This window comes from Dermacentor silvarum, chromosome 2 (genome assembly GCF_013339745.2).
Source record: "Dermacentor silvarum isolate Dsil-2018 chromosome 2, BIME_Dsil_1.4, whole genome shotgun sequence".
NCBI lineage: Eukaryota > Metazoa > Arthropoda > Arachnida > Ixodida > Ixodidae > Dermacentor > Dermacentor silvarum.
Window position 1 is genome coordinate 142,793,272 of NC_051155.1, and position 144,179 is coordinate 142,937,450.

Consider the following 144,179-nt stretch of genomic DNA (forward strand, 5'->3'; position numbering starts at 1 on the left):
AACGGTCCAGATATTTTGTAAATTAAGTTATACTGAAAATAATAATACAGTTCACTTGAACTGGATGGTGGAGTGTGCAGGAAAGTCTTGCCCACTCAGTTTTCCTGTGAAGCTTACATCATCAAGTATATACTGTATTGTTTAAAAGTATTTAGGAATACTGAAAATTCAGTCGCGTTATAGATCTGCCATCCTCCGGAACAAAGTTAAACGGCGTAATGTCGTTTTTCGCCGGTGAAATGATTAGCAGCGTTGCATCACGCATACACCGCCAACGAAATATTTGAAACATATTGAATAAAACCTTCGGAAGAAGAGCTTAGAAGTGGGAAGCTTAGCTATCTATTGTAGAGCAGCCTGCTTCTGGATATGCCACTTCCAGAATTATCATTGTTGTTAAAGCTATCCTTCAACCCATCTATGATGACTATACAAGTATGCGAATCGCCAAAACGCGTCATGTATGAAGCGGACGTGACGGGCTGCGCATATTGAAAATCTAGAAGCCACAGCGCCTAGCAACCGCGGTTGAACGCGATTGGCTGAAACGCCGCCGGCGACGCTCGACGCCGCAACCCCCTTAGCAACCACTGTGAGAGTACGCCGCGCCGCCTCACGCCTAACATAACGCCTGGGAACGTAATCCGTCGCGGGGCGTGCGTCGCGTGCACCAAACACAAAATGGCGGCGCGTAGCCACGGTGTGACATCAGAGCGCGGCCGGCGGCGCTTCAGCCAACTGGGTGCAACCGCGGTTGCTAGGCGCTGTGCCTTCTAGATTTTAGATACACGCTGCTGGGATCCTCTTTCGCGCTGCCTTGTGGGCACGCTGCGCCTTCTGGCTTCGTCCTCGTGAAGTCCGCGCATACGCAGTAGTACATAACCAAATATCCAAGTTAAAAAAATTAGGGTTTTACATGCCAAAATCAGGCTACGATTATGAGGCACGCCGTAATGGGGGACTCCGGATTATATTGACAACCTGGAGTTCTTAAACGTGCACCCAATGCACAGTACATGGGTGTTTTTGCTTTTCGCCCCCATCGAAATCTGGCCCGCAGTCTCTCACTGATAGAGTGGAACTCGCCAAACTTTATACATGCACGACTGCATCGATTAAACCCCTCACTGCAACTCCGACCTCCATTCGTACTTCCTCGACCTGAAGCTTCGCTTCTCTGTTGCCTTTGGTTAGGAGTTGCCTTCACAAAGGCATACTCTGCATTAATTGGAGTGACCGACAGTGCAGCATGCCAGGTCTGCGGCACCGAAGAAACTATCGACCACCTGCTGTGCCACTGTCCACGATATGCCTCAGAAAGACAAAAACTTGCCAACGCGCTACAAAAACTGGACAATCGACCGCTTTCCGTGCAGGTGCTGCTGGAACACCGCCCCCATCGCTCGTCGGCCCACAAAGCGGTGAAGGCACTTTTTGGCTTCTTGAGGTCAACGGGCTTGTGTGAACGTCTTTGACCAATAGTGCTATACCACACGCATCAGCGAATTCACCGTTAATTTCCTTCTTTCCTTCCCTCCTCTCTCTCCCTGTCATATTTGTGTTCCCCTTTCCCATTCCCCTGGTCTAGGGTAGCCAACCGGACGTTATTCTGGTTAACCTACCATGCCTTCTGCCTTTCTCTTTCTCGCTCCTCCTCCCCCGTCGAAATCCCGCCGCGGCCACTATGCCACCACGGCGGGTGACCCAAGTTGGCGCCAAAGAGGTTAATTGGAGAGCGGCACATACCCAGGGGCATATACCCACACGAATGGCCCACATCTTTTTGACTGTACTCCCTTGGGTATGGGCTCACATTTTTTTTTTTTTGGGGGGGGGGGGGTGACTAGATAGCTAGATAGCAGGAAAGATAGCTGGTCTGACAATGCCAAGAATGTTATTCGCATTAATAAGTCTTGAGGAAACACCAGAGACCCGTATGCGACGCCGTAATTGTAAACTATAAGAAGCGTTCATGAGACACCGCTGCTTTAGGCACTCACGTTTGTCGACGGCGCGCGAGCGTGTTAGCCGGGAAATGATGATGATGATGCCTCAATCAATGGCACAACCCACTGTGGGGGATAGGCCACGAACCGGGTGGTATTATGATCGAAATTTAAAATAAATCAGTTTAGAAATAAATAAGTAATAAACATTAAAGGAAAATATATAAATAATTGAACATGTGAAACGAACCCATAATAAAGGAATTAAGCAGTCTATACCAAGTTAGTCAGCCTTACTTAGATAGGAGTATTAATATGAATTTAATAATTAATTAAATGCAGTAAAGGATAGACGTAAATTTTGAATAATAATATTATAACACTAATATAATTGTGATTTTGTGACATTACTTTTTGAATTTGCTAAATCTATAATTTATTGAAGGAATAAATAAATCAATCATTGAAAGATGGGAAAATATTAATAAGGCAATCTTTTTGTGTCACAAAGAAAATGATAAATTGCAACGCAGCTTCGGTACGAAGCACGTCGTCATGTGCGGCCGAGCAAGTGGCTATTGCCTTGGCCCTCCTAGACGAGAAACATGCGAACATCTTCAGCGACTCCAGGGCAGCCATCCGCGCCTTCAGCGTTGGCGCCGTGTGTAAGGAAGCCTGTCGCATCCTCGACGGCAAAAGCATCGCCACCCACACGCTCACGTGGTTCCCCGCTCACATGGGATCCATCATGGGAGGCCCACAAACCTCAACGAGCTGGCCCACTCCAAGGCGCGAGGTCTCGCTTTCCGCGACCATGGAGAACTACCCGGCCGGCCCGCAGTGGTGGAGAACAGAGATGAACCGACAACATATAACGAAATTACGCAGCACTTTTATCTCGGCAGGAGAGACTTTCCCCTTCCTCACAAGAAGTTAAATAGAGTGCAGGCATTGACCCTCAGATTATTGCAAACAGGCTCGTATCCCAGCCCGGCTTTATTACACAAGCTTTATCCCGACACTTATGCCAGTAGTTCTTGCAGGCACTGCAATGACTTCGCTAGCCTAGACCACATGCTCTGGCGTTGCCCCTCGTTGCGAGGCACGGAACAAATCAATGAGGACAAGCGGTTCTCCGCTATCAGGAGCCCCGATGCCGGGGCGCAACTATGGGCTGTCCAGAGGGCCCACGATGCGGCGGTCGGGCATGGCCTGACTGTCCCAACGTGGGAGCGGCCCGCTGCGCGCTGAGTCGCGTACCTCAGGACTTTTATTAAAGTTTTACATCCATCCATCCATCGCAAACATTCCCGTGGCTATATCCTAACACCGTGGCTCCAAGTGAGAGTATAACTGAACTGCTTAATGGCAGTCCTAGATTGCGAAGTGGGATTTCCAAACATCGTTGTCGATGATTAGAAAAGCGCCGATACGATAATAAAAAGTGATTGATGGATTCTGGTTCATTGCAGAGGTAGCATAATGGGGATGCCGCCAGACCACATCTGTGCAAGTAAAAATTTAGTTGTAGAATACGGCAACGCAGCCTTGTAAATGTTACTTCGAATTGCCGGTTAGGACACCACTGTCGGTTCCAAGAATAATTTAGATGTATAAAATCTGTAGATTTTGCTAACGCGAGGTTTTTCTTGCCTTCGCTCAAAGAAAACTGTCTATATCTGGCTGCAGTGATATGCGCAGTTGCCGGCAGCACGGATATCGCCAGACCTTTTAAAGAAGCTCGTGCTAAAGAATCAGTTATTTCATTAAGTTGGATGTCTCGGTGGCCTGGTACCCATACTAAATGAACTAACCTTAAGTGGGGTGGAGCTAATGTGTAAAACGTGTTCAAAGCTGTCGAATTTGTAGACGCGTTAAGCGCGCTGCACACAGAAAGGGAATCTGTGACGATAACAACTTTTGTGACATTTAGCGGTAACTTTCGCAATGCAAGAACTATTGCCAGAAGTTCGGCCTGAAAAACTGATGTGTAATCTGGCAGGTGAAGTGAAAAAGACCAATCGAGGGATGTGAGTAAATTCCCACGCCTGCCTTCTCTTCACCGGGAAATGCCTCAAGCTAGGTACTGGTTGCCGTATACTTTTCTTTTTTTCTCGCGCAAGCGTAAGTGGCTCGCTAGTGAAGTCGGCGATGGGCAGTGTGAAGCCGCGAAGGAATGGGAGGAGGAAGGTTCCTGGAGGTGGAGAAGAGAATCGCGCGCCGGTTAAAGTACGAAGGAGCGCGCTGAGCGGGCGGCAAAGCAACGCCGCTTATTGACCCTTTTCGCGGAGCAGTTTGTTTTAGAGAAACGAGATGGCGCTCACGGCGGCGCGCCATACCTCTCCTCAGCGACCGCGCACGAATACGAAACCATTACTGCTCCTACCTTGCTTCTGTGCGATCAGCTGTCGGAAATGCAACTGTGTTTTCGCTAACACACTGTGCTCCAATTATGCTAGATTGAATCATGTGGATTGAAGACGTGTGCAGTAGTTGGCTGCAAAAATAGTCACTGGCATGTTAATGAATAGAATGAATCTGTGTGGCCAAGTTCGCGGACTACTGCTGCAACGGTCCGAACGTGTTACTGGCACTTCGTGCTGTACGGCTTTCCTTTAGGATACAGAAATTTGCTCATCCGCCAGCCTTGTATCGCTAACCTTCAAAGAAAGGGCTTCATCCCCAGAACCTCGGCAAGAGTGAGTACCACTCGTTAAACAATGACAAAGGGAGTAGCGCCGCTTCCTGTCACAGTAAGTTTCGTGCACGTTATATATACACATATGTCAAAAATGGCAGGAAAACTTACGCCGACTCTATCGCCGACGTATCAAGAATAACTTAATGGACGCATTATTGAATATATGCGCACTGTATATATATGCACAATAATTGACGGACTACACCTATGGCGCACGAATGGTCGAAGCTGAATGTTTCGTGACGGTCCACAAGAGTAAGCGAGTTACTAGCTGTAATATTGTCACGCGCTAAGGCAAGATCAATCAACAGTACTAGCAGCCAGACCCGAAGAATGCCAGATACGAAAAGACGGTTCTCCAGCTGACGCGGGATCTTCGACTTCGTCGTCTTCTTCGCCGTTCTTGCTGGGCACGCAATGCTGATCGTTTGCTGGCTCAAAACACCAGGTGGCATTATTCCCCCTCCCAATGAAGCATCGACTCGATGCTCAACCACAAGACGTACACGGAAAGTACATAAATTAGGTAAGACACAAAAAAAAAAAATGGAAACGCGCTAGCCCACATACGGACATGAACACGAGGCGAAAAATGCGTTCTGTGGTCGGGAACAAAAAAACAATCGCTTCGCAGTTCTTCGGAGGACGTCGCGACTACAGCAAAAAAAAAGAAAAAAAAAGTTTGTTCACCACTACACTGTATGAACATCATCGTGTGAAATACGGCTTGAGGCGGACGACATGTACAATCTCTGGGCGTGGTAATCGGCGCTTGGGTGATGACAGGTCTCCGTCTGGAATCACTTCATAGTTCACGTCACTGACACGCCTTAATACTCTGTACGGTCCGAAGTACTTGCTCAGGAGTTTCTCGCTGAGGCCTCGCCGTCTAATGGGGGTCCAAACCCAAACTTGGTCACCGGGCTCATAGGTAACTTGCCGATGGTGGAGATTGTACCTTATTGCATCTGTACACTGCTGCTGTCTTATGTGCACACGGGCCAGTTGACGTGCTTCCTCGGCGCGTTGAATGTACTCCTCGACGTCAGGGGCTAACTGGTCGGGCTGATCGATGTCGTCATAGGGAATCATGGCGTCGAGCATAGTTTGAACATCTCGACCATAAACGAGGCGAAACGGCGTGAATCGTGTAGTTTCCTGCGTGGCAGTGTTGTACGCAAACGTTACGTACGGCAGGATTTCGTCCCACGTTTTGTGCTGTACATCCACGTACATAGAGATCATGTCTGCCAGTGTTCTGTTTAGTCTTTCTGTCAAGCCGTTAGTCTGAGGGTGGTATGCAGTGGCCTTTCGATGACTCGTGTAACTCAACTTAAAGATGTCGTCCAGAAGCTTCGCCGTAAACGCCGTCCCTCGGTCAGTGATGATGAATGACGGTGCGCCATGCCGAAGCACAATGTGATGCATAAAAAACTGGGCAACCTCAGATGCTGTCCCGCGTGGTAGTGCCTTCGTCTCAGCGTAACGCGTCAAGTAATCGGTTGCGACAAACAGCTACGTTTCAAGCATTGTGCGCAGCAAGAACAAATCTATCGGAACTGAACGCACCCGCGAGCGATTAGGCAGAAAATAATCAGATAGTGGCCGCACCGAGAAACTTTACTGAGTCACAAACTGACAAGCCACTGCTTCAAAATATTTGCCGAATAAAGAACAAAGAGCAAAACACACCAATCCTGACTGAATTCATAATCGGAAAGCTGGGATAGCTTGCAATACATATTTAGCCCCGCTTTTATAGAACAAAAATTAAGCACCGTATACGCTGCTTGCGCCGTTTGGAAATAGCTTAATCAGCTCCGAAAGCGCTTTTGCATGTTCTCTGAAGCTGTGATCAATGCTTCGTGTCGCCCACCTAGTCACCGTCTTCGATATCTCCGAAAACAGAGGTTTTCTAAGCCGCGCCGGCGTCATACACTTCCATTGTAAACAAGGAGGCAACGGAGGCAGTTGAGGCAAGCAATGGACGCGTCACCACGTGATCAAACATGGCAGCGCCCACGGGATCGCCGCGAAAAGGGTCAATAGGAAAGTCTAGGTGGCGTTGAGCGAAGCGGGGAAGGAGAAAAGAGGCGAAGCTTCGTGGAGGAGGAGGGTAGGTGGAGGCACGCTGGGTTGACCTCCTCTGGCTGTTGCTACGCGGGTGCTTTGCGTAATAGGCGTGCGGGGTTTATCACGCGTTCGCGCCGTATGCTGTAAGTGCGAGTGAAAGCGTGCGACGGTGAGCCGCTGTTGGCGGCTCAATCTCGCGCGCGCAAGGGTGAAAAGCGGGGAGGAAGCGCGTTTTACTCCAGCAGTTGCTTCTTATGGCGCGGCCGCGCGAGCCCTATCTTGAAAGCGATCAGCGATGCGGACAGTCTAGGCGTCGACGCGCACCAAGAGCCGATAGCTTCGTGAGCTCTATGGCACCCATATGCTTGCGCGTCACCCGCGTTCCCGAAGTGAAACGTCACAAAATTTTTATCCAAACTTTTATACATTATTTAATCGTCGTCACCACGACATATTTTATTTGTTGCGCGCATCACATATATGGATAGACAGGTTTGGCACGGAGTGTGACTTTAACAGCAATTCTTTCGCGGTGGCTTAGCGGCTATGGTGTTGCGCTGCTAAGCCCGAGGTCGTGGGATCGAATCCCGGCCGCGGTGGCCGCATTTCGATAAAGGCGAAACGCAAAAGCGCAGTGTCCCGTGCATTGGGGGCACTTTAAAGAACCCCAAGGGGCCAAAATTAATCCGGTGTCCCCCACTATATAGCGCACCGCCTCATAATCAGATGGTAGTTTTGGCACGTAAAACCCCAGAATATAATCTAATCTAACAACAATTCTTTGCGGAAAAAGAAATAGCGCATTGTCATTTTTATTGTCAGCGCCCCCTGCAGAACATCCCCTGAGGTATAGGCGGGACTCAAGCGTATAATGACGCCTACCCGCCTTCAGAGCAGTCTGACGACGAGCCGACGGTGCCTGCTGTGCTGTGCGCCATGCCTGAGCGGCAGCAGCTGGCATACGGCTCGCGCGACCGCCGTGCCGACCAGGGCGGCCAGCGAGATGAGGCATAATGCGGTGGCGAGCACGAAGAAGGCGGCGCGAAGCCGCAGGCTCTCGCCGCGCACATCGGTCACGCACTTGGAGCCATCGTAACGCCGGCCCTGGTAGCACTGGCAAGTGAGGTTCGCGCTGCAGTGCGAATGCTCCACGCTGCACATGCTCTCCGCGCTGCAGGCGCCCATGAGACCCACCTGCGAACAGGTACAGTGGCGCCACTCATTCGCTCAGACCGACCGACCGACCGACCGACCGACCGACTGACGGACGGGCACAGCAAGGCAACGCAGAGCGGTGTCAGTACAATAAAGAATAACTGAAGAAGACGAAAGTTGAGCACAAAATATTAAGCAAAGTGAACGTCCCGGCTCCTGCAAGGAAGCCTTGTTCAGCGCATGGGGGCCTAGTTAAATGAACAAGGCTCGATCCCGTTCGGTGAATAAGGCTCTGGAGTGTAAGGTAAATCTTCTGTGGTTTATGTTTGTACTTTTCATTTATCCCAGCCTGGCTACGCGCATGCTAACACATTAGAAGTCAATTCTGCACGGACCGTGACGTGTCATTAAAAAGTGTCAAACACATGGAGCTCGTTTCCAACCTATATTCGGAGCCGGGTCGTCTGCCGTCGATGGCCGCAGTTTACATCGTGCGACAACCATGCTTTTACCACGACGGATGCCATCACAACGGGAGGTATTCGCTTTAATCTGCATTTGCGATGAACACATCTCAGCTGAGCTAGCAGTGCTATCGCGACGCGCGAAACGGGTGCGCCAACGCCAAAAGAAGCAATGCGCTCGAAATTCATATATACGCTGGAGGTACGCTCCATGTGGTTGGCGCATTGACCATTGTTGGGACCCACCGCACGCACCTCACGTACACACTCTCCCAACTTGTACTCGCCGCTGTACGAAGGTGCGCACACGCAGCGGCCAGTGGAACCGCAGACGGAGTTCGGCTCGGCCCTGCAGTCGAGATCGTTGACACAGTGTGAGCCCAGGCCCGTGTAATGCTTGAGGCATGAGGCGCGCGGCGCGGAGTAGAACGGGTAGCGGCGCACGCACAGGCAACGGCGAACCTGCGTAAGCGTCAACATGGCGCAGCCACACAGACATATGAAGGCGTTTTCGTGTACCCTATAGACGATGTACTGACATTTTTTAATAAGGTTATTTGTTACTCCGGTGGTTTTATTTACTGTTTTCTGCATCCGGACCTGACCTTCTTTATAATCCTCAAGCCTGATACAACGTTGGTCCAAGTTGGCCTCTAAACTATACCATCGCTTCTCCAGGCTGCTTGTTTTCGAGGTACAGTTTGTTCCACTCGTCCGCTGAGAGTTTGAGAGTTGGTTTTTATTCCCTACTTCCCGTATATCTGTGGAAACACAACCTTTATATACAATCCTGGACATTTCTATCCTTAGATAACTGAATTCATTCCTTTTTCGGTGCCATGCTGCCTACTCTTAGCACATACCTGTGCGGCGAGATCAGCGTAGCAGCTGGAATTCCCGTCCACGCACATTCGCTCGCGGCCGCAGGTGGTGTTGTGCGAGTAGTGAAGCTGGCGACCACTGTCCGAGCTTATGTACGGTGAAGACATCCTCATTCGCGGCTGTTTAACGCGAGTGCCGTTGGGGGTGACGAGGCAGCTGACGCGGCCCACCTTCGGTTGTTCGGCGCGCGCCTCCAGCACAGTGTACGCGAGCTCTTCGGGCATCAACGCGCGGTCCTCGCCGTGGCGAAGGCCGACGCGGAACGGCCGTCCGGGAGTGAACTGGTCTGCATCGACGACAGCGTCGTCCACGTACCACTGGAAGGTGGCCGACCAGGACACGGGCGCCGCACACGTGAACCGGATGGCCGAACCCAGCATCGCCTGAGGACTGGACGTGGTGAGCCATGCTGCGCCGGAAATGGTCGTGGGGGCTTCAGTGGCGGAACAGTGATGGTAAATCAGCGGCGCGACCACTTGCACCAGCCACAGGCCGCGAGCGTGGCATCGGAATTGCATCGGGCCGCGATGTCGGCCGGCAACAAGGAACGGTGCCGTAGCGAATCGCATCTTCATTTTCTTCTTCACCCACCACAATTGGGCCGCGTGAAACCCACAGCGGGAGGCTCTACATTGTTACTGTTGTTGCTCCTAGATTAAGCCACGAACCCATTCAGGACGAAAGACGATGAATCTGAGGAAAAAATGACAGCAAATAAAAGGAAATTTCAGAACACAAGACCCGCATTCACAAAGCAGTTCGTGCGCCAGTGCGGCACGTAAGAATAGGCGTATAGGCCAACCTCTTCGGCATGCGTATTTTGCACAGATGCGCTCAATTTAATGCTTCATAGAACAACAAGATTTATGAACTAGGCCCAGAAATGAATTTGTAAGCCCACGCCATGGTAGCTAGCTTAGTGGTTGTGACGTAGAGCTGCTAAACTCGATGGCGCGGGTTCGATTCTGGCCGCGGCTAACCCATTTCGATGGGGTAAAGTGCGAAAACTCTGGTGTACTTGGATTTAGCTGCAAGTCAAAGAACTCCGGTTGGTCAAAGTTAATCCGGAGTCTCCTCTAGGCAGGGTGAAGCCAACCCTATTAACTTGCCGGACAAAAATAAAGTTTTTACCTACCTGCCTACCTCCCCACTACGACGTACCTGAAAATCAGATCGTAGTGTTGGCATGTATTTTATTTATTTTGATTTAATTCTTGATTTATAGCGAGTATTCATCCTTGCAAGATATGTTAATTAAATATATGAAAATAGGACGAGAAAAGTGAGCTAGGAAATTGACCATGCGGAACACTTCAATCAGCATTAATTGGCTTGATTTGTTAATGAGAAAAAAAGAAGTGAAGTTCTTGTTTATTTTGCAAATTTGAATGTGATCCACACAAAGCATAAAAAGAGAGTAAATAAATCAATTCCTCGACTGGCTCGTTTTGGTAATACATTGTGTAATAAATGCATCGAAAAGATTGCCCAATACTGACACTTCAAATTCGAGATCATAGATATACCGCGATCAGTAACCAAGTTGAAGACGTCAAACATGCATGCCTGGCACGTGCCACCTAGGGAGATGGGACAAGATTCGGGTGGTAAAAGTAAACTAAAAATAGGATAACTACGACAAGAAAAATAGGTTAGCTATCGGATATTCGAAAAAAAAAACACGGAATCATGCATAATTGATTTGCGAGACCAGATGACCGTATACAGTAGTTCTCCGAGACTGGGTTGACACACGGCGAAAAGCCCCTGTGCTTCTTCATTCTCCATACTTCCGATTGCCGCTGGTGAACCTTGACGGTGCAGAGGTGAGACTGGATGCCGCACGATTCTTGACTAGCCACCCCTACGCGCTTGTGCGAGTACGTCGTTTCAACTGATTGACACACTCTCACACATGCCCGGTAGAGCCTTGAGAAAAGAACTATGATGGCCCATCTTAAGTAGTGGATACGCACCGTAGTCTGGACCATCGTCATTATCATCATCTTCCCCTTTTGTTGGCGTCATTTTAATAGAAACCCATTTATTCATGAATTAAGATGGACTGTGTGACACAGTTACTTAATTTTATTTCAAGGGGTGGCAGGCTCCATTTAAAGAAAGTCAAGGTGGCGCAGGATTATCTTTTGCGTATTTTCTAGTTTGTCTTCGTTATTTCGGAGCGGCTTTTTTACTCAGTCAACCATGTCGCACTTTTTTTTTTTTGTAAAGAGGATTGAATCACACGATCAGAGCAGACGCACAAGTTAATTACTGGCTGGAGGCATTGCGATGAACGAAAAACTAATCCTTCGCTATTGCTGATGGAACGCGGCACGTCGAACGACCTGTCGAACATGGTAGTGATATGGCCGTGTGTGGAAGTACTCCGCAGATCGAAGTGAAATGGAATGACATTGGGTAAGCCGAAGGCTCACTTTACCCGAAGCTTAATGTCCGTGTATTTTTTTCCCTTGCCACTGCTAGACAGAACTGGCAAACACAACTCGCTTACACGAATGTGTACACCGTGATTAAAGGGGACAACACTTCTTCTTTAAGACTATCACATGCGCATGAATCCCCGGATGCGAAGATAGATGTACACTAAGCATGTATCACTTAGGAGAGTCCTACGTATAGAGAACCGTGGAAGAACATGCATGAATCGAGTAGCCAGCATTGGTCATCGCTTTGACGTGCACGCTTTATTATTACAGTCGTCCGTTGGTTTCACGGAGGACATTGTTGAAGGGCGTACATCAAACCATGAATCTACGAATATGTAGGAAGTGAGCCTCCTGTTCAAGGATATTCCTCGATCATATGACGTAATATAACCGAAATAAAATTAAAATAATGGGAACAATATGCAAAAAACGCAGTAAGCGCTAGTCCTCGTTTCTCAGTGTCCCTCATCTTGTTTCGCGCTACACCACACAGTCTCAGCATACGGGACCTTTTGTGTGGATACCTTCGGAGCGCGAACTACTAGGACAAAAGCTAAGGCACGAGGAGAGGCAAGACACTGAGCGCAGGTTGGCTTGGCTCTTCTCGTGCCTTAGCTTTCGTCCTACTACTGAGTTCGCGCACCGAATTAGCCATGCTTCCATACTAACTCGCCCATTTTTCGCTCGTGCGGATAGTTGAGGTCAGCAACTGCATGCATGCGTGGCACCATTTTGTTCACTTCTTTCTCCACTCGGCTGCTTCTGTTGCCCTCATCGTCACGTCTTTAATTTTCTGCTGCTAACTTCTTCACCTCTTGTGACTTGTTCTGCGTGTCCATTCGCGCACACACCGTGGCACATACCCATACTGGAGCATTGGCCAGCATAGGGCACATGCCCCCAGCGGTACATACCAATTTGCGCACACCCAGTGACACAAGTGGTTGTCTATTCGGCAAGACAGCACCGATAATAAGTTCGCTAAGCCACCACTGTGGTTTACACACGAGGAGGGTCTCCACGTTTTTATTTAAATAAACATTTATGCCGCAGAGCAAGAAAAAGAAAAAAAAACACTCAGGAGTCCCTTTAGCTACGCTTAAGAGACCTTAAGGCGAAAGCCTTAGTCGTGCTCCTGACTATGACTTCGATCATCAACCTTTAGCCTTTCCCTTCACGTAGTATCACATCCGAACCCATTCCACTGGTTTTTCAATGTTAATATTCTTTCACTGAGTCGATGTCATTTTTGCTGAGTCATGCTCATGAGCTATTACTCCTACCATCATCCTTTAGTGTTTCTTCACTTAGTACCCACGTCCGAACCCATTTCAGTGGTTCTTGAGTGTTAATATTTTTTCGCTGAGTCGTTGTCATTTTTGCTGAGTAATGGTCATTATTGAGTCATTGTTGTATCGTACTATCCTTATCGTTACTATCATAACTATGCTTGCACCCATTACCATAATTAATTCTTGATTGTTTGACATTTTAGGTGTCTTTCGACCGATTTTCGGCTTTGTTATGCTCATTATCACAATTAATTTAATGACAACCAAGATTTTTTATCGTTATTTATATTCCTCATACAATTAGCTATCGATTGATGTATAATGTTGTGGGGTTTGTAATGATCTTATTGAGTTATCAATTTTTTACATATTTATTACCGATTTTTTGTTCAAATTTTGGCTCCACGTTTTCAAGGTCACCTCAAAACGAGACACATAAGGCTTTCGCCTTAAAGTACAGCACCCGTAAAGTAGGGGAAAGAAGCAATGAAAACTTCGTTAAAAAAAAGCTAAACAAAAACTAAAGCATGTTCAACACGCCTATTGGAATACATATGCAGTGGTTAAATAAATGGTACAAAACTGTTGATCTTCTGCAACACGTTTTGCAGCATAGCGATTGTATGCCTGCACTTCGGCAAGACGCGAACAAGACGCGAACTTCCTTTTCGTCGTCGCCGTTGTTACCATCATCATGACGAACCTTCACTGGATTACTGTCGTAAACGCGACGTGGGTTTTGGTGACGGGAGGTGATGCTGCTGGGCCAAACTACCTTTCCACCACCAACGTTCCAGAGCGTCGAGCCGCTACGCACCCTGTCGCTGAAGACGGGAGACGTGCTGCGGCTGCGGTGCGACAGTACCGTTGCCTCGCCATTCAACACCACCTTCGCCTGGCTCTTCAACGGCCTCCCCATACCCTCAGGTCCCCGCCCAGGACTCTATCGGTACAAGGCCGTTGTCGTGCGACAAGCGGGCCACCATCCCCACGCGGCACCTTACAGCACCTTGGACATGGGTCGTTGCGGTGCGGCGCACGCGGGAATATACTCTTGCCAAATAATTGTGGAAGGCGTGGTTGTGGACGAGCTGCGATTTGAAGTACGTGTGAATGCCAGCAATCGCCGAGAAACCGAGTTGACGGAAGCCTCTGGCCACGACCCGCTGACGCGCCCAGAACGCGTGCCAGCGGCATTTGGAGGTGAGTGGTATGCATTCGAGTGAGGGTGGGGGACACGCCAATGTTTTCATCACAGACGACGCAGGATACATCTTGGTGAAACCAAGTTTGTGCCCAATACAGCGCAATGCAACTTTCATTGTTATCGAGTACACGCTGCGGAGTCCTATGGGGCCAGTGTGGACTCCTAGGCCGGTAGTCGCTCATACCCCACTGCGCAGTTTTCAAACACCTTAGTTTGATTTAATTTTCTTCCCTTTTTGTTCTTCGACAGTGGTCGTATAGGCGGTTGATAAGAAAGGGCTATGACCGAGAGAGAAAGGACCCTTATATTATAACTGCCTTAGTCAAAAGTTTGTGCTGGAGCTTGTGCTGCACTATTGTATTACGTCGAGTGCAAGGTAATGTTTCCATTCGCCTGCTAAAGAGCTTCACATAATTGATATATAATATATATATATATATATATATATATATATATATATACACACGAGGTAATGAAATTAGTGCTCCGAGCTGTGACGTCAGGAAAGGGGACCGCCATCCCATATAATGAAATGAAGATGGCGAAAATACTATGAACAATGTTTATCACGTCTATGCTTACGCCTGACCATGCTGACCAGTCTGAGGGCGTACACCTCGTGTTGTCCGTTCGGTGTTTATACCATGTATCTTCAACCACGGCCACTTGCGTGAGCGCACATACCGGAACACACATAAGCATGCACGGACGCGTGTGTGACGCCGATGGTTCAGTGGTTATGGTATTCTGCTGCTGATCACAAGGTCGCGGGTCCAATTCTCGGCCTCGGCGGCCGCATTTCGATGGGAGTTGAATGCCAAGAACGCTCGTGTACCGTGCTTTGACAGTACGTAAAATGAGCCCAGCTGGTCAAAAGTCTCCAATACGGCGTCGCTCATACCCCACTGCGCAGTTTTGGGACGTTAAACACCTTAGTTTGATTTAATTTACGTATTCAGAAGACAAGCTAACACGGTTAACGCACGCGCGCATCAAACGTTAGCAGGGCTGAAATCGGCTACAACGATAAGCTTCCTTAGTGGGTGTAGCCACTGAACTCTTTGTGCATGTTTACAAGGCGCGCGTTTTTTGATTCGATAAAGATATGTGGAGAAAGCCATTTAAATTGTTTTTCGTGTTTTCCAGTGTTGTTCTGAATAACAGTTTTTGTCATCATCATCATGCGTGTTCTCGCAACAGCCTAGCGGTCTCTACAGTTACAGGCGGCGAATTCTTCTAAAAGCTCAAGTAGCATTCATCTGCGTTGATTACCGCATTTAAGCGTCCTACATCTTGGCTATGTTCGACCTTCTTTGCTTGACACGTTTAGCCCGTCTATTGCACAGTTTACACTAATGGGGCAGACGAATTACAAAGAACTGCAGAAGGGTGGAAAAGCGGGCGAATTCAAACCTATCCATTCTTGGGCAGCGCACATAAAACCAAACACGAGAAAGAATACCGGCCAAGCGCTTGCCTTGTATTCTTTCTCGTGTTTTGTTTTTTTTTATTTGCGCTGCCCGGGAATCAATTACAAAGCAATGCTATCACATTTTAAAGGTAACCAACGTAGATCAGTGGTGCTTAATTTTTTTATTATTCATGGTCACGTGACACAAGGTTGAACATAGACACACTTCGTTCGACTTCTATCTTCTTCCGTTTTCGTTGAACCTGAAGCAAAGTATCAACTTGTGTTGGCTAAATCCCACATCTGCTTGACTTTGAAATGACGTCAGTGCTGCTTGCCAACCTCTGACGTCAAGTTTTACACTGTCGACTTGTTACAATGTCGATATTTCGTCTCGCAGGCTTGGTTTATCGTTGCAAAACGAGGGAATTTTGCCCGAGTGGTAGCCAGAGAAATGCTATCGCATTTAAAATGTCCCCCTTATAGCAAACATATATGGAAACAGCGTAGCTGTGTAAGTTGACGCCCGGCAGGCGCGCTGCTCAGGTCATCGTGTGATCCAGTGAACCACTTGACGTTGTCCAGTATACTATTCATCGCAATGGTGCCTGATGATCCCAAAACCGCCACCCTTTTTTCCGCAGGCAGGCCCCGCCCGGTGGCCCGCCCTTGGCGGAGCTCGCCGAGCAGGCTGGTGCATGGTCAGGCGTGCGACAGTGACGAGCTGTGCGCCGCGACCGACCCGGTGTCCCTGTGCGAGGGCGGTGTCTGCATCTGCGCCCCCACGTTCACGCTGGAAAACACACTGTGCATCAAACGCGTGGGCCGCTACCAGCGATGCGGACCTCAGGTGGTGTGCCGCGGAAACAGCATGACCTGCAACGAGGGCGTCTGCGAGTGTAGCAGGGATATCGGCGAACGGGACGACGACTGCGGCGACAAGAGCCCTCGTAGCACCTTAACCTTGATGATGATCTACACGACGATCGCCGTCACGCTGTTCGCCATAGGCTTCGTTCTCTTTTATACGTTCTGTCAGAAGCGATACGACCTCAACGACGAACTCAAGGGAGCCTTCATCGTCACCTGCGTCATCCTTTAAGTTGTGACTTTTGTTTCGCGTGTTTCATATATAGCTCATTATAGCTGAATCCAGAAATTTTGGGTCTCTGAGGAACTCTTTAATATGGAGTCATTCCATGGCCGTGGCGTATAACGTTGCGAGGAGCCGGCCAGGTATTAATGTGGACCCGCTTAGCTGCTGGACGTCTGGTTATGCTTTGCGCGTCATGGATCTGACACGGTCCGTGACCACAAAGTTGCTTTTGTTAGCTCGAACAGTGATGTACATTCTGTACATTCCGTATCCAACGTTATTGCAGACCACTTGTGGTGACCTATATTTTGCTTTTTCGTTGCATCCTTGTGTACGGTACCAAGTGTCGAATGCTTCATATATGCGTTATCTTCCGGGCTATTTCCCATGACCGTAGCTTTAGGAATTTAAATCTGAATCATTCAAGATGAATATTAGTCGCCTGAGCCTATTGATCCTTAGCTGGGCAGTCAAACTTCTTGATTTATCATCACGAATAAACTTTAGTAAACTTTAGTACGGTGAACTAGTTTGTAAGCGATTTTCATACAAAACAGTGCGAAAAGGATGCGTCCGTGTCTTTGTCCGATTTTCGCGCATTTTGTTTTTGTTTGTATGTGTATTTGTGTAATTAAACCTTAATGAAACAAGCTTCTCTACTGCACATTGTAGTACCGCTAAGCAGAATAGATATTAGTTTTGACAAAAACAAACTCGGATTAATTTTTTAATAACCCGGGATACACGCCGCTTGGTGTAATGACACATGCACGTACAGTCACGTTCAGTATGAGCTGCAACACGGTCCCCCTGGTCAAAGGACAAGATTGTACGGCGGCGCCGAAATACGGAAAAATTGGTTTAGTAAGTCCGTTATTTGGAACGGTGTTTAGTTCCTCAATTTTTCATTTGTCGGCGCCGCCGTGCACTCTGCATGGTGCCCCTTGAACTACGGGCGCTGTTGAAACTCGTATTGAGAACGACTGTGCAATAGCGGGTGGTAGGGGGCGTGTGTTGGGAGCCGCAGAGCTGCCATTGCAATTCCAAGACGCGGCTGGTAGTCTCTAAAAGCAGTGCCGTCATTAGAGGGTGGAGAGAAAACCGGAATGCTGTGTTTTCATAGTGCCCATGTATGCACAGGTCTAATAAAACGTAAATATGACAGAGCAAGACGCTTTCATAATAGAGAGCAGGAAGAGCAGAACTTGTCTCACCAAATACCGTAAAAATGGGTGACGTGTGCTCAAAACGTGTTTTTACAAGTCACACAAACGACACGAACATTTCACGTGACACATGAGAAGCAGTGCACTTAATGTGGAGCATGACACCAATCATTACATCTCCTCTGCATGGCTTCAAATGAAACAGGTCAAACTCGTCGCTCTAATGTTGCGTTACATTTCGATACGTTCTGCTATTAGTCAGCTTCATCGGCAGCGTTTCATTTTGACCGTCGGGCCGTCCATGTCTCACATGCGCACTTCGACAACGCTTGTTCAGTGGCGACGACGATCAGGCCACGAGCTGCTGTTCGGGAAGGAATGGTCTCGCGAGACGGCAACAACAGTTCAGAGAATCGTGCACTGGGCGAGGAAACAGTTGTCGCAGGCCTGGTCCTTGAAGTGGCGCTGCCTGACCTGTGAGTAGAGCATGGACGACATTCCGCCCACCACAAACAGCACAGTCGCCGCGCACACCACGTACAGCAGGATGCGGCTGGAGGCCCGAGATGGGTCCACCTGCGACGCGCACGCGTAGTTGGAACATCAGCGGCGAGCGTGAATCATTTAAGCTTGTATACCCTGGCATTTCAATGTGATATGCTCGAGGAAGGGAAGGGAAGCTCAGTCGATAATGGAGGAAAGTTATGTGGGGTCATGATATTATATAGAAAGATGCAGGCGAAGGTTGGAATCGGTTAGCATAAGACAGGGTTCATTGGAGATCGCTGGGAGAGGCGTTCGTCCTGCAGTGAACATAAAATATGATGATGATGGTGATGATGATGAACATTCGAGCAATGTTCGCGCCATCGGCGCCACCGCGCTGCTGTCGCGGTATTGCCGCGCATGCGCGGATGGCACGTAGAAGGCTTCCAGAGACGCGCAATACTTTTGGCTGTAAAAGCGACAATTAAAGCCCAAGTGATGCACCGTCAAAGCGACACAGTGATGCACCGTCACGGTCTGCTCAATCGGCTCTGCCGGAGCCAGGGCAGCGTTCTGCCCCTCCTACGAGATTTCTGTATACCAGGATACCAGGCATGAAGCAGCCGCTTACGCCACACCCCCAGCCAGTTGAATGCGAATGACCTGCGGGCCAGAGCTGCGCATGTGCATAAACTAAAGGCCTAGCTTGCGTCTTGCGGAAGCTTGGGCACACCGTGCTGGCACAGCTACCTCCTCGATAGCAATGGAGAGAATCGGATCCAGGAAACCAAATATTACAAAATGGTGGCATAAAGTACGGGAGGCGTCGAATGCGGTATTAACGCGCCCCGTGTCGCAGAGAATCTGGCATTGGCTTTGGTCTCGGCGTGCGGCGTCCGCGGCCAAGAAATCCTCTCGAACCACCCCGACCATACAGGCCCTCCTCGTGGCGCAGAGACGCTGGTGAAATAATTGAATTTGTCAAAGTAAACTACGTCATAAAAACCGTAGACTACGAGTTAACCACAGCCTACAGGTATGATAGCGTTGGATCGTAATTTTAATATATGAGAAAACGTAATTCCGTTACGGCGGAACCTCAAATAAACACCCCCTTTCCAGCATTTCTACCTTTCATACAGCGGCGCGCGCCAGTCGGTGGTCCTTGCACAAACGCCATCCAGATGGCGCTCGCCTCCTCGGCAGCGGCGCGCCGAGGCGAAGGTGCAGAAAAAAGAAAGCTACAGTTGCCGGGAAGGCTGACAAACAGTCAGGGATCTTTGAATGCTATCGCGTTCCACTTTTAAAGGCGAAGCTTAAGCGTCCTTCGAATTTTTGCCAACGCCTGAATATGTCTGCGGCTTGCCCTTCGTTTTAGCTACTGCATCACCGATACTTGCTGCTTGGCGGTAATGGAAAGCAAAATAGGTACAGTGTATTTTCACGCCGTTCACCGGTGCCTTGACATTGACACCCAAAGCAAAGCACATTCCGGTTGCTTAAGCGCCCAGAAAGAAGCATTTACAAGCTTTGAACTAAATGCGCTATAGATACACCTCACATGTGGCTCTGGCCATCGCACACCCAAGTTACTATGGGCAACGAAATGGTCTCATGGTAGCGGCACGGAAATTATACTGCAACCCACAACTCGATGCAAAACCGCGCTTTTGTGGGAAACCGACAAATCACACAAAATGTTTTTTTTTCTCTCTCTCATGGTTGCACCATGAGTGACCTCCAGGGCATGCTATTTGCACATTCGACTGATTCCGCTCCAACTCGGTTTGCAGCGATTCGGCGTCTTCTCGAGATAAGACCCGGAAAACGCCTTCCCCAGCGGAACGTTCAGCTGCTCCCAGAGCGAACGGACGAGCTACGTAAACGAGATATTGTGCCGGAACTCGGTCACGCTGTCAGCTCGAAGGTGAAAGCGCCTATCTGGCGCTTGGAAGGAACCGTACTAATCCGTTCGGAGCACTGGATTTCGACCAGCCGAATGTAAACCGAACGGCGATAGTGCTCTAAAACGCTCGAAATGTACCAGTCGAATGTGCCAGAGGTATACCTTGACGCAGGCGCCCTCGTCCTCGGCGAACCCTCGTTCGCAGACGCATCGCTCGTCTGAGCACTGGACGGCGTCGCCGGAGCAGACCAGGTTCTCGGAGCAGGTCTCGCCCAGCTGCACGAGCTTCTTGCAGCGGTCACCGAACTGGTCCGTGAACCCGTGTTGACAGACGCAGAACTGTTCGAGGCAGCGGGATGCCGGATCCCGCATGCTGCACGTCTGGTCGGAGCTGCACGGCTCGGACTTGAGCAGGCCGTAGTTGGTCTTGCGGCCAGGCTTGAACGGAGGCGGCTGCGACTGCTGTTGCTGCTGCTGTTGCTGCTGCTGCACTAGCTGCAGCTTTTCCCTTGCCAGCGGCTGCTCCGAGCTGCTGAGGTCGTAAGCCGTGGATGAGCATTCCGTGAGCAGCAGCAGCAGAAGCAAGAGGCACGTAACACTACACGTCATCAGCATGCTTCTGCTGTCATCTGACCGCTTGTACAAGGACCGTCTAAGGGATGTCGTGTCATGACACAGTGGAATGTGTAGCGTTCACAGCCCGGTGACGACGTTACATTCCCTGATCAAAGGCGTCGTGGAGACCGCACGCCGGGGATGAGCTCTCGATGACCGGTCATCCGGGAGGACGCATATCATCGAGGAGGGTCTACCTCCCTCCGCTTTCCACTGCGCGACAAGAAGAATTCTGTGAAACACGAGCTGACAGAACCTAAGTTCAAGGAACACCTGATGAACATCTGATGCTTCTGCCTAATGTATTTTTACTCATTTCGTATCTGCTTCAAAGATTTGAGAAAAGCATTTGAAACGAAAAGGTGACCGCTGATTTAGTGTTATTGAGCTTCATTTCACGCTGTCGAGCGGCATCTATTCACAATAAACCCTGTCGAGAACATTTTAGCTGTCTTAATTGTCACATTTAAACGGCTGGGCTATCTGACAGTTCACAAGAAGAGACACTTTCGGTAAAACTTGACAGTGACGACTTCACTTCGACTGCGATCAGCACCACAACATGTATAGCAGCGTCCAAAAGACGCGCTTAGGGTAAATATACTGTGTATAGTCTACATGACTCGCAGATCAGGTCGGCTCATTACCAACATGCGTCACTGTGGCAATGACTTTGACTACCACTGCGCCCAAACTGCCCTATGGATAGTCAGAAAATACCAAATTTGTTAGCTCGCTCTGAAATTTCCAGCGCCGCCTCAGGAACCTCGGCATCAAAAACAGTTTCCGTAAATCTCAGCTGCGCCAAACGACGCCGTATTACCTGGGCTTGCCGTAATGGAGATGGACGACTTCAACGCCGTGCAGGCTTGAAACAGCATGTCCGACTGGCCGGTGGACGCGCCACTGCTCAGCGAGGTCAGGAAGTCACCACAGCCACCATGGCTGCCAGTTCATAGACATCAGCTTCCACAGCCGGTAACTTAAAAGTATGTTAATCCAATCAATTCTGTTGTCAACACGGCATTCAGGAATCCAATTAAACAAAAATTACGAGAGGTTCACGGTAATATATTTATGTGAGCAAAAGAAAAATTCGCAAAATTATTTTAAAATTGAAGGTCGAAGTTAAAAGCTAAGTCTTTCTATACGCTGTTGTGGGGCGCTACGTAAGTCTTCTAATTTAAAACGCAGATATTATATCACCCGCTTTCGACTGTTGAATTACGCTCTTCATTTTCTGCTCTTTGTCGTTTCATTTCTTTTAGATTTAGAGGTCATTTCGATTAATACATTTTTGCCGGCACCATTCGATTATTGGCCAATTTCCTTAGTGAATAAGCGCCATAGTTCGAGCTCATCATCATCATTATCATGCCAGTTGGGGGCACATGGTTCTAGCACGTGCAAGCAAAAAGAAGAGTGTAATGATAAGGAAGACACGTAATTTCGTCTAGCCTCTTGAAATTCACATTGTACGTTCTTAATGCATCATCTATTATTTGGCTTCTTAGTTACTGCTTTTCTTTTAAAGCATTTTAATGTTGTTTTCCCGTCCTGCCCCATAGATCCAAGAAGTGGGTTGAGCCGTTTCACTAATCAATCACTAATCAATCAACCAACCATTCAATTTTGTTCGATCTCTTGCATAATCAAGTGAAATCGTTTCCCGCACCTGTCAATGAAGTGAGCAGTTCTCGAATAGCAGCTGGCGAGTCAACCTGAATAATAAATACCCAATATTCCTTATCTACATTGTTTTCTTTTTCTTCTTTTACTTTGAAGACTTTTCTTTTTTAAAGCCTACAACAGTAACTCTAATCACGTCACTACAGATTAATTTTCTGCTGAGGCGGATATTATTTGCAAGAAAAGCCAAATCAATTTATTCACTAAATTAACTAATTACGTTAATTAACTTCCTAGTTACAAACCTTACGGCACACGTATATATTGGAGCGAAGTTGAAGCGAATCGTCATAAAAGTCCAGTTCTGTGTTTCAACATTTAAAAACGGCACTTGTCTCCTCGAAGAGGCAGGACGTAAGCTCCTGAACAGCACTTTGCGATGTGGTGAACGCGGTTTAAATCATGGATCCGGGACCCCAAGGAGGTGCGACGCGATGCTACCGCATTTCTCTCGCTTTTACCGCTAAATAGGTCCTCATTTTTTTCTTATGCCTGAACTTTGCGTCGAGAGAAAATGGCGGAATACAACGAAATCTTGCGCAGCAATGCTGCGTTCGGAACCGCCGCACGTTCGCATGTGCAAGTTCGCGTGTGCTCTCTTTCTTAATGTGAAAACAGCGAGAAACGCATTTCTGACGTACTTCCGGTGAAACGCAGGCATGCGTCGGCGCGTTCACTCCACACTGCACGGCAACCTTGCTGTTATCAAGTCAGAAAGACTCGGGGGTTTCTGCCTTAGTTGACAACGTTATACATAAAGCATATTTCGGCTGGCAGTATTGCACAGTCATGGTGCAGCGGGAATTGGACACACCCGCCGGCTGCTTGCGCCACACCGTAATACATCTGCAATGCGTTCGATATGGCCGTCGCATAAAAAAGACTGCCCCTCAATGGCGAGAACGCACCCGTAATTCATTCTAAGAGCGTCAAAAGCGGTTGAAGAGCCCACTGAAAGCAAGCGGAAGCGCGGCCCTGGTAAACGCGTAAACCTCCATTAGACTGAGAGGGAGGCAAGAAAACAGAAGGAGAATAACCAGGTTGTTCTATAGGTTTGCTACCCTACACTGTGTGAGTGCAGAGAAAGAGGGCGAAAGAAAATGGATTAGCTTACCACAAAATGTGGTAATGACTACTGCAGGTAATCACTGACACCACTGCAAAGCGTTTCTTTCATGAACTGAAAAAAAAACAACAACTAATATTTCTTTTCTTGTCCATATTTCATGCATCTGAGAAATTAAAAATTAGGGTAAAGATAAGACAGACCAGTGGTGATTTACTAATTTCAGAGAAGTAACAATTTTAAACAAGTGATAAAAGAAATAGGAGAAAAATACACTGAGATATAGTGACGTGTTTGATTGTGGACAGCTGCAAGTGGACAGCCGCAAACGTCGCAGATCTTCTGCAACAGAATAATCATTTTGCAAAACTAAAAAAAAAAATGGTTTGCTGTTGTTTCCCGCCTTTCTATTGCTTTCCGCATTTTGCCTTTCAATCGCGCAGATGCAGCGTGCGTTGAATTGTAAGCGCACTTGCTCTTGAATGTCACTCTCACAATAGAAGACAAAAGTCAGAAATACAGTTTTGACTGAACCAGTTAAGAAAAAAAAATGAAAGAAAACAGCGCTACGTAGAGATCTGCATATTCGCCACGCGACCGAGAACTCCGTCGTGCAAGCACGGCGTACTTTCAGACTCCACTGCCGACGGCGCGCGTACATTGATCGGGGGTCCACTTTTCGCCCGTCGTCGCCTCTCTTAAAGGGGGCCACCACACCCAATGAAAGCGCCATAGCGTTACGTCACGACCCCTTCAGCCAATGGCGCGATGGCTGTCTTTCTGCAATTACGGCGACTTTTCCTTTCTTTTCTTTTTCCCGCCGAGGTCCTCTCCCCGAGGATCAGGTGGACGAAAGGGAACAACGTGCGTTCGGGAAAGAGGTATCAAAACGAACGTACGTGGATCGAGGTGGTTCGAGCACTCGGGCAGAGCATAGGGGTTAGGGCCGCGGTAAGGAGGTTGACTCGACGCAGCCGTTCGCTGTATATGAGCTCGGAGTCGCCGCCGTCGTTCTTTGAGTCGCGCAGAAGAGGTGTCCTGCGAAAGTGGGTTCTTTGCCGGCGTGGTTGCTGGCCTTCCTTAGTAGTGCATCCCTCGCGTGATCGGTTCGAGAGTGCCGCTGCTGCTTCGACGGTGGCGCGAGCACCGCGAGGAGGTCATGAGTGGCGGTGGACGGCGGAACACTTCGAGAAGCACGGACGACGCCGATGAAGCATGCCCGACGTACCGCGGTCGACGACAGCCACTCAGCGCCAGAGATCCGCGAGGACTTGACGAAAACCATGGTGAGCGGGACAAAGTTTACTTTTGTTTTGTTTTAAAAGCGAAGCTTTTCTTTCCTGACCGGAAACCGCACTTTCCTGACCGACGGCTGCTGGACGCTGTTGTCTTGCCGAATAGCTCATACGTTTAAAAAATAATGGATTGCGTGACCGAGGGTGGCGTCCAGTGGCTGTTGTCCAGTCCCCCATAGTGGGTATGCGCCATTTAGTGAAGTGAAACCAAACTAAACGAAACAAAACCAAGTTCAACACGTCGCAGCACTTCTAAGGCTACGTGTCTAGTCTATCGACTTCTAAAAAAAAAAAGTGCAAGAACTGTCCTTATAATTATGGTTGCACTGTTTGCATCAGGCCAAGAGACAGAGAAAGACTTTTAATGATACGAAGTGCAGAGAGGTCGGTCTGAGGTACATTCCTCTTGCCAGCTACTGTGCCTTAGAGGAAGGGGAAGACTATCCCAAGGACCCATAACTAAGTCATGAAATAATGCTATCGACGTGTGCAATCGAAAAAAGGCAAAACTTTCTGCCGTTCTCGCGCGCACGCAGGACATAAGCATAACACGTGCGCGTTTCTGGCTCCTGATAATGTTCCTAATTAGGATCAATGTCACTGCAACCTGTGAGGCATCTATAACGCCCCGTGAACCGACACAAAGGCGAACCCCTGAACCCTACTTGTACGATTTGCCTTTTAGCTTACGAGGTATATGAAAGTTCAATTGTGAGTCTTCTTAATGCAGACGCCTGTGACGTCGATCTGGTGGAGTCCTGTGCTCAAACACACAAGGTTTTGCATGACTCAAAGAAGTAGAGCGTTTGAATCCGATTGCGAGGACAAAATACTTGCTTCAGAGGCATCGTCCAAGGCTATCTTTGCTTCAGAGTCCGCCTGCTCATTGACACAGCGTGTTCGGAGATGTGCACCGAAAGGAAACAGCTCCCGAACGCGACGCACTATAACAATAAGACAACACCACCAGTACCACCTGGCGTTTTTCATCTTATATAGTTCAATGTCTTTTTTTTTTTCGTTTGTGGGTAAATGCTTTTAACGTGAGCTTCGGAATTCATGGTGCAAAATTTTTAATTATTGTGCTGACGTAAACCATATTACAATGTGGATTACAATTCTGATAACCTTAACCACGTGCTCGGATGCACACATTGAAATTTATTCTGTGGCCATTTCTTCTCTTGAGCTCTTTCCCTCGAAAACCTCGATTCGCTCTGCACTAAACTATAGTCTGATATGTGGGAACTAAGCATATAATCCCTTCAGCCCCGAAATACGGTGGACGGTCAATAAATGCCTTCAAGTCACATAATTTGATTCTGAGCTGAAGACTCTTTAAAAGAAATCAAAGATGGTAGGTAAGTCTTATAGTAATTAACGAATAATTAAATTTTGACTAAATCTACAGTAAATAATGGCGTTTTTCTACTAAGAAGATTTTAAATCACTGGCCCAAACGACACGTACAAGTTAATTATTGCCTGCAGACATAACGAGGATACGAAAAGAAAATGTGCAGATCCAACGGAATCAATATGTGAAGCGGATTAATGAAATGCTACAAATTTGCCCATTTCATTCATGCATGTTTGGCGTAAAGCAAACTGGCGCGCACGCACGGGCTCTCTCGCACGTGTTCTCGAGATGTGACAGAGGCGGCAATAATCTCAAAGTGGTAGTTGGCGTTGGCACAAATATACGTACGGTTGTGGCCTTATGGTTAGATCACAGTGCTGCTGTGCTGGGGTATCGAGGTTCGATCCATGCACCATCGGGCACGTAATGCAAAATTCTTTTCTTTTTTTCAAGTACGAGCTATTCGGCAAGACAGCGGTAGCGGCCATGGTCAGGAAAGTGTGGGATGGTTCACCGTTGCTGACGGAACGTGGCACGTCCGACACGGCAGTACCCTTAGTAGAGAGTGGTCAGGTGTAGCAATACTATGCAGTCGGAAGTGAAATGGAGGTTTACGCTAGGTGAGCAGAGAGGGATCAATCGAATGACAGATCAATTTTCTCAGTTTTTTTTTTGTGTCTGACAGAACTGGGAAACAGATTTCGCGTCCACTAAATGTAAACACCGTGACTAAATTAGCTACACCCTCGCCAAAATAAGGGGAACCAGGAGCTCAATATTTGTTAGCCCCAACCAAATGAGGTAAACAGATAACGAAGCCAGGAAAAGCGCAGGGCGAGTAATTTGTTGTTTTCTAATTGAAATGTAGAGATGATGAGCCAAAGGGGAAATGAAAGTGGACGAAAGAACAACTTGGGGAGCCGAACCCACAACCTTCTAAGCTTATCCTTTCTACACTTCAAATAAAAGCTGCAAATAACTCCGCCTCTGCTTTCCTTGGCTTCATTATCTATCGGCTTCATGGTGCTGTGGTTACACACTCACCATTCACATTGAAAGTTTACAGAATCGCAGCGCACATTTTGCGTTCTCGAACTGCTCCCGTCACTCCAACCTATCACCAGGGTCCTTCAATACTTTCTTCTGGTCCTGAAACTCCCGCCGAAGTTTCATATAGGGACAAAAGCTGCCACTAGAGGCGCCACTGTGAGTAGAAGGGCACCGATCTGCCGCGCTTGGAAGGGCAGTCGCGCGTTCGCGTGAATGTTTGCCATGAAAAACACCTCGCCCACATTTTTATTTCACTGTGTCCGCTAACTGAACATAGCAGTGCTTACTCTTCACCAAATACGATAGCGTGCAAGTTGTTTATTACTTCAAATCATTGATTGTTAGCAATCGTTCACCCAAGGCTGCCCGTCAAGTGTTGCAATTTCGCTTGTGCTCGTACCTATACCTACGTTTCTTGATTCCTGTGTAGGTGATTAAAATCGTGCTTAAATTATACAGTGCGCCATGACTAAGCTTAGCTGACCCACAGATTAACGTTGCTTGCGCAAGAAGTTATGGTGCGCCCTACTGCGCGCTGGCGGTCCGCAGCGCTGATTCTCCTGTTAATTGCCTGTTTATTCTGGGGCATCGCGAAGCTGCCAATGGTAATTTCGCGCGCAGAACAGGTACGTCCGAATAAAGTCATCTTGGCACTAATTGCAGCAGCAGCGGTGAACTGCGCATGCTAGGTATAGGCAATATGTGCGGTTTCTATGCGAAAGTTCTTGCATTTACGCGTACAAATTTAAACATGATCAGTTCAAACCTGCGCGAGTGTATTTTTTTTTTCATCCATTCACATTTAATGTCGCAGTGACCATCACTTCAAGGTTGGCGTTTCACTTACTCGACTGAAAACACCCCCCGAGTCTTTTTATAAAAATACAAGCCCAGATTGAAACCAGCTCGGAGATTCCATCGTCATTAGGTCATTCAAGACTACATTTACCGATCAAACTGAATAAGTATATTATTTTTGCATGTTTCTCTTGTTTGTCTTTATACTCAGTTTTCTTAATCCAATTAGAGCCTAATTTTTTGTATTATTTTTTCCGCCTAACAGAAAACAAGTTTGCGCAGGTCTTTGTGGATAGCATTTTGACTTGTGCTACCACGCTACCCCTTGCAGGACAGTGTCTACTTAGTAAAAGGGCCGAATGGAAGGCATGGTATACGATTATTAGGGAGTAATTACTAGCAAGCGTCAAGAATGCAAAAGTGCCGCAAGCACTAGTACACATATGGTTGCAATTAAGATTGCGTTCGATAGACTGGCAGAAAAGTTGGTGGATAGAGGGAATGAGACAAAACACCAGGAAAAATAATTTGTCACTGCTTTCATCTCTCCTGTGGCTGGACAGGATGAACGAGCACCAGCACGAAATAGTCTGTTCCTTTCGCGTGTAAGAAAATGCAAACGGCACTTAATAAAAAAAAAAGTGCACAACTTCAGCCGTAGTGCGTACAAAATGTGTTGCGCAGCCAACACTGGCCGAGGAAGCACGGTCGTCCAGCAGGATGTCTTAATTCAACAATGTTCATGTAGACATTGGCACAGGCTATATGTATTGTCCACGGTGCACACTTCTAGGTGCTCGTCCACAATTTGCAGAAGGCAAAGCAGCTGGTCTGATGGCACTTCCAAAAATCCCCTAGTCTTTATTTCGGTCAGTTCACTTGGCTTTCGGGAGGTGCTCCTCAGTGTTTGGAGGCAGTCCTTGCAGCTTTATTTTAGCAAAATTTCTTGCAGTCTAGCCCCCAAGGTAGTCCAAAATGCAGTCCTTCGTTGACTCCGGACGATTGATATCTTGCATGCACTCAGCCGGCTCCAGTAGTATATCGTCCAAAAGAACTGCCAGGGTATCAATCTGAAACACAAATATCTTTCACTATCACTCATTGAATGACATGAGTGTGAAATTTTAAGCACCAGAAAGCATAATAGATCTTCACTGCATTTAAAACGAGACGTGTATGCCCATTAGCATGAAATGGTTAGACAATCATTATCACATTTTTATACAGTGCACAGCTAATCTGCAAGTTCTTTTGTTGTGTGTTATTAAAAGGTTTACCTGGTTAGCACTGGGTTCTTTATGCTGAAAGAGATCTTGCATTTTTAAGAGTGGGCGTAGCGCATCTTCATTTTAGTCAGCGCTATCACTTTTTCGTTTGGATCATTAAGCAAAAAGTAAGCACGTTCATTGCAAATGCCGCGCTTCAAGTAAACCTCTAAAACACAGAAACTGTCGCGATTTATACAAAAAAAAAACCCATCAGGAATGGGGGCTTACCGCACTGAATTCGTGGACTTCATATTTGACTTCATGATGCACTGATCTATAATGAGCATCTTGCGGCCCGATAGCTTCTGAATGGTTTCCTGCATGCTACGTTTTTCATTTTCCTGCGCCTCCGCTTTTGCAAGCTTCCGCTGACACGAATGAAGTTGTTGCTTCACACTGCGAAGTTGGTCCTTCACCCTTTGCAGCTATGAGGCAAAGCAAACGGCGTGCTCAGTTAGGCACTCTGCATCAGCACCGCCAAGGCGATTTACAGTTCGTACTTCATCTGCAAAGAGTGACCAAGAACGAATATCGTAATGAGAGTGATGCCAGTTTGCCTGCGTAGTGAGCAAGTAGCATACTCCAAAGGTGTGCACCAGACTTACCGTGAATTTCTTCTTCGGCTACATCGGTGACGTCTGCAGTTGCGACGGCCGCAACTTCGGCTTCAGCGCAGTTTGAAGATACCGCTCGCAGCCTTTTCGCAGGTGGGCGCCGTTTCGGTGCTTCCGAACGTTCTGTAGGCTTAGACAAGTACACAGATACGCCTTGTAAAATCCTCGGAATGGCGTCTTCTACCAGTTTGGGTCGATCGCGTGGCAGTGACACAACGTTTCCATTCACTGTGCACATGTCCGCACGAACAATGTCTCCGGCATCAAAATGTTTTTGCACACGCGGAAGTACTTCGATTCAAACGAGAACCCGGCAGTCTCTTGTCGCGGGATTGCTCGCTTCCACCTGTCGCGTAGTTCCGGGTTGGCTGGTAAACAGAATGGGGAGACTTTTTCGTCGACGCCCTTGTATCCGGAGCGGCAGCCTGGCTCACAACAAATGTTAGGAATAACTGCTATGGAGAATTAGGAAGTGTCGATGTCACTACATGGAGAGACACGTTCAGGCGAAACAAAAAACAAACACGCACAACAGCACGCCGCGCCGACACTCCGCTTTCCGGCGGCAGCGGCCGCCTTCCCCGTCGCCCTTCTAGCGACGCCAGCGCCGCGGCGTCGCAACTGCGGGCGCTATATGAAGCTCTCCCATAGCGTTACGCGGGAGTTTCATGACCAGGAGAAAAGTATTGAAGGACCCTGCTATCACCTACAGCATGAAAACAGCGTTGTGCGCGACGAGTTCGCGTCATCGCCGGACCTACAATAAAGTTATCTCACTCACTCACTCACTCACTCACTCACTCACTCACTCACTCACTCACTCACTCACTCACTCACTCACTCACTCACTCACTCACTCACTCACTCACTCACTCACTCACTCACTCACTCACTCACTCACTCACTCACTCACTCACTCACTCACTCACTCACTCACATTTCGTCTCTTTCTGCACGTGAAGGAACAACACGTATTTTCTGATTTCGTAAGACTCACATATATAAGGTGATCATCACATATATCGGCTTTTAAAGCGGGGTTACTTCTTGATCTTTCATTTACATCATCTCGTAAAGGTCATCATCACAAGGTGTCCGTTTCTCCTTGCCCTGCAAAGCAATACTTTATGTCATTCATTGATCAAACATGTAAGGATTATATATCCTTACACATGATATATATATATATATTGTTACAGGTTACTCTCTATGAAGAGAGGGTTTATTGGGGCGCAACAGGCGGTCTTGAGCGCCAGCCGAGATTCCGTTATGATGATGATCCTCTGTAGCAATGGCACATACCCACCGTGGGGGATCGTCCAAGAATTGGGGGGTTTGGAGAAAATGTCTCTAGGCGAACGTCTTCTTCTGCCCTCTCTTACCCTGTGTCCCACTACTGCTGGTGGCCCATACCCAAATCATACAAGACTTTCAGGCTTGTAACAATTCATTCATTCATTCATTCATTCATTCATTCATTCATATTTATATTGACTGGATTTTTCAGAGGACCAATCGTATTTAATTAAAAAGATGAGAAGCACAACTTGGCGGTTATCTTCGGTTTATTTGTCCAACAGTTTCAGTCGGTCCACCGAAACTTAATCCAGCACTTCAAATGCTATGTAAAAATTTGGTTTGTAGTCAAGAATTCGACGAAAGTTCGTCTGGTCAGGTAACATGATGAGGAAGAAGATGCGGTCACCGACCAAGTCAAAGTAATACACAGAGACGTTTCGGGACCCGTACGGGTTCCTTGTTCACACTAAGCAGGCAAGAGCCGTAAGTCGCTTTTTATACTAAAATGTGACGTAATGAGCGGGTGTAGCTGGCAGGGAGATTGCCATCTGTCCTGTTGATAGTGTCCTCCGTGGTCTGAATAAACACTGATTCTAATAGTAGTCTTGTGGCCGGATTCTTCTCCTTGGCTATTATAGTGGCGTTATCCCAATTGATGCAGTGACCGTGATTATCGGCGTGCTCTGCCAGTGCGTTCGACGCTTTCTTGTTGGTGCAGACGTCCCTCCGATGTTCCTTTAATCTTATGGTGAAGTTGCCAGTTTCGCCGATGTAACTGCAGCTGCAGTCTGCGCATGGTATCTTGTAGACAACACCAGGGTAGCTCTTGCTGTCTAATCGATCTTTCACGTTAACAAGCTGATTTCTCAGTTTGTTGGAGGGCATGTGCGCAACGCGAAGGTCATACCTTGAAAAGATACGGCTTAGAGCTTCGCTGACCCCAGGAACATATGGAACGCCGGCGCGTCTTCGGAACGACTTGCCCTGGGACGGCCTGGGATGGAGGACACGATCTTCATTAGTCTTAATAAATTTCTTTGGGTACCCGTTCGTCATTAATTCGCGATGGATTGTCTGAAGTTCTTTCCTGATTTCGTCGTCACTTGAACAGATGCGTGTTGCCCGCGTCACCAGAGAAGAAACAACGGATTGCTTGTGACAAGCTGGGTGGCACGAATTAAAATTTAGGTAGTGTCCGGTATGCGTCGCTTTCCTGTGCATAGCAAACGAGAGCTTATTTCCGGTTCGGCCCACCTGGACGTCGAGGAAGGGAAGGCTGCTGTCGCACTCGTATTCTGCGGTAAACTGTATTGCTGCCTCTATCGAGTTGAGAACACGCAGGAGCCGTGGGGCATCATTCTTATTTAGGATGCAGAAGCAGTCGTCCACGTAGCGGACGAATATCTTGGGCGCGGGAGCGAAGTCGGCAAGGGCCTTCTGTTCGCGCCCAAGATATTCGTCCGCTACGTGGACGACTGCTTCTGCATCCTAAATAAGAATGATGCCCCACGGCTCCTGCGTGTTCTCAACTCGATAGAGGCAGCAATACAGTTTACCGCAGAATACGAGTGCGACAGCAGCCTTCCCTTCCTCGACGTCCAGGTGGGCCGAACCGGAAATAAGCTCTCGTTTGCTATGCACAGGAAAGCGACGCATACCGGACACTACCTAAATTTTAATTCGTGCCACCCAGCTTGTCACAAGCAATCCGTTGTTTCTTCTCTGGTGACGCGGGCAACACGCATCTGTTCAAGTGACGACGAAATCAGGAAAGAACTTCAGACAATCCATCGCGAATTAATGACGAACGGGTACCCAAAGAAATTTATTAAGACTAATGAAGATCGTGTCCTCCATCCCAGGCCAGTCCCAGGGCAAGTCGTTCCGAAGACGCGCCGGCGTTCCATATGTTCCTGGGGTCAGCGAAGCTCTAAGCCGTATCTTTTCAAGGTATGACCTTCGCGTTGCGCACATGCCCTCCAACAAACTGAGAAATCAGCTTGTTAACGTGAAATATCGATTAGACAGCAAGAGCTACCCTGGTGTTGTCTACAAGATACCATGCGCAGACTGCAGCTGCAGTTACATCGGCGAAACTGGCAACTTCACCAGAAGATTAAAGGAACATCGGAGGGACGTCTGCAACAACAAGAAAGCGTCGAACGCACTGGCAGAGCACGCCGATAATCACGGTCACTGCATCAATTGGGATAACGCCACTATAATAGCCAAGGAGAAGAATCCGGCCACAAGACTACTATTAGAATCAGTGTTTATTCAGACCACGGAGGACACTATCAACAGGACAGATGGCAATCTCCCTGCCAGCTACACCCGCTCATTACGTCACATTTTAGTATAAAAAGCGACTTACGGCTCTTGCCTGCTTAGTGTGAACAAGGAACCCGTACGGGTCCCGAAACGTCTCTGTGTATTACTTTGACTTGGTCAGTGACCGCATCTTCTTCCTCAAAAATTTGGTTGTTAAGCAGAACAAGAGGTCACCATTACGGCGGAGCTCATAATCAGATCCTGGTTATGGCAAGTAAAATCCCAGCATTTAATTTAATTCATTTTACTATTACAATCAGTAGGCAGCCGTTGTTGACTGACGTTAAAGGAACCCCAGCGACACCTCTACTTGCTTTTTTCCGCGATGACTTGACATGCATACACGAAATATGATAGCTTGCGCTATTTTCGATTTTCAGATTCTGTTAAAAAGCGATAGCAACACAGCAATGTCATACGAAGTAAGGTGAGCGGCTTTGGTAACAATATGAATTGTAGTAAACATGAGCTGATTAAGTAAGCAGGTGTGCTGCGGCGTAAGTAGACCGACATGAAGAGAGACTCGATGACCACGACCACGAGAAGGCGCGTGTGAAACGGTGGTGTTGATGAGAAGCGCTTCCCGTGGGCAGCGCGCGTGCGAAGGGACACACCTGTAGCGCTGCACTGCCGATCCGGGCAGCATTACATGTGGAGCGTGCGTTGGAAAATGTGACCCGACTATTACTAACTGAATGAACAAGCGTGGTGTGAGCGCGCACAAACAAACATGAATAGATCACACTGAATGACTGCAGCCAACGACTGTCAAAACGCTGGCAGCGGGCGAAGGTACGTGCGGTCTATCGCTTCAACAGGAACTGAGCCGCGAATGCACGGCTCATAAAGGTCAGAGCCGTGTGGAGATAAGAGACGGTGCGGCGAGCGACGAGCGCGGTTGTTGGCAGAAAAGAAAACTGTGGAGAGCGCGAAGACGCTCTGATAACCGTAGGTAGGCCGTGTATCGGGGCACCTACAGGCAACCCGCACAGTAAGATATGTCTCTTGTGATAAGTTCTCATATGGCGCAATGCAGACGTAAATCTTGGACAGAAAGAACGACAGCGAAAGGAAGCGATATAGGTTATGCCTTACGTACGCTTTCAAGTACCTTATCTTTTTTTTCTTTTTGTAGCTCTTGCTTCTTTCTTTTGAGCCAGAGCCCTCGTCGTATTCGTTATCAGTAGGCTGAGATGGGGATCTGCTGGGTACGAGCGTAAAGCGTGCATAGAACCTCAGGGAAGCCTCGTACAACACAAGCTCGTCGCGCCCCGTCGGGAACGTGGAAAGTCGGCGGACGCTTCATCAACGGAACCATGGCTGGCAAGTCCCGACGAACACAATTTCCTGTGAATGTCGCGTGACATGCATATTTGTTCTACTCCTTAAAAATAAAAATAAAAAGAAGAGAACTAGTTCTATTAGTCTATGTTGGCATATTCATCCTTGACTCGAAGGACAAGACTATAAAACCTCAGAGTTATACAGACGAACTCGATCGACTCATCATCGCAGACAATTAATTTTAGCAATCGGTAAGATTTTTCAGACAAAAAAAAAAAAGAAGAAAGCAGTGGCGAATGTCGCGTGACGCGGGCGCGCCATCTCGCTCAAGGCTGACAAAGACGAAGCGGGTCGCGAGGAGCTCGCGACGCTCGTGGAAGGCGGTCGCACCGCCGGTGGTTCGAAGACTAGCTCCGCTTCTACTACGTGCACCAGCAGCAGCAGTAACAGCCGCGGCAAAGATCCGCTCAGTCAGGAGCACGGCCAAGGCGAGTCCCCAGTCGCGCCCAGCCTTCGTCTTCCGGGTGACAACGACCGCGACGACTAGTGAACCGATTACTCCCCGGCGCTCCATCGGCATCTAGACCACGCGCTTGCATCGCCGTCGTCCGGCTCCTAACATTGAGGACGCCGCGAAGGCCTTGGTAAGTGCCTCGAGGAGAAGACCCTCGGCGACTTGAATATGTCGGACGATGGCAAGTTCGACGACTTGGGCGGCGGCGGTAACGACGAAGGCCTCGGCCCCGACCAGAAAGAGGCAGGTGGCCCTGTAAGATCGGATGATGTCGGTGGCGACGCCACAGGCAGTGGGAGCGGCGGTGCAAGCGGCGGCTTCGGCGTCAAAGGTGCTGACGACGGCGCCGGGCCCTCGGAGGACGCCCTGCTGCTGAGCGTCTCCAAGGAAGAACTCTCGTCCAGCGGCCTCGGCAGGTCGTCAGACATTGGCACCGCTGCGGGCACGTCCCAAACCGGCGACATGTTCCAGCGGTTGCGCCACGCGCAGCGAGACCACCAGGAGGCAGCAGCTGAGGTTGCGTTCAGCGCGAAGCAGCAGAGCGACCGCTGGATCGTCGTGTTCCTGGTGGGCGGCCTGTACGTGTTCTTCTACGCGATCGGCGGGCTCGCCTACTACCTGCTCGACATTTACGGCTACACGGTCGACTACTCGGGACGCGCCAACCACACCGGCAACCCGAACATCTAGCCCCACGTCGCCGGCCGCCAGTGGACGCTGCAGACTCCGCGACGATCGGGCGCTCTTCGTCGCGGAGTGCCCGACCGTGCGTGGCCCAGTCCAGTGTGGTGGGACACACGGGCGCCATATGGCGCATTTGTTGGTTTCATCACTTTTTCCGCCTTTTTGGCCGTTGAAACGCACTCATTTCTTCTTTAAGAGGCAACTCAGTAGCCACTGGACAAGGAACGTTGAGGTGACGTTTTCGTCTTTTCGTGTATTAAAGTAATTATTCAATGGTAATATGCTTGACGTTAATCTAGCTTGCTGACGCCACGCGTTAGGTTTAGCCATTGTTTGTGAGCTGCTTCTTGCAACACTTAAAAAAAAAACGTCCCGCATTTTCCCAGTTTTTTTTTTTCTCACTTTATACAGTGGGTGTCAGCACTGTAAGACAAACGATCAACTGTGGCAAGTTTCTCTGATTATTTAAGTATCAGTGACTGTGATCGCTTGTGTTTTACCTGCGGTAAATTTTTTCACATGGCTAAAAATTAATTTCCCGGGTTCCACGTGCCAAACCCACGATATGAGAATGCATGCCGCAGTAGGGGTTTAGAGGTAAGAGGGGAGGGAGATGGGAGAGAGGGGGGGGGGACTGGAATAATTTTGACCATCTGAGTTTCTCTAGAAGAAGCACGTAAACTTTATTATCAAATCAATCAGATTTGAGTCCGGCGTCTCTTTATTGGGTCTGGGCACTCGCCGCGGACGCGGTTCTGAGACCTTGTCTCGAAGCGGCTTCCTCGGCTCGCTGGACGGCCCAGAGTTGTACTGTCAGGTTCGAGCTGAGCAGTGCGGTCTTCCAACGCGAGCGGAGGCTGGCGGTGGAAGAGACGAAGGTGTCTGCACTGCCCGAATTGTTATGTCCTGACATTCCCATAACATGTGAATAAGTGTGGCACAGGATGTGCATCTGTTCATGTACATGTCTGGATACATGGCGTGCATGAGTCTGGGGTTTATGTAAGAATCGGTTTGTAATTGCCTGTAGTGTACTGCTTGCGCCCTGTCTAACCTAGCGTGAGGGAATGGGTATACGCGTCTCTGTAACTGGTAGTGTGTCGTGATGTCGTGGAACCTGGTCAAACGATCCTCCCACGCCCAGACGTTTGCAGTACCCCGCGGGGGCTCTTCCTCCGATGATGCTCGATGAGTGAGGCTTCGAGCAATGCGGTGAGCCGCTTCGTTGGGGGTGCTCAGTCCAGTGTGTGCCGGGATCCATAGCAAGTGCCTTCGGTGATCGACGTCGGCCTCTCCCTGGTGTATGGGATGTCGCTTGAGTATGTGATACGCCTCTTGCGATATGCGCCCATTTGCAAAATTACGAATTGCCGTTTGCGAATCGCAGATAACGTATGTAGCCTTGGTTTGTGTGAGGGCCGCTTCGGCATATGCCGTATTCACGGTGACGCTCGTGAGGTGGTTACCTCGGTGGCTAGTAACTGCTGCCACGAAACTCTTCCTGTCTTGATAACGGGCTGCGTCGGTGAAGACTGCCTCCTTGTCGATGGAGTAACTTCGGTTCATGTGTTGTGCCCTGGCTTTACGTCTCCCCGTGTGGTGTTGGGGGTGCATGTTTCTATAACGCGCGCCTAAATCAACGTACACGAGTGTTTCTGCATTTCGTTTCCATCGTAATGTGGCAACCGCAGTCGAAATCGAATCCACGACCTTCAGCTCTGCCCCCCTCCTCTCTCCCATCTCCCCCCCCCCCCCCGCCCCCCTTCTAAACTCCTACGGCGGCATGCATCCTCATATCGTGGGTTTGGCACGTAGAACCCAGGAAATTAATTTTTAGTCATGTGAAAAAATTTACCGCAGGTAAAACACAAGCGATCGCAATCACTGATACTTGGCTTTTCGTGCAACAGCAATTTGTGTAAAGAAAGAAAAAAAAGTGTAACATTGCGTGTGCGCGAAATATCCGTAATATATTTGCTTTCACGTTGCCACCGCGCGCGAGCGTGATGTGTGCATTCCTCGTGCTAAATTCAGGTAAAATTATAGCGTAAATTTTTTCTAAGTTTGTAATTAATAGTGTCGAAGCGCAGAAATGTGGACGCTTTGAATGAAGACATAGGTTCGCGTGATCATGAGAAGGAAATTTATAGAAGAATAAAAATGGGTGAGAGTGCATACGACAGGCATTACCAAATCCTGACTGGGCGCTTATCACTGTCGTTGAAATTAAAGTGCACAACCATTGCGTTCTACCAGTGCTAACATATGGGGCAGAGACTTGGAGGTTAACAGAGAAGCCCGAGAACAAGTTAAGGACCGCACAAAGAGCGACGGAACAAAGAATGTTCGGCGTAACGTTAACATACAGGAAGAGAGCGGTGGGGATGAGCGAGAAAACTGGATAGCCGATATACTAATTGATATTAAGAGAAAAAAAATGGAGCTGGGCAGGCCATGTAACGCGTAGGTTAGATAGTTATAGAATGCGTGCCAAGGGAAGGGAATCGCAGTCGAGGACGGCAGAAAGCTAGGGAGGGTGATGAAATTAGCAAATTTGCAGGCGTAAGTTAGAATCTGCTAGCGCAAGACAGGGGTAATTAGAGATCGTTGGGGGAGGCCTTCGTCCTGCAGTGAACATAAAAATAGGTTGCTGCTGCTGCTGCTGCTGCTGCTGCTGCTGCTGCTGATGATGATGATGATGATGATGCTGATGATGATGCTGCTGCTGATGCTGATGATAGGTCCGCGTAGCAAGTTTCAACTAGCCTACTTCTGCGTAAGAGGTGCAACATCGCGTACCATGGGAATGCTACATCGCAAACGTGACCTTCGTCGCTTTGCGTCGAGCAGAACGGCACAGGTAAAAGGCCGTGATGATTAGATAAAGAAGCTACGAGGAACCGGTGGCTGGCATGTTTGAGATAAGCGCCACTCTTCAAGAGGAAGGTTGCATCCACTTAAAACGGGGCATCCACTTAAAACGGTCTCTGTCGGCACTCCTTTGGAGCTCCTGCTGTAAAGATTTATGTCGTAAAGAGTCAATCCACACATGTACTTCTGTACGCAGGACTATTTAGATTCGTTATCAATACAGGTGGACAAACATTAGGCAGCTCCAACGAACACGTTGGAATCTATGTGAAACGAAGCTTTCGCGAAGTGGGTAATTAGGTGCACTGCAGGTAAACGTGATTCTTACCATTTTGCTACATTGTATCATCCGATGAAACGTGTAATTTCGTGCAGCGCTTTACGTTTGTGCACAACACAGGTCGCAACTTTAACCTCGTGCAATGTTTATGCTTGTGCACTAGCTGCACCGTTGACAAGCTGCACGGAAATGCAAACGCCAGTGCAGGATGCGCACTGCAGTGAGACGTCAACGCAGATACGTCACGGGGGCGCGGTCAATGTGTGATGCTTGTCGAGGGCAGAATGGTGACGAGAGGTGTATGTAAGTACAGAAAAGTACAACGCATATGTAAGTACAGTCAACCACAAACGTTTATGGACCACGTGATCTCAGAAAACGTTCAATTTCGGAGCAGCCTGTAACAGTAGTCAGTAAAACCGAACATTACAATGTTGTTCACATATACTGCTAGAGGCTGTAAGTGCGAATACTATAGGCTGCGTTGCGAGGTCACGCAGATAATCAGCTTTTTCTCAGATCTCATGTTCCGTAAAATTTTGTGGTTGTTTGTACATGTAAGGATTCTGTACCCGTTGTGTCACACTGGCATGCACTCATTGTGGAAGATTGGCCAAGGACACGTGACCCATTAATGGGGTTTTCAAGTATAAGAACTTTGAGAAAAATCAAAGAAGCTGTTTGGAAATGTGTGCGCTATTCTATTAAGAATTCAGTATGCTTTATATAGATACCTATTAGGCTAGTAGGCAAAGAAAGTTCTGCTTTAAATAGCTACGTGCTTGTTGAGCGTTTTCTTGAGGAATAACCCTGGGAAAATTTTAGCATGTCAAATCAAAGCAATAAGACCATGCATTTAAATGCGTGTCAGCGTTGAGGCATGTTCTGTTATAAATTATCAGACGAAATTGTTATACATCTGGGGAAAGATACTCAAATGTTATCGATATTCATTTATAAAAGAAATCGTCTTCACCGACTGAGCTGTGTGCGCCGGTGATGTCACAATTTTAACTTCAGGGTCAGTATTCGCAAAATTTACATTACGCAAGAAAGTTTTCTTATTGGCCGCCGTTCGGAGCATAGCATCAGTATCCGGCGTTCGGCCCGATACTGATGCTATGGATAGGCACGATAACGTAACGATGCGTGGTGAATGCCCAATCGGGGGGCGGCAATTACGTAAGAGAAGTTTTGGCAAAAAAAATAATAACGTTAAATCATGGGCTTATACCGTCCCGAAAATACACAGTGGGCTATACGACGGACGCCTTAATTATCGGTGGCTCCGGCATAATTTTTGACCACCACAGGTGTTCTTTAATGTGCACCTAAATCTAATAAGTGCACGAGTGTTTCACCGCGACAGCAATTACACGGACAGTCGACGCGCGCTCGCGACACCAGCGCCGTCATGGTGTTACAATATCGACGGCGCATGCGCTGCCCGCATGTGGTGGTTTCTCCAACCATAGCCTCCTATATATACTGCTATATATACTGCTATCATGCGGCAGTTGCGACATCCCCATCACGAGGTTTGCCGCTCCCTTCAATATGCTGACTCCTACCCTACGTAGGTGGCGCCGCCATAGACGACGGCCTTTTCGGGCTCATCCGGCAGGCATAGATTATATAGGAGGCTATGCTCCAACACGTGTTTCGCCAGAGACGTGACAAGCGATTACTGCGGTTGGCTGGAAAATGAGGGGAAGAGGCAAAGAAGCGTCGCTTTTAAATGCAGCGCTATACCTTTATCGACGATAAAGGAACGGCGAAGTGGCTCGCCTGCAACGAAAAGAACGGAACGGACGGAGTGCGTGGCTGGCACGAGACAAAGGTTTTATTCACCAGAAAGCCAGAGAGACCGACCTTGTGGCAGGTGCACTAGACTGCCACTGCACTGGGGAGCAAATGCAATGAGAAATGATGATGAATAAATGAGGATATATGGGATGCGTATTACACGATAGCCCTACTAAATCTACGCTTGTAGTTCCCTTGCATACTGACCATAGGATCTAAATCTTCGTACGCTGCAAAGCTCTCGCGCGAGCGCGCGTGCGTATTACGGTGCCTGCATTTTCTGCGCGCTCGTGCTCCAATACCATCTAGATTAGCTAAAGTTATCTATATACTCCGTTTCATACATCAGGTACAACGCTGTGGAGGCTAGAGATACTTTTTGCAGTGGCTGCGTTCGCCCTTAGAAATAGTTCGGTGTTTATTGACCGATTTTTGTTAAAATGTTCTTTATGTAAGTTTAGTTCTGAACGGAAAAATGAATTTACCCTTAGAAACAAACAAACCATGTACTCATACCGCTGCTAACACGTTGTTTTAGATCAATTAGCTTTTCCTTGTTCTTTATTTTTGCAGCTCGTCGTGGCAGCCTCACGTGCAAGCTGGCGTGAGCAAACGACGCTGGCGCGCAGCGAAGCATAGACGGAACGCGCGGAGTGATACATTTTGGTGAACGTACTTCTTGCGTAGCTTCCACAGCGTTGCACCTGATGTATGAAACGGTGTTGGCACTTCCCACGTGACGTGGAGCACGCGTCAATCGTCCCAAAGAGCTGCTTGGCGTTGGCACGAGAGAAGTAGGCGTATGCTCGTGACATAGTGGTTGGATCATCAGACTGTCGTTGGAGACCGAGGCTTCATAACGCCATCAGACGCGTATAGTTCTTTCATTTTCTGTGCGTGAGTGGTTGGGCAAGACAGCAGTACAGGGTGTCCCACGTAACTTGAGCCACACTTTTAAAATATGCGAATGCCACGTAGCTGGACAGAACTAAGGTAATGTTGTTTGCCGTCGCTTGGAGATACTCAGATTATTTTTTGCATTCCGCCCAAGTACATAATTAGTCTTAATTATTCAACTTCTCAAATATTATTGTATCAAACGTGTAAATAAAAAATGTCGCAGCTTCGCCCGAAAAGCGAAGCATCAATTGCGATAGCAAATTAGTAGAGAGTTATTCGGAGTAGGGATAGTAGTTTTATCGGCTGCATAAACTTGGACACATTCGCTTACTAACTGAATTAACACGCGTGGTGTCAGCGCGCACAAGCAAACATGAATAGATCACACTGAATGACCGCAGACAACGACTGTCAAAACGCTGGCAGCAAGCGCAGCCGCCGCAGCGGGCGAAGGTTCGTGCGGTCTATCGCGTCAACGGAAACTGAGCGGCGAGTGCACAGCGCATACAAAGGTCAGAGCCGTGTGGAGATATCAGACGGTGCGGGCGACCGCCACCACAGCCAGTGCAAGCGTATTTGTTGGCAGAGTAGAAGCTGCTCCCTCCCCCTCCCTCCCGCGCCGCCTTCTCGCTTTCTTGCTTTCGCGTGGGAGATTGAGTGGCCAGTTCCCCTTGCGACCTGTTGCAAGATAAGCATTTGGTGCCGCAGCACAGCGTCGCCCCGCCTCCCTCCCTCCCATACCCCCACGGCCTTTCACGCGACGGTTGCGTTTGCTTTCCGCCGTGCGTTCGCTCTCTGCATGTGATAGCGCGAGTCCCCCGCGCGCTTTCACTCGCACATACGGCGCGCGGCGACGATTTTATCGCCCTTGGACTTTATACGGAACCTCACGGTGACGGCGACGCCAACGGCAGAAATCTGGTTGAAGTGTCCATATAATTGCTATCGCAATAAAATTGTAGAGCAGCATGAAAAATCACCGCCCAAGCACTCCGTACATATGGCTAACCAGCGAGGCTGAAACGTGCGGCCCCGGTGTTTAGCAAAGGGTTAATCCCGACGCTGTATTGAAGCGTTTCTCAATTATTGGTTACATGTTTGTGTTTCTAGTGGAACGCAAGCGCCAATGGCTGGCGGATGCTGCTAACCACGACGCCGAGCTAACTCGAGATATCGAACGCATGCGACAACGGCGAGCCGAGGAGGCGGCGTTGCGGGCAGAGCAGCGTCAACGGCAATGGAGGGAACGCGTTCGCTAACGACGTCACTAACGGCGCTGCCAATGACGCGCGCGCTTGAGTGCGACGTAGAGAACGACGTAACTGACGGCGTAGCCAATGGAGACGTTTATCGAAACATGTGGCGAGTGGTTTTTCGTTTCGCCCAGCCATATACAGCTTTCGCTGTAAAAATCCCGATACAGCTTTCTGTTGCTCATTACGTGCTACATAAAAGGGCTTTTCCGGGTGTCAAAGATGCCCGCAAATACACCCGAACTGCCTCGAGCGGCCAGTAGCGCGGCAGTTTTGCGTGTACGTGTATTTGCGTACACGCTCTACTGCCTGCCGCTATAGTTTCCTGCCGCTATATTGCTCGGAAATGGATTACTAGAATCGCAAAAGTTAAAAGAACACACACATGCTTACGCACACACGCAACGTGATCTGATGCTACTTTACACCACATATATCCTCTGAGGCAAGGCTACGGAGAAACAATAAGAGTTATTCTTTCTCCGTGGGCAAGGCGCATAATGAACGATTTCTTTCTTCATATTTGTTCCTAACATTGGTACTTCAAACGTCCAGATTGCAATCTTAGATCTGGTACTGGTATATACAGGCGAACATAGAACGGTCGCCACACAGGTATAATACGACGTTTTCATTTTTACCAGGAAGCTCTTCTGTGCGTTCTGCTCGGTGTGCATAATATATACGCCCTTTCCTCGAAACATGCTCTCGCAGATTAGCTCACCACGTGTATACACACGCATACAAGAACGCACGCATGTATATCACCGCACTGCTTGCACCGGTACGCCTGGTCCGCATACGTATGTGCGTTGACGCGGCATCAGACGTAGACAAGGTACAGCAGCGCTGCGGCGTTGCTGTAGTTTTGCTGGCCCGGATGCATTCGGAAGGAAGTAGCCCGCGCCCATTAGTGATATGAGGTCATTAAATCTCTGCTTGTTCAGCCACGGTGCTCGCAGGTGCTAATAGGTTTCTGCTACACACCGTGTCTTTAACGCGGGATATTTCAGCTGGGCGAAGTTGCGCTGACGAAATGCACGCATGTGTTTCAGCCCCCTCAGATATATGCCGAAAGCAGCGGATAGCGATGGAAGTATAAAGGAGGCGTTGGAGTTAAATGATAAGCAGTGCATAGAGAGAGACTCGAATGTTGAAGGCAGTATTGATTTTTGTGTGCTGCCAGAAGAAATGCTAAAGGCGGTAACTCTGCGTATCGCAACAGTGAAATAGATAGATAGATAGATAGATAGATAGATAGATAGATAGATAGATAGATAGATAGATAGATAGATAGATAGATAGATAGATAGATAGATAGATAGATAGATAGCACACTTGATCTGAAGCAATGTACTAGATCTGAAGCAATGAATTCGGCCCTGCCACGAAATAAATGTAGATATAGGCTAAGGAATGTAACACGAAGAGCAAATATTGACGATGACGTAGATTTAGCAACAGCCAAGAAAGTGGAAGAATAGAGAGAGACCCAATATCGTCCTCTCCTCGCTCTGTGATGCAGACACAAAGATGGTGATTTCCATGCGGTCATGTACAAAGAGTGCAACAAAGACGGATGTCCTAGATATATACGATATAGAACACGCGTAGCGATGTGTCGAAATAAGCGCGCTTAAAAAAAACGAGCACTGCTGTTTCGCTCTCACTTTGCTTCAGCAAAGACCGGCCATAAGTCGGAATAAAGGGGAAAAGCCCTGGATACTTAATATGCAAGAAATCGAAGCAAAAGCCGCTCGAAGCTTTCGGCGTTATCCGCGACCAGTCGCCAGCGAGCGCCACGCCGCAGGTATATTGGGGGCTTACATCTATCTTGCTGAGCGATACACGTGAACCGACGCGCAGCCGCCCGACATCTCTGCCCCGAGCTCGGCCTCGTGCTGGCAGCCGTAATGGGGAATGCCCATTCGTTTTCGAGTTCCGAGACCAGGTTGACAGGTTGCGCGAAAGGGGAGTATTAGGCGAAGACAAAAAAAAAAGAGAGAGAGAGAGAGAGAAAAGAAAAAGAGCAGAATAAAGGAAGGAACGACGATAATAATGATAAGAGTGAAGCGCCCACAACAGGGCCAAGCGCTTCGGATTTGTGCGATGGGAGAACTCTCCTCATTTATAATGCAGCTGCGGCATTGGGGAGGAAGCGAGGCGGCGCCCTTTCTACGCTGCGGGAAATGAGGGGCCGCGACCTCCTTTCTCTCTTCGCGTCGTGGCCGGCTCCCCCCCCCCCCCCTTTTTTTTTGTCCTTTTTTCCCCCGCTGTGCTTAGCCCTCTCGCTGAAGAGTTAGCGGGCTTTCCCTGAAACTGGTCTCGCGTTCTCATAATTGCTTGCTGGTCTTGTCAGGCCACTATCACGCGTATCGGAAAACGGGACGCAGTGCCTTATTCCGAGCACTTGGCTGGCAGCAAAGGAAATAATAATAATAAAAAAGCATTATATCCACTGGTTTCAATTTAAGGTTCGTCGATTTCTAGGGACATTAAAACAAGGAGAGCAACTGAAGGGTGACCTCTCGGTTCTCTCAATTTCCCATGATCTTGCCTCAAAGATGTTGGCAGAGAAGGTAACTCGTGCAAGCTTAACAAATAAACAAGTCGACGGTGGTGAGCCCGCCCGCAGGCTCTTACCGCCGACCGCTGCCCATACGCCTATATATATATATATATATATATATATATATATATATATATATATATATATATATATATATATATATATATGCCCCCTCTTGCGCCTATAGGCCCTGCACCAAGGCAAATTTCGGATCGACAATCGGCTCACGTGACTGTTCTAGAACTTACTGCAAGCACCGCCGACCAATCGCCGATTAACACAAAATGTAACGTGAAGTATATCACGAACGTGCCAAGAATGGCAGCGCAAGGAGAACGTGATGTATCGTGTGTGCGGATGAGGCAAGCGTGGTAATCTAGTAGCACTCACAACTCTGCGAAAATAAAATATCAGAAGTTCTACACACTGTACATGTCGTAAAGTCAAAACAAAAGTAAAATCGTTCTCCGGCCTACGTTTCTTACCTGTCTACACATGGTCCGGTGAAAGCGTTTGCGCCAGCTCTTAAGTAGCCTGGGCGGTGTGCATATTTAATCTCCCTCTCTACCGCTGCATAGTTGGCTGCCAAGGCGATCGTCATAGTTTTAACCGCTGAACCTCGCAGCCCATCTGCTTCAGCTATCCGCGAGATCGATCGATGGCCTTGGCTGGTTGCGCGGCCCCCAAAAGAGAACGGGGAGAACCCAGGTGCGGCCAGCAGCATGTGCTGACGTGCTCGTTGGCGGTTTCCGTAAGGTGCGGATACTTTCGTTTGCGGTCAATATAGAATAATTAACTGTAGCATTTAAGGAACGCTAAATGTTTTTCGCTGGAAGTGTATCGTGATCACAAGAAAGAAAAAAAAAAGAAAAAGAGAAACAAAAAAGGAACACACGTGTTTTGGGCAGGGACTGAAAGAACCGCGAAAAATTAAAAAATTAAAAAACGTTGAGCTCAAATTTTAGTGTCAACGCTTGCCGATATGCGTTACACTGGCGTTTTACGCCGAGTTGTATAAATACACAACGTTTAAGAGTTAGTTATACATTGGTACCAGGCTGCACCTTCAAATAATCAGCCGTGCATTGATTTAACTCCGATACATGCGAAGAAATGTCCTGTTCCTTAACTTTTATTCTTCTTATTATTTTTTAGCGTTCGACTCCTGCGGTATGTTTTTTTTTAATTTTGGGGTTTTACGTGCCATCACAACAATCTGGTTAAGAGGCACGCCGTATAGTGGGGGACTCCGACCTAATTTTGACCCCCTGGAGTTCTTTAACGTGTCCCCAATGCACGGGACACGGGCGTTTTGGCATTTCGCCCCCATCGAAATGCGGACACCGCGGTCGGGTTTATATCCCGCGACCTCGTGCTTAGCAGCTCAACACTAAGCCACCACGGCGAGTCCCTGCGGTATTGCGATATATCAAGAATGGCTAGAAACAACAATTCTGGAGCCCGTTTCGGCTATGCCCCCTTCCCGTCGCTCTGACCAGAGCTTCGCCGGAACGTTTTTTTTTTTTTTTTCATATCACCTCGTGTTATCACATTTTTATAATTGGACAATTTATTGTTTGTGGAGAAGCCGGCGACACAGTAGTTGTCAACATTTCCAATTTCATCCAGATAAATAACTCACACTCGTAAACATTGGCTGCTGGCTCAAGTAGACAAGGCTACGATTTAGAGCCATCGAACAGTGAGCCCGCTCGAATTCTCATATACCGTTCGAGTTGCGACGGGCACGTAGGCTATCTAATGTATTGCTACTTCTTTTGTTCATATTGTTGCGTGTTAGAGATAATTCTTTCAGAATGTGACTGTAGAGTACTCTACAGTCGCCCCCGTCTGGCAGTCACATAGTAAACAACACTAACAACAGTCGCTGGTCGATAGCTGGTGGTTTGTTGCCATTGCGAGTCAGCGGTGGTTGTTTACAGTGTGTCACGTCCTTGAGCACGCGATGTCATGTTTGCCTGAAAGGCCTAGTGCGCAGCCGAACCCTGGTGGGGGTTCTGGGAACTACAGCTCACTGCGTGCGACAAGTAGTTTGGCGCAGGGCTCTTTTACGGCGAAAGCGGGAGACCTAGTCGTTATCGACCTTTTTCGCTGAAAGGGGTCGCTAACGGCCGAGAGTCCTAGTTGCGCACGCCTTTGTGAGAAGATTTCTACGCTTTCGAAACATCCGGCTCACTGCTGGTACTTGGGACGTCCGACGTGGGCGTATACAAGAAACTTTTTTTCCCCAATGTACTGCACCGGACATTAGTATTGTATCTAATAACTTATTAGGCCAATCGGACGCTTGGTACTAAAGAACGCGACTAAAGTGCGAAATATCTTTTTTTTTTCATTTATTTTATTTACTCGGACATCACAGTGACGCATGTAGAGAGTTTCAAAATGAGGATCACTGCCTCTTGGCGAGGCCTGCTCTCCTGTTTGCACATGGACATCATGATGAAGCAGAGCAGGAGCGAAAGAAGTGAATCGCAAAAAGCAATTTCAAGCAACCGGATCGATGACATACTGATCGACCACGGAGCATCACGGAGATGTTCGTACAGTGATAAAACGCAAAATAAAGAACAATAGAGAGAGAGAGAGAAATAGAAGAGAGGAAAGGCACGGAGGTTAACAAGACGCACGTCCGGTTTGACCCTGCACTGGGGAAAGGGATATAGGGATGAAAAGAGAGAGAAAGGAAATAGAGAGAGCACAGTTTCGCGCACATTTGACACTTCGCACGAAGTCTACAGACGATCGCCAAGACCTGTCAACTTGAGGTAGTGCAACAAGGCTTTCGTGGCTTTCTGTGCCATCGACGCATACGGCCATGGTCCAAGGATCTTCATTTCCGAAAATGGTCGAGAATCCAGCCGGTTCAATGCTGTCCGGAGAGCTTCACGCTCGACGTCGAACTGGGGACAGAGACATAAGACATGTTCAATTGTTTCTCTGGTTCCACAAGAGTCACACATGGGCGTATCCCCCATTCCAATGCGGAACGCGTAGGCCTTTGTAAATGCCACACCGAGCCAGAGGCGGCACAGTACTGTCGCCTCAGAGCGGGAAATGTTTGATGGCATTTGAAGCTTCATGGCTGGGTCAATTATATGGAGATGGCACTTCGGGTTAAGAGAAGACCAATATTTGTGTGTCATAGCTTTAGCCACGAAAAAGAAGTTTTCCTGCAGCGTCGGTCCTGGATAAGGGGACTGGGACTGGTTCGGCCTTCCAGATGAGCAGACCGGGCGGCTTCGTCGGCGAGGTCATTACCAGCAATGCTGGTATGTCCCGGTAGCCACTGAAATATAATTTCATGCCCTCTAGCGATAGCTTGATGGTGGTCTTCTCTTATCTCATATACCAGCTGCTCATGAGTCCTGTGATAAATGGCAAAATGCAGACTCTGAAGTGCTGCCTTAGAATCACAAAATATGACCCATTTCTGAGGTGTCTCTTGCAGGAGGTATTGTACAGCAGAACAATAAAAGAATATAAAGAACAATAGCATTCATATTATTGCAAGGTACATGGCGACAGACCCACGGCAGGCAAGTCTTCAACGGCATCGTTTTGAAGGAAACGCTCGAGCAGTGCTTCGGCAAATTGTGCTGAGATTTGCAACATATTCAGCAGTACCTGGCGGCTAGCCACCGAGCAACAACAATAGCAGAAACAAACACTTTTGCACGTCAGTGAACACAACCGTAAATATGGCATTTTTCTATTTCCGCGTGAACACAGCCTTTTGTTTTTGTAAACTAAGTGGAAATGTTTTAATCAGTTGACACGTACTCATGACCTGTCTCGAATGTTCAATATGACTTCAGAGCGTGTGTTACATAATGGTCCAATATACTTTCTTCTTTTTTTTTTTGCTTGTTGACATTATATTACAGTTATCGCGACACTTAGGTCCGCCTAACGCTAGTCTGCGTAAGTTGTGCGTGAAACTTCGAACAAAACATATTGTAACTTTTGCCTGTATTCATGAAAAACCAATCGAGCAAGTTGAGATTTCCAGCAGGTCAGATGGGACATCACATTGAATGTATAAACCAGGGACCGAATTTACAATAGTTTCCTATCGTAAAAACTACCCTGTCTTTGCCAATAAGAAAATCATTGACCAATAAGATGACCACCGACTCTAGCCTTTCTTCAGTGTATGTTCTTATGAACCGCTTTAGCGGACGAACTGCGTTGTGTCCACTTGCTTTCGTATCCCGAACGCCAACACCTGGCGCCAGTGCTTAAGCGCACTCAGAGAGCATTTTCTTTGAAACAACTAATTTGTTAACAGGTTGGCAGCCAAAAGGCTACCAACCTGTTACGAATTAGTTGTCACTAATAGTGGCACAAATTAGCGTTACAATTATTATCATGATCTGGTGCAACATCTTGGACCGGGCTTCAAGAAGATTTTAGCTCGTAACACTTCAGTCATCGGCTACCATTTTCACCAATATTTCGTTCATTATCGCAGTTGGCTGGCCCTCACCCTCGCAATGTCAACTTACGTACGAATGACATCAGCAGTCATGGACCACATCCACAAAGCAGTTCGTATGCGAGAACGGCTCGTAAGAACAGGCACCGCTCAATCGCGACAGTGATGTATGTATTAGCATGTATGTAATCTATTGTTACAAAACGCAGTAGACCGACGGCAAACAAATCTTACGATTTAACAGCTTTGCCAGTTCAACTCCCGGATCAAGAATAGCGACGTTACATCACGATGAAGAGTCCAATCACCGAACGCGTTCGCTCGAATTTCTGTTCTGCTGTTCCCGCTTTCTTTTGTCTATAGCTAGTACAGAAACAAAGAGAGAAAATCTCTAATATTTCTAACAGCGACGGGCCGGTCCTGCGGCACAATTTGACCGAGTCGAACTATACAAGAATGGCGCGCAGTATAGACGTCCAAGTGCTACAACGTAATTTGCTTTGTTACCAGAATTTTTCTTTCACTTTTACGTTTTCTCTTCTAAACTCACCCACGGTCCCCATTTGGGAGATATTAATCAACATATAGTACTAATATTGTCTCGTAGGATATGCAAGGGTGACTCATACCGGATGCCTCGACGACTGGCTCGTAAATTCTCCGCCCTCATTAACCATGCGCGCACTTCCCATTATGTGGACGTCCGGAGAATTCGCGCGAGCATTTATCAGCGTTAGACGCGGCATCGACGATAGTGTCGTCGTGCTGCGCGCGCTGCCTTCGTTCGCGTCGTTGCTGCATCGGCGTAAACGTGGGCGGGTCGCCGCGTCGAAGCTCGTTGGAAACCGTTTCCCTTCCACGTATACCTGGCTGCTTTATACGAGCGTTATAAGCGTTATACGAGCCCTTGTAATAGCCGACCCATGCTGTAACAATCTGCCTTTATGCGCCCCCTTACTTCCTCCCTCATACTTATTTGTCCTCTGCCGACACGGATCGGCGATACTGCCAATGTTGCTTGGCATCATAACGCTGCTTCGTTGTTCCAGCGCGTCGGCGGCCATCCTTCGCTGAATAATCGACGTTACTTTGATAATTTGTTTCTTTCGACTCTGTTTCATGTTATTGGTGCGCTAAGGTTATTGTGCACACATTGGATATAAGCTTCGAAGTCTTATTTGAGACTAAATTTAATTTAAAATAATTTCTATGGTTGTACATGCCAAATCAACGATCTCATTATGAGGCACGGCGTCGTGTGGACAGCGGATTAGTTTCGACGACCTGCGAATTCTTTAACATGCACCCAATGCACGCGGTGCCCATCAGAAAGCCGCGGCTGGGGCCAGGATCGAATCCGCGACCTCGTTCTCAGCAGCGCAACGTCATAGCTACTGATCTACCGCCCGCAGAGGATGAGGACGCGAACTTTAAGAATGGTGCATATAGGTCGACCAGGACGACCATAGGTGCACTTATATTCAACTTACATAGGCATTACCCGCCCTGGTGGATTAGTGGCTATGGCGTTGCCCTGCAAAAAACACCAGGTCAAGGGCTCAAATCCCCGCCGCTTTTGATGGGGGCGAAATACGAAGAACGCCAGTTTAAATGCATTTGGTGCACGTTAAAAAAACAAAATAATATAAAAAACAGGTGGTCAAAATTAATCCCGAGTCCCCCACTACGGCGCGCCTCCTAATCAGATAGTGCTTTCGGCGCGTGAAATCCCACAATATTGTTTAACACATAGGCATCACACGTGCACATCACCATTAGAAATAATGTGCCATGTGTATGTCAGTTTCATGTAGCTGTACGTCGTCGTCGTACTCATTTATAGTTCTAAAATGAGTTGTCGAACATGAACCAACGATATGATTGTAGACAACTTACATTGCTCGACTTACTTGCGCTAGCAAACGACTTTAATTCGACGTTTTGTTAGGGCGTTGATATCTGGTGTATATTTATAGAATAGGTGGTCGAATGCACAGAACTTTTTGTTCTTAAGAACCCTTTGTCGTTGTCAATCATCTCTAATGACATGATTTGTTAAATATATTCCAAAGGCGATGGTGAGATACAATGGAGTGCGGCATTTGCTACATAAATAAAGATCTGGATGACGATCGATGTCGAATCAAGAAAAGTGGTAAACATGAATAACCTTACGCAGTAATTCCTAGCAATACCAGTTTCTTGGCTTTGCTGTTTCCGATACCGACAAACGCAACCTAAGTAAGCTTCCGGTGGGTCTCAATCAGACCCACGGCGTCCGGGTTTGCTTCCTTTATTAATACTACAAAAGCTACACCAGTCCTCGCGCTACTCCTGAACGACCTGTATCGGCGGAGCCGTTGGACGCTATGCAGCTATATACGACGTTATGCAAGGATGTACTATCGCGCTCAGTATGAGCTACAACGCGCCAGCGCTGGCAAAGCGGTCGCGCGTTGTAGCTCATACTCAGCGGGATAGTATACAACACTATGCAACTAAATCAAACTTATAGTATCATCCGAAAAGCGACAGAAAAGCATTGGCACAATCCGGATAATCGACACAGACGACTCCAGAGATTGGACCCTACCATGAAATTTAGGCTACCACCGAAAATTCAACGCAGCTGTGCTAGTCTTCTGCACATACTAAGGCTGTGGGTAGCGTTTACGCGTGGGTGCGTGCACCTCATGCGACGCACCGAGTCTCCAGACTGTGAGCTGTGCAATGTGAGTGAGACTATAGGTCATGTGCTTTGTGACTGCCCTAAGTACGTGGAAGAGCGTCAGAAGTTGAGCAATGACGTTACGCGTCTCGACAGCCCACCGTTGTCGGAGGACGTAATTTTAGGCCCTTGGCCAGACGTTCAATCGAGTTTTTAGGCCATCCAGGCGTTACTAGACTTTTTAAAAAGTACGGGCCTGGACTTTGAGTGTAACAAATTTCTTGCCATATGTTTTACATCCTCCTTCTCTCGTCATCGTCACCCATCATGCGCCCCTTTCTTCCCTCTTTCTTTCCCTCTTCCCCTTCCCCCAACGTAGAGTATCTGGCTAGAGGAATATACCTCAGGCCGACCTCTCTGCATTTCGTATCATTGAACTTCTCTCTCTTACGAAAGTACATACAACATTATGCACTCACTGTCATACGAAGGCACGCAACGACTCAATTCACGGTGCAAGATGTTGAGATGGGAGAACAAACCTATAGCGAGTGCTCTGCTTTGATTTTCTTCGGCAGCCTCTTCCACACCCGCAACTTGCGCGAAATCAGAGCTCAGCGCAGGCACCTAACGTCCCCTGACATAGGCGGAAAGTTTTCATTTTTCCGGGGGGAGGGCTGGGGCCCGACCAGCTTTCCGAAACCTACCCACGCCTATAATATATATATATATATATATATATATATATATATATATATATATACATATCCTTTGCTAACAATTTTCTATTTCTCGCTTTATGGCGAACGCAATTGTATCGTCACTTCAGGCAAATTTTCGCTGTTGTTGTCGCCGTGATGTTCCGTATTAAATCCAAAAGTCATATACATGAGCGACCCATACCCTGTGGGTGCGGGAAAGAGCACCTAACAGTGAGCCGAAAAGGATGGCGGCTTGATAGGCATTATATTCCCACGTGCTCAATATTCGGGTTAGTTGTAGGTCACGTAATCAAACGCGAATGAGAAGGAGAACACGCGTATTCTGCTCTAGCCCTGCCGTAGCTGTGAATGACTGTGCGCGGCTGACGCTTATGCGACCCACGTGCCATATCTAATTGTTGGTAATCATTGGTGGGTGCAATGATAAAGGGCGACCGGGGATGGCTGATAACTTCATGCGCGCTGTCTTCCTTGCCGGGCTGGCTTTCCGCGTCCCTAGTGTTGCAGAATTAAGAGACAGAGGTCATTGCAGATCACTGACAGAGGCCGTCAGTAGTGGACATAAAAATAGGCAGATAATAGCTTCTTGAGGAAAAGGGAAAGGTTGGCGCTGCATTGCGCGTTTGTTCTCCGCCGTGGGTTTGAAAGCGCGCGTTCCTCGCGCCCTTTCACTCGCACATACAGCGTTCGGCGGCGCGCGGCGACGATTTCCTCTCCATTGACGTCATACGGAACCTCACGGCGACGGCGATGGCAACGGCGACGACGACGGCGACGCCGACGGCAGAAATCTGCTTTGGAGTGTCCATATAATTGCTATCGCAATAAAATAGGCAGATAATGATGATGAATCTAATTTTCGGAGTTGCGGTGAATCGCGCGGCGGTACGAACCGTTCGCCTCCTCTGCCAGCGTTCTTCATAATGCTTGCGTTGTGACAGCGAGTGCTCGAGGTCATTCAGTGACGTAGTGAAGCACAACCAACCGCGAAGTTGTGCTTCTCATTTATCGAAATACGCTCGGCCCATTGAAAAATCCAGTTTATATATATATATATATATATATATATATATATATATATATATATATATAGTTACGGGCCGCCTCCTTGCATTAAGGCAGAAGACGACGATCGCCGGGGGACGCTGCGCGTGTTCAGCCATCTTGGCCATCTGTCAACAGGCCCTGTTTATAAATCCTGTCCCGCTTTTATCTATTTGACACCCCGTCACTATATATATATATATATATATATATATATATATATATATATATATATATATATATATATATATATATATACAAGAGCATCGGATGAACCTCGTTTTCAGCATTAGCTTACCGAACGGCGAACCTTCTCTTGTTTCCTTTTCCTATATAATTGCATCTTTTTACAACTTTGTTGTATACACATCAGTGGAAGTGTAGTCTCTTGTTTTCCGCATTTAAATTTTAACGAGGAACTGGGAAGGTCTAGCGTGTCCTCTGAGCGCTCGGCCGTGAATTTCAAGCACCCGAACCTTACGCCACTGAGACCGCTGCAGTTGCGCTTATCTTTTTAGCTGTCGTGCGCGCTTTCTCCACTCTTATCGCGCTGCGCATGCTTGAAGACTTCGCGCGCGTCAGTGCCACGCCCTTTGAGGACGCAATCGGCCCTGACACTAGTCACACTGGAGCAACGCAGCTCCTGCTGCTGTTGTTGTTGACCTCTGCCTTTCGCTCGGCGGCGCACGACAACCACAGGGCCGTTGTCCCTCGTTTCATCCGGAAGAGCGGTTTGGTACATACAATAGGAATGAACGTGTCGCGACGAGCTGATCAAGGGTAGAGGCAGCAACGTATAACGCACAACCAAATGGGCACGCTCAAGGGCCAACGCCCAGTGGCATCCTGCAGAGAGTTGGCCTCGTTCGCTGTCAACCGGGCCACATCGTGCCTTACGCATTTTGCTTCCGGTCACACTCGGGATCTCTCGGGACTATCATTCTTTCGAAGTTCACCTTTGCAACAATTTATCGAAATACTTTCTTTTTGACACAAAAGTTTCTTTGCCATATTTGAGCCTTTAATATTACCAGGCCTGAGACAATTCATAGGGCATATAGTCCTCTTCAGACAGATTTGAAAGAGCTACATGAAACGGCCCATAGTTGAAAAAGAATCTAAGGATTTGCGAAGGACTTCCTTGTTGGCCTCTAAGGCATAGGTAAAAAAAAAGAATGAAAAAATGCAAAGGAAATAAACACAATCCTGTCGCCATATCTATTTTACGCGCTTGTGATTTGTAGCTCAGTGCATGTCTATCATTCCCAATAAAATCACAAGCCAGTAGAAAAGGACAGACAATGATGAAAAACGCGCAGAAAAGATCTCGCCCGTACAGCTTGATGTTTCTTCACAGCAATTAAGTTTCCTTTCTTTGCGTTACAAACGCTCTTTCGTCGCGACAAAATTGACTTTGTGCAGAGGGCAGGATGCCACATCGCTCTACACTGATGTTATTAAAATTCAACAATATTCGGAACATTCCAACGTATAAAAAAAGAAACGAATAAACAACCGTCGCATCCGCTACCATTAAGCCTTCAGACACTCGAAGTGTTCGCCCCGTGTTTCCTTACCTAAAAACCGTAAGGCACGCATTGCGGACCAGCCTTATCTGAGTCATAACACCGGACCTAATTCGTGAGTTTAGTGAGCGTGCTGCGCTGCCTCTGCCATTTTTTATGCGCCAATAGAGAGGTAGAAGCAAGAAGAGGCAGATGGGTTGACCGGATACACTTCCGATTTGACAACCATCATTTAGGGAAGGGGATAAATTGAGGAAACGAGAGAGTTGCAAGCATGCTGGCTCTGCGCTTAGTGTCTGTTTTGCCGAAGAATCACTTTTTGTCCCAATATCAGCCCAAATAGCGTTGCGGTGCCTGTAATTCACACTGGCATCGTACATTTGAAGGTGCTGTTCAAGCTGTGCGACGCATTTTTCTTCTAAATGTTATCGAAGCGGGTTCTTTTCATTCGCCTGTGCTGTCGCGCGGGATAATGCGGAAAACAAACTATATGTAAGCATGGATGCCCGTTTGATGCAGATACTGCAAGAGTGACTTGCTCAATGCATTGACCGCGAGTTCATAGTCGTGTTCTGTCTTTCGTGGAAGCGGTGGTGACTCAAACGTGTACGACGGCCTTTCCCTATTCGCAGGAGTGCGTGCCTTCGCTGCACGTGGAGGAGACGGCAGACTGGCTGGAGCAAGACGTCATCGCCGGCTTCCGAGTATGGCAGCTCATGTTCCTCTCTCTCGGAGGCCTCATCGTCGTCAGTAAGACTCCTCTTGCGCTGGTTTTAGTCCCTGCTGTGGGTAGCGAGACAGGATGCAATGACGTCGTGGCTTTCATTGCACGAAAAGCAACGTAACGGCACTTGGCTACTGTATGGGCCTGCTTCAATTTCGAGATGTCTTTGGGGTTCTCAGGCCACCCTGTGCGATAGAAGGAGATTTTTGTTCGACATTTCCACAGCTCTTTTAACTGCGAGTGACGCTTGACTTCCACTTAGGGAATTGTAGTTGTTGACTGAGTTCGAAGTACAATCGGGATCACATATTAACGAGTATCTTAAAGCTGGGTCAGTGGCCGCGGAGTGACCTATTCGAAGCAGCGACATATGGCTCAGAGCATCAGTGCGCGTTTGCGTCCAGCACGCAGCAATGAAATGTTACGATACACGAGCTTTGATTCTGCTCTGAGGAAAACATTAGCCAGTAATAAAAATCAGCGTAATTTCGTAGCTTGCGCCACAATCTTTGAAATTTCACTTTGTGGCAGACATATTTATTGTGGACAGAGTAGTGTTGCTTTTGCAGTATCGCGCATTCATAACCTCTGTACGCACCCTTCTTCCCCCTGCGAGATATTAGGTGGCTTCACTTGTTAAACGGTTTGTCTGCAGTGAAACACTCTTGCTGATCACAAATTGAGTTTAAGTAGTACTTGATTTGAATGAGCAAAGACAAACAATTACGGGGGTGTAACGTGCCGGATTAACACACGGGTTATGAGAGACACCGTAGTAGTGGAGGGGAAGTGGGAGGGAGGAGGCTGCGGATTACTTTCGACGCGCCTTGGTACTTTTGCGTACATGAATTGCGTGCACCATGGTTTTTGCATTCCAGCCCTATCGGAATGTAGCCGTTGCGTCCGGGAGTCGAACCGGCTACTTCGTGTTCAGCAGTGTACCACTATAGTCACAGATACACTGGGTCAAGTTCATTCGCGGCATCACTTAGCACAGTTCTAGCTTAAAAACATGACGCTAGCTGTCATCAAAACGCTTCATCATTGTCTACTAAGTGCGCGCGAGGCGTTCTTACGTTGTAGTATCATGTGTCTCTAGTATGTTTCAGGGGAGACAACTTTCCCAGCTAAAGTTACCATGTTCCCTTCACTCGCACGAACTTGAAATTGCTGTTGAGCCATGGTCGCAACCCAATGTATCACGTCATACGGAATACGGCTACTAGTGTAGGCAAGTGTCCGTTTCTTGTGAGCACAAGTGCACAGTGGAATTCTGTTGCAGCCGATTCACTTACTGTATGTGTGTTTCAGATTTTGAGGAACTTGCGCATTTTCGGCTGCTGTTAGGACTTGTTGTATAATATCATGCTTCATTTGCGCTGTTATTTTTTATATAGCTGCTTAACATGTTGAAGTTACGTGATGCCTCCATAAAAAATGAAAAAAAAAAATTCAGTGGCGATTTAGCGGTAAGTGCGATAGAAATGCATTTTTTAGGTCCCCGATCCATGATTTAAACCACGTGCACCCTATTGCAAATTGTTGTTCAGGAGATCACTCGACAGACGTCCTGCATTCGAGGAGCGAAGGGCAACTGATATTTGTCCCCATGGTGTTACTGCGACCACAGCTAATAGCTCGAACCTGGGTTTGCTTTGTTCGTCCGTCCGCTCCGTTACACGGCGGCGTGCGCTGTCGTTCTCGTTAGAATTTCGTCATCGTCATGCCATCGTCATCCTCACCTTCATCACGTGGCGAAATGAAGCAAAACTTCGGTCACCGCCATCACGCGGCGGTTGCGTAGCTGTGAGCCAGGCACCCTAACCACTGACTTATCACGCAACTCGCGCGCTCGGTAGTTTACGAGGCGCGAAGGGTCGGAGTGTGAAGGGCGTACGAGCCTATTCTTCGATAACATGCCTGCAGACTTATACTCACGCATCACAGCTCGCTCTGTTTAAAACTTGCAAAATTATATTTGCTGGTGCATGATGCAACACTCGTTCTCAGCATGGCTTTCGTGTGCAATGCATTCACAGTGGATCTCTCGCATAGACAGCTTCTCGCTGTCTTACATTGCCAGTCAGCAAAGTGTCGTCACCATCGTCTTCTCCGTCATCTCCGCCGTGTTATTCGTTTGACAAAGTAAAGCCGATGGAGTAACAGCTGCTCGTAGAAAATGATTTCAGAGCTGGAGGACTCGGTGGGGTCCACTGGCTATATTGACGCAAAAGCATGAAATGGCCCATTGAGCGAAAAAGCCGGCGTCGTCTGTAGCAGCAAAACGGCGCATAAATTCTCATTGGCTGCGACGCCATGTCACGAGCGCGGCTCGGCGGAGCAGAGCGGGTGAATCGGAACGTCTGCTCAATCGATAGCGCGCCAGGTGTTGCGTGAGGGGAGAGGGCACCGCCGCGACGCCACGTCACGAGCGAGCCTCGACGGAGCAGATACGGCGACGCAACGTGGGTTGTTGTCGATGAGGCAGTCGCGCGGCGCGCTTCCTTGGTCTCTCGTCGCGCAGGACGTCGGTCGCTTGCGGCGTTGGCACCGCATGCTGCTGCTGCTGCTTGCTATCTCGGACAGCACGTACCACTGTGTGGTACATTACTCGCAGCGCAAAGCTCGAACGACTGATAAACGGCGTTCAATTGGACATTAATGCTGTCGCATTTACGACTCATAAGAAATGCTTAGGTGTCCCCCGGGGGGGGGGGGGGGGGGGGTTCTTTCTTCTCATCTATACCGTGCTTATAGAACCCTTTGGTTTCTGGCCTTTTTTATAAGTTTCATCATGAACCCTACCCTCATGCTTGATCTTCGGATTGCAGTGTGTTGTAAATAAAGACAATAAAAAGAAGTAAAGATATCACTTTCATGCAGAGATACGATTTTAAGTGTCTCGCACTCCTCCGCTAGGATTACACGGAGTATACAGCATGAATGTTTTCTGTGCCATATGATGCTCTGGGAACATAGGCAGCTTGATGCACATAAAAGGTCGCGTTAAAGAAGTGCCTCTCACGTAAGCGACAAACAGTAGTGCAGCGATTGTCTCGTCATTCTCGTCATAAGAGCAGAAGAGAGAAAATAAGAAACGAAAAGCAGAGAGCTTAGCCAAAGTAGCTTTCCGGTTGGCTACTCTGCACTGGCGAAAGGAAAAAAAAGGTATAAAGGCGTCATCAGACACTCTGCTAGCATATGCTCATGCCTCAACAAATAAGCAAACCCTTTCGTTAATAGTGGTTTTATGAGTACGGTCACGTATAGCTCTTATGAAATGTACAGAGGCTGCTACGGCTGAATTCTTTTTTGAACACTGCACTAGATGGCGCATATTTCTCAAGGATTTGTTTCTACTGCGTAAATGAAAGATCAGACTCTGCAAGGGAAACTAATCAAAATCAGGATTGCAATTTGAATGGCAAGGTCCTCATCTGACATCCATGCATGTTCCTTTCTTTCAGTGGTGGTGATGTGCTGCTTCATGAAATGCCGTATTCCGAGAACGAAACAAGAGATCGAAGCGGACTTCCATCGGAAGAAGCTCACCCAAGTCTTTAGGAAGCATCTGAACAAAGTGCCCGTCGAAGAAGTCGAATTTAAACTAGGTAAGCATTGCCTTCCTTTTATAAACTTGATCAATATGCATTTCAACATTTAGAAGCAGGAAATTTGTGTATGTGGCTGCCCGTGGACGCTCAGTGTACATCCAACTTCCTATAAATCCCCCTGTCCACCTTTCTTGCGATGACATTACAAAGTTTCTCATCCGTTCGTTTCTGGCATGACATTAAGCCGTTCAAGGGCTGCTCTTGTTTTAGTTGCTCTTGTTTTACTAATGCTGACGTCTTTTAAGATGTAGAACGGCCACATGTGTTAGTATCAGGGCCAAATTCTCAGGTCGCGCAGAATATATACAGTACAGAAATAGTTTCCAGCAACGCACGTTGCTTTTAGGTATATCTATATTTAATCTAAACTCTTACTAGCCTAAAATGAGTTGGATAAGGTGAACAACAGACATAACCCGATGGAAAACATAAGATGAGTTTCTCACTTCGCCAGCCTCCATTAGTAAATGCTCGACCCTCGACTGCATTCGTATGGTGGCGAAATGCAAAGGTCTTTATTACTATTAGTAGATTTAAGGTTTAGGCACAGTAATTGAACCTGAGCTCTCTTTTACGGTGTCCCTCATCGCCCAATGTGCAGGTTTGGAATGTCTTGTATGCGACTCTTGTATGCGACGTAATAGTTCAGCGGAAATCCGCTAGGTGGAGCGGATTTCCGTTGAACTATTACGTCATTTCCGCTGAACTATTGCGTCGTATACTTGCCTTTGCTTCGAGTTGTCGACAAATTGGACTTCGCCCTGCCATCTGCTAACCACCTGGTTAGCTCAGATGGTAGAGCGGCTGCCCCGGAAAGGCGGTGGTCCCGGGTTCGAGTCCCGGACCAGGACGAATTTTTCTTCAACTGCGAGGCTTTCTTTCGAGGAACCCGGTTGGGTTTCCATTGTAGCAAATTGCTACATTTGGGTGGATGTCTCAGTTTCCCTTTAATGACTCTTGTATGCGCAATTGATAACTCTCTCCATGTTTTCCCATTTCTATTCCCGATTTGCCTTATCCCCAGCGCAGGGTATCAAACCGGACACTCGTCTGATTGTCATTTCTACCTTTCTTCTTCTTCTTGCTTTCTTTCTCTTTTGCGACGTAAAAATTCATAAATTATTGACCTTACGGTGAAGGTCTATTTCTTCTTAACTCAAGGGCAAAATAATTGTTGTAATGCCTCTGTGCTAAGGCTATATATTTGAAGAACAGCCTATTTTTCTTTGACTAGATATGATATCACGCAGGCCCCTAGTCACTTCAAGCCTAACACGCCCCATTTCCACCCCGCAGCCCTAGATAAAGTGAAGGCCCTGTACGAGCACGAACAGGACAAGCGGAGTCGTGGTTCCTGGGACTCCCTGGCCGAGTGCGAGGGCCTCACGCTGCGACAGAGGCTGCGGAAGCTGATGCGTTCGCTCAAGCCCAAGCCGCCCCCAGCCGCTCCTATTGTGCCGAGCTCCGGCGACGACGCCGGCTCGGAGAGCAACTCGGCGGCCGACTCGCGCGCCGACGGCGCCAGCCAATCGGGCGGCACCATCCCCAGCAGTGAGGAGAGCAGCCACGCAGGAGGGTGCCGCACCATACGCGAGGAGAAGATCTCCGTCGACGAAGATATTGATGTTGAGGAGCAGGCATAGCCCCGTTGTAACCCTGTCGAAGGTGTTTCGGCCGTATTTGCGCCGCGTCTCCTTTGCGTTGCGCGGTAACCATCATCATCATCACACACACACAAACAGAGCAGTGACTGTGCGCACATTTCTATCTTGTCCAGTCTTCTAGTGCTGTTTTTTCTGTCACCACCACCATCAGTCATCGTCTTCATTATCATCATCGTCATTGTCGTCGTAGTAACCACCAATTACCACCCTATTTAATATTCGCTGCAGGATTCTGGCCCGTACCAGAGACCACCAGTTTTTCCTGTCCTGCGCAGACTGGCTTCATCCTATGGCTGAACATTTCAAATGTCACGATTCCATCCAGTCCGTCGTCCTCGACTGTGTTTATACCTCCCCTCGACACACATATTGTTTACTGTAATTGCATACCGGTTATGTGTTATGCGCGCTGCTTGACCTACCCAACCCCAGTTCTTCGTCTTAACCGCGTATTCGTGAACGGTCCTCGACTCCGAAGCTTTTCTCGACTCTACCAAGTGCCCTGTTACCGAGAGCAGCACAGCGCTACAGTGTGCTAGAAATCACTGATTCAAGAAAACACTGCTCCTGAATGACGCTTCCCGGTGATTGTTAATTAAGACGAGGAGCTCCTTGAGAAAGACGCCTTAAACCAAGTTTTTTCTAGCACATGATGGGAGTGCATGGTTATAAAATTTTCGCTCAGGAATCGCCGTAGAATTATATGGAAGTGTAGCGACCACTTCAGACGAGAGGCGTCGTCGCCAGTAACTTTACTTCTTGTAGTAGAGGCAGTGTCGAGTGGTGGAAAGTTAATCTCATCAAGAATACCCCCATGGTGTCGTTTGTTTCTACCTAATCCATACAGTCGTGCCTTCGTATATATTAACGCTACGCCTGCTTGCCATTTTCTGTTCAATCGCTCGTTGCGTAGTGTGCTTCCTTCGCTGAAATTACGACCGAGAGAGGGATGAGTTATTGGGCAGAAATTCTCCAGCAGAATCAGGCTGATGGGCGTCAAGTTCCAGCTTTCTACTCGAGATTCAGGCAGAGAGGACGCTGAAGGAAACGAGGCGATGATTGCGAGGTGATGGCGATCACGCAGAATATGCTTCTCCGAGTTTGTACTGCCGAAATGGGACTCGTGTGGTCGTACCTTAACGCAAGAATTGAGTGCAATGTTTTCCGACGACAGTGATTTCGGCGCGAGTGCGTAGCGCACCGCATACGGAAGACTCATCGCCGAAAAATACAACCGAAACATACACGCTTCATGTGGTTGCCGCTTTACCGACCATCGCGTTTTCACTCGCCGGGACAGCGCTTAACCGTTATATATCAAGGTTTCCAGATGTGTTACGGTTGCGTAACGCTAATAGACGCGTGAAACCTGTAGTCGTGAAACCCGATGTCTCTGATCTTCGGCAGCGAGCGTCAGCAAACATCGGGAGGAAGAAGAGACTCGACAGACTGCACAGTATACACCGTATCCCGCGTTCGCTCATATGCGGAAGCGGTACTAATCAGCCAACATGTTAAAGTGATTAGGCTACGGTGCGAGCATACAGTGGAAAAGACTCGCGCGGTAGGCAACTCTTGCAAACACATACAAAATATGAAACATAACTGACGGGCCACCATGCGCACACGCATACACGTACAGTACGTTTCGTATGTGTGAACACATACAAAACATGACTGACGGGCGGCTGCGATCACGCAGTGGCTAAAAGCGTGCGTAACCGGCGCTAATTAAAAATTGGGATGATATTTTTCTTCCTTGTACAGTGCAGTAAGTGAAACTTAGTCGCCGAATATTTTTCTCATCCCAAACGAGTGCTTAAGCCATTGAGAGCGCCGGAGGGGTCCTGCAGCAATCTCTACTCGTTCCTGTTTTTCGATACACAGCAATGAAAATAGCGACTCTTTCTCTGCTAATGATGTGTCGGGATGTTTACGAGTACGTCACTTCTGTGAGATATGCCATCGATATCGGTTTATTTGCACGGAACAAAGAACGTTCTCAACTCCATCAACAAAACTGCAGGTAAGAAAAACATATGTAGCGTCTGTTATACTCACAGCTGTACATGATTATCGAGCACTGGCGAGGAGGCGCTACGGTAGTTTGAGTGTGCAGCTAAAATATGCTGACACAGTCCAAGAGGGCTGCCACAGAAATGGTATGACTCTTCGAACAATAACAGACACGCGTACCTGTACCAAGGTTTCCTTTAGCCCGATGCGTCCAGCCATGCCATGGAGGAAATAATGATCTAGGAAGGAGCACTGCGCAACACAATTGAAGCCAAGAAAGTCGGCCCAACACGAGGTCATGTCGCGGCACTTTATTTATACTGCAGTAAATGCCATTTTTTTGTATGCCTTAACAGGAAGAGTGACACGGAAAGTTTCTACCAAGGGGAGTGGAGCGACCCGGAGCAAAATGCGGGGCCGCGGGGGGGGGGATTAGAATATCGCATACCGATTGATAATGAGACGTTCTTTAATTTAATATGTTAATAAGACGTTCATTTATTGTAAAGTGTCAATTTGGAGGTTATACCAAAGTTTATGTTTATGACTGGGCGGAGCATACGCAGAATTGGCCCATGCGGCACCTACTGTAAAGATCGGTGGGCATTAAAACCCACCAAGAACCAAGCACACTGGGCCGGGTCCGACGAGCAGGGACACATGCTGGGCCTACTTTTTGAAAAAGAAAAAGGCAAAGTGAATGGCTTCACGGTGAGTTGACTTGCGAAGGCTGGCTGCGTGACATAATGCTCCCTCCTTGAGTGCTATTCTGGACATTGCCAAATTCCGCAATGTTGTCGAATTTGGTAATGACGGCATTTTGAGCCAATCATAGAGGCCGTATAGCAGCCCTATTGGCCTCTCGTCCATTATACATGGTCACGTGTTCCAAGGAGCGCATACGCTCTTACGTCTTAGCACGCCAGTGCTTGCAGTCAAGTCAGGATCTGGACACATGTGCCTCAAGATGTGCGGTAAATTTGCGGACGCGAAGTCGCGCCATGTGCTATCCGAAAACTGATTCCTCCACTCGCTAGGCTGTGTGTTACGGCGCTGCCGTTGAGTGCGAAGTTTCAGCACTGCAGGGTTGCTCATATTTTGCAAGCGCTGCAAGCGTTGATGCCAAGCCTGGCTCTCGATAACAGAAGGCATTCGCTCCATGAGCCGTGACACCACACAAATGTGCAGCCTTTTCCGCTGCTATAGCCATAGAGCGACCAAAGCATGAACTTGGTAAAGGCGCTGGTCCCTAAGTCGCAATACTTCTTTAATTGTATTGGCTTCTGGTCAAGCTCTGGTACATAACGCAAGATCTGCGCACTCTGAATATGACGTCGTTTAGGAGGTTCGAAGCTTGAATTAAAAAGAAAAAAAAAAATGAAGCGATATTTTTAAGAGCCGCTCACGGTCCTTTGAAATGCACTGCACCTTGGCTTTCTCACGTGAGTTCACGGCTCAAAGCGTGCCGGCAAACTGTTATCAAAGAGGTGTTGGGGTGACCCTCTCGTGTCCGAATCAGTCTTACACGAGGCGCCTACAACAACAGGTAACAAACAGTCTCAGAGGTGAAGAATCAGCAGCCTCGAGGAAATAAATGCGGGGGAGTGCGGCTTTGATGGAGAAAATGCATTTTGCAAATGAGAGTTAGCCTTGGTCCCCTTCCAGGTCCCCATGACATAATGTGGTTTCTCTTGAAACGTCAAGGGTGGCTCTGAAGAAAAAAATTTGCTTTCGACTCATGTTTGCACACTGCGTCAACTCAGCCAGTAAAATATTTGTTACTGTACTTGCCGGCTCCTGTCTCAACATTTTTCTCTTGTTACTGCGATCTGTATTTTCTTTCCTGTTGGCTTTACAGAGGGTATTGTTGGCAGCTGCTCATGGTGGTTAAAGAGTTGCTTCAATCTGGGCGCTCCGCATCAACTTTGAGCTATTTTGACTTTTGTCATAAGGCGGGGGAGTACCAGCTCTGTATCATTTGTACAGGGTCGTCCAATATGAAAGGGAGTCCGAATTTGTACTCAAAGTCGGTAATGTTCCTTGTGTGCGCTTGTAATGGCGAGTAGTTCCATGAGCAGGATTCTTTAACAGGAGAAGAACATAACAATTAACAATGAGTCAGGTTCTGGCTAGCGCATTTGAAGAAATTGCGGTTCTAACATCGATGAGGGGTTCCCTTTCATATTAGACGAGGGTATACCTTTTTTGTATGCACCGTTAGATACGTTATTTGAAACTACGAGAAGTGCCATCCCAAAATAAGCTTCAAAGTGTTCTGCGAACGATGCCGTGACAACCCCTCTTCAAATGGGAAATGTCTTGACATTCTGAGCACGGTGCCAACGACTGCGAGTCTGTAGTGTGGCAGCTACAGTCGCTTCGGGACCAGATTACTGTTTTTTTTTTAAGGAACAATGCTTAACCGACATATTACAGAGACCATGCATTGAATTGATCAACAGAAAGACAGCAGTGCGTGGCCTTTCCCGCCAGACAGCTGTGCGCTACAGATGCCATATTGTTCTGGTTTACAAGCATGAAGACCGTCTGCAGCGATGCTGGGTGCAGGTCATATCATGAACGCCGTTTCCGCTCCATATTTTGCGTTTCTTGAACAGCAGAAAGGGAATTCAGGAAGTATCATAAGCTGCCTGTGTCAGAACAGTTATACATGGAAGCCGTGGTAAGTGAACGCGTCAGCACTTTTGAACGGCGTGAGCAACTGCGGGTAAACAATATTAAAAAATACTTCATAGTTTCCGGTGCATATGAACATTTCTCACATGAACGCAGAAACAGCAGTAGTGCTCTAGAGTGTAACACCGATTTGCTTGATCAGAAGCAAACTGCGCTTGCAATCTGAGAGAGAGAGAGTGAGAAAAGCCTTAAGGGAAAGGCAGGGAGGTTAACCAGGCTGAGCCCGGTAGGCTACCCTCTACTGGGGAAGGGGGAAAAGGGAATGAAAGAGGAGAAGGGAGAGAGAAGAAGTTCACATCCTGCACATTTATACAGTCAAGCGTTCATCGCTGAGTTTCGTCGCAGGCGGTCATACAGGCCAGTGCCTCTCAAAAAACGCAGCAGCGCCTTTGTAGCCCTGCATATAGCAGATGCACGAGGCCATGGGCCCAAGATCTTCTCCTCCGTAAAAGATCTGTCATCTAAATGCCCCGAAGCCGTCCGAAGGGCACTCCTCTCATCTTCGTATCTGGGGCAGTCACATGAGCGATGTCTGGTGGTTTCAACACCACATGAGCTGCAGTTAGCACTGTCCACCATTCCAATTAGGAATGAATAGGAGTTTCTTTTATGTAAAAGAAACTCCTATTCGCAGGCGGCACAGTAATGTTTCTTCTCGTCGGTTAAAACCTGATAAAAGTTGTAATTGCATCTGTGGGTCCATGGCATATAGGCGCCGCTTGGTATAAACTCTGGCGTATTCCATTTTCTTAGAGTTATAATATAGGCTAGACCGCTGAGGTGCCGCACTGCATCCGTTCTTGACAATGGTATTGAGATTCTTTCACATTCTTCATGTGCCTCATGGGCAGCTTTGTCGGCACATTCATTGCCGGTGATGTTGCAGTGCGCAGGTAGCCAATGAAATACAATGTCGCGGCCTCTGTCCGCCGCTTGATGGTAGCGTAGTCGTATCTCTGCTACCAATTGTTCACGTGGGCTGCGGCGCTGAGCTGATAAGAGTGACTGTAGGGCTGCCTTTGAGTCACAGAATATAGCCCATTGATTTGGTGATTGTTCGTGCACACAAAGCACAGCGCTACAGAGTGCGGCAAGTTCAGACCCTATCGATGTTGTGACGTGGCTAATCTTGAACTTATTGCAGAATGATGTCGATGGAATAACTACCGCACCAGTATATGTAGAGCTGGCCAGAGTCGAAGAGCCATCTGTATAAATGTGAATTCGATCAGAGTAGGAATCACGCAGCAGATGTAGAGCGCCTTGATTCAGGTCACAAGTAGGCAAGTCGGACTTCTTTGCAACTTCTGGAATGGAGAGCCGCACTTGTGGCTGCCGGATGAGGAGGAGGAGAGAAAGAGAGAAGGCAGGAATGTTAACCAGAAATGCATCTGGTTGGCTACCCTACTCTGGGGGACGGGAAAGAGGGAATAGAAAGATGAGATAGAGAGAGGAGAGGGGAGGGGGGGGGGAGGAAGGACACGGTGAAATCGCACTCGCACGCGGAGGGCCTGAGGAGACACCACAAAGGACAAGGTGGTCTTGCTGCAGGTGTGAAGTCTGATGGAAGAGAAGTTCTACAGGAGGTTACAGTGCTCGAAAAACGTTGCGGGAAGGCGACTAATGCGCATGTTTCTGTTGAAACGCCGAGGCCTTGTCTGTGAAGGTAAGTAGACGTCATCGTTGCAGCCTTTCATAACCGTGCAATCTAAGGATTTCGTTTATGCGTATGAGCTGGATGAAACTCCTCCTCCACAAGTTTATTCTGGTTATCTGAACTCTCTCGCAGCACGCACAGTGTCACCTATGTCTGGAGAAGTATTTTCGTTAATATAGCAGCTAGTGTTCATGTAGATGCAGAAGATTAGGTGGTGCAGATATTCGTTTTACAGCGTAAGCTGTTATGGGCTCATTCCAATAGCCGTTTCAGGTCGCGATTATGCCACTGCCGGCGTCCGCCGCGTAACCGCTATCGCCGGAAACTCGAAAAAAGTACCCGATTCCCACCGGGATCGAACCCGCGCCCGCTGCGTGGGAGCCGGATACTCTAACACTGGGCCACGCAAGCGCTTGCTATCGGAACGCGGAAAATACCCTAAGGCAAACGCAGTGCGAGACGACTCGAGCCTCCGCCAGTATGGTGGTGCCATCTAGGTAAGATGCCTGCAAACGCAGCGTCCGCAGGCGCAGACGACGATATGCGATTCAGACGAGGCGCGCAATCAAGCACTTCCGAGCTGCCGAGCCTCCACCAGTATGGTGGCGCCATCTAGTTAAGGTGCCTGCAAACGCGGCGCGCCCGACATGTAAGCTGTGGTTGTAAGGCTTGATCGGGCTTAGCAGACTGCTGTGGAGAGAGCATTACAAGCCGCAGCTCACCATCGACGCCGGGCGGACAGTTCAGATCGCCTCGTCAAAACGAGGCGAACAGACTGCCGCGAAGACCCTGTTGTGCGTGGTGCCCAAATTGGAGCTGCTCTTGAGCTGCTACACCAGCTTATGCTGTGACTATGCTGCGTGTGCCGCGCAGGCCTGTGAGTTTTTTATTTATTAATATTTATTTTGGTGCGAGTTGCAAAAACGCCCGCGTGCTTGCGTTGTAGTGCACGTTAAAGAGCCCCAGGTGGTCAAAATTAATCCGGAGCCCTCCACTACGGCGTGCCTCATAATCAGAACTGGTTTTGGCATGTAAAACCCCACAAAGATGAACATGACTTCTATCGCCACGCCGCCACAGTATTTTTTCCACGTCGGGCGCCTCACTGCAAAGCATGCGCCGCCCCAGACGCTTGCCCCACTCAACCGTATTCTAGCTAGCTAGTACACTATAGCCGAAGCGCCGCCACGACCGTTCGTGAGCGCAACGCATGGATGGAGCAAATGGAGAAAGAAAGCTTCTCGTTCCTCCATGGTGCAGCGTAATGCGCTGCTGCTAGGCGGCCAGTTGAGAACATGCGTGTAATCATGGACGGACGCAGTGCCATATTTCAGCCGCGTGACGAATTATCTTACCTTACCAGTCATCGCTTTACCAATTCGCCTTTGAAGAATCAAAGTGATGAACGCGCTTACATCGAGCTGAAAACATTAATTACATTGATTTAGGTAAGGAATACAATGGCATACTTTGGTTTGAGGAGACTTCGATCTTTCTGGACTTTTGCATTCTATTCAAACAGCGCAAAATACGAGGCACGAAGAAAAGGGACGTACACAGGAGTAGCACTGCTAGCTTCCAGCTGCGCCGGGGCAAGAGGTCTTTCAGAGTCGAGACGCGTGAGGATAACTCGCTGCACGTTACGTGCACACCACCAGAAAGTCCGAGCCCAGCCCGAGCCCGCGTCGAAATACCCGAGCCCGGCCCGCGGGCCCTGGTCAAAAGCTTATGCCGTGCCCGAGCCCGTGAAAAAACTGCCCTACCAGCCCGACCCGTCCCAAGGGCCGGGGTGGGCCCGGGCTTTCGGGTAAGCCCGAGCCCGTGCAGTGCTCTACACTGAACTATGCCGTTTCGGAGGAGGAACCGTCAGAATGGTCGGTGCTCCCGATGGCTTTAACGCGATAGCGTTTAGGGCCCCGTGTCGCAGAAAATCCGACGTCGGCATGGACATTGGCGCCCGCGGTCGAGAAAGTCATCCCCACCTACGCAGGCTCTTCAAATATATTTTACCACTAAAGTTGCTCACACTTTGTCTTGCATTCTTTACAACGTTATTCCTCGGAATTTTGAGAGTGACAACCCACAATGAATGAATGAACTTTTATTTCCCTTTTTAAGAAAGGGGAGGGGCCGGGGGGGAGAGAGGGAGGCCTGTGTGCCCCAGTGTTAGCACCTTCTGCTGCCAGACGTCCGCCTACTAATCGTGGTAGGCTTCCGCTACCTCCTCAGCCAACCTCAGGACTCGGTCCTGTAGGGTGGGATCGGAGCTGCGCAGGGCAGTCTCCCACAGCTCCTCGCTACTAATTAATGGTTTGAGGTTGCGGGGGGGGGGGGGGGGATATTTGATGGGGCATTTCCACATTATATGGGAGAGATTTGCTGTCTGGACAGGGCAGAAGCGACACTTGGGTGTCGGGTATGTGTCGGGAAAGAATAAGTGCAAAGTGCGTGGGGTAAGAAAAGTGCGAGTTTGTAGTTGGCGCCACAATATTTCTCTCTGCATGGCGCGTGCTCGACACAGAGAGAGGTGGATACGTTAGCCGTTGGTGTTTGTAATGTGTGCAAATTTCATGGAATGTGATGAGTGCGTCTTTATTGGTCTGTTGTTGGGAGTCATTGGGTTCTGGGGTAAGGCCCACATTTCCGTCCACTCGGTCCGTGAATCCTAGAGCAGCGGCATGAGCCATTCCATTGCCTGGTAGTCCTTGATGTGCTGGAGTCCAGATGAGAGCGATGTAGTTTTTCCCACAAACAATTGTCATGAAACAAAACACCGACACCGCACGCCTTTTATGCGAAATCTTCTCAAGCTGAAATATTAAAGGTGCAAACAATAAAAGAGGGCCGGCCCATAAAGAGGCCGCGTTTCTACCAGAATGTGCGCCTTCGTGCATAGCGTTGACCACCAGCGATTCGCGGTAAATATCACGGTTACATTAGCTGCAGTTGCCGGGAAGTGTGAGAAACAGTCAAGGATCTTTGAATGCTATCGCGTTCCACTCTTGTTTCCTCCCAAGGTATGACTAAGAGCCATTGCATACATTAGTCGTGGGCAAACTTTCTTATAACGACTGTGTGTACATGACTATGATGTAACGCTCAATTTGATGTCTGTAACACTAATCGGTACGCCAATGCTCTAAACAGAAGTAGAGAGGACGATGAAGAGCGGTCCTTGGCATATCCCCCTTAATGGGTACGCGCCAGAAAAGAGAAACATCATCATCATCATTTGGAGTCTGTCCATTCCCCAAAATTTGTGAATCGACAGCGGCTGCATCATCATCGTCATCATCATAATTTATTTTCCCTTAAAGACCCCGATGGGGCATTACATCGAAGAAGAAGCAACACGAGTGTCCCTACTTTTACAATTCTCTGAGAGATAATTCAGTTTTAATGCATGACATTTATGTTAAAAATTATGCAGTTTAGGAAAATTAATCTGTCTGTTCTGATTACTAAATTGCATAGTAACTGTAATTTCCAAATCCATATCTAAAAGTTCAGGTGCCCAATTCTTGGCCAATCCCTGAAGTGGGTACGAGCCATGTGCTGAGGGCATCATCATCATCATCATCATCATCATCATCATCATCATCATCATCATCATCATCATCATCATCATCATCATCATCGGCGGCGTCAGAGACTCGTACCGTTCTATCAGTGTTCTTCGGTGGTTCCAAAGCGCCGAAAGAAAAGCCATCGTTGAAGGCTATCATACACTGTTTAAACCTTCTCGCGTCAGCCCAGCCCATGTTGAAGGACCTGTTTACCAGTGAATATTTTGACTGTGACGACGCCTTCGGACACGGTGCATTCCAAAGGCGGCTGATGGTGCTCTGTGCACTCGGCGCTTTCTTGGCGAACACCCACGCCTTGGCTTTCCCGTTGATCTCAAATGGAGTGAAATACAGATGCAAGCAGCAGTACGCCAATGACTCGGCAGCCGCCGCCAAGTACGCGAGCGCCGCTCACGAAGCCGGTGGAGAGATCGGACGGTGTCTCGTCTACGAGGATCCGAACGACCCTAACGACACGCAGACCGTGCCCTGTCAAGAATGGGAGTACGACGAAGAATTGGCGAAGAGGACGGCTGTGAGTGAGTGGAACATGGTCTGCCGAAACAAGGCACTCATCGTCATCATGTACGCTATTCAAAACGCTGGACCCGCTGTGCTCGCCTTGGCGGCCGGCCATATAGCAGACAATGTTGGACGTGTGCCCGTGCTCCTGGCAGCGGTTGCGGTGCTCTCGGTCTCAACAGCTGCGATGTGTATGTGCCGCGACTACGTAACGCACGCGGTACTCAAGTTCTTCAGCTCAGGAAGCGCCATCTTGTCCATGACCACCTCTGCCATCTCCCTCTTCGAGGTTACGACTCACGACAACAGGCCACTGCACATAGCTGTAAGCGTCACGCTAGGTCTATTGGCCGCCGATTCGTGGTACTTCTTCCTGGTGCCTTGGAACCTGCGGTGGGAACGAAAGCTGTGTATTTTCATTCTTCCAGCCTTGTTTCTGCTGCCAGCTTTCCTGACGGTCAGCGAGTCTCCTCGCTGGCTAGTCGCTAACGGGATGTATGACAAAGCAGAGCGCGTCATAATGGCTGCAGCAGAAAAGAACCACTTTCCCACGACGAACGCCGCATGCCTGGTTGGTGCGCTTAAGGCGGTCGTGGCGAGGAGGTCTGATCGCCGAAGGTCCACGTTCGCCGAGGAACTGCTAAACATGTTCTCCATCCGACGGCGCGCCTTCGTCATGTGCGGCTGCTTCTTTTCCAACTCGTTCGCACTGTACGGCATCACCTTTGCCAAAGGGCAGCTGTACACACCGTGGATACCGTACATCGCGTTCACATTCAACTCGACGGTGTACGCGTTGGCGCACCTGCTCATCCGAAGGTTCGCCATGCTCACAGTGATCACCGTGCTTTTTGCGGCGCTGTGTGCTGTGCAGTGCTTTCTTTGTTTGACCGTCTTCGCCGAATGGGAAGTCACCACGGAGGCACTGTTGCAGGCGGACATAGCGCTGTACTATTCCGGTTCCGTCGTCTGCTTCGTCTACGTCTTGGAACTGTTTCCAACGGCGATGCGTGCAACTGCCGTTGGTTGGGCCATCGCTTGCGGTCGCCTCGGTGTCGGATGTGCGCTATCCTTTGCGCTTGTCAAGAACACCGGCCACGAGTACCTGGCACCGGCTGCTGCAGGCCTCCTGCTTTTCGCGTCCTTGCTGACGCTACGCATCTTGCCGCCCGCCACAACTATTGAGTGCACCAAGATGTCGTCCCGGGAAATGTCTGGTCAGACCAAGCAGAGCATCGAGCACATGAAGGCCACGCTCGAAACGCAGCTCAATCAGCGAAGGAAGTCGAAGGCCAGTTCCGAGGGCGGGAGCAAGTCGATCTCAAACCGCAGCCGCCGCTTCAAGACCAGAAAATGACGCGAACAGCTCTCGAGCCACGCAAACATGCAGCGGCTCTCTTTATATCTGTCATCGACTGCGAACACTACGCGAGACCACATGCCGCTGACGAATGGTACCTGCAATAGGGCAGTGGCTGTTCTGACGTTTATCAACCCTTTCTTAAAAGACCTTCGAATTTCTGAATGGCATCTAATTTTTTTCTCGTTTATTCAGAGAAGCAAGTGTTCAGTATATGGTTTTATATCGTTGTTTGTGAATATTCGCAAACATGGCGCACTTTCGTCCCGCTGTTCAACGTCTTACAAAGTTTTCGCAATGAAGAACCCTTGCGCAAAAATATACCGCGAGCGTTACTGGCACTAAAATAAATTGCATTCGCTTACGTTTAAAAAAAAAATCACCGAATTTTCCGACCTACTGTTTCAATTCGATATGCAAGTATTTGTGCATCCACACTGCTTTATTTTCCCGTGGATTCGTTTTCCAGTCGCTTTTACTGAAGCAACTTATTCCTTGTAAATGGCCACTCAAGGAAAAGCCTTGCGTGCCACCCAAAACTGTAACAGTAACTGTTTCGATGACAACTACAACGACGGCGCGAAAACAAGTACTACAACGATGGCTCAATAAGTTTGTCAGATTACCCGTTCCCCCCTCCCCCTGTGCAGAGTGGCAGGATAGAGCATGCTAGCTCAGGCCGACCTCTCTGTCTTCCTTAAAATAAATTATCTCTATCTGCAACAGGAGTCTTCTGGAAACGAAGGACGTAGAGAACTATTTTGATGTATAGAGCAAATAAACGACACAGTCAGGAGGGGGGGGGGGGGGGGGGGTGCGCTGTCCAGTGTGCACGTGCATCACATAGCGCGATTACGTGATTACGCGATGACGCAGCTTTCTGGCGGAAGTGGCACCGCGTTCAACTGCCATGTGTACTCTAGAACACGAAGTCGTCAGAGCTGCTTATTGATAGAAAAACAAGTGGGCAGAATCCGTCGACGACGATTGTCAATGTGAGCAAAGAGCCAAACGCTATAGAAACATATTTTATTAAAGCAATGGTGTTCTGAATGCGTATGCTTATTGCAATGAGCGCAGCAACACTTCAGAGCAAATAACCATAATTTGCTCTAGGAGCAGCAATTCAGCTACTGTGTCCTTTTCAAGCGAAGCTTGTATTGCTTCACTCGTGTCGGCGTCGGTGTTGGTGTTGGTGTTGGCGTACAAAAAAACCCAAGCCGCACGAAAATAGAAATTGCTCGCCGGGCTGCGGATTCCAACCACCGACTCCGGGTTGCGAGACCACCACGCTAACCGATTCAGCCACTGTCGGTTCATCGTACGCGCCCTTTAAAGTGGGGTTTTATATGCATGAAGAAGTAGGCGTAGCGCAAGGCGTGCGCCCGTAACACGTGCACGCTTTCCAGTGCATGCTCGGCAAACGAAGATGTCTCGCATGGAGGCTCCACAGCTGCACAAACCTTACACAATGGGTTTAGAAATGATGAAATCGCGCGTGCATTGATTTAACATTCTTCGATTCGCACTTCAGACCCCGAAGTCACCGAGCAAGCCGCCATCGCCCTCACCCTGCTAGACGGTCGTGAGTCCGAGATTTATAGCGATTCCAAAACAGCAGTTAGGGCTTTTCAGAAGGATCGCATCGCCGAGCAAGCTGCTCGTCTTCTTAGCATCTCGAGTCCGTATACCCTCACGCATAATTCGATTTACTGGCTTCCCGATCACGTAGGGTCGGTCGAGGTTGCTCCTCCGAACCTCAATGAGTCTGCTCAGGAGGCTCCGCGCGACCTCACCAACCGCGCTTCCTCTGTAAGGAGCGCCGACTCCCCTCCCCCCTACGACCACAGGGACGCTCCCGCTACTCACAACGAAGTTACGATATTCTTCTACATGTCTAGAAGGGTCTTTCCACCCTCTCACCTAAAGTTGAATAGGGCGCAAGCCGTTTCTCTTAGACTTTTACAGACCGGCACATATCCGTGTCTGACCGTTCTACACAAAATTTACCCCGGCGTATATCGCGACGACGCCTGCCCGTCCTGCGGGCAGACCTCCACTCTAGCATACATGCTCTGGGAGTGCGGGTCGAGATACCCAAAGTTCAGCAACGAGGAATGGGACTCGCTTCTGCGTAGCCCCGCTCTAGACAAGCAAATCCTGGCTGTACGGCGTGCCCGCGACCGGGTCAGTGGGCTAGACCTGCCGGTCGCGACGTAGGACTAGCCGGGTGCGCGACGAGTTCACGTCCTCGCCGAACCTCCAATAAAGTTCTTTCACTCACTCACTCACTCACTCACTCACTCACTCACTCACTCACTCACTCACTCACTCACTCACTCACTCACTCACTCACTCACTCACTCACTCACTCACTCACTCACTCACCTGTGTAAACTTACCATGGCCAAACCTCTCACAGTTTACCATAGTGACCATAAAGCAATCATACTCACATGTAAATTGTAACATCCATTACTGACAAAACGTTTCTCACTGCTTACAGCAATCCTGTCCCCACTGTGCGGTGACTAAATTGCCATAATGTCAGCGCTTTGGCACTGTGTATGAAACAGCTCCACCAACCCAAGCGACAACGTAATCCTGCAACCTCAACAATAAACAACCGCTTTTCATTCACCAAGAACCATGTTTCTTTAACGTGTCTCAAATGCTCAAAAAAAAAAAAAAAAACTAACCAACATCTCCCCGCGTGCACCCCTATTCCCGGTAGAATAGGGGTTCTACTTTTCTTTAATTGACGCTGGCAGCGTGTCATCTAGATCAACCGTGAGTCGCACTGCCCACCTATTAGCAATTAAGACACAATGTCGCATACCGAGTTTCTTTGACATGCGTGATCTGCACGCCCGCATCGTATTCGTGTGAACGTTGCCAACACAAAATACTTCTTGCAAATAACAAGACGAATAGGATCGACATGATGCCCTGCGTGCACAATATAGGAGAGGACATAGCCAACTTTGATCAGTTGCTATGGCTATCGATATCTTTTCACACTCCAAAGAGAAGTCACAGGGTCCGCACTGAACGTATTCTCCAGGAATCAAGCCTTGAGGTACAACATGTACTTCGACCATTGGTTATGTGCCGCCTCCGCGTACGTCCTACGATGGCGCTTTCAAACTTTCTCAGAGACAGTTTCGTTTATTGTGTGTTGCGATGTTGTATCTGTGACGTGTGTGACGTATTGTAACTGTGGGTATCATTTCTTTTATCATTGTTCCGATCTGAAGTGGCAAACACTGTAAGGTAAACACTTCCAGTTTTAATTAAACAGCCTTCCTCTTTACTGAATTCTTGACCTGATTCAAACCATAGCCTATAGCAGGCCTTGTTCGCGAGTCCTCGACGGTGAGATCTATGCCAGCTAGTATAGCTACCCAAACGGTTTTCCTTCACAGGAGCTTTTGCGTGCGAGTGATCCCATTTATCGTATACGTCATACTCGTCAGACAAGGATGTTGCACGGGAAAGCTGGTTTCGTAAGCGGTAGATGAGGGCGGACTCTGCTCTGGAACCAGGTCCTTGTGTCCGGCTGAGTTGGTGCTGAGACGATGTTCCAACGGAAGCAGCTTTCTTATGTGATGGAGTAGTACCGACTATTGGGCTAGTTGGTTAGATGAAGATATAAGGACAATAGCGCTTTCTTGTACGCCCCACTGAAGCGTTATGATCCCTATTCCTTATGTGATTTAGAACTCAACGCGTTGTCTGCGTGCTGTCAGGGTGCATCACTATATCTTACGATACTCACGCGAAATTAGACATAGTCACATCGCTGTAATCAGGTATGGGATTTTATTCATTCAAATATGAAGCGACGCTCAAGCACCACTGCTTCCGGCTGTAAGGAGGCGAAATTGGAGCTCGTTCAACGTTGCAGCTCAATTACGTAGAAGTTGTCGCCATTGTATGAAGGGACGCGGTATCCGTAGGGAACCTTGCGCCTCTTCAAATATTTACCGGTCTCGTTCCACTGGTCATACACCTGCGGAGACATATACATGAAGTCAAAATAGAGGCTCACAAATATTCTAGAAGTTGGATAGACACGACTGAATTTTTTTCTTAGTTCTATGCTGTTTATTGTTTGTTCCTCAATGATAACTCTGCATTAGTGTTTGCTTCGTCGTCCTGCTTACGCAGTCAGCGAGGATTGTCTTTGGCGGGCGAGCACAGGGAAAGAAAAGCACGATCGTTGATTAGCAGACGATTCTTGGAGCTCCCTTTATAAAGCGTCACCTGCGTGTCAAAGTCGCTGTTTATTTGCTGGTGCAACGCACCTGTGATGTTATACACATTTACTCACGTGCTTTATTTCGAATTGGTTCTACTCCAAGGCAACCCCGCTCTGTGTGAATGGTTATGTGGATTACATGCAAAAACTTAAGTTACCGCTTTGACAGTGTAGACGGGCACTCGGAAGGTGTACAGTGTGAAACCGTAAGCAGTCGGGGTTAGCTTTCGGCAATCGCCGTAGATATCTGCAGAATAAACAGGCTCAATGTTTTGCATCAGTCACATATAGCTCAAACACGGTCTCCGTTTGCCCACAGAAGCGTGGATACCTTCGAAGCTACTTAGAATAACTACGAAGGACAAGCTCGTAACATTGTTTATATTTCAGCATTTGCTGACAGTTTCCTGTGCGAGGAAGGTTGGTTTGCACCTTCTTTGCTAGCCTAACACTCTCGCTGTAATAGACTGATTTAATGACACCTTTGTTCACTATCAAAATTTTAGTGCACAAAGGAAAGTCCTCAGCACCACGCTCGACAAGATTGACAGCCGTCCCCTTACGGAAGCCATAATTCTTGGTCCCTGGTCCCAGCCGACGTCGGCACGAACTGCTTTAAAAGCGTTAGTATGCTTTTTAAAAAAAACAGTACTTATTGAAAAAACTATATAATGTGCGAAGTGATGCGTTCTTTTTTTATTAATTTTTTAAATCTTCTCTTGTTTTCGTGTCTTTTCTGTCATTACCCCATCCCCTTGTGCAGAGTAGCCAACTGGACACTTAACCTGGTTAGCCTCTCTGCCTTTCACCTCTTATTTCCATCCCTTCCTTTCTTACGCCGGTGCGAAGAAAGCGTCAGTGTTGAAGAAAATATATTTTTACAGGCCTTTACAGTTCATTTCTCGCTTTGAAATTTTGTCCTATAGATTACATACATGCATAAATAATTGGCAAAAAAAAAGAAAGAAAGTAGACTTTAGCGATTCATTCAGCTATGAACTAACTAACCGTGACAGCAGCATTCTCCTGACAGCGAAGATAAGATAATGACAGCGCTATGGTTGCTACCTTATAATACCTTTATACACAGAAGCATTCCAAATCTTTATCAAAGAAATGGCATCAGATATGTGTGACCTTGCAAAATCACCAGTCAGCTTCTACCAAGCTGTTTCTTTCGAGCAGTTGCAATAAAAATTTCAGTTGCCTGTAATTAAATCACATGCTTTAAAACGTTGATAATATTTGACTGGCCCGTTTGAAACCTTGCTTGTATGTAACGCGTTCGAGTTTTTGTAAAGACATTTTTACAACGGCAGTAATCCATACACATACATTTATTTCACGAGAACATTGGCCATGTCCAGTCCCCCCGCCTCCCCCCCCCCTCCCCCCCCCCCCCTCTTGCCGATCGTTCCTTTTTCGCTAAATTTTATCTCGGTTGCGCCCATGATACACCCACGGCAGCGTCGTAAGTTTTGCGCTTGTTCGTACAACATACTTATAAAGTTCCGAGTCACTTGCATACGTAATTTAGTGCTAAGCCCATAATTCGTCCCCGCATTTCGATCTTTGCCCACATATTACCCATAACATGCTGCTAAATTTAAACCAATATAAACAAGCTGCCTTGTTTAGTTCACCGGGGAAACGTACTACGAACCTCGTATGATTAAGGCACGAAAATACAAAGAAACGAGTGTTCTATAATTATTTGTAACGCTTCTAATTAGGAGAGAAGCATTAACAATTCTCAAGACATTTCAATTAAGATGGCCTCTACTTCTACAAAATATAAAATTGGTGTAACGCACAGTTCTCTCGGATAATTGATACACTTCCGGGACACACTTTCAAACACTTCCTTAGATTTTTTTTTATTGCGATGGTTCTAATGGATTCACACGCATTCACCTTTGCACACAAATTTGCGATTGTAATTCACCAATTTATGCCAAGTTTCATCTTGGTGGTGGTTGTAGTTATGCCAGGGCTGGGTGCCAAGCCTTGCGCCGTTCGTAAAAACTCAGTCGTACGTGTGCGCTCTAGATATCTTGAATACGTAATTTATTGCACATGACATAATTCACCTAACGACAGTGAATTTCACTTAATTACCCGTAAGGTGTCCCTTATTTTTGTTAAGTATAAAGCTTGTGTATCACAGAGTTCCCTATGTATAGACGCTGGGAAACAAAGCGCAAAATGACCATGTAACGCTTTCAATCACCTGGGGCTAAATAATTTATAACTACTGTATTTAATTCAACGCATTTACCTTTGCCCACAAATTCACCATTGTGTTCGGCCCTTGTTCGCCAAATTTGGTATTGGTGGCATTAGTATTTACATTTGGGCAGCGGGGTTAACTTTCGCCGCTCGCGAAATACACTAATAACGCTCAGGAGAACTTGCGTACGGAATTTATTGCAAAAAGCACAATATAACCACACGCTTCAAACTTTGCCTACACATTACACACAACGTGCCTCTTATTTTCACGGAATATCAACACGGTGCCTTGCATAGTTCACCAAGGACACCACAGAAACCAAGTACAAACCTGGTATTGCGCACGAAAATAGGGGGGAAATGGAGTTCAGTAACTATTCGCAACGCTTCCAAATAAGCCAGAACCGTGGAACTTTCACCACACATTAAAGCATGTCCCCTAAATTTACTGAATTAGAAGTTAGTGTATTGTGCGTTGTTTTAAGACTCCTGGAACCTTTGCGAATAACGGTGGTATGACACTCTGGAACGCTTGAATAAGTAACTTTCTACAAAGGCTATAAATAGCGTACATATAATAAAAATTTCTTGTCCATCAGTCACAACATACCTCTTATTTCAACGAAATATATTAAAAAAGAAAAACGAACCTAGCATAGTTCAGCGAGGAAGACCGGGAGAAAGCATCTACTTGCCTCATATAACACTTAAAAATTTGGGAGAAGAGTATTCAGTAATTATTTTCAAAAGCGCATAATTAACCTGCATACTTCAAACTTTCAGGTGCACGTCGTCCATACTTTGTGAGTGATCCAGCTTTTTTTTTTTCCTTTAGAAAGCCATGAGTACGGGCAAGTAACATCTTTCAGCGCTTCTAGTCGCATTAGAAGCAGACTCGTACGTAACAAATGACGCTTATTAGTTGTAATCTGTGTAATGAAGAAGACAAGACGACGACGAAGCAGTCAGCAAGCAAGCCACAGTGTTGGGTGCAACCACGCGCCCCGAGCTTGCGCTTGCCCGGTATTTTGCTGCTGGTCGCCCCGCCGCTTCTTGACGTTCGCCTGACATTTGTCGCCGCTCCTTGACGTTTACACGTCAATAAATCACGTGGCATCTGTTACATTCTTGGCAACAACCAATCACAATTTCATCCTCATGGCTTGCTTCAGCGTGAAGTTTGTTCTGTAGCTAATGACTAATTGTTTTTATTTCTTTTCGAAATGTCCAAAACAACGACTCCCACTTCAGCACCACATCGAAAGCGCATATTTACGTGTTTATTTCATGTTAACAGAAAGAAAATCAGGAACGTGCAATCTTTTTTATTCAAGAAAAGAACACTTCCAAAAAAAAGCAGTTTTCGCCAGATGAATGTCTAAATTAACATTATAAGAAATAAATGTGCACATTAAACGCAAGAAATGTACACTTTGAGCATGTATATAAATACCTGTAGCCATATGTGTATGTGCATGTGCATGCACAGTTTATGCGCAGTGTATGCATAGCCACGCGGCTGTGCACATTGCATACGTAGCCGCGTAGTTACATGCATACAAGTATAGAATATCCGCAATTTTTGAAAGAAGCACCGTGGAAGGAGGAAACTTGAAAGGAGAGAGAGATGAGGACGAACCAGAAACAGTAAGGGAGTAGGCGAAGAGCAGAGTCTCAGTAAAACGTGTGTTATCTTAAAGGACCTTTCGTGAGAAAATTAAAGAACACAGTTATGCTATTCTCGCACTATCCACTAGAGCAGTTGGTGCCGGTGGCGAAGTATTTCTGCAGCAATTACAACGAGCGCTATACGCGAGTGTATGTGCGAAGCATCTTATGTACCTCTCAGGGACCGGAGACGCCTATAATGTATATGTCATTTTAACTTCAGTTCCTAAAGCACCCTAAGCCATTAAGCTTTCGTAAGGGCACAGTCCTACAATATATATATATATATATATATATATATATATATATTGTGATGGCAAAACACGTAGCGTAGTCGGTCGCAACTGCGATCCACTTGTTCTCAGGAGCCATTCTACCGCGTCGGTCTCGACCTCCTCGGCCCATTTCCTTCGTCTGCTTCAGGGAACAAGTGGATCGCAGTTGCGACCGACTACGCTACGCGTTTTGCCATCACGCGAGCTTTGCCGACTAGTTGCGCCACTGACATCGCCGATTTCCTCCTTCATGACGTCATCGTTCGTCATGGTGCTCCTCGGCAACTGCTCACAGACCGAGGCCGCTACTTCTTGTCGAAAGTTGTCGATGACCTCCTTCGTTCCTGTTCTGTGGAGCACAAGCTCACTACTGCGTACCACCCGCAGACCAACGGGCTCACCGAAAGGCTGAACCGCACCTTAACCGATATGCTGTCGATGTACGTGTCTGACGATCATCGGGACTGGGACAGCGCTTTGCCATACGTCACGTTCGCGTACAACTCCTCCCGTCACGACACCGCCGGTTTTTCGCCGTTTTACCTCCTGTATGGCCACCACCCTGCATTGCCTTTTGACACGCTCCTACCTGCTGTTCTACAACATACCACGGAGTATGCCCGCGATGCTGCCGCGCGAGCCCATATGGCACGTCAGATAGCTCATGAGCGACTATCCGACTCACAATTATGCCAAAAGGACCGCTACGACCGCAGCCACCGACACCTCTGCTTTTCGCCGGGATCTCTTGTGCTTCTCTGGACTCCTTCTCGTCGTGTCGGTCTCTCCGAAAAGCTTTTATCGCGTTACACCGGACCTTACAAGGTTTCACGGCAACTTAGTGACGTGAATTATGAAATCGCCCCACTGAACAGTTCTTCACCATCTACCCTGCCATCTCGTGACGTCGTGCACGTATCCCGACTGAAGCCGTACTTTTCCGTCACCTCCTCGTGTAATTAGTCTGCGCCGAGACGGTGCTCAGCCCGCCGGGGCGGTTAGATGTTACGGGCCGCCTCCTTGCATTAAGGAAGAAGACGACGATCGCCGAAAAACGCTGCGCGTGTTCAGCCATCTTGGCCAGCTCTGCCAACAATCCCTGTAGATAAATACTATCCCTTTTTCGTCTATTTGACGCCCCGTCACAATATATATATATATATATATATATATATATATATATATCAGTTGTCAGCGCATGGTGTCGCTGGGATTCTTCGATTATCCGTCTCTGACCGTCCCGGACTGTCCGAGAAGCTGCACACGCAACGCTCATTGGCTGAAAGCACTACCTCGGGCAGTGCGGGGCTGTCAGAAACGGATAATCAAAGAAGCCAACTGGTATGCTGAGCGAAAGGCTTTTCGCTTCTTTGGCGAATAATTCTTTGCCATTATTTCGCTCAACAACCCCCTTTCACTGCCCAGCTGCAACACCCTGGGCGCTTCACCCGGGTTTCCATAATAAACACTCTGAGCGCTTCATCCGGGGTTCCTTAATAGGTGTTCCCATGTATTAAGGTTCCTACCTTAATACACCTCAAATTAACGAGGTGAGACCGAAGGAATACCGTCGGCATTAGCCAGCGCCCAAAGAAAGGATTAGATTTAATTCATTAATTTACGGTGTATGCACCATGCTGTGGCATGCACCATATATGCACACACTTGTTCAGCAGGAACGCTCATATGTGTGCGCGTAGCGCTCACGCCAGCAGCGGAAGCAAGAACGAGGCCCAGGCTCTGTCAGTGTCCTCATCTAGTGGAGCAGGACGGCCCGTCCACTTGGCTTCGTCGCTTTTGCACAGAAAGGCACTGCGAGTCGAACTCCCTGGGCGCGGAACGCGCATGCGCGTCGATAGCGTGACATCACGGCGACGCCAACGGCGACGATGCAAACGTGCCTCGAGCTCCCACGTAACTGCTATCGCAATAATTTTTTTTCTCACGTGTTTGCCTTCAGCCAACAGTCGTGCATGAAGGGTTTACGGGCCCTTCCTATACGTTGTGCCGGAAACTGCTGCGCGCTAGGGATTCTCCACTTACCCAGAGGCCGTCGCTGTCGCAGGTATCGAAGATGGCTGCATGGCCTTCGTACGTGTTGTCACTTGCCAGAAAGGTAGCAATGGGGGTCAACCTTGGGATGGTGCGACAATTGCTCTTGACCTTCTCGCCGCGGCGCCAAAACGACGTGTCGTAGTCGTGCATGCCGGGGCACAGCTCTTTTACCAGCGACACGCACTCCTTGCCGTCGTATTCGTTAAGCACCCAGTCGCCTACTTGTGGCTGCGGCTCGTGGCAGAGGATGGCCTCGTTCACTGCGCGAAGCGTGGCAAAGGCGCCGTACGGAAGGGCTCGTCAAAAGAACAGACCTTTCGCGAACAGCACGTGTGTGCTACATTTTCAGAGGTGGTGCACACGATCGCTCTGCATTGCAGCCGAGTACGCCTCAGAATGCCTAACGTTAAGAGACACTAAGAGAGCGGTGGGGACCAGACAGCAAACGGGGATAGCCGATATTTTAATTGACAGTAAGAGAGAAAAAAAAATGGAGCTGGGCAGTCCATGTAATGCGCAGGATGGATAACCGGGGGGCCATTAGAGTTAAAGAATGGATACCAAGAGAAGGGAAGCGCATTCGAGGACGGCAGTAAAATAGGTGAGGTGGTGAAGTTAGGAAATTTGCAGGCGCAAGTTGAAATCAGCTAGCGCAGTGACAGGGGTAATTGCGAGATCTCAGGGAGAGGCCTTCGTTCTGCAGGGGACATAAATATAGGCTGATGATGATGATTGTGATCAAGAGAGAGCAAGAAGGGCATAAGGTTCAGACAGACCAGACGAGCATCCGAGGTTGGCTACATACCCTGCAAAGGGGCAAGGAATAAAAACGAATAGAAATAGGAAGCGAATGTTCACTGTGTGAACACTATGTGCACGCAGTGTTACCTTGGCTACGTGCGTGCAGTGTTCGCTCATAGACGAGGTACCATGACTCACTGACTGACTGACTGATTGGGTTTAACCTTCCAAGCGACATAGCGGCTATTAGGTATGTCGTAATTGGAGGGTTCTGGAGTAAAATGATTTAATGCGCACCTAATTCTGCGTACGCGAGCATTTTCTCAGTTCATCCTCGTATAAACGCAGCAGCCGCCGCCGGCAATCGAATTCGTGACATCTAGCTCAGCAGCGTAGCGCCATAGCCAGACAGCTACCAAGGCTGCTCGATGTAGCATGCATGCTGTGAACACGTTCGTTTGGTATTATTCATCTTGGCTTAATTTTGTTACGATTAAAAATTAAAATTAATTACGTGGTTTTGAGTGCCAAAGCCACAATATGTTGATGGCACGGCGTAGTGAGGGACTCCGTAATTATTTCGACCACCGGCGGTTCTTAACGTGCACCTAAATCTAAGTGCACGAACTGCTTTCCTTTGCTTTATTTTTAAGCAAGTTTTTATTTGCGAACTTCACCGGGTTTCGTGACCGTGGGTGCTGCGGCCTGGTTGTTCTCTCACCGAACAGGCCAACCAATCACGGCGCAGGACGCGCGCGCCGCTGGTTTCCTATCACCACCACCTGATAGCGCTAGCATCCGCGGCATCCGCAGCAGCATTGCATTAGCCTCTCTACAATGCCTGAAGCAGGCCTTCCGTGTCACTTTGTGTCGACATCCAGTAGAGATATTTCGAGTCTTTACGCTCACAGAAAGCTTCGCTGCATGTAGATTCCAACTCGTTGGAAGTGCTGCATTTTTAAAATATTTTTCTTTCTTTCATTCCGCCATCATCGAAATGCGACCGCAGCCACCGGGACTGAACCTTTTGTTACGAAGTTGCTAAATTATAAAGTTTCGGTTTAGAAAAAAAAAAGAAATGTCTGATCTTTGTGGTTTTTCTTTCTTTCGTTGGGTGTTCTAGAAGCTAAATCGATTTGTTGCGGCCTTCATGCTGTCAATCAAATTTCGAACTTTTCCTTTAATGGAATAAGCGACTTCATTACAAGTGGTTCAGTAATTACCGAATGAGAGTGACTAGTTTATTTATTGATTTTCCTTAAAGGAATTGATAAATCAGATTTGGCTCCGTGTTAAAGAGACAGAGGGAGAAAGGGCAATAGAGGGAGGGTATTTTAATGGGAATTGGAGAGCTTTCATTGACCTGGCGGCTCATCCAGCATGTCACTCTAAATGAATGCGATGATGCATGAAATGACGTACCCAAAACGAACCATTCCATTTCAACATATACCATCAATAACATCCAAATCTAATGACAGTATTTCGGCTGAGGACCATGGTCAAGGCACAAATCTTGGGACTGAAACCGGGGTCTACCTGTATCATTATCCTATTTTATTTTCAAAGTGCTGGTCAAAAACAGCCAAAGAACTTCTCTACTCACTCGAAGCCATGCCGAGAACAAGGAGAGTTGCACACAATGCCAAACGATTCATGGTTGATCGACGTCGCTTCGCTTGTCCCGATGGAAGAACTGAGTAAAGACCGACTGTTGTGTGCGTATTTATTAGCGCTGCTTATCTGCGCGGGCCTTTCCAGCGACTCATCGCAGCAGAGCGCGACTGCGTTCATCAAGAATTCCGGCTTTTTTTCATGACGCACACATCCTCCTTTACTGTTTCTTTAGCTAACATCGATAAGTAATGAAACAGATGTGCAAGGCGTTAAAGCAGTCGCCCGTTGTTTGCGTGTCAGTGGCGCTCTGCTGCTGGTCACGTGGTCGTAGGGTACATTCCCAGCCGCATCATCATCAACTCCAACAACGTTCGTTTGATAACTATTAGTAATGTTGGCAACTGGCGCTATCACGTCAGCCTGAGTCACACGTTGGCTTATGAGGCTGGACACCACTAACGCGAGCGATTTCATGAAATCTTGCTTTATCAAAAAAAAAAAGGAAAGAAAACAGAAAAGAAGAAAAGGGGAAAAAAAAGGAAACGGTTCTGTTAAAACAACGACAACACGCAAGTGATGTTTCAGGTGATGGAGCTGTATCAATTACTCTTCGCAGTTTCCGTTTGTTTCCTACTTCAATTTAATCAGCAGGAGATTGATCAAACATGCAAATAGTAAGCGTGTATATATATTTTCATGTTATCGTGTTAACTGAATTTTGAAACATTAATAACTTCAGCGTTTACTTTGTTCCCGGCGCAGTGCCCACAAAAAGGAGCAGCCCACTGCACTTCCGCGCGCACGTGAGTGAATGCGTACAGTAGGCTACAAAAGTCTATGGGACACAGGTTCTACGATAAATGAGAATTTCTGCTCCTTTAAGTCACGACGCTTCTAACGTTTGCTGGATCATACTGTAGTTTGAACCCGAGGCATGTGCCCAAGTTTCGCGGGAATTACACTTTTTTCGCAAATCCCGTGTCCCATAAACTTTTGCAGACGACTGCACGTGTGCTCACAAAGTACATTAGTGTGTGGGCACAATAGAAGACCACAGCACGGCCAGGGGGCGCTGCGGCACCAGTCGCCGGCACCACCTGCAGCAAAAGAAAAATTAAACAGGCTGGGCATGTAGTCCTTTTCCGTTTAACTCCGCTGTGCTGACACAATTTTCTGCGTTGGCAAGACTGCACACGCAAAACGTTTCGACAGCGGTTTGAACGAAAAGAAGGGAAACAGAGGGGCTTATTTTTTTTTTTAATCACGACCATATAAAGCCAACAGGCAATGAGGCCAAGGCAAGCATAGGAGTAGGCAGCTGTGGTTAAAATTGAAATGAAGAGTGGAATGAATTCTTTTATTAAGAAAAGGGATCGAGGACCGAAGGTCGCTGGTGGGGAAGGAGGGACATACGAGTTAAGGTAGACACTCACTAGATCGCGGGAGCCAGGCCGCTAGCAATGCCGAAGTGGGCTAATTTTACTAGGTGATCGGGGTTTTCGAGAATGTCGTTCTGTAAAGCTTCAATCTGGCAATGCAGAAAGATGTTGCTGTCGGCTCGATAAATAGTTAACGTGGGACAGTGTAAAATGAGATGCTGCAAGTTGGCTTCGCATACGGAGTGGCAGAAGGTGCATAATGGGGGGGGGCGCAAAGGCATCAATGCCCTTCTTTTGGTCAGCCAACGTCTGCCATTTGTGAATTCTGTCAGGGGTAGTAGCTGTGTTGGCAAGTACTTTATTTATGAAGAAGATAATGAGGAAAATTGAAAATGAAAGTGGACGAAAAGATAACTTGTCGCCTGTGGGAGACGAACCCGCAACCTCCGCATCACGCTTGCGTTGTACTAACAATCGTGCTACGGGGACGGCCATTGATCCGTCCACTATCTTGAGTATTCATGCGTACTAGACCTAGCCCTGGGAAGGGTTATCTAGCGCCATTCAGGGCTCATGGCGGGCGGATGTGGAACATCTATTTTTGCCCAATGGCGTCACGTAACGCGTGAAAATAATACATCAAGCGCGTTTCTAATAAACACTCGTATGCTACCTAATGACATCAAGGCTGCCAGATTCGGGGCTCTGGCTATGGATTTATTATTTTCATGGTTCAAACCGGCCTCCCTTTTATCTGCCATTTTAAATTTATCTAAGGCAAAATGTGTTCTGATACAGTAATCGTCCACCTAAGCGTTCCTTATAGCATAAATATAATTTTCTAGTTCAGCTAATAAAAGAATTGAAATTGTGGCTTAAATGAAGGCTAGCATGGGCAACTGTGGCTATTTATTGCGTCAAGGTGGAACCCATGGTGTCAGTGCGAGACACGTTCGATGTCGGAAGCAATGTCGGATTAATCTATGGGCTAAAGGGGCTGCAGCCGCGGACCCCGGCCTACTGCTAGGGGACCCCATGAAAAATATTCCATGATGCCCCCCCACCGCCAGAAAATTCAAAGGGGCCCTGGATACTTTGGTTATACAATAGAAGTTGTAAAGCGTCGTCCAGGAAGTGTTTTACCCCAATAATTTGTTTAATGATTTATTAGTAGCCGTCATAGAATCAAAGAATAAGGGGTGCGAGGAAGTGATCTGCCCTTCGTGTACAGATGCTCTCTTTACTTGCTCGACCAACGCAGGCAAGCAACCTTCCTCTTGCCTCCTCCCATATAAGAGACGGGGGTTCCCCTCCTATAGTGCATGTGCTTTCTGATAATTGTCTAGATTGTACGGCGCATCTGCGGGGCAGTTTAAAGTGTCCACGTAAATTGCTGCTTCACAACATCCAGTTCCCCTTTTCCTGAGTGATGGCCAGCAGTTCGCGGCCATCAATGAGGAAAAGGAGAACTGGACGTTGTAAAGCAGCAAACTCTTTACTTATGCATGGTCACTTTAAATTGCTCTGCAGATGGAGCATTTCATGGATTTGTGACTACACTTCGCAGTAAGAAGCCCGTTTCCTCAAAGCAGAAAGGTTGCGAACCTTAACTGGAAACGCAAGATGCACCCGTAAGCATGTTATAGGCATGTAACCTCTCACCTGAGAATAAGCTTGAAAACTGCAGGCAAAGCCTGTAACAGTATAAATATTTGGCATCTTAACCGATCGCCGTGATCATCATCGTCATCGTTGAAACCCTCGGGCAAATTTAGCCCCTGGTCCCATAGGTTATTAATCTGGCACTGGTCAGGAGGCTGCAGAGACAGTGGGTATTTATTAATGTTATGCGCAGTCTGTTGAACTTACCCGGCACCACGCTTTCAGTGTCAGAAGGGTGATATTTAATTATTGTCACACTGTACACCCCATCGTTTTTTTTTTTTACGACAATGTCATGTTTCAACAAAAATGAGCCGACAATTCACACTAATTTACTGCGCTGTCCTATCTCTGCATATGATAAATATCCATAAAGCTATGCCGTTGTTACAGTGCAGAATAGTGCGATAAGTGTTTGGTTAAATTGAAGTGTGGGGCGTTAACGGCCAGCTGTAAAAAGCCCTATGAGGGACCTCGTAGTGTAAAGCACCGGTACAATTTTGACCGGTTCTTCACTGCACACCCAAACCACGCTTTCCGCCTCCATCGGAATGCAGAAAGCCGTAGCCGGGAATCGAACCCTCGACCTCGTTCTCAGCAGAGAAACGCCATAGCCACTGAGCCGCCACGATTGGTCGAGCAAAAGTAGTGCAAATATCAAATGAACGCGCAATCGGTACGGACGCACGTCTATTTATTACAACTAAATTTCTGGTAACTTTTTTTTTTGCTAGTTTTTTAACTGTCCAAAACCACATTTCTTCTTACATCCGATTCACTGGGAAAATTAGCCCCCCCCCCCCCCCCCCTTCCTTTTCATTCTTTGCTAATACAACTAAACACCCTTCTTTGTTAATATTTCGACTTCTATATTTCTACCCTACGCACTGACTTCGCACTCACTTTCTATTCTACCATTGAAGGTAGGCGAGAGTAAGCTGTTTAAACTCTGCGACGGAAAGCAATTTCATGGCCATGTGTTTCCACTGAGCCGCAGTGGCAGTTGTTTCCTGGAAGAACACACGTCGAAGCGGTGGCTCCAAAGACCTCCCTTGTTCGACCACTGTTCAACACTTCCCCTGAATTGAATAAAAACGCCACCACGTGCAACGCGAGCGGGGTGCAGCTAGGAAAGCGGGGAGTGGAGGGGACAGGCATGCACACTATAGAAACTAGAACTAAACACTAGAACTCACACTGGTGTGAGTTCTCCTTGCACCGGCGGGAGAAAGCCAAGCGCTGGCGTCTGCGGTGAAAACAGACCTGGGGTTGTCTATGTTCACAACATACAATGTTAGACAACGCGTTGCATAGCGGCCGCTCCGACCTTGATCTATGCACCTCTTAAAAGAAGAGCAAAACTTAATAATCGAATTTCAACGTGAGTCTGCGCGAAGTCCTGTCTTGGTTCTATGTATGTATATGATTATATAAAAGGGAGCATGGGTGTACGCGGGATACAATTATACCCCGGCCAAATGGAGATGCGCAAGATGTCTCCTTGCAATATCTGAACTTGTCAGGGATGTTCATAACGCGCCTAAGGAAATCCACGGAATATCTATGGTGCGGGCTTTTTGTCACTGGGCTGGCGCCGAATTATACGAGCATCATTTGTATGAACCAGCGACACTGTGCAAGTGTCCCCACTCCAAGTTCTTCCACGCTAACGTCACATATGTTCTTCGCGATCTTCCTCTTCGCGCCTCAGCTGTGTGAAATACCCTCCACTGCGTCTACTCGACGAGACGCCTACGCCGGACCCGTTGAAAGAGAAGCCCACATGCTACACCTGCATGAGCGACTTTAACGCAGCAGCATTATCAGGATCGTCCAACCCAAGCCTTTGACAGCACTGCCTCCGGGATCGGCCCGCATTACAAACCACATTAGAACACTAGCCACATTAAAAACAATATATATATATATATATATATATATTGTACAAATGAGGTACCCAGCACCTCCACCACTTTATAAGACCGAGACCGACGACCGAGCTGTCCCCAAGCGCTTTTTATTCCAAAAAGCAAACGCCCCAGCTCATGCGCGAAGTCGAAGAACAGGGAAGGTGATGATGGCTATGTACAAATGAAAAGGACGAAGTACGTTAATAGTGCTTGCAATATATATATATATATATATATATATATATATATATATATATAAGTTAATTAATTATTTTTCTGGCGTTGCCCCTCGTTACGAGGCACGGAACAAATAAATGAGGACAAGTGGCTCTCCGCTATCAAGAGCCCCGATGCCGGGGCGCAACTATGGGCTGTCCAGAGGGCCCACGATGCGGCGATCGGGCATGGCCTGACTGTCCCAACGTGGGAGCGGCCCGCTGCTCGCTGAGTCGCGTACCTCAGGACGTTCATTAAAGTTTTACATCCATCCATCCATCCATATACGTTAGTTAGTCTTCTGAATCTCACGTTATGAGCGGAAAAGTATGTCCGCCTCTCCAAGAAAATCATCTGCAAAAATGCCACGTTCTCTGCGCTCATTACTTTCTTTTTTTTTTCATAAAAAACCTGTATTGTGCCAAAAACAAACACCTTGTATACATGTACACGTGTACACGTGTATCATGGATCGGGGACCTCAAGGAGGTGCGACGAAATGCTAATGCATTTCTTTCGCATTTAGCGCTAAATCGCGACTTAATGTTTCTACTTCGCAATACTTCTGCCATCGGAAAGGTATACTACAAGGGGCGAAGGAGGAGGAGGGGCGACACAGAAAGAAATTAGGTGAACTCTACGGTATGGATGGATGGATGCAAAACTTTAATGAAATTCGTCGGCCAGCACCAGGTGGAGGGATAACATGAGGAAGCAAACGCTGAGCTCCCGGGTTTGCTTATGATAAATGTATGCGTTGCAATAAAACGACCGAAGTCGCACAAGCACAGCGGGAGAAAATGTGCGCCGATCGGTTGGCAAAGCACCCAAACAAGCGTATGCTCCCAAACTCTACAGTATGCAAAAAAAATATGCAATAAAACCAAATACTCGAATAAAACTGATTGACAGCTGAAGGTAAGTCATGAGACGCTCAAACGGACAAAAGTACCACGCATTAAAAACAAACTATACACAGGGAAGGCTTTGGACTTTTCAATAACAGTCATCTCTAAGCCTGTCCTTGAATGTGCGTGTTTTCCCAATGTTGCCCAGCTTACATGTGAGGCCTTTAGAGGTCTGATGACGCGTTCGCGCGCGGTCATCCTTCGGTTCCTGTGTTTGCACAAGGAAACACGTGACAGAAAAATCCCATGGCCAATTTGTTAGCTTCCTTCGCAATCGTATTTAGGTTCCTACTTGCAAACGGGGTGGACGAGATATTGCATGATGTGATGACGCGTTAGTCAACTCCTGCTGCTATATCTCTTCGTCCGGTTCCATGTCTCCTGTTTCCGCTTTCTTTGTTTTCCATCCAGTATAGAGTGGAAGGGCAGGCCAGTGGCGTACCAAAGGAGGGGTTCGGGTGTTGTAACCTCCCCCCCCCCCCCCCCCCCCACGCGTCCAGCCCCATCAGTCCAAGGTGTACCTTCAGTGCTCTGTGCGCATTGTCATTACAATTCAGGTGGTGGCTTGAGGTCGAATTTTCCTGATTAACAAAAACACTCTATCATTCTCTTGTATTTATTCATTCACTCTTAAATTACTTTGCGCAAACGCCGGACAAATACACATCGTCATCATCCTTGGTGTCATTATTATTATAATTATTAGGCATTTTATTTGCTGTTGGATTCCTCTGGCTAAAGCAAGGAAATTGCATATTATGCAAAGTGCTTGCATGCCACCCCCCTGGCAGAGATCCTGGGTGCGCTACAGGAACAGGCGTACCCTTGTTGATGCTGTGTGCGAAGCCTCTTGCTAATGCAGCGCCGTTTCTTTTTCTCACAATTTTTTTTTTTTTTGTCTTTTCTCGATCGCATGCCGTCCAGCAGTTGACCTCGCATAAAGCAACCGAGAACAAGTGGCCTCGCTTAAAACCTTCCTAATATTTCGCACATAACTGTCCAGATCACCTGCCCCTTTACTGAGAAAGTGCGCCGTGTTTCTTAGGCGGACACAAACACACTCTTTACCGATGACCTATACATTACGCGGAATGCAAGAAGATGGTCAGCACAGCGCACTGTCAAGAGTGCGACTACAGCACATGGACACCCACACGGAACGGAGGAAGAAGGTAAACTATAGAGGGAACGTTATTAATGCGACACGCAGCCGTTCTTGACAAGCCAACTGTCCGTGAAGCCACCGCCTTCGCCTATTCTCCCTCAAAAAGTCGGCCCACCGCTACACTATGTGCTCGGCAGACTCGGCCCACCGTGCTCGGTTCCCGGTAGGGTTTTAATCGACGCACGATCGGCGCACATTTTCTCCCGCTGCGCTTGTGCGACTTAATATATTCGGTCGCTTTATTGCAACGCATACATTTATCATAAGCAAACCCGGGAGCTCAGTACTTGCTTCCTCGTGTTATCGCTCCACCTGGTGTTGGCCGACGCATTGAACCTGTGCCGATATGTGTCAATAGCGAAGGACGTTAATGCCTGCATATCACCTAAGCACGATTTTCGCAGCTTTTTAAGCCCGCACATGATGGAGCGATATTTCATTGTGCCGCTACTGATGTCTTCACAACAAAAACTAGGGAAGATGACCGAGGAAATCTTTTAAGAACAACTGTTTGTAAAGATATAGCCATGTATGAAGTCGGCTGCAGAGGACGCACTGAATGTATCAGGCCAGCTTATTCTGTTTACGGTTTATGTGTAATGTTATTAAATGTTCCGAGGAAAGTAACGTAAAAATAATAGATTATTTTTGAGTGATTCCTCAGTTACTTTCGTGACGCAGTAATTGGTAACTGTAATCAATTACATTTGTAATGAAATAATTCTAATCGGTTACTTTTTTTTTCTGTAACGTGTACAAATCTGGGGAGGTATTCTGTAAGAGTCCACCTAGTGGACGTGTCCATTTCGTCTGCTGTTGAAGTGCTGATTGGCTGTGCCGCCTGGCTCTTGCTGTAGCGCACCCAAGCCCAGCCAATCAGAACTTCTACAGCAGACGAAACGGACATGTCCACTAGGTGGACTCCTACAGAATACCTCCCGGTTGCAAGGCGTGAACGCGGCAGCCGTGCGTTGATCTAGCACTCGTCGTTTAGGAAGAGCGTGCGCTGAGCGCGACCGGTGGTGAAAACTAACCGCGACAAAATCTCAGATCGGCCGTCTTATAGTGGCTTCAATTTTGTTACGCAACAATCCCCCCTATTTCTTTCCTCCCTCCGTGTACACTGGCACTGCCCTATAAAACCAACACGTCGCAACGTCGCGTTGCGTTACTCCGCATCGCGTATGGAACGCTTGGGCTCCAAATCGGCCTCGATAGGTTCATTGTAGAGTGGCGCAGACCACGTGTCGCATACCCAGTGCTCCAAGTTGACAGCTCTTTGAACAGCAGCACATACCCAGCTTCTTTGTCTCCTATCACTTGCCACCCGACTTGGAACGTGGTCTGCAGTGGCGTAGCCAGAAATTTAGTTCGGGGGGGGGGGCTCAAGTTGCAACGCGGCTTCCTCCTTGTAAAATTTCAAACACATGAATAATAACTGCATTGTCATTGCCCATGCCATTGTATATTAGATGCTGAAAACGAATTATTTAACGCTACGCACTGTCAAGATAAGTAAATTATGTGTTTGTTTTAAAAAAGAATAGCTTCGTATGTCCCAAAAATTGTGGCAGAAATAGCTGATATCAATGCTTCCGCGTTTTTTTCTTTTTTTGGTCTATCTAATAAGTAAAGAAAATATCACGCGAACTTTAGAACTATATCAGTTCGAAGCCAGCAAAGCAGTGCATGCAGCTGATATGAAAAACCTAAAAGCCATAAAATGAACAAGTTGAGGACAAATATTTTGATGAATCTTTGTCATTCAAGAACCTTGTTTACATTTTTGTACATATGCAACGACCAGGGAAAAACCTCAATGACGCTGTCCTTCGTTGCAATGGACTGCGCAGGAGCAGATGTTACCGGTCGTATATTGTTTTGCATCGAAATTATAGTCGCAACAGTGAGTACATATAAAAAGCAGAAGTTCCGCAAAATATACATTAGAAATGCGAAGATAGAATGGAATATACAAATGCCACGATAAACGGCAAGAAAGTGTCGCGTGAAACCAAGTTGACTGCTTGTGTACACAAAACCTCGCAACAAGATATTTAAGTATACGTATAAGTCTGCAATAAATCTACGTATCTAAGGAAACGTCACTGTATATAATGCGTCAAACAAGACAAATAAACATGTTGCGCAGTCACAGATAGTAAACTGCGTGACGCATACGAGTATAAAGACAGACGATCCAGGCAAGAACAAAACTATGATCTCAGAAATCGTGATATGCATTTGGGCCATACTGCGATCGCGACAGCACCATGTGGCTAGAATAATAGAAAAAGAATGCAGAAATCAATACGAAAATATGTATTTTAACTGCCTGCACAGCGGCAACAATTATTCTGCACCCCAAATTAAAGAAGGGTATTGCTTCGTTTCAAAAACGAAGTAAGAACATGTAGCTAAAAAGGAAAGAAAAGGACAAACGAAAGCCACAGATGATGCGGCAAGTTGATTTACTTTAACATATAACTCTACGCTGTTCAATACTAATTTCATAGATATTCGGAAATGTATCCTCCATATTAATTTGAAATAATACACCCATTTCTTGGCCAATCCCTCACCGTGGGTAGGAGCCACATGCGTGATAGGCAACAACAACAACAACAACAACAACAACAACAACAACAACAACAACAACAACAACAACAACAACAACAACAACAACAACAACAACAACAACAACAACAACAACAACAACAACAACAACAACAACAACAACAACAACAACAACAACAACAACAACAACAACAACAACAACAACATCCGAGTGCGTTTTTGGGAAACGCCGCGTATGCCGGGCTTTCAATGAGCAAGGTTTGTCAAAATTGGTTATTGATGTTCCCGTAATTTTTGTATTCCCAGGATAATTTTTATCATCATGCTAACTGTTACAATAAACGGTGAAAACTTTAGTGGTTTTAAAAGCTAATGAACAGTCATACGTTTTCATAATTACGAGCTTATATAGGAACGTGAAGGAACAGATATCTTTACAGGCATTGATTTTTGCTGCTTCGCTATCTAAACGATAAACTTCACTCATCGGGGAGGTTTAGCGAAGCGTTTAATAACTTCGGACACGTTGTTGGCGACGCGTCTCTGTGGGTTTATAGAAGCGCCAGCATAACCATGCGGTTCTCAGATATTGCAAAACGCAAGTGATTTTTTTTTTTTTTTTAGTAATCTCATGTTTGAAAATCTCTCTGCCCTGGCAGTGGCACTGGAAGGGTGACTAGAATCTGCAGCAGTTTGTACACATGTACATATAACCTCCATGTCCATGAGACCGCAGTCTCCATGAGAGAGGGCATCTATTCCTGTGCTAAAACCTAAAAAAACTTCGATATCGTCTCCTCAGCACCACGCTCGACAAGGTAGACAGCCGTCCTCTTACGGAAGCCACAATTCTTGGTCCCTGGTCCCAGCCGACGTCGGAACGAATTGCTTTAAAAGCGCTAGTACGCTTTTTAAAAGAAACAGGACTTAGTGAAAAACTATAGAATGTGCGGACTGATACGTATCTTTTTTTTTCTTTTTAATCTTCTCTTGTTTTCTAATGTTTCTGCCCTTACCACATCCCCCTGTACAGAGTAGCCAACGGAACACTTAACCTGGTTAACCTCTCTGCCTTTCACCTCTTATTTTCCTTCCTTCCTTCCTTCCTTCGATATCGTTGACATCCTTGTTTACGTACCTTGCACAAATAGTAAGCTGTTCGATTCCAGTAATATCCGTCGTTTCGTCAGCAAGTACGGAGAAGCAGCCTGCAGCGTTCCCTTTTGCATCTAGGCTTTCTTTGATAATTTAACCACAAGTTTCTATAATTTGGTTTTGTACGTCTGGTTTAAATACGAGGCATTACTGCGGCAACTTTCCAAATGGTTCTTGAGATATGTATCTCCACAATCAACTCGCATGCGAAGAAGCGCTCTGGAAATACCAGTATTTTCAGCGGGGGCTTTGCTTAAATCCATAGGACCAGTGTCCCTATCGCCACGGAGAGCCAGACCTTGCCGCCAGCAAAAAAGAACTGTCTCAAATTAAATAGGCCGTTGACTTTCTTCTGTTTTCTCTTATTTTACTTTGCCTGCCCTGGTCCAGCTCATTGATCACATCGGGCGCTTCCTGAAAATTTTTGGAGAAAATTATCAGATGCCAGCTGACAGTAACGGTGGCATTTAATATTTTCGTGTGTGTGGAAGATTGCGAGCGCGTGCTTCCATTTCTGGAACGGCTTGGACACGCGCGTTCGAGTGCGTGCATGTTGGCCCAAGTTTATAAAAACATTAAACCCAGAAAGTTCCAGAATTAAAAATCAGAAGCACGCCTTTGGAAATGTCAGTGCACTTTTCGCGTCAAAAGTGTATGAGAACTTTATACCCATCAAGTTTCGGAGTTGCGCTCCGTAGATTCCGGTGCCGCTGCGAGATGCCGCGACGCGCCCGCTCGCTATCGAAAAGCCCTTGAAGCTTTGTGCTCGGCTGGGGCTCCTTACGTTATGTGACTCCAGGTGCATGGGCGTTGCCACGAAATCCAGCCCGAGTTCGCAATTTTCGCGCCGAAATGTCTTTTCGAGCGTCAAAAAGGCATTGTAGACAAAATCCAGAATGATTCCCGGCGCCGGTGGTTGTTTTGGTCAGCGGTGCATGATAGCACGAAAAAATATCGGGGGGGGGGGGGGGGTGAAGCCCCCCCACCCCCTGGCTACGCGCCTGGTGGTCAGTGGTCACACAGTCTACAGCAGCAAAAAGAACATTTTAAAAGGCGCGTTGTACAGTAGACACGGGGTTATACCGAGTGTCCCACGTAACTTGAGTCAAAGTTTTAAAAAATATGCAAATGCCACGTAGATGATTTGAGAACGAAACCACAGCACCGACTGGCACTGCCAAATTGAAAAATTCTAGGAGGCGTTGGTTGAGCATCGGCGACACTCAGCGTAACCGAGTGAACGCGCTCGTGCCCCTGCTCGCGCGTTCGTCGTCTTCTTCAACATGCAGCTAGCTCCGATGCCACTCATCATGCCAGCGTTCCCATCAAGGAGGTTTTAAAAATTTTTAATTACCTTGGTTCCCATACTGCCCCTCCCTCTGCGAAGGCGCTGCTGCGTACGGCGCAGCTGCGCGGGCACCCTGTCATGAAAGTGATCTGCTAGTGGACAAAGTGCGCGGTCGCGCGGGCCTCATCTTCAAGAGAGAGAGAGAGAGAGAAATGAACTTTATTAAAGCACCGGCGGAGGTAGCAGGGTGCCACGCAGGGCCCTCTTGCTACCCGACTATATATGTGTAGTCATCAAGTTGCGTCTCGACACTTACGTTGGGGGACCCAACGTTCTCCACGAGGCTGTCACCCCTGGGTCCCGTCGGGTGCGTCCCTGCGCGTTTGGCGAGCGAGAGCTGTCTCGATCCGCTGGACCCCCTGTAGTTGTTGCTCTGAGTCCTGAGCCGTTACGGCATCAAGGCTGCTACTTCGGGAGCCCCTCCCCAAACCGCAATGAGACGGCGAACGCCGCTGCGCGAGGTCTTACTCGCGCGTGGTGGCACCAGCGTCCCTCGTCTTAGCGGAGGGAGTAGCCACCGACGATGAAGACGACGAAGAAGAAGCCGAACTGGTAACGAGCTACGCGGACGTGCTGGAATGGTACCGGAGCGCACGTCGCTCCATGCCGGACCCACACCCGCAGCTCACCAGAGAACAGGCGGTACTCTACAGACAGCTGCAAACGAACTCGGTGCTCACGCCTGCGCTCGCGCGCTTCATATGCCCCGACGTCTACGAGAGCGCAAAGTGTAGTGTATGTAACAGTGCGACCGCCACGCTAACTCACGTGTTGTGGGATTGTAAACTGAATCCAGAAGAGGCAGCGGCCTACCCAGGCAGACTGCCAACGGACATTGCCTCATCTTCAAAGCGATCTGTGAGGTAGACAAAATGTGCCGAGTGCTGGTAGCTTCGTATGCGCTGTGCTTTCGACACTTAGCGTTGAAGCGAGAGGCAGCCCGAAGGTCAATTCCCTCGCTGCTGCTGCCGCGCAAACAGGCATGCAAAGAGGTTGAGGGGAAAATAGCATTAGATGAGGAACAAGACTGGGTTGATAGCCACATGAGACCACTGTGGCAAAAGAAAAAAAAAGAGGCAGAAACCGAGCTCGCCCAAAAAGGGGGCAACCGTAACCTGAGAAGGAGAAAAGCAGCTCTCAACAAGGAAATTGAGAGCCACGCCCAAACACTAAACAGACAACATTGGAACAACATCTGCGATAGACTAGACGGTCAATTAAGCTCCGTCACCACCTGGAAACTATTGAGACACCACCTGGACCCACACAACACCAAAGCTGAGACCAGGAGAAAAAGCAAAGACTAACACACAATTTCCAAGGGTCGGGGGAGGATATGATCAACCAGATAAAAGAGAGGTACATAGGGAAAACAAACACCGAAACATTCCCCGACTATAGCGGCGAAAACAACGAGGAGCTAGACCAACTAATCACCATTAGGGAGGTCCAATTAAGCTGCCTTAAACAAGCTCAGAGGAAAAACCGCGGCTGGCCCAGATGGGTTCAACAACAAGATGCTTATAGAAACCTCGATGACAACTCCCTCCAGCAACTAACGGCATTCGTGTAAAAGTGTTGGGAGCGGGGGGAGGTATACCAGGGAGTGGAAGAGAGCAAATCTAGTCCTCATCCCCAAACCAGGGAAAGAACTCAAACTAGAGAACCTTAGGCCAATATCGTTGACCTCCTGTGTAGGCAAGCTCATGGAGCGCGTCATACAGAACAGGCTCAACGGATACTTGGAAAGTAAGGAACTCTACCCAGACAGTATGGTTGGATTCAGACAACAACTATCCACAAACGACGTCATGCTACAACTCAAAGAACAAGTATTGGAAAGGAAAACTGGCGACTCGAGAGTCATAGTGGGACTGGACGTCAGCAAAGCGTTTGACAACGTCAAACACCAAGCAATCCTGTCACACCTCAATCACTTAAATGTAGGATGCAAGCTATACAACTATATCAAAAGCTTCCTCACAGACCGAACGGTGAACATAGAAATAGGGAAAACATTAAGCTAGGCAACAAGGGAACACCGCAAGGATCGGTGCTATCCCCTACGCTTTTTAACATTGCAATGATCGGGCTGCCAGAAAGACTCAGTAAGCTAGGTGGCCTCTGCCACACTCTCTAAGCTGACGACCTCACACTTTGGGTCGACAAACTAAGGGGGGAGCGATGGCCAAATAGAGGACACCCTACAAAGAGCAATCTGGGAAACTGAAAGCTATCTGAGACCCATAGTGCTAAAATTCTCGCCGGAAAAATCGGAGATGGTAATCATGAGCAAGCAGCAGGTCAACAACACCCAGGTCCCAAGGGTGGACAAGATCAAGATACTGGGTATGTGGATACAAGAAAATGGGAGAAACACCGAAACGATAAACAGACTAGAAGCCACGACCAACCAAACTTGCAGTCTTCTCAAGAGGATAGCAAACAAAAACGCGGGGATGGAGGCGTACCTACTTAGGCAATTGTCCACTCTTTCATCATTAGCCGAATCACCTACGCTATCCCGTACTTAAACACAACTAAAGCAGAGAGAGACAAGTTAGACATCCTCATCAGGAAATGTGTCAAAACCGCCCTAGGCTTACCAGCGTGCACATCAATCGAGACGATCCTCAACCTAGGAGTGTCAACAGCCTAGAGGAAATGTGCGAGGCGAAACTTACGGCAAAATATGTCAGACTAACTGGCAGCAAAACGGACAGATCCATCCTTAGAAAACTGGGCTACCAGAACCCAGAATCGCGAGAGGGGATAACCGCCATCCCCAAAGAAATTGTCAACAGGTTAAGAAACATGCACCCCATACACAACGAGGAATTAACGCAGAAGAAGCAGAGTCAAAAGACTCCAAAGCTCCCTCCTCCAAAAACAAGGGTTGTGTACACCGATGCGGCAGAGTGCCCAGAAGGGCACTACGCTGCAGAAGTAGTGAGCGACAAAGGCGAGCTAATCTCGAGCTGCAGCGCGAGACATCCTTCACCAGAGGTGGCGGCGATTGCCCTGGCAATCACAATAATTAAACCTATCAACCAGAATAATCATCACCGATTCTAAAACTGCAATCAAAGCATACATGACACCAGTAAGGTGTCCAAAGAGGCCGGCAAAATTCTGCAAGCAGGCAAGGAGAACGTACCCAATGACCAAATTAGAATAATATGGGCGCCCGCCCATAATGAACTCATAGGGAATGAGATCGCCAACGAGGTCGCCCGAGAACTCACACACCGGGCCCTAGCGCAGGCAGACTGCTCCCTGTCCAAAAAGTGAGACTTAACCACACACAGATAAATTCTAGAACACTATAGAAATGGCAGGAAGAAAAAAAAAGAAGAAAACAGCAATTTTGTGCGCAGAGTGTGAAGTGTGTGACTGACCACTGCAGCTGTGAACCACAGTCACAATGTGAAGACTACCAACGTGAAGGGCTACTTTCTGCACATACAATTGGAGGGGGCGGTGGGGGGGGGGGGGGGGGTGCACTTGAACTTGAAACAGGGACCAATGCAGTGACTTCCAGGTGGCTGCCTACTGTACTTTGTGGAACTACATTCTAGTACAGCGGAACTACTGTAAATTCAATTTCGAGCCCAACACCTTCCTCAGTATGCCATGATCGGTGAAAATCACGAACACACTCACTTAACCGGGAAGAATTGTTCTAATTATCGCCACCACGCTTCTGAAAACAGGGAGCACACCCTTCCTCTCATTCTTTCTTTCCTGTTTGGCCGACTGGCAGAAGCGGATCGTTCACCTCCGGAACAGCTTCAGACAGTACTGCTGGATTTTTGTTCTCAGACTGTTTATTAGACTTGAAGGGCGCTTCAAGCGCGCTGCCGTGCTCGAGTCATCCGTGGAGTGCTTTCACTTCGATACGGAGGTCATGCTACCAGAGAACACCCATACAATGCCTCCTTTACTATTAAAGGAGGCATTGACCCATATGGCCCGACTGCTATAGAATCTAATGAGGACGCTTTCTGAGTAAGCCGCGTTGATTTTGACGTCACCGTTTTCGTCACGCCAGACTTGGTAATGAAAATTTCGGTGGAAATTTCGATCTTACGTCATAATGTAAAGTAGGCGCTGGGAGTGCCCGCTGATCAGCAGACAGTGCAAAACGGTACTCTCCAGTTTTCCGGCAACCGCATTGCCAGCGCTCGCGACGCACATGGCGGCTCTTGCCGTGGCCTGCCTACTGTTTCGAGCATTCGTGTTTTTGACGCTGTGAGCGACGAGAAAGTGACTCGATGTTGGCCTCGGTGCTTGCAAGGGCGGCTTTGTCGCCTTTAAGAAGTGCAGCTTACGATCCTGCTCTTCACCGTCCTGATGTTTCCCTGTTACTCGGTTTGCAGCAAGTGAGATGGAAGAAAAAGCCCAAGGGCTCTAAACCACGCTGGATGCCGATTGCCCCTTCCAAGCTCTTCAGAATCAACCTGGGCCCCCCGAAAGATCCAGAAGAACTCGCAGTGCTTCGACGCATGCACGCTGCCTATAAAACCGAAATGAAAGCGATCAGGTGCGTGCCCTAGTGCGCTCCATGAAGCATGCGATAAGTATATTGCGCACACACGCGCCGTCTGCTAGCTCGTAATTTGTTGTTAAGGTGCTGCATTGCCATATCGTATTTTGATCTAAAGGCTGCTCGTACATGTCTTTTAAACACACTAAACCTGTAGCTACGTGATTTCGTTCATCAACCGATGCCGGAAATCCGCAGATGTGAGCAGCCACTAAAAACATAGTAAGCTCGCTAACCATACCATAAACGAAATCATTATTCGTCCGCCAGATATTTTATGGTTGCATGAAGTAGCAGATGTTTCAAACTGTTCCGTAATAACTAAGCAGCGCTGTATGACGGTGCCTTAGCAAATGTTAATCCCGCTAGTGCGTCGAAAATTACGGTCTGTATTGCTTTTTGATCAAGAAATGCCTGCTTACTGTATTGTCTAAAGGAACTTCTGGGGGGAGCAGCACCTGAAGGACCTCGAGCAGGCCGACAAGCACTCGGCCATATCCCAAGAGGAAGAGCGGGAGCATGAACGTCTCCTTGAAGAAAATGAAAAGGAAAATCAGAGGGTTGCTTTACTGAGGTACCGTATGCCCGATGAGTTTTTTGCCCCTCATTTACAGCCATTTTCTTGGGATCTAAGAAAACGCGCCTGATGATATTCTTTAATTGGCCTCGTGAATAAGGTCCAGTTTGATTTTATTTTGCTGTATTTAGTAAAATTGCAATTTCTCTTGTGCTTGCTTCGCTTTCAGTGATTTAATTGTGGCAAAAATGTGCTAGTGTCTCACTTTTAGGGTTCATTTAACGGTGTTCCCTACTTATATATCAAGCACACACTAAGGACGTACTGTGTGCTTCTAATCGCTGCACATTACTAAAAAAGAAGAAAAGCTTACATAATTTTGAAGAACTATCATACCAAGAATATGTGCTCAGCTGCAGATTACAGCAATAAATGCTTTTGTGGCATTTTAATTTGCCTCTGTTCATTTTGCTGTCATTAGTTTGCCATGCTGCAGAAATGTGTGTATCATCTATAGATCACATTTGTGCCAGATTAATGAGAAAGCAGTATCCAGTACACTTGTGCATTAGGAAAGCTAGAAAAGGTGCAGATAGAGTTGTTCAAAGTAGTTTGGAGCGTTTCTGATGGTATTTCAAAGATGGCAAGCATTCTGGTTGTCACTGTCTTCAGGAGCTGCTAATTGATAGGTGAATTTATATTTTTTGCATTCCTTCAGGAATTTTTCTGTTCCTTGTTCTATTTTTTAATCTGTAACTCGAATAGCTGACAGAGCCCAGTCTTGCAACTGTAGTTGCTTTGTGGTATTGAGAGTGTGGTTTTGCGCCTTACAGCTGCTGCCCAAACTTTGAGTGAGCACCTTCAGCAAGGATATTCATTTCTGGGTCATTTGTTTCACATGGCGCCCAAGGAAAACCAGTTGAATGCTGCTATAACATTTGAAGTACTTAAGAGTTCAGCTTAGCTGTATTAGTGAGGCTGAATTATGGTGTTGCAGCAGCACTGGGCATATGTGAACAAAACGCCATTAGTAGTTTCCTCCCATCCTGGCGATGACGTGCTGCTTTGGAGGCCTGTTAGACACCCAATTTATCTGAAAACCTTCACTGTTGGTACACTAGGCCCTACAAGGTCATAATACAAACTCCCCTGTAGACTACTATGTTAAATCTGCTTATGCGCTGACTGATGCTGCCAAGAGACAGATTGTGCATGTTTCCTGCCTTAAAGGGGCCCTGAACCACTTTTTATCAAAGTGGAGAACGACATTTGAGGTGAAAATAGGCTATTTCAGAAATACTTTGCTGCAAAAAGTACTTTAATACGTTCAGCAAAAGCGGAGTTATTGGCAAACACAGCCTAAGCTGTGCTCCCCCTACCTTCTTCAATGCCTTGCACTGCAAAGGCTACGGCAGAGTAGGGCAGGGCCACAACACTCCGCCTTCAAAACGTCGCTGTGCGCGTAGTTAAAATTTCAGATTTTGGTGCCTGCGTCGCGCTAAACGTAAGCCAAACGCGGTTGTCCTCAGCGAGCCGCAGTGTGCTTAGCCAGTGGACTCGTGGCGGCACCCCGCGGCGGCTGCGGTGTAACCAACCATAGCGATGAATAGCAACCGCATGTTGGAATGTGCTTTATTGCGTAATAAAGCACACAGAAGAGAGTGAGGATCATGGCTCTGTTGAAACGAGGGCGTTTGAGAGAAAGGTGACTTCGCACTCCGCTTGCAAGCTCCCCGCACTGTGTACGACAGCAAAACTTGGCTGAGATGTTCACAGCAACGTATACTCGCCGTGGTGGCTCAGTCAGCTAAGGCGTTGCGCTGCTGAGCAGGAGATCGCGGGATGGAATCCTGGCCGCATTTCAATGGAGGCAAAATGCAAAAACGGCCTGTGTGCGTGCGTTGTAGTGCACGTTAAAGAACCCCAGGTGGTCAAAATTAATCCAGAGCCCTCCACTACGGTGTGCCTCATAATCAGAACTGGTTTTGGCACATAAAAACCCAGAAAGAAGAAGCGTATGCTAACCGCGGACTGTGTTATTTCACCAAGCCCGAGGGGTGGTTCTGGGCCCCTTTAAGCTTGGTCTTCTACGATGGCTTAACTTGTGGGCAGGCTGGCTGCTTCTGTCCGTCGGGGCAGTTAGTGTGAGCATTTGTGTAGACCTCCTCTTCTTCATCTGTGTATATTGTACCTGTGGTGTCTGATTTCTTTACAAATGCTCTCAGGATGGAAAGAAACAAGTTGGAAGAAGCAAAGAGAGTGGAGGAACTCATGCAGAGGGAAGCCGATGCAAAAGCCAAGCTTGCGCAACTGAAAGAGCAAGTGGACGAGATTGTGAGACTTGAAAAGGTGTGTGTGCGCTACAAAATGCCCTTGCATGACATTCTCAGCACATGTATTGAAGCCTGCTCGCTCTCCCTACACTTCTCTAGACTCGTTCTCAAAAGTTTATGTACGATTTGCTGGTCCTTTGACCAGTGCATCAGTCATGTGAGGCCTGAGCTTGATACTGCTGCTTTATGCTAAAGAGAAACACTAAACCAGTTCAAAATTCTTTCAAAACTCAATTTTCGTTAATTTTGCAGTAAGAGGTTGATTTACTCGAGGAGAAAACAGAGGCCAAACTTCTATTTCTTGCATGTCACAGTAGCCCAGTTACTATGGTGTTGCGCTGCTGAGCTCAAGGTTGTGGGTTCGCTTCCGGCTGCATATTGATGGGGGCAAAATGCAAAAACGCTTGTGTACTTAGGTTTAGGTGCACATTAAAGTGGTCAAATTTAATCTGGAGTCCCTCACTACAATGTGCCTCATAATCAGATCATAGTTCTGGCAAGTAAAACCTCAGAATTGTTATTTTCTTTTTCAATTTCTTGAATTTTGCAATTAAATATTAGCGCTGGTATGCCAGTGTGATGCCACGGATTTTGTTGTATTTTCTTATATCCAGGCTGTTGTGGTGCAGTAAATGTTTTTGAAACTTGCAAAGCTCAGTCCTTGGTTTCATTAGAATACTATGTAGTATACTATCTTTATTGATAAAAGAATTAACTAGGCCTGAACAGACCCCGTCAAAATCCATGACATCGAAGCATGCTGATGCTTGAACTTCAAGGCGGTGTCGCAACCGGTCTTTCGTTTTAATAGACAGTTTTAGTTTAGCGTTAGCGTAATAGCGGGGTTACGGGAAATAGCGTTACCGTTCCGCAAACGAACTTTGCAGAAAGAGTTTTAGTATAGCGTGATAGCGTAGTTTACGTGCGGGACGCTATTCCATTACGCTCTGAATTTCGCATACACAGGGCACCTAATTCTATGTGTGTGTGCGTCCGGAAAGTGCGATAGGCAGCGCAATGGAAGCCAGGAGCGCGTTGTATTTTTACTTCACATGTCCGTCGATCTGCAACGAAACAGACAAGCAGTACAAGCTGTCTACCATAGCCTCCGAAATCCTCCCATCTCAGAGGCCATAAGCCGTCGTCGCGCCTATCTCCCGACTTTAGCGACAGATGGCGCTCGCATCTCAGAAAAAATTTCTCTCGTTAGGCTTAGGCGCGTTCGAAACGAGAAGCGATCTCGAAAATTCCTCAAGATTAGCCATAACACTCTCTCGGCGAAGCGGCATGAGACTAAGCAAAAGCCGTTTACACAGTCATTTGCTACGAACGAAGTGAATTCTACAAAAACAACGCCAAATTCAGTTCGAAGCGGGCGACCGGGACCGCCGCCATGTTTTACGTACACTACGTACACCACGCTAACACGGTAACATTAACTCTGAGAAATAGCGTGCGCACGGTAAACGGTATGGGTCCGTTAGCGTTCTGCGCATGCGCACTTCGATCCCGCTGTTCCGGTACGCCCGCTATTCCGGTAACCACGCTAAACTAAAACTGTCTAATGTCTTTACTGGCTTACGAAGCCTCTTCTCTCGATAGAGAAACTGGCAACAAATTTTTGTGGTACACAACTTTTTGGAGTGCAGCAGGAAGCATACCTGTCACAGTGTCCAGTCCTGCAGTGGTAACGTGGAAAGCTCCACAGAACATTTTTTATGAGAATGTTTCGATCTGCCGTCGTGATCATGATCATGAAGTTGTACGTTGGAAATTGTGATAGCTGAGCGTAACAGCAATTTTATGCCGGCAATGGTGGCAAGTGCTAGGATATGCCAGTAGTGCTATTCATGTAGTGCTGGCACTCATTTATGACACTATGAGTCATTGATTTTTTTTTATGTCACGGGAGTGCTCACTCTCAAAGTCGTGTACGTGTAAAACCGCTCATGGGCACTGCAACAAGGGATGCTGCAGCACACGATGGCTCAGCTGTTCCACTCGCTGTAAAGGCAGTGCCGCTTGTTAGCGTTGATTTTATTTTAATTGGTAACCATTTAACTGTTTATGCCTTTGTATCAACACAGATCATGTAAAAATAATTTTGCAGGCTGGAGTGCATAGAATAAAGCGCAAACACCTAGTATGTACAGTGGAACCTCATTGATACGATCTTTGCGGGAACCAGAATATAAAACATATCATCCGAAAATCGTATCATCCAAAGCAATCTCCAAAACGTAAGAAAACAGGCTTGGTGACAAACGCGCTAGCAAAACTTCCTGTGGCGTCGAGTGATACTGCTCCGCATAACACGCGTGTTATGCGGAGCAGCATTACACCACACGAACCGAACCTCAGCCAACACACTTTTATTGTGCAGTGTTAAAACAGCTCGTCAGTTTTTGCTGAACTTTCTTTTTTTCAAAGTCCGTAAACAAGTTCTTTTGAAAGATAACAAGTTCCCTGACATAGCTATGTAGGTCACGGCACCACGAGGCCAATGGAACATCGGAACAATGGAACAATGGAACATCGTAGAGCAGCGTGACACAACGAGCAATACGACTGGTGGACGAGGGCAGGCGCTTCATTCAGCCACGTGACCGCATGAAGATCTCGCCTGAAAAGCCAATCAAAACAAGCGCGCGCGAAAGCTGACGCAAGCAGATCATACTACGAGCGCGAAAATAGTGGTCGGGCAGGCCCGCATGAGTTTCCCGCGCCACGGCCCTATATCACTGAAGGAGGCAGTTCTCATTGGGCTGCTTCACTAGCGACTCGTTCGCCGCCGGGGCGCGCGGCAATTTAAATCGGTTCAGGACCGATTCCTCCTACGGCATGAAAAACCTGCTTCGCGGCAGCTTTTGTGGCGCGCGTTTTTCCGCTAGTGTCGCCGGCCCTTAACACGTTGCTTGTGGGTTGTTGGAATGTAATTAAATTTAGTACACTTCAATATAAAGCTACGAGTTTCAGAAATACTAGTTTGAACTCGTATCATCCAATTTCAGGTGAAAACGCAATCGTATCAACCGCATGAAAATACATTGCTCCTCCGTGGGGTGTTGCTGGGAAACGAAAAAAAAAAACAATGTATCATCCCGAAAAACATATTACGCAGAATCGTATCAACGAGGTTCCACTGTAATATAAAGACTACAATTTTAACAATGAGTATGGTGCACTTAATAACAGTTGACTTGTGTAATCTGATTGCATACATCTCTAATACCAAGGTTTCACCACCAATTCATGCCACGCACTGTTTTTCGTGAATTTCTGTATGGTATGGTATGATAAAACTTTATTACGGTCCCTCGGAACGCGCTTCAGCACGTAGCGGGCCACTCCCACGTCGATACAGAAAGGCCGAGCCTCTCTGCTGCGTTGCGGGCCCGATGAATTTCTGTGCCAATTTAAAATTATAATTCCTACTTAAACTGTGAACGGCACGCTTGATTCCATCACTATAAGTTATGGTCATTGCATTTCCACCAACATCTCAAGACACATTCTGGGTGGTTGTCGGTCTCTCGGTAAGAGTGGCCTTTTTGAGATTGTAAAAACGTAATTCACTAGTACAACTCAACTTATTTTTCTTGTGTCTCTTTGGTACGAGCGTGAACATTTTACACAGTGAGATTGTAGAATTTATTCCTTGCATTTGTGAAATGAGTTTCAAGCTTGCTCACCGACGATGTCACATGTACGTAGAACTGCGTTAACTATTTGTAGTACACAGAAAGCCTCCGAAGAAGTTCCTAGTTAAGTAAGCCTTCTTTAAAAAGATGTCAAGTCAACATTGTCATACTGGTCAGCTTTTCAGTTTTGGCGAAAAACTGTATCTGTCCACCATGTTCCTAAAGTGGCTTGGCAGCTAGTTTTTATGACTGAACAAGTGGGGGAGGGCATATAAAACTGCTTCAACTATATTTCATTTTATGAAAACAAACCACTGATAAACAATATGCACTTGCAGATAGCAGTAAATGCAACTGTGAAAGGTGTATTTGCATAAGTTTGTGTACAGTACACATGTTGCCGGACACTTCTTAGCTCTAGATTGCTATTGTGATTGAAATTTGTCTGGGAAGCTATTTCTGAAGCAGTGCTCTCTGAAACTCAAAGTGTTTGTTGTCCCTTAAAGTACAGAGCCAGCATACAAACATTGATAATATTGGAAGCTAGTGCTGCTGTTTGGCAAGAGCTACAGGAGCTTTGTATCACTTGATTATTCTGCACTGTATAGCACCGATGACCTACAAGTCATCATCTGCCTATTTACACGTAAATATAAATGCATGGCAACAAAGTGCAGCTCATTTAACATGGTTGAAGTTGAAAACTACCATTAGCCACAAGCTTGTCAGTCTTATTGGTAAATAGAACCTGTCCAGATAGAAATTGTTTTGCTAGGATTAGTTTTAAATAAGTAATGCAAGCATAACATGCTGTAGTTGTAGATGGGGCCCTCTGGCCTCAATGGGACTCCATTCAGGATTGAACATTTTTGGCAAACGAGTGCAGCGTAGCCTACAGCTAGAATGATGTCTGCCAAATATAGTATTGCAGAATTTTATGTTGTGGGGGCATGAAAATGTTGACATGAAAATGTGATGTCGTCTTTCTGTGCCATATTTTTGCAATTCAATTTATGTTGATGGAACACAGTGTCAGTGGCCTTGATGAAAAAATATGTCATGGCCATGTATGAAACGTCAAATAAAAAGTAAAGATAAATAGAGTGAAAGTATTAGATTGAATAGGCAGCTCAAAAGTATAATATTGTGAAGCTGCTTCTGTGACTGGCACTTTGTAACCGCAAATAAACTTCCCACCATCCTCTTTTGCTGCAGGAGAGGAGCTCCACGTATGTCACCCTTGAGAACTTGGATGAAGTCATAGAGTTTGCCATCGAAAACCCCATCAGCTACAGCTATGCCATTGATCCACAAGGAAAAGAAATTTGGGAGGGAACACCTCACTACGAACTGTACAAACAAGGGCCTGCGCATGCCTATGCATTACCCGTAAGGAAACAATTTTAAGCAGGAGACGAGTAGAATTGATGAGGCTCTAGTGCTGTAAAAATGAGTATTAAACTGTGCAGGAATTTCACTGCCGTTTGTTTTGCATGATTCTTTCTTGCAGCTTAAAAGTGTATACTGATGCATTCTTTCGAAGTTGTGAAAACTGTACCACACACTCCTGACACATAAGAAGACCACATTTAGCAAGTATGAAGGTTGGAAGAACAAAAGTTATGTTAATTTCATCATAAAATAGGTCTTAAAGGGTGGAAAGTTGGGCGAATTGGTAGAAGTACATTTTTGTAGCGACACCGCAAAAAGAAACAACACAAAGATGGAGAAGGCCACGAGTCAAGGGCTGTCCCTTGGCTTTCTCGGTCTTTGCGCTACATGTTTTTGAGCATTTAAATGTCGGTCTCAAAAGCTGGACCTGGGGGGGTATTCTGTAAGAATCCACCTAGTGGACTGTCCACTTCGGCTGTCGCGATTGGCTCCAGCACCACTAGTGCGAAGGTGCCAGCCAGTCTCCGCGCTCGTGGAGCTGGTGCCAGTGGTGACAGCCGAAGTGGACATTCCACTAGGTGGATTCTTACAGAATACCCCCCCTGGTTTTTGTTGGCGTGTAGTGATAAGGATAGGTATGATGATGTTGCTCTTTAAGAACTTGTTTGGGCAGTAACTAGCGTATGTAATGCAGTCCTGTACAAAGGGTTGGGGGCCAGAGACTGCATTTTCTTAACTTTAGATTGGTGCCTGGATGATCCCGTTTTGTTCTTGCAACGATGCCCGGATAACGGCTCTAGCTTTTGGCTCAAGGTCACTTGAAGGTCGCCGACAACAAGATCTAAAAGCATTTTCCTGCTAAGGAAAAACGAGAGGGCTGTGCACGTTTCTTTTGGCTGCACTTGTGCGTGGCAGCCACAGCGATTGCAGAAATGGAGTGAGCCAATCTATCAATGACGTTATGACACATCCACCTCATGGGTACCAAGACTGGTTCGCAGAAACAAGTATGTATCAAGTACTGTAGTAAATTATTCTGGGTGCACTTGCCAGTACTTTTTCTATGGTTTATAAGTTCGAACCAGGGTGCCGAGCCGGAAAACATACTGGTTTGGTTCAGGTTCAGCGCGCACAGATTTTGTTACAGTTTGAAGAAATGAACACTTATAATGGTTTGTGAACTGATTTGCAACACCGAACCAGTTCGCAAACCGTTTCAGCAGAGTAAACGTTATCCTGGCTTATGGGGAAATAGTACTGCACAGTGCCATCGACATGTCAGTGTGACGCGTGCGTAGGCTTTGTCAGGAGGTGGAACAAATGGGTTCCCTAGTACATGGGAGACAGCAGTCAATTTTTTTATATGAACATCAATAAAGTTTGCTTTTGTACAGCTACAGCAGCCATACACGTAAAAAACAGTTTGTGCTAAATACCTTGACACTCCTGCACAATTGCACATAGCACAGTGCCTTGCGCTGACTACGTGACCAAGATTGTCAGAATCATGCTCATTCAGCCTCGGGATTCATTTGCAGAAATGGAATGCTCTATCCTGATAGGATCCGCCAAACGTGCGTTAAACCATAAAACACAAGAATGATTTCCTGTTCCCTTTATCTTGCACTGAGAAGGTGCCTGCATTCATTAGCGACTACAGTACATGTCATTATTACAAGAAGCCAGCTGATGAACTAGTTGGTTTTCCTATTTTTCTTTCTCGAGGATGAGATATTTTTCCTCCTCTGTGTATCCTGGTGTTTGCATTGGACAATTTATCTAGTAATACAGTCATACCTCGATATAACGAACTACTTTTATTTACCGATCTTAGTTAAATTCAAAACCATGTATTTTTTGTGATATTCAACAAAGTACTTTTGTAACATGGTTTCGATATAGCTAAGTTTTTGGCCATTTCAAGCATGTAATTGGAGCCAGTATGGCTGGTACGTCTAGCAATATATATAAAATGCAGGCCGAGGACAAAGTTATTTGCAAGCGTTCTTCCGCATGAAAAGTTCAAGCAGCAAAAAATTCACCGACGATTACGATACTCCCTGATGCCAAATTTGAGCGCAGCTGTATAGTACTTGTTTTCATTTCATGATGTACTGGCTGGTGCGGACATTCTGTCTTGTGCGGCACGTTGCAAACGGAGCGAAGTGTGGCGCAAATGCCTCGCTAATCGGGAGATCGCAAGAGGCGGTGTGTGGTTGCGATTCACAGCAGTCGCCGCAGACAGACCTCCGCTCATGCAACGCTTTGCTTCCATACAGACGACGCGCACTACTCTGGCGTTATCTTGTAGCCATCGTTGCTGCAAAGCCGATCTTGCGCAGCACTACGCTTTTCTTCTCACACTTTTGCCATACCCTCCTCCGCTTTCCTCCTCGTGCTCTTCGCTATCGCGGTCTTTCATCTGCTTTTGGTCCCGCGCGTCTAGTGTTCACGGTTGCGTAATCGCTACTTGCCGAGACACGGGGCAAAGCGTTCGCTCGCGTTGCGACAGTGAGTGTTTTACAGCGAAGCTGTTATAGGCTAGGTTCCAGGAGGTCGCGTTCGGCAACGGAAGTAGATAGATCAACAATTTCAGATGCGTCGGAATGGCGGCGTTTTTAAACTTCGAGATCGTAAAAAACGTGTGCACCACACCGCGCTTTTCGCAGCAGCTTATGTTTGCTTCATTACGTGACGTAGCTTACCCTGGCGGCCACGGGCATGCGAACCGTCCATGTGGCCTCGACCCGCAAACTTGGAACGTTTCACCGGAGCAACGGTCAATCACCACATACACAGCTTCGCTGGTCATCCACGTTCACTGAGTGGAATAGCACTGAATTTTTTGGTCGTCGAGTGATCATTGCCTAAGCGCGTGACACCGATAAAGGCATGATCCCTGCTTCGTGCAATTCTTTCCTATTGCCATCAATGTTCCTGCTTTCTGGCGAAACTGCGACAGTTCTTTCTTTTTTTGCTCGGGACAAACAAATATCCGTATTTTTTTGCACTTTTGTTTTTAATTTGAGGGCGCCGTCTGATGACGGCTGCGGGCACTAAGATTTATGGCGATGCAACACGCTAATCTCGAACACCGTGAGCCACACCGACGCATTGCTCTCGGCGCGACCTGCACCTCGTGTGCTGGCACTCATAAATACGCTACTATGGCCCGACCTACCTGGGATTTGTTTATAAGTAATTACTGACAAGATACTATCCACAAGGAATGTTCTGGGAAATGTTGAAATTACTTTTACTGCTGAAACATTAAAACCTCGAATTAACAAAATTCCTGATTTAACGAAGTTTTTCGCTGCAAGTACAACTTCGTTATATTGGGGTTAAGACTGTAGTAGTGAGCTAGCTTAACGGCCAAAAAGGTAGCTTCAACAGAAATGGTGATATGGTGGTGGCCCTGAAACTATGTTTTGGCAGCGGAACACAAATGGCAAGGCCGAGTTCAGAAGTGCAAGCGTCTCTGCCAAGGTGGCCGTACAGTTGTTAGAACATACTTTCTTACACATTCTTACACATAATGCAGCTCGTGAGTCGTAATGATGCTCTTGTTGGGTGTGCCGAGTGAAAAGTAATTATTTCAAAAATTGCTTGTGTATTGTGCACTCGTTTACATCCTATGTGCTTAACAATTTTGTGTCGAACCAGTGAGCGTCTTATTTTTTGGTTCAGGTATGTTCTAAGCATATTGGTTTCGGTTTTGTTCGACACACTGGTTTGAACCTTCAGTTAGTGCAAAAAAATGAAAAGTTGAAATTGTCATGTTACTTTTTTAACAGCGTGGCTTGATAAGCTATGATCAAACTTTTTTATAATAAATTAACATCTGAAGCCATAACGTGTTGGTTAGATCCAGTTACACAAATAGACAAACTGTTTACACAAGGCTCTGAAGCCATAACGTGTTGGTTAGATCCAGTTACACAAATATACAAACTGTTTACACAAGGCTTGGGCATGTTTTCATCACAATCCGAGCCATGGGGAACCACCATGGACACTGGCTGCACTTGCTGCATTTCACCATGGCTTCCAAGTTAGTTGTGCAAGGTGTTGTTCTTGGAAACCGTGCATTAGCTGAGATGGCACAGAGCGAGAAGTTTTGCATGTTGGACAGTTAAAGTGTTCAGATCAGTGCACAGCACCCAAACGAAAACTTCCTTCGCGCTGTACTCCACTTCATAACAGGCAATGCTATGAAGGCTAGGGCCACTTCTCAAAAGTGCATGAATGCGAGCTAGTTGGTACGAATCCATTGGTGAAAAATCTGCATGCAATAAGCACGCACAAGGAAGGAACACAGGACAGCGCTTGATGCACTACTTCGGTCGCAAATGTTAGCAGTGAGAGAAGTGGGTGAAAAAACAGTGAGAAATAAACACAGACAAGGGAGAAACACAGGCTTTGTCCTGTGTTCCTCCCTTGTCCGTGCTTATCAATATCCCTTGTCTGTACTGCATCAAAAAAAGCAGGAAATAAACACGGACAAGGGAGAAACACAGGCTTTGTCCTGTGTTCCTACCTTGTCCGTGTTTATTTCTCGCTGTTTTTTCACCAACTTCTCTCACTGCTAACATTTGTGACCAAAAAGTAGTGCATCACACTGTTATGCCACAAAATATGATGTATTTATTACATGGAAAGTGCCACAGATCTAAACCTATTTGTCACCGAGTGAGCAGAAGGACGTTTCTGTGACCCGTGGCGATATTGCACCATTTGCGCTGAAGTAGTTATTCCGTAAAAGCCATAACAGATTATGAACGACTGCACTGTGAAACATGCGGAGTGAGACTTATGACCTCACTACTTGCATAGCTTCCAGGGCAATGCCTGCTAAGTATCAGATGGAGTATAAAGCTGTAGTGGCCGCGAGAGCCACAACGTGCAGGCAAGGGGCGAGCAGCAAGCGCAGCTCCGAAACCTTTCTAACCACCATACCGGTTGCACCCCGCGCCCCCGTGTCCTCCACTCTCCACCAATGGTGACGAATGGAAAGGGTGAGCAGCCCCAAGGGCGGCTGAAGCAAAAGATAAATAAAACAAGTTGACAGTTGGGATTCACATCGTCGAGACGTCTCTCTCTCTCCTCTGCGCATACTCGCGTCCCAACAAAGCAATACAGCATTGTGACTTGCACCTCCTGTTGTAGCAGTTGACTACTTCCCAAAATAAAGTGTAGTCAGCTAAACTTTACAACATTATTAATTATTATTGCAATGATACTTAACTACCCTACTGTTCACTTTAATTATTGTTGACTGTTTAATGATTGTTGACTGATAATTAATGCTAGTATGGTTTCTAATGTGTTGCTTCGGGAGACAAAATGCACCCATGAACACTTGAATGGCTATGAAATAGCTCTCTGTTGAGAAGTGCTTCCTAAAGCTGGGCAGTCGCTTTTGGTCACAAGTGACTGTGACCAAAAGTAATTATATTGAAATAGGTGGAAGTAGGTAAATTGAAAATGAAATCTCATATTGCTTTATCTCACCTCTTGGTATGTGGTGACCATCTGGGAAGAAATTAGAACTAGGACAGGGCAAAAGTTGTGCAAGCAATGATGCTTCTTAGAGGTACTCCTCCAGGAGACAGTCCAGAAATTTCTACTTGTGCTGTGGCTCCCCAGATCATGCATGGTCTTGTCCATCCCTGGAAACTTGCGAGACGAATGTCTGCCGATCATCATCATCATCATCAGCCTATTTTTATGTCCACTGCAGGATGAAGGCCTTTCCCAGTGATCTCCATTTACCCCCGTCTTGCGCTAGCCGATTCCAACTTGTGCTGGCAAATTTCCTAATTTATATCACCCAACTTGATTTTCTGCCGTCCTCAACTGCGCTTCCCTTTCCTTGGCACCGCAGGTAGCCCGATTATAATCTTGCTTCAGTGCTAGGTGAAGACTGCACTCCCACACGAGGTGGATTGTATCCATTTGGATAACCGGTGGGTAACTGGCAGCAGTGTGGTTTTGAAGCCACATCCTCCCACAGCCGAAGCAGACACACACCTGAACTCCTGAAGTAGTTGAGGGAACAAGAGGAGAAGTCATCAGCACACTGTGCTATCATGCAGCTTTCCTCCAAAGGCATTGCCAATTGGATGAGAACCAGTTTATTTGGCATAACTCAGCCAAGTTAGTAGCAGCAAGTTCCATGATCCTGTCTTGACAATAAACCATTTACAGTTAAACCTGGATATAACAAAATTGACAAATGCCCGAAAAACTTTGTTACAAAGAGGATTTCGTTATATGCAGGTTCGGCACGAAAATTCGAAAAAGAAACACTTACCGTATTTACTCGATTCGAACACGCCCTCAATTGTATTGCGCACCCGTTTTCCGTGAACAAAAGAGAGGGGGAAAAAAAAAACCTTTACAGTACCGCGCACCTCATGGTTTCATACAGAAATATAACTATCGCTCAAGGTTTACTCCCAATACACTTAAGTTGCGTTGAACAAAAAAAAACTTTTATTTTGCCGTAAAAGACTGCGTGATTTTGCTTTGTTGTTTGTTCATGATGGACGGCAGCACTGACTGTTCGTATGACATCAATGAACACAATGCTGCTCAGTCATCATCCAGCGAGCTCGCGGCGCAAAAGGTCGATGGCGTCCAGCACCTCCTTCGTGGAGGGCATTGGGCGTGCCGAGTCATCCTCCCAAGATTCGTTGTCGTCACTGCAGTCTCGGACAGTTTCTGCCAGAACCTCAGCCGTCATCTCCTTAGTTGTGACAGCGCAGTTGTCCGCATATAAAAAAATCACAAATCTGCACATCGCCCGGGACTCCTCCATTCGTGCGCAGCGAGATCCAAGCTTCGGCGAGATCGCCTCGCAGTCGCCGTGAATTCGAGCGCGCCAAGCGCGCCGCCGCCGCTTCACATTCTGTTGCGGCGGAGAAGGTGTTTCCGGTTGCTGCTCGGGCAAAAATGACAAAATTTGGGGCGAAATCTCTAGTTTGTCGGTGGGGAAAATTTGTTATTTCAAGGGGGTCTCCCGCTGCTACTTCGTTATGTAGAGGTCTCAAATACATGTGCTTCTATGGAGTAACGGCGGGGAATAGAAAAACTTCGTTATATCCAGGAATTTGTTATATGGAGGTTCATTATAAGCAGGTTTAACTGTATTTAGACATTCTTCCAGTTACCATATAAAATGCTCTCTGCATATTAATAATCAATATTATTGTAGTATGTTCAGAATTGGAAGGAAAAAGAAATGCCCGCAGTTCGTAGCAATTAGGGTCATTCCATGCCATGTTATGCAGCATTTTTTTCAACCATTACGGATTTGAGTGATGTGAGAAAGCTAGTACATATTGGCAGCTGTATGAAAACAAAGTTCCTGTGTTATTTTAGCTGCCAGAAGCTTTCTTGTCAAATAATTAGGCTTCTTAGGCAAAAACTGGTCCGTAGTGTACCATGCATCAGCATCTTTCAGTAACAGTATGTTAGCTGAGTGAGTTATGCAAATGCTATTTTTTGTATGCGTGCGAGTTTCTCCAATTGTTTAAATATATGTCAGACAAAACATATGCATGTGTCATAAGTTCTCCCTGGTTTATTTCGCTGTACAAGTTAAAATGCTGCATGTGCACACATTCACAAAGGCACCCTTCTGGTTGGTCTCAGTGGCACCAAATAATGCATAGCAATAGGTTAAGCAAAGTATCACCCAAAGTAAAACAAGAAGACAGTCATAACAGGCTTCTTTACAACCCTTTAATACTTTCCTTTAAGAATAACAACCCTCTCTCACTATAAAATGTAGAAAAACAGCAAACACTCTTTCATATCACTGCTTCTCCAAATAACTTAGCATTTTTACACATATGTACACATTTGAAGCATTCACATGACACCTGAGATGTACATGATACACAATTGTTGGAAGAGAAGGTGCGCGAGGGCATTCACAGAGTGTCTTGTTTCGCTGACATCGGCTGGCCACTCTGAGTGGCACTGATACTTGCATCTTTCAATGTAAAGACTTGTTTCTGGAGCTTCATGGCAGTTTCTTGCAGAAAGCATTTCACTTTGTCTGGAATGCTGTTAACACAACATTAATCTGAAATAAAGGCACAAAAATTACCGTTAATGACTATGCATTACACTTGAAATGTTAAATAACAGCAGTTAATACAATGAGGTGCATGGCAACGGAGCTATACTTAGTGCAGTCATTAACCTAAGGCTGTGAAGCCTGTGTAATTCAACTGTATTTCAAAAGGCGTCCATGGTTTTTGAAGTACGGTCATTATGTCTCGATTCAAACTTTCGGTGATCATACATTTTTTCCTGAATTATGCAAAGCTGAATAATATATATAATTTGAACAGACTCATGGTTTACTACACAAGCATGCAACACACCCACTAATGCTAAAAGAGGTGTACGACCTGAACAGTTGTAGTACCAACTAACACACATTGGTGCTCAGGCACCACTTTATGGTACCAGATGTAACTATGCACAGTAGCCTTAACATAAAAAATTGGCCACATTCTGTCTACTCATGCCTCATGAAGTCCTTACATAGCCATTTTTCACCATGTTCCTTTTCCCTGGCAAGCCAAAAGTTCAAATTGAACTGATATTCTTGTTTTACTTCCTTAAATAAAGACACTTCAAAATGCATTAACAAGCAGAGCAAGCTAGCTTTCCTGTGAGGCAGTTTGCTTAGCTAATGGTAGTGTAGTCATTTTCAAAAACAGTGTGTACAAGCACAGTTTGCTTGTATTATGACATTGGAAATGTAGATGGGGCTCTTGTGACAAAACCATGTGCAAGAGACAAGCCCCAGCATGTTCAGCTAGCACTTAGTCTTCAATTGAATGACGACCTCTGCTGCCAAAAGTTGGGCAAATGTGCAGTGCATAAAAGCACACTTGCAAATTAGGAAAAGGGTCTATTTTGAATTGCATATATCAAAATTTGAAATAGCATTATGTTTAACGTGAACATAGGATATATAAACCAAATTCACATCTCTTGTCGAGGTCAAATTAATGGAAGTCAACTGCAACGTGTCAATGCTAACAAGCAACATACATTGAAGAAAAGCATTAAATTTTTCTTTTTTTTTTTCAATTTAATTCACCTTATAATACATGATAATACATGTAAATGAACCGGAATTAAAAGCCACGAACATGACTTGAAAGTGTTCCAAGGCCCGCACAACTTCCGCACAAAGCATGGTGTTACGATAAATATGCAGTCAGCACAAGAGTTCTGGGGATGTTTAAGCACTCCCTGAGACTGTTACTAATTTAGGTAATGCAGACATGCTCAACAATTATCAAACATTCATGCTAACAGCAATGGTGCAAACTAAACTTTGACTGCTCTAAGCAAGCACTGCGCATGCTGCATTTTTAAGTGCGGGAAAACTGAATGGAGGGGTGCAAGCTTTTATTTTATCAAGTTTTAAAGTTTTATATAGCCGATGTTCAGTCAATATGAGTTCACATTTGCCTGGGTAGACAGCAAGCAACATATTGACCACAAACACATTTGTAGTATACATGTTCACTAAGGTCTAAGTAGCAATAGCTTTCAAAATGAGTTTCACTACTTTGACAGTTTGATTCAGGGCCATACAGCTGTATGGGCACTCAGCTTCACTAAAGATATTGGCTTAAAGGGCCCCTCACCATGCCCCATCGGAAATTCTGGTTTTATACATTTGAAGTTGTGAAGTGCCATCTAGGAAGCATTTTGCCACAAGAATACTATTTCACATTGGTTCATTATTAAAGATGGGAGAAATTGCATTGTCATTTCACCATGTTGCCAGGAGGCGAGCTTTACCACAGAGATCGACACTCTCTTCTTTTGCCTCGACTAGCGTCCGCAAGCAACATTCCTTATCTGCCTTCTCCCATACCCAAGTTGAGGGACCATGTCACGCACACGTGACAAGCCCTGCCTACTTTGCTTTAGTTCGAGGCTCTTTTTCACACGTATCTGGCCTCTAACACTGAACGCTTCAGACACATGCTTCAACGAGCGGCACTGAACACTCTCTCTCGCGGGCGATCCAATGCGTTGAGACGCATGGTGCGTTTCGATCTGCAGTTGCACTCGAAGAAATCGACACATAAGAAATGCCACGGGTGCAATGTGACACTATAGATCACCACTGCAAATTTAAACAAATAAATGTATGTATTATGTACTGCATGTAAATATGTGTATATAATATCCAGCCTGTCTATAATTCACTGCAAATAATAAAATTTATCCGTATAGCATGCTGCTCTTCAATACTAGCATTTATACTACTAGGAAAACCACACTTCACATACACACACACATGGTTCATGAGCGAATCACACCAAGAATGCTTCGCTTTACGTAGATGCCAAGTGGAGTAGAGTCTGTTTTTTGTGGCGTGGTACACTTCCAGTGAAAGAGTTGTGTGTTCTGCACGGGATGATTTACCTGATATAGTTAAAGGGCCAACTGCAACAAAAGTTTAACTTCGGATAAATTGATTATAAATGAGCAGTATATACTACTGGAGCAATCTTCGCAAAGCCGCAAGGCTGGTAATTGCCTAATTTTCTTATTAGCAGCCTCTAAGTAGCACTCAGGCAGATGATGCATGCACCTGGTGGCTGGCAAATATGTGATAAGTCCTCGCGCATTTGACTCCTAGATTTTTCACCCTGCTGCGAGAAGCTGTTGGCAATGGCTAATAATAGAGGTTATGCTGAGGAGCAGTGCATTCTTGGCCATGCGTCACTTCCAGCGAGCAGTAATGACATATAATTCTTTTTTGGTTTCAGTGTCAGAAACATATACATTTTCGAGCTTTTCGTGATGCATCCACTCTTATTTCAAACGAAAAATTTTGCATGGAGGCTGCTCTATATGTGCACTATCTTTTAACGTGGCCGAAAATTTAATTGCAGGTGGTCTTTAATGATTGTGCCATGGATGCACTACACAAGAATGCTTAAATTACCACCCTTCAGGTTGCCAAGGTGCGTCAGAATTGAATGCCAAATGTGCTAAAAGTGAACAGTGCGGTCCTCTCTTAAACGGAATACTAACTGGCAATAGTGCCAATATAACTGAAACACCCATACTTTTGCTAGAGAAACAAGAAATGTCTCATAGGATGCATTAGACCAACATATACATATTATAAAATAGCCTGCATGCATTCATACCATAATTCAGCCGCAATTGCTAGCTGAACAATAACTGGGGGTTTCCTTTCACAGTGGACTGCAATGCACAGACGACCACAAAAGTTTATAGGACATTGGTTTCATGTCAAGAGTAAATTACTGCTCTGTAAGGGCACCAAACTTCCAATTTAATGGTTTGATACGTAGGTTATAATTAATACCACAGACTGAAACTTTGAATTCGATGCTATGTGCCCAACCTTTGCGGGAATTCAGCATTTTTGCATATCCTCAGGGGTGGAAGCAGGCTCCAACGTCTTGGAGCAGAGCTGGGAGCAGCAAATTGACCGTTTTGGAGCAGCAAATAACTATTTTGGAGCATCATCGGCGCAACAAATTTGTAGTTTTGTAGCAGTGAAAGTGAGTTTTGGAGTGGGTTGCCATCCTAAGAACATTTAAATGAGGAAACTTTTTCTTTCAACAAATACAAATGCTAAGAGAGAAAACTTTATGTGTCAAGATGAAATTTCTGTGGGACCTTCTATGCTCTTCTTGCCAAGTAACTTAGAAAAGAAATCTGTAACTGTAGGGAACTGTAGGGAATCTGTAACTGTAGGGAACTATGGTAATACAAGTTCTAGTAACAATCAGGACGAAAGCACAATATAAGATGCATGAAACACATAACAAAAACCACTACTTACACTTGAGCATAAACAAACAAGTACAAAGCAGCTCTAAAAGTAGCACATGTAAATCACACGGGATGTAAAGCTAGTTTGTACCTTATCAACAAATAATTGAAAAAAAAAGAACACTACCACACAACACTAGCACTGTGTCCACAGTGCTTTCTCTGTTATACTTTATATGTCAACTATGTGTCAGTCTAAAGAACGAGTCTTACTTAAAATGTATTTGCTAAGCAAGTAAAATATGTCTCTGAGTGAAATATAACGCATCTGATTAGCTGCAGAAATATTGCAAGTTGAAAATTGCGCTTTCAGGTACAAGGCACTATAAGTAGCCAATAAATTAAAATGCAAACATAAGATATAGGCAAGCACAGCTGGCTACTGAGTCCCACGATCACTGTGGCACAAAACTGCACCCACATTTAAAACATCACAGCTCACAACACATCACAACAAAAAGGCGGAAAGCAATACGGTCAACTTCAGATTTTCCGGACTCCCTAGAGGCCGTGAAATCATCCGAAAAATCGGGCAGTCCAAAATAATGAGTGCATGCCTTTTACTGCGGCTAAAAGCTCAAATCGCCACAGGCATGTCCGAAAACATTCTCGAGGCTTGCAAGTACACTTATGAGGCGTATGATCGGCGTATCGGTGCTTGTACTGTGACAGGAGTCGGTGGGTGCAAGCGTGTGTTATTAAGGAATATACACCGTGTCCCGTGACAATTGCCCCTTCCCACTCTTGTTATGCTTCACCGCGTAACAATACTGTATTGAGGCGAAGCTGACTTTCGGGAAACGGCATTACGCAACGTGCCGTGCTTTCTGAGCTTCGAAGCCAATCGCGAGGATTACAAAGGCAGAGTCGGTGCCATTGCTTACATAGGCGAATTATTTCAATGAAAAACACGGCACCGAACGGCAAAAAGCTTAATAGTGAACGTCGAAGCAGCTAGGCCTAGCATTGCCGCGGTTGTGGCTATGGCTGCCAGCGGATCTGCGTGCGAAAGCGCCGGTTAGAGGTGGCGAGACCATCAAAATGGTGGCGGTCGTGGTTTTGATTAATGCCGTTTCGGACCCGGGGTCACAGCACAAAATACGAAAAATCGGACGGTGAAAGGTTCTTGCGTCCGAAATTTGGGACGTTCTTAAGCATGCATTGACTCTATGGGGTACGTGGTGGCTCCGTGAAGCCGTCTGAATCATGGGGCATGTCGGACATGGAGGCAACGCTTGGGAGAAGTTTCGGCGGAATTATGCGTTTTGGAGCAGGATAGCGCAGGAAGCACGGATTGGCACAACGTGGCACAAATGGTGCAGCACTTCCACCCCTCAAATCCTGCGTCCTGGAAACTTTTGTTGCCGAATGTACAAGGACAGACCTTAATGACTATACTTTTTCATGAATTAACTTTCTTTTCTTTATTTCTCACTAAAGATCAAACACATTTGGGTGAGAACCAAAATGTCTGTATTAATGAGGCACATCTGTATACGCCGTATGCTAAGGAACTTCATGTTCTATGTTTATTTTGGTGGGTCCATCACCACCTAAACTTGCCACAACATGCAAGCGAAGGCCTCAAGTCGATCTGTTAATGCTGTGTTACAGGATAAAAGTTAATCAACAATAAAGATGGCAACTGACTTGTTCAACAGATGGGCAGGCGATGATTTGTTGGTCCTCTTCCGAGTAACTTGATTTCACGATCCGGTTGAAGTTCTCATAAGCTACCAGAACTCTTGTCTGAAAGGGAGAGTGCAACCCAACATTGACTATTGCTGCGTGGTATTACCAGATGCTTTTTTGAAATCTAAAACATTGCATGGAAACTGACAGCGAAATAAATACCTAAGCAAATAAACAAATACTATAAACTGTCTACTTTTTTCAGTTCCAAGTAAGCCCAGTCTAATGACTTCCTTGATACAGAAACTAGTTCTTTAGGTGTCTTCTAATGAATTGCAAATAAACAGCGAAAAAGCTAACGCAATCACCTTCTGTGCAAAGGGTAAGCCCGTAGGAAGCAGCCACACACTTTCTTTTAATAATTCCAGTCGTCGTCGGGAATAGAGTTTTCATCCAATTGTTGTTTGCATTAAAAGTAGGGTTAGTATACACTGCATCAAGACATGCTCCCAACGAGAACTAGAATACTGATTTATAATTTATTTATTTCAAAAAGTACTCTTCAGTTTTCTTGTATGGGCAAACACAACATGTTGAAATATTGACGAATTTGCTAAGCTGCAAAACAGAATAATCCGTATCGCTTCCCATTGTTCCTCGGACCACTCTAAGCAACTTGACCAAAGAAGCACTGTTTCAACAATTTGGAAAACTTTATGATTATTGCCTATCTAATGGATTAAAAAATGAATGAAAATATGGAGTCGATAAATTTAATTGATCAATATATAGCTGCTTAAGCCACAAGGCATTGTGAACATTAGAATGTGCCACCAAGCAGAATGGGAACAAACAGCACTAGGATGGGACGAATTGAGTAACACAGACAAGGCGCTGAGGTCGTACTCACTTCGTCCCGTCCTAGTGCCGTTTGTTCCCGTCCTAATGATGTACCAACCAGCCCAGACCAGCACACTCCACCAAGCAGAACATGGTGATCAAATGTTACGTGGTGTAATCCCTTGAATGTCTAGGCATGTCGAGGGCTGGTGGCTTCGTGTGCACTGTGTTCTCGCTGCTTAGTTTGCATTGAAGCGAAAGGCAGCACGCTGAGGTTCCCGTGACAATTTCTCGACAGCCACACTATGAATATTTGCCAATTATTGTCACAGGTGTAGGCCACTAGGCCTAACCCGCGCAACTTCGCTAGGAGTTGGCAACTAAAGTTGTGGTTTGGTGTTGAGTCGATGTTTTCACAGTGACCATCATGTTAGTGGTGTAGCATATGCCGATGCGCATATGCTGAAGTGTCACCTCTCGGTGACAAATGTAACTACTCTCGAGAACTTTTTTATTGCGATAGCAATTATATGGTCACTCCAGGCACATTTCCGCTGTCGCCGTAATGTTCTACATAAAGTTCACATGCGATAACATCGTGGTCGCGTGCCGTAAGCTGTGGGTGCGAGTGAAAGCATGAGACTGTGAGCCAAAAAGAATGCTGGCTCAATCTTGTGTTGGCAAGGAAGGAAGGCGGCGAGGAAGCATGCCATTGAGTGAAAGGCAGCAGGGGGCAGGGAAAGGAGCGTTCTACTCCAGCGGCGGCTGCGTATGGTGCAGCTGAATGCGACACGGGCCCTATCTTGGAAGCCATCTGTGGTGGGTACAAAGCCTAGGCGTGTCGAGGGCTGGTGGCTTCATGTGCACTGTGTTCTCGCTGTTTAGTTTGTGTTGAAGCGAAAGGCAGCACGAAAGGCAATTCGCTTTCCATTGCTGCCTGCTGCTTTTCCTCATGTCAGCGTTTTGACAGCGAGTGTCTGCAGTAATCAAGTGAGTTGTGTTCGTGTTTGCCTGTTCGTGCTTGACACCATGCTTACTAATTTAGTTAGTAAACGAATGTTTACAAGTTCATGAGGCTGATAAGACTATCTTTACTTCGTATAGCTGTCTAATAATTTGCTATCATAGTCAATGTTTCCCCTTATGGGTGAAACTGTGGCATTCTTCGTATTAAAAATATTTCGTGGTTTTATGAGCATTTCTGTGCAAACTGCATCTAGCAATGGTCTATACTTTCCGAATGATTAAATTCTCACTTTTTTTAATTTTCGAATCACCCTGTACACGTCTGCACAAGGAGAGAGTGAAAGTAACTCTCACTTTGATGGGCTTGAAGAGGATCTGCTCGGTGTCCTTGTTGGCAAGGTAGAGAGTCATGCTCCGGCCAAGTGCAGTCAGGCTGCTCTTCAGGTGACGATAGGCACTGCTCGCCACTGTGCCAACTGAGTCAGGAGCAGCAAATGGCTGGTTTCGCAGAGACACCGTTCGGGTTGGCTCCTGCTCTTTTACCTGCAAAATCAGGTTTGCCTGCACAACAACAGTAAGGGGCGTTCAAGCAGATTCTCAAATGAACACCTGTAAAGGAATCTTCTAAGGATTACAAGGTTACTGCCCTTAGTAACGCATATTTCTTTTATTAATCAACAACATAATAATATTCTTAACGTGCAGAATAAATCCTAAGTATGCTTTATTGTACCTGTGCTCAAACATTTATTAGGAGACATGGGCGAATATAAACTTTTTCGAATACAAATTGAATATACAAACACTATACTAAGTATCCGATATTGTACAGTCAAATACAGATGCATGTATTTACAACAGTGTTTACTTGTGCCTTTATAGCTTTTATTCTTGCGTTTACTGGCACAGGTGACACCACACTGGCCATATGCCTTCAGAACTGTGTAGCCACTGTTTGCAATTGCATCCATAGTGATCACGGTTTCGTCTGCAGCAGTTGCGTCAAACAGTAGTTTCATTCTGACTCAGTGCACGTTGGCCAGATGCCTTCATAACTGCGTGGTCGCCATCCAAGATCACACCAACAGAGACCACGGTTTCGACCGCAGCAGTCGTGGCGAGCAGTAGTTTCGTTTTCATCCGTTAGCATTACAGCTCAGACCACTTATACTGTAACCGCTAATAGTGCAGGACCGGATATAGTGCAAACTTTTCTAACTCCCGTTTACCCTCCCATAGAACTCAATGTATACACATACCGCTTATAGTGGAGCCGCGCGAGACAAAATAGTGGTTACAATGTGGTTTCCGGATGAACCCACAGACAAGCGAGGCAACAAGCATGCCTCTCAACGAGGTGCGCTGGCCGATGGGACGATGGCGATGGAGAGGAGGTGTGATAGTTGCCTAGGCAATAGAGAAGCTTTTTTGCTCCAACCACTTGTCAGTGGTGCGCGGTCCGCAACAAACAAGTGTGCACTGTCGCTCTTTGGCTCTTCAGTTTGGGCACGGAAAGTAAATACAGCCGCCGACTGATATTCTCGGACACGGACGGAATCTGATAAACGTCTGAATTATCGGGCAGGCCGTAGAAACGAATTCCGATGGTAAAATCAATTTTTTTTATTACATCTCCAGTACCGCAGAAAAATCAGTCGAGGCTGCAAGTGCATTCTCCGTTTGCCGTGATGTGTATGGTCATGAAGTACAGATATTGAGTCTGTGACCTTGACTATGCGACGTCAGTTTAAACTGTGTTCTGCTTATTCACCAGTTCGGAACATTGTCCACGCTCGAAGTTTTCGCCATTCGTACCAGTACACGTGCACAAAAACATTTGCTATATGCATTCGCGGTAGTTGTTGGCTCATCGCCCACGAACCCCACTTCACGCGTGCTGTCAGTTCAGCCTGTACGTGAGATATCGTGCCAGACCTCCGCGTATTCATCTACGGGCATGAACACATATCAAGGGTGAGCTTCCTGCGACGGCATGCTGCCCAACACCCTCGCCGGCTAGGCCTAAGCAGCGCCATCTGGTTTTGAGTTGGTGGCCAAAGTTGCAGTTTGGTGCAGAGTCAATGAAGTGATTCGCAGTGCCGGTACGACACTTGGCAAGCGGAGAAACCACTTGGCTAACGAAAGTGAGGACACATCCCGATCGTATGTTTCGATTCCCGGACACACGCAGCTGCTTGGCCTACATGTTTTGCATGTGCACAGCCTTTGAAAATTGTTGCTATGGAATCATTCTACAACAAATCAACCAGCGTTTTTTCCAACATTTCAGATATAGCTGAAAAAATTTACACAAGTTTGTTGGAGTTCAAAACTTGTTCTACACATTAAAAAAATTTTTTTTTTGCTGAATTCTGTAGCATTTTGTCGACAATTTATTTTTCCTGCCCAGCTGAGCCAGGAGACATCAATCAAAATTTTTTGTCAGAGGCACATTGTATGATTCAGTCATTCAAATAGTGTACATGGCAAGACAAGCAAGTGATGTGACTGCCAAAATAACAAATATTTCAAATATTTGAACATACTTCGAGTGTTTTTGGCACCGACAAATGCCGGGAAAATTGCAAAGTTAGACATTTTTTTTCGGAATGCATGAAAATCCAGAAGCCACAAATGACATGTAGACTAGTAGCCCGGCTGACATAGTATAGCCGAAAACTATTTGAATCTTACAAGGTTCAGCAGACCACCTGAAAAATAACTATAAAGTTAAAATTTTCTGCAAAAAGCTTCGCGTTCAGGATAAAAAGAAGTAGCTCTGGTGGTCGGCTTAAAAATTGTGGGAAACGGCTTCAACCCACAGTCCACGCCAGGAGGCTCCAGTCTCCACCGGTCACGCCCCAGGGCGCCCAGCCGCCGCTCGCATGTCCCTCGTGCGTCCATCGTTTTCTTCGTCCACAGTTGGCTCTGATGTCACTAATCATGTTGGCGTTCCCACACTGCCCCTCCCCCTGCGAAGGCGTTGACGGCACTGGCCCACGGTGGCTGGCAGCGACGGTATGACACCCCTACTGGCGAGCGAACCTTGCAGACTGCTAATGCACCAAACGAGGATCGGCGGAGCCAGCAACGTCCGAGTCACCAAGGTCTTCCAGGAACCCGCAGGCCCTAAACCTGGCTGGCTTCCAGGACGGACTCATCGTGAAGATTGGGCAGACCAGGTGGTGCAGCCTCGGAGCTAAGGTCTTGGAGGAACCTAAAGGCCCTAAACCGTCCCCTGACGCACACCTGGTCTGGTTTTCCTCTCCGACCTTGTTCTGACGAATGCATGACGAGTGACATCCCATTGTACTAAATACCAATGAGGTTCTCAGTTGAATAGTGAACCTGTGATTTGCGGCAATCTTTTATTTATTGCATAGAAAGTTTTACTTTACAGTTTTTCTCCAAAATACAGAAGAGATATCCCAACTTTACGGCAGGTGGGTTATCATAAGGCTGATCTGCATGACAGATGAAAGGACTATGCAACACGTGACTCGATGACTGTTCCGAGTGTCTACGGTAAAGCTCTTTGCCCACGGTAAAGAGCAGGCGTCGGTCATTTTTGTTGGTCCCGTGAAATCTGAATTAACGAGGTTTTACTGTAGTTCCTTTTTGAATAAGGAAAGCAAATACATAGTGCGTAGCATTCGATTCATATCCAAAAACTCAAACATATGCCCAACCCTATTTTTAGCATGTGCAAAGTGTGTCACTGAGAAGTTAAATGCCTTCATATTTGCTACAATGCTTGTATATTGCCATGTAGGAAGATTCTCTTATTTGTTTTGACAGTAATGGTTTGCACTAGGCAAATCGCTGAAGAAGATTGCTGTTTTCTGAACACAATTTATGTGAAATAGTCAATATGATTCCTAAACCTCAATTACATTAAATTTAGAGTTCAGGCATGGAATCCGTTATTATGATGCAACAAAACTCATTGAAAACGTTAAAGATTGCAAATCTGTTCTGTTGTTACTTGTTTTTATTAATACGGAATATGAAAGAAATGTGTTCAATCTAAACAAGCAACAGAGACAATTAAGTGGTGCTTGAAGGGGATACTTGCATTCGAAATAATCTGCAGAGCTTTACAAGCACAATATTAGCAAAACACACTTGCGAAAGTATGTACATAGTTGTGAAAACAGCTAAATCTTGGTTTTGTTTTAGAATTGAATGTCAGCGCTTCCATACCTTGTCCAAGAAGTCCTGAAGTGGCCCAACAAGCATTCGAGCTGAGTTGGCAATAAACTCCTCACACAGGGCTTTCAACTGGTTGTCGACTGCTTTCTTGGAATCGATCAGGTTCTCCTTCATAGACAACGACCCCTAGAAAGGACAGAGGCAGCCATGCAGTTTCAGTCACAGGGTTCATACAGGTTTCCAAGGCAAAAATTCAAGGATATTCTAGGACTTTCCAGGACCTGTCACATGTTTTTCAAGGACGCAAAGCAGCATCCAAAGTGAGATTTTTTTACTCTAACATTTCCAAAAACAACTAGTTTTATTGCACTTACAATAAATAAATGTATATCACAATTATAATAAAAATGTCTATCTAGCCTTGATAACTTCTCAAGATCACAACACAAAATGAACGCCTACAACAGCGGCTGATATTTCTCCAGTATAGGCTGGATAAAGTTCACCAAAAATATTCAAAACATTCAGCATAGGGTTGTTGCACTAAAATAAAAAGAAATAAATTTATATCCCAATGAGGGTAATAATGTCTAGCCTTGATCCCTTTGCAAGTTCACAACAATACCAAAAAAAAAAGATCAAAAAACACAATGAATGCTCCCAACAGCTACTTTGACTTCTCAAGTATTAACTGGGCAAGTTTACCGGACATTTCCAAACCATTCAGTGAAGTCTTGCTACACATCCATTATATTTTAACAAACAGATGTATATTGCAATTTTGTAAAACATGTCTTGTCTTGATCATTTCTTAAGTCTGCAATATTAAAAGTTAACACAACGAACACTCACAACAGCTGCTCAGGCTTCTGCAGTATCAGCTGGGTTGGTTTATCGAATATTTCCAAAAAATTCAGCTTACCCTATTGTCCAGTGTACAAGACGCGTTTTTTTTTTTTTCAGAATTAATTCCTCGGTGCGTCTTATAGAACGGCGCGACCTATGTACGTTTTTTTTCCACCGGAAAAAGTGCCATAAAAATTGGATCCCATGTTATGGCCACACGAAGCGTGTTGGTTGACTTAGTTGCTACGGGTTCTGTGCACACTATCGAGGTGCCGGGCTCTCGTGATAAAGTCCTCGAGCGCCGTGCGAAAACGATGGAGCAGCAACGCAAACGGCGGTAGGCCGAACGCGATTCGCTCTACCCCGAAGTCAGTCCCATCTGCAGATAAGATACCGCGCGCCGCTGCGCAAACTACGCAGTTGCTACGAGAGTATAGGCAGCCCCCCCTCCTCCCTCCCGGGCTGCCTTCCCGCTTTCCTCCCTTGTGCGCGATTCGGCTCATCGTCGCACGCTTTCACTCGCACATACTGCACACGGCTCGCGGGGACGATGTTTTCGCCCTTGGACTTTACATGGAACATCGCGGCAACCACGACGGCAGAAATGCGCCTGGAGTGGAAATATATGGCACCCATACGCTTGCGTGTGACCCACTTTCAAGGAGCAAAACATTACTAACTTTTTTTTAAATCACTTACCGAAAGAACAGGTGCATCTTATACACAGGTGTGACTTATACTATACATTTTCTTTTTCGGAAAAACTGCAGTTTTGAGGGGGGCTACATCTTATACAAAGGTGCAAATTATAGACCGGAAAATACGGTAATGTTATTGCACTTATATTATCATAAATAATACCATAACAAACCTCCACCCAAAGGCACTCAGCATCAGTGGTAAAGTTGCTCCATTATAGCTCTATTTAGCTTCACTAGCTTCACCTCGCGCGCGGACAAAGTGGGACAAGGCAGCCAAATGGGCGAGGAGTGAAACGAATGATAGGGTGATGAAAGCAGCGTACACTTTGCCAGAAGAGTCAGCACCGAAGTGCGGCACGGGTCTCTCGCTCTCCGTTCGCGGTGTGACGCGGCAATGCCTTTTATTTTTTTCGTGCAGTTCTGCAAAACGGAACCATGTGTGCTCGCGCCGGCGTATTGTTTCTGAAATGGGGAGTTTGTCAGATCGACGCCGATCTACCACAGAAAAGAGGTCGTAATGTCGATATCAGAGTGCATTGCTCACAATTTTCAAGGAAGGAAAAAAATTCCAGGACTTTTAAGGGCCTTGAAAACGCACTTTTCAATTTCAAGGGTTTTCAAGGATTTCAAGGACCTGTACGCACCCTGAGTCAAGTTTGTTTATTTGGAAAAACGAATATCATACATTCAAACCAGACAGAGTACACAGGAGGAGGCCCCAGAGCATAGAACTGCATGGTGACCTTCTTTCAGTAAAATTATGTAGTAGTACAATTAAAAGCAGCAATTAGTTACTTAGATGAAATCTGCATGCAGACAAAATTTAATAAAAAATTATTTCTGGGGTTTTACGTGCCAAAACCACGATATGATTATGAGGCATGCTGTAGTAGCAGCCTCCGGATTCCTTTTGACAACCCGGGGTTTTTAAACATGCACCCAATGCATAGTACATGGACGTTTTTGCATTTCAGCCCCATTGAAATATAGCCGCTTCAGCGGGGGTTTAATCTCACGCACTCGGGCTTAGCAGTGTAATGCTGAAGCCACTATGCACCGCGGCCAGTTGCATGAAGACACGCTTACTTTAGAAAGAGCCTTTTGTGTTTTACAAGTTTCCATACTTAACAGTATCCCAACAAGGATACAATGCACAACTGCACTCAAACTAAAGTCACAACAATGACAGTTAACGCAGTCAATATAACTGGCAAACACTTCTCAGCAACTAAATTCAGCTAATGACGTTCTGGTTTTAAACTCTGGCCATGACTGACTAGTAAAACTCTGGCTCTACAACTGTACTATCAGAAAGGGCAAAGTAAAGAAAGGCAGTATAGTGACTACAGCAAACACATAGCTGCTGTCTCATGTTGTACTTCATGTAACCTGGAGGAATAAGCAATGGTAGGAAACAAGTAATCTTTAGGTAAATCCGCTATGGCTATTATGCACAATAATACAGGATACAAGGCACAGTCAATTTCTTCTTTTTTTTCCCCTGCTTTGCCATGAAAGAACAAAACTGAAGGGATATGAAAAAATGTGCCTCACCTCAAGGACAAACTGCAACAAGGCATTGTTTGTTCCCAGAGAAAAGAGCCTAGATTTTTTGCTGTACAGGCTAAGTGCTGCATCTGCAACAAAGCATTGTAGACAGGATTGGGCACTGACCAGAAACTAAAAAAATTACAACACTACACAAAGTAAAAACAACATATACTATCGGCATCAAAATGCTATGGTGCACAGGATCTAATAAAAGACTGAATATTTCTGCAGCCTGACCACACAGCCTAGTACTACAGTTAAACCTCAATATAACAAACTTCAATATAACGAAATTCTCGATATAACGAAGTATAACTTTTCATAACTTCTTGTACATAGAACATCATGTATTTAGAACCTCAATAAAAGAATGTATGTTTATATGCGATTTCAATATAACGAAAGTTCACTGCCGCCGCAAAGGAATACCGAGACAATAAACGGAAACTTCCACAGACGCAGATGGTCAAATTGTGCGCCGCGTGACAAGAGCAACCGCCGAAGCGGAGCAGCATCATGTTCCGTGTAAAGCCCAAGTGCGATGAGATCCTATCACGCCCCGCACACTACATGCTTTAGGTGCAAGTGAAATCATGCGAGGGTGAGACAAGAAAGATGGCTTCACAAGCGCCGCCTTCCTGCACGAGCAAAGGGAAAGAGGGGGAGGGAGCTCGCGGTAACACGATCAAGCGTGCGCGAGGGGGCGGGCGAAGGAGTGCGGGATAAGTTAGTGTGCGTCTCGGCCGTGGATGCGGATGGCTGCAAGCGCTGCTGAGCACACACGCAGCCGCAGGCACCCTGCTTCAGAGGTAATCTGTCGTGTGTGCGAAGAGTGGGCATGCCGAGACGGTGTGGCATGATGTAAGCTGTTTTCCCGCGTGTTTAGTATTGGAGGTTGCGTAATCTCGAGTTTCGGAGAACCGTTGAAGCGAGTGGCAGACGAAGCATTCGCTCCCTGCTGCCGGCGCTTTTCATGATAGCGTCGTCTCAGTGTGGGCGACGCTATCAGCCGCAGGGGCAGAGTGGACGCAAAAGCGTAGCTGGCTGCTTAATTCGTACCACCAATGTAAAGATATCGTCGACATGGTATGAAACTGTATCATTCGTCGCCGACTCCCCAATTCCACAAAATTAATTGTTTTCTCATTCAAATTTGCTTTTTTCGGTTGCCTGAACATTCGGAAAGTTTCCCGGCCTCTTTCCGTGTAAGAAAAATCGATCGGCGACTGCACTTATTTGCATAAAAGGCCGAATTTCAATACGAAGACATTTCGATATAACGAAGCAAATTGCTGATTTACATCGAGGTTTAACTGTATTAGGATTTCCTAACTGTACTAATTCAGAATGCATTTTTTCAGAGTTTACGTAATTTTTAAATATCACCCGTGGCATCCAGCACAATTCTTCTTGAGCTGGATTACCCTCAGAGCTGGATATATGTAATTTGCATGGGAAATCAAAGTGAATATATTACTAATTAACAATGTCTTGCTAATTAACGTTTAAACCAATCAGATTACAGCACCCACTATAATTTACGAGTTCTAGCTGGTGCCTTCAAAAGTAATATTCACTTGGAACAAATTCTGAGTATGACACCTGTTTCGAGATGTGTGTCAATGTTTGCGATGAAATGCATTGGTGTTCCAATAATTTTTGAGCTTCAATGCATAAAAAAGCATTTTGTTAAAAACAGTAAGCGGAACAACAGTACATTTTCGTCTCAAAACTAGTGCTAGTTTAAAATTTAGTTTCAAGTGAATGTGCTTCATGAAATCCCTGTCTAGAAATTGTATATTGCAATATGTGCACTGAAGTAATTAGTTATAAAGGTGATTAGTGAAATTTAGCTTATTATTCAATCATGTATTTTGATTTTCAGTGTAAATAATGTCCGCCTTTTTGAGTAATTCTGCTGAATGAATAGATTTGTACCCGCCGTGGTTGCTTAGTGGCTATGGTGTTGGGCTGCTAAGCGGGATCAAATCCCGGCCACGGCGGCCGCATTTCAATGGGGGCGAAATGCAGAAAACACCCGTGTACTTAGACTTAAGTGCACGTTAAAGAACCCCACGTGGTCCAAATTATTCCGGAGTCCCCCACTACGGTGTGCCTCATAATCAGATGGTGGTTTTGGCACATAAAACCCCATAATTAATTAATTGAATAGATTTGTACTATATTATATAGGCGATGTCTAAAAATTCTGTTTAACGTAAAAAAAACAAAAAAAAAACACTTGACACACGTGGCCAACATAATGTTTATCGTTTTACTGACTGCGGGCAAAAACATTTCAGGAATTCTAAATTTTCCACAGGACCTACACCTCGTAAAGTTTTGATGCCGACTGTACTTTTCCCATGTTTCAGATTACAAGACATCTATGCACAGTTACACAGCAAAGCAAGAAACCAGATTTGGAGCACACCCCCAGTGCTGTTCCAAAATTTCCTACAAACTTCACATTCAAATGCGCGATTGGCATAAACATGTACTTAACCAAGTTATATCTGCCTTAGAAAAGCGTCCTTGCTTCGTTGTATTGACATTACAACAGCAAAAAAAGAGAACGAGGAAATGCTACAGCTAGAAAGTGGTGAGTAAAACAGGCTTTTATCACAAGCTGTAAACTGTATACCCAAAGGTAAAAAAAAAAGTAATTATCAGTTTTTACGAGCCAAGACCACAGTGATTATGAGGCACACCATAGTGGGGGAGTCCCAATTAATTTTGACCACTTGGATTTCTTTAACATAATAACATTTCTTTAACTTTAATAATAACATTTCTTTATTACCTTAAAAGCCCCTATAGGGCTTTTAAGGTAATAAAATGAAATGAAATGAAATGCAACCAATGCCAGGTACAGAGGAGTACTTGCATTTTGCCCCCATCGAAATGCAGCTGCCGCGGCTGGGATTCAATCCCCCTCCCTCGGGATTAGCAGAGCGACACCAAAGCTATTACGCCACCACGGCAGGTTAGATCCAATGATGCATACCTCTAATCCTTGTGAAGTCCAGAGACGTTTCCTTGATGGCAAAGTCAATTTGAAAAGGTGCAATTTGTTCTCGAAGGATGAGCAAGTGCTTTATTTGGAACAGTTCTCCATCTAAAGTGGCCTGTAAAATTAAGACAACAACATAACAGAGAATTAATATCATAGGTTGAAAAACCTTTGCAATGTTTTAAGCGTACACTTTACATCTGACAACACAGCAACAAGAAAAAAAAAAAGTCTCCCAAATACAGTAGATCCTCGTTGATATGATCCCATTACTTACGATTTCCCGGCGCCAACGTTCGCTATCGAGAACACAAAAAGTGAACCAATACAGATACGCTTATTTTTTACCAGTTCGTACGTTCCCGAAAAATACAACCTTACAGCACCAGCATTCAGTAGATTGCCAACCTGCAATCGTATGATACGCTTTCTGGCTGCTCAATCCAATGTAAACAAGAAAAGGCGCGAGGCGTGAGCGATCGAGAACAGTAGCCGCCCGCCACAGCAGCTTCCCCGCAATACTCGCCCGCCGCTCTCACGCCAAAACGCTGGTGTGCACGAAGTTTCTTATTTCGGTACCAGCAAATGTCCTCCCGGGTCGTCGCACACCGCTTTCACACCTATCACCGCCAACCCTATTGCTATAAGCATCTTCACTTATCTGTTTCACAGCAAGTAGACCGTAGTGCCGTTGGAAGCGATAACCCGAACGCGCCACCGTTCCCTGCTGCAGGTGGCACAAAGGGAGCGTTGTGTATTGCCTGGCCTTATTGTAGGCATCGTATTCCAGTGTTGCACACCAGCTTGATTTCATTTATATTTCCCATCGCAGTTTTAAAACACTACACAATTTGAAAATGACAACGAGCGTCTCGGGTTGCTTAGGCCCTACCAGGTCGACGTGCAAGCAACGATTTGCAACGATTTCGTGAAACGATTTGCGCTGAGTGGGCACATCAGAACTTCCCGCCAAAATGCCCCAATCGAAGAAGCTGATGACCCAGGCCGAATTTGAGGAGTGCAAACGTAAGCTTGCCAAAGCTGTAAAAAGGACAATGCGTGTCTTGGGGCCGCTTGAGCCCCAGCAACTCGGCTTCTGACATGTCTCATGCTGCAACGATTTGCGTAACGCTTCGCCTTACGTAGATGTCGAGTACAGTTGAGTCTGGCAATTTTTAAGTGACTTGCGAATTTTTCGGTGACTTCAATCTTTCAGTCTATTTGAATGAGCTATACACGAGGTAACTTTCATTCTGTAATCATTGATAATTATGTCTGAAAGCAAAAGCTCGGGGCTTTGACATAGGTTGCGTTTGTAGCTGTTTCATACTGAGCAAGCCACTGCACACTGACCTTCACTGCAAAAAATGACTGTAATTGTAAAATGACAAAAATGACTTTAATTAACAGCACTGCAAAGAAAGCACTGTCACAAACCTTGTTCTTTGAGATTTCTTTCCCAGCAGTGGACAAGGAATCGATGCATGCTGCAAGCACTTCCTGGCTGAGTCCTTGGAATATGGTTTTCTGGAAAATAGAAAATCCAGAAAAAAAGGAAATAAAGGAAACTGAAATTAATGAACGGTAATGAAGCAAGACACTGTATTTAACCGATTCTAACTTGCCCTCGGATCTGACGTGCACCCAATATTCGTGATTTAAAGCAAGAAAATAAAAGTGCACCTGAATGCAACATGCACCCATTTAAAAAAGAAAAATATAGCACGCCCCCCCATGTTTGTGATCAAAAAGAAAAAAAATGAAACGTGTAAAATTTAGCTTCACAGAGGGAAATTATGTTAGAAATGAGCTTTTACAATGAAAGTGGTGCGTCACCAATTGCACTTCAGTGGCCACGGATACATCACTCTCGTGAAATTTTACGTGACCTGCACCAGAGTTGTCGGAGTATGCGGCTGACAGCGTTCGTGGCACTGTGTTCAGACAGTGAGCTTGGCACAGCAGCAGAAATGCTGGCGACCGTATACGCTGATGCATCCAGTGCTGAGTCTCGCAAAATCTTGCTGAATTGATCGACTGAGAATACCGTTTCAGATCGCAGTCAAGCACAAAACAAATCCACAGCAACTTGGAAAATGGAAATCGTGCTCTTTCACCAATGGCGGTGATGCTGAGTCTGATGGCTCTGACAGTAGGCTGCTGCAAACTGTGCGAACATGATTTTTGTTTGGTATCCGATTGTAACATGCAAGCAATTTTCGGACCCAGTTTTGGAAAAAAAAGTATGCATTATATTCAGGTAAATACACTACAGTCACTAATAGCGCAGAAGGCTTCAGAAAATTGAAAATGAGGTAACGTAAACAATAGAGCCAACAACTTAAAGCGATGAACAACAAATAAATTTAGGCTGGTAAAAAATTATTTCGAAACTTCTTTTTTTATCCATTTGGTGAAAAATGTTCATTATCAATAACAAAAAGACAGGCCGAACTTCCTTTTTCTTCAAATTTGCGCTGAGACCTCACAGCAATACGTCGGTGTGATATACGAATGTTCAATTATTTTCACATATTTGGGATGCCTTCGCACAGTAAAAATTCTGCAAACTTGCTAGACTTAGCCTCTTGTTTCTTTAGAATGCAATTTTAGTTCTCATTTACCAACAAATGATTAATTAAACCCATATAGTCGTTGTAAGAAGTCATGAAATCTTGGCAAACGGGCGCAGAAACTTCACGGTGGCATCGCCACCCATCTTTTGTTGCTGCATCTTTTCTGGCTCATAAAACCTGTTCTCATGATAAGAGTGGTGGCTTTGCCATTGCAGAAAGGTAATTGGTTAATAGAGATTAATCTTTGGTGTCCTTCAAAGGACTAATAGCTGGCAATGGTGGCACTACAAGCTCACCAAAGGGCGAATAAGTGCTGACACCCATTAATTCAGCGCCAGTTAAGTTGACATTATGCACACACTGGTACATGTGCATGAAGTGAAGAGATTTTTAATTCAACCGTGAAGCATCGGGTGTTTTCCATCAACATGAGCTGTGCATAGGGAGAAGCCAACGTTGGTACTTTAACAAGCTCTTGGCATACCATATTTTTCTGTGTATAGTCCACCACCGCATATAACCTGCACCCCCAACTACTACAGTCCTGAAAAAAAAAAAAAATTCCATGCATATAATTTGTGGAAATAATTGCATACAACAATGCTAAAATCTTGGCAACAACGGTCTCCATTCACTAATGCGTGACTCGTCCACGTCGTATCTTCGGATAGTGGCTCTGTTCCTTCCTTCTTCGGCAATGCTTATAAAGCTGGATTCACACAACGAATGTTATTGCGCACGAATCAGTCACATGACATGTAACATAAATCGGATCACTTCGCAGTTAGCAGTCACATGACAAAGGATGACAGTGCGGATGGAGCAGTCCTCGCATGGGCAACGGCGATGGAGCAAATGCAACCGAGTCGAAAATCCCAACAGTGTTTTAGCTTATCACGGTATGTGAAGTGCTTCGCGTGGACCGAGGGAGTGCCGCGGGAATAGGTGATGCACGAGTTTGCGGGCACCGTGTGCACTATTCACTAACTACTAAATGCAAAATAGCGACCCGTGAAGAGGAGAACTGGCGACCATGAAGGAGGGTAGACAGGAGCTTCAACACGCAGGGGTGGGGACAGGGTGGGGTTCCCTAGGACATTACAAAATATTGAATGGTGGAGAACTTTGACTTGAGGTGTGGCTTCACGGCAGCGTGCACTGTACTGCCGTGAAGCCACATTTCAAGACGAAATTCGCATATAATCCGCATCACAACTTTGCTGTTAAATTAATATTTTTGGTGCGGGTCATACGTGCAAAAATACGGCATGTAAAAATGCTTTGCAGGCTTTTTCATTCCCTATCTCAGTGGGGATCATGGCTTTTTTCCTTGTGAAACCTTGACTATACAGGGTGCACCGTTTTAATTTACATCACTCATCCACTTGATGCCACTCTGCACGCAATGCTTTGTATGTGAATTAAAGAGAGGCTGCACTTTGCAGGAAAAATGAAAATAATGCAATGCACTCACATCAACACAGCGGTAGAGCTTCGAGAGGCACACCAGCGTCCTTCGAACAGTAGGGTACCACATTCCATGCAGGTCAGCAGGAGAATCTATGAAAATGCATGTGGCCCCACATTATTACAGCTTGGAGACTCCTATGCGAAAACTGCTGCTCTTCATGCTCACTTGTTTAAGCATTACTCACTGAATTTTATATAACTGTTAATTCACTAACCATGTTCACTTAATTGCACACATGCTATCTGCAACAATATAGTGCCATACATTGGAATCTTGCTAATTAATTAATTAATTAATTAATTAAGGCAGAGTTTAAACTAACGAGAGCTTTGATACAAAGCTGCAGCGCACTCTGTGCAGTTATCATTGCACAACCGTACTGAATGCGCCCCATGACAGTAAATGTACTGCCATTACGTTTTTGGCCACATTATGCCACTACATCGTTACTGCATGGAATTTGCCCTAAACGTGTTTGGCAAAAATAAAAAGGAAACAGGAAGCTTCGAAGACTATCCTCAATTAATCGCTTCCTGGGATAGTGTCGCTTTGAGAGTGCACTGATTGGTAAAGTCTGTAAAGGAAGAGAGTACCGTGAGATCACAGATATTATGAGATGTTTTATTTTGAAATTTAGCATGCCAAATATGGTTCTCAAATTGCTTTTTGTTGGAACGTGGCTGCCCATCAGCATCTATGCTCAGACGGTGCCTATGCTCAAAGAAAAATTCAGGGCTATTTGATTTTTGAACCAAGCTGGGTTACCAGAGAAGGTTGGCCTATTTTTTCTTGACTAATTTTCCTCTTTCTGTCTTGAATTATCATATGTTGTATACATATATACTAAAGTAAACCTAAAACGTTTCCTGCCAATATCAGCATGCAATGAATGCTGTATTTAGTCGATTATAAGGCGGTGCGAGTTGAGGGACTTCAGAAATAATGCGAGTATGCGCAGTAATATAAAGTAGGGGTGTGCGAATATTCGAAAAGTTAGAATATTATCGAATATTATATTTTTAATATTCATATTCGAATCGAAAAATAGATATTTGAAAATGTTCAAATATTCGGTTGGATACGAATACTCAAATCAAATCGAATATATTCCTGGCTGTGCAGGAGCAAACACGGTTCTTAGCATTTGTTTCTATCTAATCTAAGAATATTGCGGCAATATTGCGCTGAATTTTGCGATAATTTTGTGCTGCTAGCAAAATTCCTGCCTGTAAAGCACACTTCGCCACTTAACGTACAAGCTTCACGGAAAAGCCGGTCTCTCAGTAGCAAGGGGCACGGGTTTGCGGACAGTGAGGGCCCATTTTCTTTCTTTTTTTCAGCGCCACCCCCAATTCTGAGCTTATTGCTTGACAGCATGGGCGATGAGTGACGATTAGCACAGGGTCAAATGCCTCCGAGTCTATGGGACATTTGATGCGTTATAATGAGGCACAGGCTGACAAGGACAGCTAGTGGGAATTACTGACTTTTCCCCGTTAACATGAGCCAAATACACAATGTTTTAGTTTAGCATCTTACTAGTCTAGTTTTTTAACATTGACAATGTAATTGCAATGTTCGAACGTAACAAATTAACCCATCATCATCAGCCTATACTTATGTCTACTGCCGGATTAAGGCCTCTCTCTGCGATTTCCAATTACCCCTGTCTTGCGCTAGCTGATTCCAACTTGTGCCTGCGAATTTCCTAACTTCATCACTCCACCTAGTTTTCTGCCGTCCTCGACTGCGATTCCATTCTCTTGGTATCCATTGTGTAACCCTAATGGTCCACCGGTTATCCATCCTCCTACGCATTACATGGCCTGTCCAGCTCCACTTTTTCCGCTTAATGTCAACTAGAATATCAGCTATCTCCATTTGTTCTCTGATCCACACCGCTCTCTTCCAGTCTCTCAACGTTAGGCCTAACATTTTTCATTCCATCGCTCTTTGTACGGTCCTTAACTTGTTCTCGAGCTTCTTTTTTAACCTCCAAGTTTCTGCCCCATATGTTATCACCGGTAGAATGCAATGATTGTACACTTTTCTTTTCAACGACAGAGGTGATCTCCCAATCAGGATATGGCAATGCCTGACGTATGCACTACAACCCAGTTTTATTCTTCTGTAAGTTTCTGTCTCATTATCAGGGTCCCCTGTGAGTAATTGACCTAGATAAGCATACTCCTTCACAGACTAGAGGCTGACTGTCGATCCTGAATTGTTATTTTGCCAGGCTATTGAACATTATTTGTCTTCTGCATATTAACCTTCAACCCCACTCTTACACTTTCTCGGTTACAGTCCTCAATCATTCGTAATTCGTCCCCATAGTTGCTGAATCGGGCAATGCCATCTGCAAACCGGAGGTTGCTGAGATATTCGCCGTTGATCCTCACTGCTAAGCCTTCCCAATCTAAGAGCTTGAATACGTGTTCTAAGCATGCAGAGAACAGCATTGAAGAGATTGTGGCTCCTTGCCTGACCCCTTTCTTGATAGGTAACTTTCTTCTTTTCTTGTGAAGAACCAAGGTAGCTGTGGAATTTTTGTAGATATTTCACAAGATATTCACATATGCCTCCTCTACTTCTTGATTACGCAATGCCTCTACGACTGCTGGTATCTCTACTGAATCAAATGCTTTTACATAATCTATGAAAGCCATATATAGAGTTTGATTGTACTCTGCAGATTTCTTTATTACCTGGTTGATGACATGAATATGATCCATCGTAGAATATCCCTTCCTAAAGCCAGCCTGTTCTCCTGGTTTGCTGAAGTCAAGTGTCGCCTTGATTCTATTTGAAATTACCTTGGTGAATATTTTAAACAATACTGAAAGCAAGCTAACGGGTCTATAATTATTCAATTCTTTAACGTCTCCCCTTTTATGGATGAGTATAATGTTGGCGTTCTTCAAGCTTTCTGGTACACTTGAAGTCGTGAGG

The 144,179-nt window shown here is 46.5% G+C and overlaps 7 protein-coding genes across 18 annotated transcripts in view; 3 read left to right on the top strand and 4 right to left on the bottom strand.

The window, feature by feature from the left end:
* Positions 1 to 7,608: 7,608 nt before the first annotated feature.
* Positions 7,609 to 9,810, bottom strand: LOC119440439 (uncharacterized). Its single transcript, XM_037705348.2, has 3 exons — positions 9,203 to 9,810; positions 8,595 to 8,801; positions 7,609 to 7,914 (listed from the first exon to the last, which is right to left on the bottom strand). Exons 1-3 carry the CDS (start codon positions 9,794 to 9,796, stop codon positions 7,609 to 7,611), a joined length of 1,107 nt encoding a protein of 368 aa, XP_037561276.1. The 5' UTR covers positions 9,797 to 9,810.
* A 7,586-nt stretch (positions 9,811 to 17,396) lies between these two features.
* Positions 17,397 to 31,066, bottom strand: LOC119441121 (uncharacterized). The gene is made up of 4 exons (XM_037705812.2): positions 30,987 to 31,066; positions 21,674 to 21,832; positions 20,398 to 21,063; positions 17,397 to 18,419 (listed from the first exon to the last, which is right to left on the bottom strand). Exons 3-4 carry the CDS (start codon positions 20,848 to 20,850, stop codon positions 18,249 to 18,251), a joined length of 624 nt encoding a protein of 207 aa, XP_037561740.1. The 5' UTR covers positions 20,851 to 21,063; positions 21,674 to 21,832; positions 30,987 to 31,066; the 3' UTR covers positions 17,397 to 18,248.
* Positions 24,626 to 62,180, top strand: LOC119440440 (uncharacterized). The gene is made up of 4 exons (XM_049662925.1): positions 24,626 to 24,891; positions 56,832 to 56,949; positions 60,391 to 60,534; positions 61,834 to 62,180. The coding sequence occupies exons 1-4, from the start codon at positions 24,814 to 24,816 to the stop codon at positions 62,178 to 62,180; spliced, it is 687 nt and encodes a 228-aa protein (XP_049518882.1). The 5' UTR covers positions 24,626 to 24,813.
* A 10,150-nt stretch (positions 62,181 to 72,330) lies between these two features.
* Positions 72,331 to 74,016, top strand: LOC119440441 (solute carrier family 22 member 7). Its single transcript, XM_037705350.1, has one exon. The coding sequence runs from the start codon at positions 72,331 to 72,333 to the stop codon at positions 74,014 to 74,016; it is 1,686 nt and encodes a 561-aa protein (XP_037561278.1).
* Positions 74,017 to 77,836: 3,820 nt separating this feature from the next.
* On the bottom strand, positions 77,837 to 86,934 carry LOC119441122 (uncharacterized). Its single transcript, XM_037705813.1, has 3 exons — positions 86,858 to 86,934; positions 84,499 to 84,770; positions 77,837 to 78,031 (listed from the first exon to the last, which is right to left on the bottom strand). Exons 1-3 carry the CDS (start codon positions 86,907 to 86,909, stop codon positions 77,915 to 77,917), a joined length of 441 nt encoding a protein of 146 aa, XP_037561741.1. The 5' UTR covers positions 86,910 to 86,934; the 3' UTR covers positions 77,837 to 77,914.
* A 16,429-nt stretch (positions 86,935 to 103,363) lies between these two features.
* Positions 103,364 to 111,702, top strand: LOC119441879 (probable 28S ribosomal protein S26, mitochondrial). The gene is made up of 4 exons (XM_037706517.2): positions 103,364 to 103,731; positions 104,171 to 104,308; positions 106,477 to 106,600; positions 111,441 to 111,702. Exons 1-4 carry the CDS (start codon positions 103,463 to 103,465, stop codon positions 111,630 to 111,632), a joined length of 723 nt encoding a protein of 240 aa, XP_037562445.1. The 5' UTR covers positions 103,364 to 103,462; the 3' UTR covers positions 111,633 to 111,702.
* Positions 111,703 to 119,346: 7,644 nt separating this feature from the next.
* The window catches only part of LOC119441878 (conserved oligomeric Golgi complex subunit 3), a 62,410-nt gene continuing 37,577 nt past the window's right edge, over positions 119,347 to 144,179 (bottom strand). For all 12 annotated transcript variants that reach the window (XM_049661684.1, XM_049661685.1, XM_049661686.1 and 9 more), the window contains exons 13-20: positions 141,231 to 141,316; positions 138,618 to 138,707; positions 137,175 to 137,295; positions 134,171 to 134,253; positions 131,121 to 131,255; positions 127,272 to 127,478; positions 125,130 to 125,228; positions 119,347 to 119,712 (exon numbers count right to left, since the gene is read on the bottom strand). In XM_049661684.1, coding sequence (XP_049517641.1) covers positions 119,677 to 119,712; positions 125,130 to 125,228; positions 127,272 to 127,478; positions 131,121 to 131,255; positions 134,171 to 134,253; positions 137,175 to 137,295; positions 138,618 to 138,707; positions 141,231 to 141,316 — 857 coding nt within the window. In that variant the 3' untranslated portion in view covers positions 119,347 to 119,676. The remainder of the gene's footprint in view (positions 119,713 to 125,129; positions 125,229 to 127,271; positions 127,479 to 131,120; positions 131,256 to 134,170; positions 134,254 to 137,174; positions 137,296 to 138,617; positions 138,708 to 141,230; positions 141,317 to 144,179) is intronic.

Bases quoted from the DNA above. Each gene is read 5' to 3' on its own strand.
- LOC119440439 (XM_037705348.2), bottom strand. From the start codon at position 9,796: ATGAAGATGCGATTCGCTACGGCACCGTTCCTTGTTGCCGGCCGACAT. The intron at 8,802-9,202 runs GTATGTGCTAAG...ACGCTTACGCAG, and splicing joins ACGCTGATCTCGCCGCACAG to GTTCGCCGTTGCCTGTGCGT. The intron at 7,915-8,594 runs GTGCGTGCGGTG...ACCTGTTCGCAG, and splicing joins TGGGAGAGTGTGTACGTGAG to GTGGGTCTCATGGGCGCCTG.
- LOC119441121 (XM_037705812.2), bottom strand. From the start codon at position 20,850: ATGCTGATGACGTGTAGTGTTACGTGCCTCTTGCTTCTGCTGCTGCTG. The intron at 18,420-20,397 runs GTATACCTCTGG...TGCGCGTCGCAG, and splicing joins ACGAGGGCGCCTGCGTCAAG to GTGGACCCATCTCGGGCCTC.
- LOC119440440 (XM_049662925.1), top strand. From the start codon at position 24,814: ATGAAGCATGCCCGACGTACCGCGGTCGACGACAGCCACTCAGCGCCA. The intron at 56,950-60,390 runs GTAAGACTCCTC...CCTTTCTTTCAG, and splicing joins CGGAGGCCTCATCGTCGTCA to TGGTGGTGATGTGCTGCTTC. The intron at 60,535-61,833 runs GTAAGCATTGCC...TCCACCCCGCAG, and splicing joins AGAAGTCGAATTTAAACTAG to CCCTAGATAAAGTGAAGGCC.
- LOC119440441 (XM_037705350.1), top strand. From the start codon at position 72,331: ATGTTGAAGGACCTGTTTACCAGTGAATATTTTGACTGTGACGACGCC.
- LOC119441122 (XM_037705813.1), bottom strand. From the start codon at position 86,909: ATGAATCGTTTGGCATTGTGTGCAACTCTCCTTGTTCTCGGCATGGCT. The intron at 84,771-86,857 runs GTGAGTAGAGAA...CGCTTCGCGCAG, and splicing joins TGTTCTCGGCATGGCTTCGA to TGAACGAGGCCATCCTCTGC. The intron at 78,032-84,498 runs GTAAGTGGAGAA...ATGTCTCCGCAG, and splicing joins GCGACAGCGACGGCCTCTGG to GTGTATGACCAGTGGAACGA.
- LOC119441879 (XM_037706517.2), top strand. From the start codon at position 103,463: ATGTTGGCCTCGGTGCTTGCAAGGGCGGCTTTGTCGCCTTTAAGAAGT. The intron at 104,309-106,476 runs GTACCGTATGCC...AAATGCTCTCAG, and splicing joins CAGAGGGTTGCTTTACTGAG to GATGGAAAGAAACAAGTTGG. The intron at 106,601-111,440 runs GTGTGTGTGCGC...CTTTTGCTGCAG, and splicing joins AGATTGTGAGACTTGAAAAG to GAGAGGAGCTCCACGTATGT.